The 144,179-nt window shown below is 41.7% G+C and overlaps 1 protein-coding gene across 9 annotated transcripts; it reads right to left on the reverse strand.

Annotated features, from left to right (window-relative positions):
- Window positions 1–57,532: 57,532 nt before the first annotated feature.
- On the reverse strand, window positions 57,533–110,856 carry TGFBR1 (transforming growth factor beta receptor 1; the record flags this gene model as incomplete). 9 transcript variants are annotated; one of them, XM_080709314.1, is made up of 9 exons in its annotated part: window positions 57,533–57,658; window positions 59,800–59,930; window positions 61,165–61,289; window positions 63,076–63,232; window positions 65,757–65,924; window positions 71,860–72,090; window positions 78,548–78,778; window positions 82,713–82,958; window positions 110,772–110,856. In XM_080709314.1, the coding sequence occupies 9 exons, from the start codon at window positions 110,854–110,856 to the stop codon at window positions 57,533–57,535; spliced, it is 1,500 nt and encodes a 499-aa protein (XP_080565440.1). The 9 variants fall into 9 exon arrangements, with proteins under 9 accessions (XP_080565440.1, XP_080565439.1, XP_080565445.1 ...); XM_080709313.1 differs by having other exon boundaries at window positions 78,548–78,790; XM_080709319.1 differs by lacking the exon at window positions 82,713–82,958.
- Between the last annotated feature and the right edge of the window lie 33,323 nt (window positions 110,857–144,179).

Below are 144,179 nucleotides of genomic sequence, written 5' to 3' on the forward strand. Positions count from 1 at the left end.
GGCCTCGTACACTTGTAGTCCCAGTACACAGGAGGCTGAGGAGGAGTGCAGTTTTGAGGCCAACCTCAGAAACTTAGGCCCTATTTCAACATGAAAAATGAAAAGGATGGATGGGGGGTGGCAGCTCAGAGGTACAATGCCACTGCTATCAACCCCCAGGGTCTTTCCCCCAAAAGTGCAATATCACCAGCCAAAGGCTCCACACCTTACACACACATACACAGAGACTTGGGAGCCTAACAACCTATATGACCTTGGGAAAAGTGGTCTCTACTTCAGCTTCTTCATTTATAAAGTGGAATAATTGCCTTATTCTTTCTTCCTAGGGTGATTATGATGTAGTTCAATATATGAAGTGCTTAAAAATAGTAATTGGCATATAATATTAGCTGCTGCTATTTTGCAATTTGGGCGTATTGAAAATGATAGTTCCATGTAGGTTGATACCACACTATCATATTTTGTGTTTCCTTAGGGGGTGAAATTTTAATTTGTATTTTATTACATGCGTCTGTGTCGTGTATATTTTAACAGAATGACACTACCAAAAGAACTCTACAAAATGAGGGTGCCAAGCACAATTGTGTTGAGTTTCATGTTCTTTGGCATTGTGAAAGCTTATCATCAGGTAAAGTGGACCATCCTCATTTTTTTGGCTTGGTGTGTTTCAGGGAACTATATATAGCTTTTCCAGAAAAACTTGGCTCTGCCCACTGGTTAAGGATGGGCAGAATTTATAATACAGCGATTCATATTGTCTACTCACCCCTTCCAAACCCTAAGTCTTGCTTATTTTGCCATTTTTATGCAGATCCTCCTTTAGGTGGACTATGTAGTTTCCTAGGTCTTTAACTTGTCTTCACTGCCTGAGTCCCAGGCCGGTGGCAATAAGCCGTCCTGGATCTGGAAGAGATGCAGAACCCCCTGCCTGCCATGAGCTTCCAGGTTCTGACATTGGCTCCTGGTCAGGCACCAGCTAAGAGTGGAGGCTTGCCCACAAGATGTTCACGGTTTCCAAAACTCATGAAATGGAGAAAAGAGAAGCAAGGGACATTGAAAGTGACTTGGCAGGGTCCTTAGTTCTAGTGCCTTGAGACTCATCCTTTCCCAGTGTGCCAGGTGTGATTAGGGGCACAGCAGATAGCTCATGTCATCCTTGTGGGATTCTTCCCCTTGTAGATGAATGTGGTTTAACAAGTTGCCGGGGTCACAGCCTGGAGGGGTGCACAGCATCTCGAGGCTCTTAATTCCAAAGCCTCCCCCACCTTGTTCAGCAGGCTGTGTGTGCGGTGTGTACAAGGCAGTCCACAGCTTTGCAAAGCCACTTGTTCAAGCCCTCAGGCCCAGAAAGGCTTTGCTATTTACTCTCTTCCCAGCTTAGGAGCATCTGTGAGGTGGATATGATCCTCTCCCATTTCATACACAAAGCTAAAACAAGTGAAAGACTTGCCCAGGGAGACATAAACTGAAAAGCATCTCAGTCAGGATTCAACTGATGTCATCTGATCCATCCAGGACTGAACTCATTCTGCTTCCTTTGATAGGTATAAATGTCGCCTGTCTCTCACACATATGCAACCATTGTGGGCTGGGCCCCTGATGTTGCACATAGAAGAAATCCACCCACTCAGCTAACAGGGAGGAGTAATCTGCCTGACAATGACCCAGTGACTAAGGGCTCTGAACCCCTATGGGTAGCCTTTAGAGTTCACAAAGCTCTTACTTGGTTGTCTCATGCTCTTCACAGCATCCTTCTAGGTAATTATCTCAGGTAGTGTTATGGGCAGGAAATCTGAGGAAGCAGTCCAGCAGTGATTCAAGCCTGGGTCTGTGCAACTACAGGTCTGGAATTCTTAACAGTTGTACTATTAATACCTCTTCCACGAATGCTTCACCACCTTCTATCCTGCCCCTGGCGCCCATATTTCTCCAGTATCCTCTATATCATCTCCTTCCTTAAAATAAGAAAAGCTGGGCGTGGTGGCGCATGCTTGTTATCTCAGCATTTGGGAGGCTGAGACAGGAGGATCCGAGTTCACGGCCAGCTTCAGCTACTTAGTGAGGTCCTTTACAACTCAAGTGAGACCCTGTTTCAGAATAAAGAATAAAAAAAATAGGGCTGGAGGTGTAACTTGGAGGTAGAATGTCCCTGGGTTCCATCCCAGTACTGCAAAAAAAGAAGAAAGAAAGAAAAGTAAAAAAAAAAAAAAAAAAAAAAAAGGCCCCCAAGCATCACCGGCCCTCTCTTCTCGTCAGCCCTCTGCCAGGGTCACTCACTGTCCCATAACCTCCTTACTTTGTTTCAGTTCTCAGAATCAAAGCCAGTCTGATTACTGGGACTCAAGTGGTCATCTAACATAATTTGCTTTTGTACAGATGTGTAACAGACTCAGAAAGAGGAAGGAGCTGCTTGAGGTCACAGAGGGATGGTTGCAACCCTCGTCTTCTTTCTGAACCCTTCCTATCACCTCCACATGTATCAAAAGCCCCTTCTCTCCTGTCACTTTGAACTGCTCTGTGAGGGTACCACCAGTGTCTTCATGCTTACTAGTTTTGGGTTAGGGACCTCTCCCAACGACAGACTGAGTTTCCAACCTGCCCCTGGTTAAACAGCAGCTTTGTGGAAAGAAAAGGAACAGGAGAACCCCTTTAAGCCAAGGGGCTGTTGGAGCCAGCCACTCTGTATCAAGAAGACTGCGAATTGCAGGTGAGGACCAGGCCAGAAATTTTTCACTTCTCTGTTTTCCAATATGCCATAAGTGACTTTTCTAGCTATTACTAATATTTCATAAGTAGGATTTTTTTTCCTGACAATAAACAACATTACAGAAAGATGAATGAACCCAGAGAACATCACATTAGGATATAAGCTAGGTACAGAAAGACAAACACTCTATGATCTCAGTCTGATGTGGAGCTTAAAGAAGCCAAGCTCATAGAAGTAGGGTGTAGACTAGTGATTGCCAAAGGCTGGAGAGGATTGTGAGGAGAAGGTGATCAGGAGGGTCACCAAGTACACAGTTGCAGATGGGAGGAATAAGTTCTGTTGACCATGGTGAGCAGGTTTACACCAAGCTCACCAAGTGTGTGTGTGTGTATGTCTCCATCACTCTGAACTTCATTATGATATAAGATTACAATGCACCATTGAAAGAATATGTTTAAAGAAAGGATAAATAGAATGTGAGGTGATGAAAATGCTAAATATCTCAATTTGATTACTACATAATATATGTATCAAAACCACACTGTACACCATAAATATATACAATTATCATGTGTCAAAATAATATTTTTTAAAAAGTAAGGAAGCCGGTGTGGTGACACATGCTTGTAATCCCAGCATTTGTGAGGCTGAGACAGGAGGATCGTAGTTTGCAGACAACCTCAGCTTCTTAGGCCCTTTGCAACTCAGTGAGACCCTGTTTCCAAATAAAGAATAAAAAATAGGGCTGGGGTGTAGAATGCCTCTGAGTTCCATCCCCAGTACTGCAAAAAAAAAAAAAAAAAAAGAGTAAGGATCTGGTCATGAAAAAAAAGAAAAAAAATCATAGGGCTCTTTGATTTAATGATAGGACTTTTTGTGTGGTGGTGCACACTTGTAATTCCAGTACTTGTAGTATTGAGACAGGAGGATCATAGGTTCAAAGCCAGCCTTGGCAACTTAGCGAAGTTCTTGGCAACCTAGTGAGACCCTGTTTTCAAATAAGATATAAAATCAGGCTGAAGGTGTATCCTGGAGGTAGAATGCTTCTGGGTTCAATCCCCTGTACCAAAAATAAAAAACCCAGAAATTATAAAATATTTCTGTTTAGTCACTTATGTTTTTACAACATATTAAACATTTGTGCTTCCAACCAATGCTCTACTTGAGATGTATACTTTGCTCTTTATAATAATCCCACATTATGATATATTGAGATTAGTTCAACTTAGTTTAACTTTTTGCCAATATAAGTAGCCCATAGGAAAACTGACTTTAAATTCTGAAAGCAAATATTTACAATTTTTTATTTTTTAAAAGCAAATTTGGAAAACAATGCAGAAAAATCTGAAAAATGGATAGACACATGAAATAGTTGCAAAGCTATATGATAGTACACCAAAAATTAAAAATACCCAGAAAATACCAGCAATATTTATTTTCAAGCCAAATTCCCATATTAATCCACCAAATTGTATGCTTCTATGCATCATGGAACCTGGAAACCAAACTTACTTCAGTTCAGCAGAACAATGCGGATCAATATCAGGACATACCACTCTGAAGTTCTTAGCAAGGTGACTATATTAGGTAAGTCTCTTTGGGTTACATATGGCCAGAAACTCAGCTCTAGCTCCAGTGGAAAAAGGAAATTTGTTGGAAGCTACTGGAATACATCATAAAATTCATGGAAAGTTATAGAGTTGAAGTAGAGGAAGTGCAGTGTAGCTAGGCTTAAGATTCAGAGGGAACCAGGAATTTAAATGCCATCACAACACCATTTCTTGAAATAGTACTTCATTGTCTTTCACTGTAGACTAGTTTCTTCCTCATGGTAGGAAACATGGCCACCACCAGCAGCCAAGACCTCTATCTTACTGATTCTGTCACCAAAGAGGAATTGGCCCTCTTTCTGATTTAGAAAAGACATCAGTGAATGACTCTGATAAACCTTTCTTGGTTCGGGGTCCTTCTCTAAAATTAATGAAGCAAGGCCCAGAGGCAAGGTGCTTTTATAGTTCACCAGGCTCATGTCAACAGTCTAACCTTGCACCCAACAACTAGGGCTCAGATCCAGGATCACACAGCAGCAGGAACCATATGGTTGTGAGAGGAGCTGAGGAGGATCAGTACAGGGAAGGAAGAGCAGGCAGGCCCCAGAAGGTGATAAGTAGGTGTTGTCTCCAGTGCTCAGAAATAGAAACCTCTTAAAAACTTGCACCAAGAGCTGGGCATGGTGGCACAGGCTTGTAATCCCAGTGCTTGGGAGGCTGAGATGGGAGGATCACACAGGTTCGAAGCCAGCCTCAGCTACTTAGTGAGGCCCTCAGCAACTTAGACCTTGTTTCCAAATAAAAGTATAATATAGATCTAGGTATAGGCCAGAGGTAGAAAAGCCCCTGGGTTCCACCCCCAATACCACCAAAAAAAAAAAAAAAAAATTGTGCCAAGAGCTCTGGCAGTCAAGCCATCCTTTCTCATATACCTTTGGCTCATCATTTCCACTTATTCACTTATTTCCCATAATAAGTCTTACTAATATTATTTAGGACCTACCTTGTACCAGGAACTACAAATGAAGAAATTAAGTTAACAATTTAATACTCTTTGACGTGTGTATTAGTCAAGCTTTCTGTCACTGTGACAAAATACTCAAGACAACTCAAAAAGAGGTAGACTTTTTGATTCATGGTTTCAGAGATTTCAGTGCATGGTTGTCTGTTCTTGTTGCCTTGTGCCTGTGGCAGAACAGTGCATCATGGTAAGAGCATATGATAAAGCATCATTCATCTCATGGTAGCTGGGAAGCAAAAATAAGACAGAAAGGGATCAGAGTCCCAATGTCCCCTTGAGGGTGACCCCCAAGAACATAACTGCCTTCCACTAGGACCCACCTCTTAAAGGTACTTCCTCCCAAGAGCACCAAACTCTGGCAACCAGTCTTCAACATGTGAGCCACGGGAAGACATGTAGAATCTAAACCACAGCAACTTGCATAATTCTGCATTGCTTGATATTAATATTCCCAGACCTGACTTTTTGTTCACATTTGAATAATCATATTTTACCCATATTTTAATTTTGAATTATTTGAGGGGTTGTTTAATAAGCAGAAAAAACCTTGGACTCAGGATTTATTTGCTTTATTTTGTTTTTTTGTTTATTATTTTATTATTTTGTTTTTGTATCTAATAGCATTTTCCTTTAATGCTTTATTAAAGATTACTAGATTTCTCTTATTTTATCAGTATATAGGTGGATATACATACTTTCTATTTTTCTTTTTTTTTTTTTTTTGCTTTCTCCTCCTCTTTATTCTTTTGGTCTCCATTGATAAATGTCATGATGCCATTATTTTAGTATAAACAATTTAAATTATTTTAATCTTTTTATTTCAATTGTGACAATATACTTGCTATAATTGCTTGGACCTACATCAGTACAAACAACTGTTCATACTGCTTTCTACCAGTTCTTATCTAATATTGGTTTTCTGCCTTAGATCACTGTTCCCTTTTTTATTGGACACATCATTGAGTAATATATTTTCAGAGAGAATATACAATATGTTTTGTGGAATTCCAGTTGCCTTCACATATAAATAATGTAATTGTATATAAAATTATTGAATCTCATATTTTTCTTTTAAAACTTTGTATATGGTATAGTATCATCTTGTAGGGCAGCTTTTCCAATAGAATGTTCTAGGGAAAATAAGCTGCAAAAGATGCTTCCAGAAAAAGGGTTCCATGGTCATATGGAGGTATAGGAAAGTTTTCATTTTACTGAACATGTACCAAACAGCACAATATTTGGCATTGTTCTTGGATTTAGTCTATATATATCAACTAATCTTCACACCAGCTCCATATGGTTGTAGAATTTCTAACCTGTCTTAAACAAAAAGAAAAAAAAAACATAAAGAACTTAAGAAATTAGACTAGAAAACAGTGGAGCCAAATTCAAACCCAAGTAGTTGGCTCCATTACATCACTTATAGTCTTGAGAGTTATCAGGCAAGAACAAGGTAAGGGCAACTCTTACATCTTCCCACATCTGAAAAAAACATGGCAAAACTCCTCAGTGCTCCAAAATTCAAAGAGAACTTTCTACCAACCAGAAATATGCCTTGCTAGACTCTCACAGAATTTTCTACTGCCTTGTGGCAAAAGCACTTTGGGGAGTAATCTGATTATCACCCGTGCGAGAGCGCAAACTCTGCTGTTGGCCAACATCCAGGACACATCACTGAATCCCCATCACCTCATCAATTCACCCTCCTCAATTGACAGGCAAAACAACATCCAAATATTCATTGCACATCTGTGCTGGGCAGATTATACATTAGCAATGCAAATCCTGCTGGTGCACCGGCCATTCCTGCAAATGCGTCTGTTTGGGTGCGATGCCTTGTTGTCTAGGATGGATAATAAGGCAACTCAGTCTAATCTTGAAGAACAATCAACCCATCTTGCGAAGGTGACTGGCTGTGTGTGTTCTTGCCCTGGCAGCTTGGAACAATGGCCCCGTAATGCACTTGACCCAGCTGGCAGCGAAGTCCCATCCTGATTAGTAGCTGTGGCTGGTGTCAATCACCACGGGATGCGCCATTGTCCTCTGGTCCCAACACAGTTTATTTACAGGAAAACAAAGGCTTTGGGGGGGCTATGGCTGCTTCCCAGAGATTGCAAAATAGATTGAGCTGTCAAGCACACAAAGTAGATGAAGATTAATGAGTTGCGCAGACAATAAATATGAAGAGATGACCATGAATATGCTAATGGCATTATCCATATACACCGTAATTGCTACCAAAATTAAAAGGTGGCATGAAGAAGATGGGTCACAGGGTGACAGGGACATAATCTTGGATGCTTGAGACGTTCACCCCAGATAAGACCCTCTACAGGTTTCCTTTCCCCGATTAAACCATCCCCAAGCACCATTGTCCAGCAGCTGTCTGAATGAGCTCCTTTCAAACAGGATGCAAGGGGTAGGGTGAGAAGGGAAGCTGGAAAAGTTAGTTTAGGGAAAGGTGTAATTAGAATAAGAAAGGTGCTTATCAAAGGCAAGAGGAGCTCCCACTTCATCCCCAGGGACCGAATTGATGAGGGGTGTCATTTCAGACCTTGGGCCCCTCATCCCCAGAGCCACCAGGATGATTATAACTCTGAGAACAATATTTAGATCACCTTTCAGGGAGACACGGGTGATTTTTCAAAGTATTCTAAGTACTCTGAGTTTTTGAAAATATAGAAATTTGAAGAACATAATGTTTTGAGGCAAATAAAATTTTGCTAGCATGGATGACTTGGTTTTGGAAAGTCTATATTCTGTAGAGCTGTGGCATGACCGAGCCCCACCCAGGTTTTCAGACCTCATTCTTCTGTGTCAGGACAGGCAACTTGGTCCTTATTCACACTCCTTTTTTTTTTTTAATTCTTCCTTCCCATTGCCATGTCTGGATAGATATTATCATAATAACATACCTAAGATAGGAGAGGCTATGCATATTAGAAAGAAAAGGACTTCTTGTTTCAGTTTTTCTAGGCAAACTGGGACTCTAGATCTACTCCCCAGGTTTAGTTCCAACATACAAATGTTATAGGACACCAATATTCAGGTCATAGCAAGTGGAGCTAACAATTATTGCTACTTCAATGTCCCAGAAATAACAATTTTTCTTATAACAGATCTCATCTTGTACACAAGCCTTCACCTTTCTCTCTGATGGGTGGGTAGGCATCAACCTAGGGCAGGGGCACTTAAGCTTACTTGTTTAAGGTAATGCAGTATTCCTATTTGGAATAATATATCTGGGGAATATCTTCAGTTAAAATTAAAATCCATAAAGCCTTGTTTTCTCCACTCCCCACCACCTTGCTTCCAAGATAGCCACACAGAGATGGGAAGGGTCCTTTGGCCCTTATGTGCCCCTCTAGGTCTCCACTGACCTCTCTGATATGCCATTGCCCTCTGGGGTCCAGAGCATCCTGTGCTAGGGTCTGCTGGGGATGTGAGTGGCTGGTCCTGTCTGGCCTGCAGATATCAGGTAGAACTAAAGTCCCTCCATGGACTGAGGTCCCAAACACTTTCTCTTTGTAGCTCCCCTGTACTGACCTCTAATTTATAGAAGTCTAGGAGAATCTATAGAGGTCTAGCACTTCTCCTAAAGTCTCCTCCTCCCTCATGAGGCACATGAGTCTGTTCTCCATCTAAGAAATATACATCCCTCCTGCCCCTTGTATCCAGACCTCTCACCTCTTTAGAGAGGCTTTACCACTTCCATGCATATTAGACATGGTGCCACACCAAAAGTGGACATCTCTGAAAGGCTTAGAACACCATCCCTAGCCGGGCATGGTGGCGTAGGCTTGTAATCCCTGCACTTGGGAGGTGGAGACAGGAGGATTACACAGGTTCAAAGCCAGCCTCAGCTACTTAGTGATGCTCGGCAACTTAGTGAGACCCTGTTTCCAAATAAAATATAAAATATGTCTGGGAGTGTAGCCCAGAGGTAGAAGGCCTCTGTACCACAAAAAAAAAAAAAGAACACCATCCCTGATATCTTTTGATTCATCCCAAATCCAGTGACTGCTGTCTCCTTCCTACACTTTCTCTCCAGGATTCAGCCCCAAGGTGATGATGTATAAGTCAGCTACTACCTCAATAACACTGCATACCAAACCTCAGAACTCATCAGCTTCCAACAACAAGCATATATCATTTTTACATAGGTCTGTAGAGACTGGGGGAGCTCTGCTTCAGGCTACAGATCAGCTGGAGCTGGCTTCGGCACTGGGCTGGATTTAAATTCATGCTGTGTGACCAATATTCCCCTTGGAACTGCAACTGCCAGAGATATATTCTTCTCATGGAAAATCAAGGCCACGAGAACATAGGAAATGCATCACCTCTTGAGACCTCAGCTCAGATTCCCATTGCACTGGTCTCAGCAAATTCAAAACCAGTGAGGGAAAGAAATATGTTTTACTCATCTGTGTCCTGCAAAGTCACAAGACAGAGGGATAGAGGGATGTTTAGGGTTTCTTAGGAAGGTGAAAGAGGGAGAGACTACCTGCTATAGTTCACACCCCAAAGGCCATATTGTAGGACTTGGTCCAGCTTGGCACTATTGGAGAAGGAACCTTTAAGGGTAGAGCCTAGGGGGAGGTCGTGGGCCATTGGGGCATGGCCCCAAAGGGAACTGTGGGACCCCAGTCTCTTTCTTGTCATCTATTTGCTTCTGGGCCACCATGAAGTGAGTAGCTCCCTACACCACGCGCCCCCACCATGATGAGCTTCCCCACCACCAAAACTGCCAGCCAAAACAAACCTTCCCTTTTTCAAGTTGATTATCTTGGGCATTTTGTTACAATAACAAAACCAACTAGCATCTAACGTCCCCAGAGAAAAGATAACCAGATAACCTCTGAGCTTGTGTGTGTGTGTGTGTGTGGTGCCAGGGATGGTACCCAGGGGCATTCTACCTCCGACCTCCACCCCCAGCCCGATTTTTTATTCTTTATTTGGAAACAGAGTCTCACTGAGTTGCAAAGGGCCTCACTAAGTAGCTGAGGCTGCCCGCGAACTACGATCCTCCTGTCTCGGTGTCCCCAGTGCTGGGATTACAAGCGCGCGCCACCACGCCAGGCCTCTGAGCTCTTTTCAAAGGACAGCTGTCTACCAAATGGCTGAAAAGGAAGGACATTCTGACAGAAGCTGCAGGTTCTAAAAAAGGACTAAGAAGTGACAGGAGCACGGACTGAGTCACAAAAACCCGGTGTGGTGGGAAATGAGCCTGTAGAGGGAGCAGAGTCAAAGCACAGAGGACTTGACAAGCCGGGCTAAGGTCCTGAAGTTGGACTTTGTTCTAGAAGCCATGGCTGTCTGTGAGGGGCTTTGGACCAAGCCTCACCAAATTCAGAGTTGTAAGAGTCTTGAGACCAAAAGGCAGGAAGGCAAACGGGGATCTTCTCGCTCCCAGAGCCATGGCCTGTGAGACCACCTCACTCTCCCCTAGGTGTACAAGCTCGGAACGCCACTGCATCTGCCTTGGCCCCTTGTGTCAAGTGTGGCCACCAGGCCTTCACCTCAGTGGCGGAGGATGAGAAAAGGGCCTCCATCAAGGATCCTAGGAAAGGACCCTGCCCCATTTCACAAGGCCTACTAATAAAACGTGGGTAGCTGTAGACTGGCAATATAAATTCCTAGTCTCTGTCATATTTATTTGAGTTGGTGACTGGGAGTGTGTGAACAGCATATAAATTTACATTCAGAAAATATTCACTTCCAAATACTGCCCCCAGAATCACTTCTTTACATTCAGCTTGCTTTGCCATTACATCGTTTGCAATCAGAGTTTTCGCTGCACAGATTTTTACAGGTTAGCCCTAGACCTGGGATTTATTTGTGCCCGTAAACAAAGCCCTGATATTAATCGCAGACTATTTCTGATTCTCAGTTAATGTTCTTAAACGTCTCGTGTCCCTGGAGACTCTTTGCCCTATCACATGAAGATGATGTTTCAAGATTTATATTTCCCCAAAGAAGCAAGTAGATCATAAAACCTAATGTATTCCGTGGTTTGGAATGATAATTTCGCCAAGAAGTGAGGGAATATGTCACCGAGGATCGTTATAATATCCACGTAAGTTGTTAATATACTACTTCCGTTTAAATATTCATCTAGCTTCTGTTCATGGGATGGCTCCCCACCCCCTTAGGGGCTGGCAGGAGGTCATGTGTTTGGGGCAGGTAATGAGGACAAAGCTGTGGACAGTCCCCTGGTTTGGGATAAGAAGGTTGTGGGTGGAAATAGAAGGCAAGAGAGGCTGTCACAAGCAAAAAGGCCAGACAGAGGCAGCATGTCGAGGTACCTAGGGCCTGGGCAAGTAGGAGGAGGCCTCAGCAGGGCCCGGGGTATACATGCCTGTGGCCACACCGTGTTTGTGCCCAGAGACTTGGCCAGGAAGGACAGCGGCACATACAGAACCCATTTGTCACTGAGCTCTCCTTCACTACAACAAATACTAGAGACAATCGCTTACAGAAGGAAGGGTTTTCCTTAGCTCACAGTTATGGGGGTTCTGCCGACGATCAGTTGGCCCTGTTGTTCTGGGTCTGAGAGCACATCATGGCAGCAAAGCAAACTGTTCTACTTGGTAGAAAGTAAAAAGAAAGAGGCAAGACCTTCAAGGACACACCTCCAAGTACCTCAGGACATCTCACTAGGCCACCTACCCCTTAAAGGCTCCACCACATCCCAGTGGGGCCTTGCCTTCACACTTACATCCTCGACCTTCCTGCCAACCTACAACCTCCTGGATGCTGGGCAAGACCCTCGCAAAAATACTTCTCTAATCCTTGGGAGGATTCCCTTGAATGAGGCTCCATCTGCCTTTTGGCTGAGTAGCCTGCAGAGCTACAGCGGCCATTGGTCCTCGGTGTCCCTCCTTTCTTTACCTATAGATAGAGGTTGCTGCGGTTCCATGCTATGGCCTGATCTAGAATATGTCTCCAATCTCAGTTCTTTCCCTTCTTTCTTTCTTTCTTTCTTTCTTTCTTTCTTTCTTTCTTTCTTTCTTTCTTTCTTTATTTTATTGATACTACTGGGGATTGAACCCAGAAGCATTCTACCTCTGAGCTCTACTCCCAGCCCCATTATTAATTTTTTTATTTTGAAACAGGATCTCACTAAGTTGCAGAGGGCTCACTAAGAAGCTGAGGATGTCTGCAACCCTATAATCCTCCTGTCTCAGCCTCCCAAATGCTGGAATTACAAGTGTGCACCACCATGCCCAGCTGGGTATCTTCTTAACACATTGTTTTGTGGGATCTTTCTTATCATGTGAAACCATAAAATTGCATTCACTTTGTTTAATGGGGTGGGGGGGTCCTAGTTTCTATAAAGCTGAACTGTAGCATTATTTGGTAACATATGTCATCAACACTATATGTTATTGTCTTAATTTGAAATTATACTTTTGCCACATTACACATTAAGAATTTAAACTCCTAAATCAGATATTTCTGGATGTATCAGAAATGGGTATATCTGAGACAGACATTCTGGACTGTATCAGTCTACCTGAAGTACAATTTAATTTTATATATTTCATATATATATATATATATATATATATATATATATATATATATATTTTGGTGGTACTGGGGGTGGAACCCAGAGGCTTTCTACCTCCAGGATATACTCCCAGACCTATTTTATATTTTATTTGGAAACAGGGTCTCACTAAGTTGCTGAGAGCCTCACTAAGGTAGCTGAGGCTGGCTTCGAACCTGTGCGATCCCCCTGTCTCACACTCCTAATCACAGGGATTACAAGCGTGCGCCACCACGCCCAGAAATTTCCTATAATTTTTATTAGTGCATTATAATTATGCTTAATAGTGGATTTAGGATGATATAGTAATAAAGGCATATAACATAACTTGGTTGATTTTATTTCACTGTATCCCCCCATTCCATATCTATTCAGTGTGAATAGGGACTGAATTTTGTCAAAGGCTTTTTCTGCATCTATTGATGATAACTATGCAATATTGTACCTAATTATCTTTATGTGAATAATGACATTTATTGATTTGTATATGTTGAATCATCTTTGCATCCCTGGAATGGAATTGACTTGATTATGAGGCATGATCTTCTTAATGTGTTAAAGAACATGATTTCCTAATACATTCGTAAGTATTTTGGCATATATGTTCATCAAGGATATGGTCTGTAATTTCCTTTCCTTGGGAACCAGGGTGATGCAGGTTTTATAGTTGGAAGTGTTCCCCTTTTCATGGAATAATTCAAGAAACATTGGCATTAGCTCTTTTTTAAAGTTCTGATAGAATTCAACTGTGAATCCAATCTTTTTTTTTCTTTCACACAGGTATGAAGTGTACCTGGAGATGTTTAGAGACACAGTCTTTGAGAACTATTCTTTTGTGTGTGTGTGTGTGTGTGTGTGTGTGTGTGTGTGTGTGTGGTACTGGGGGTGGAACCCAGAGGCTTCCTACCTCCGGGCTATACTCCCAGCCCTATTTTATATTTTATTTGGAAACAGGGTCTCACTAAGTAGCTGAGACTGGCTTCGAACCTGTGCGATCCTCCTGTCTCAGCCTCCCAAGCACGGGGATTCCAAGTGTGCACCACGCCCCGTTTGAAAACTATTTTTATAGAATACCAGTTTTTTTAAAGCTAAGTTTTATCTATCACTCCCCTCTGTGCCAAGCATTGTGCTAAGCCTGGCTGTATTATCAGGGCCTCTCCTTGCCTTTCCCTGGGGAGTGAAGCCAGGGCTTGCTGTGCACTAGATCAGTGACCTAGCACTCAGCTCCCTGCCCAGATCCTGGAAGGAGTCCTCTCGAAAGGCGTTCTAGTCTTCCGCCTTAGGCCGTGGCTTTCTCTGGCACTATAGCTCTTGCTGTGTTCTGGATCACCCTTCCTTTTTATCTCTTTGGGTAGAGGGTTCATCTCAAAGTATTGCTCAGACTGTTCTGTTAGAAGACTGTTTTTTTGTTTTTGTTTTTGTTTTTTTGTATTATGGGGAATTAAACCCAGGGGCACTGTACCTCTGAGCTGCGCTCCCATCCATATTTTATTTGTATTGCAAAACAGGGTCTCACTAAGTTGCTGAACCTGTGATCCTGTCTCAGCCTAAGTACTAGGATTGTAGGAGCCACCACCACACCTAGCCTAGTTTTCTCTTTTAAATAACACAACTCCATTGTTTTCAAACAATATTCTAATTACTTTGATCCTGTTTCTTGCCTCTTTCTCTCAAATCCTGTATCCAATAAAATGCCTATGTGTGTTTCTATTTTACATTAATTTCTTATTTATTCTAACTAACAAAGAGCTATTCATATACTTAGCATCTATGCCCTAATCATTTCTTTCAAAAATATAAATTTTCTTCCATTTTTAGACTTTTCAGGTCCTCCCAGGGTTGCCTGGTGCCCACATGCATTGCTACAAGATTAACTCTTGAAACAAATGTCTGACGTTTTCATTTGATCCATTGTTGTGCAAAATGCTTTTCACTTTCAGCTTCTTTGTAACATTTCTCAAAATCTGATCTGACTTTAAGAAGACAAACTCCTGCTTTTCCCAAATCCTCTTCCTCTACTCTCTGCATTAAAGCAGCATATTTTCCCAAAGAAAAATTCAGTTCCCATTTTTTCTAACATCTGTTCTCAAAACTCATCAGTTGCCAGACATGGTGGCCCATACCTATAATCCCCGTACTTGGGAGGCAGAGACAGGAGGATCACAGGTTTAAGGTCAGCCTGGGCAACTTAGTGGGAAACTTCTTTCAAAATAAAAGGCCCGAGACAAGGAGCAGCTCAATGGTAGAACCCCTTTGGGTCCAATCCTCAGCAAAAACAAACAAAACAAAACAAAACAAAAACACACACACAACAAAAACAAACGTCATCAGTCACATTAATGATCCCACAGAATTTATTTTCTATATTCTATATTAGATTATTAACATATGTATATCTTCATTCCTCCCTAATCATCAGTATATTATCTCTCTACTTTAATGGAAGCTCCTCTAAAGAATTCTTGGAAATAATCACTTCTTATATATCCTTTTGGTGATTAGTAAAAGGTTTATGTATGACAATGTTTCATAAGTCTGCTCAGAGCAGGTGTCTTGTTCAGATGTGGGAATCAGGCCAAGTCTGGCCCAGCACGAGTGGGTGAGCTGGTGTGTTGAAAGAGAAAAGACGTTTCAACCCAGCCGCCGGGCTCCAAGGCCCAGCCTGACACACGGGAGAGCCAGGCTCCCTGGTTTTGTAGGGGCCATGCCTGTCTTTGCTCTGCTGCAGTTTGTGGATGAGGCCACAGAAAGAATTTCTACATGGAGGGAGGTGAACTGAACACTGACCCTCAATGCTTGTTTCTTCACCCGCTGTTCCAGCCTCCACTTCTGCAAGGAGTCCTCAGGGCCAGCCTCCCTGGAGGGGAGCCCCCTGCACTTTCCGGAGCGACCCTGGGGCGTTATCTTGGTGCCTCTATTTCTTATCTATATGATGGAAGCAAAGAATATTGGTTGGCAGAATTTACAAAGAGCAAAGAAAATAGCTGCTGAAAGTTCATTAGTACCATGGTCAGTGGTCTAGTTATCTTTGGGTTCTGAGCCCTGGGTAGGTGTATGGTTTGGACATAAGATGCCTCCCAGAGAAGCTCACATGTTAGGCTATGCTGCCAGGTTCAGATTTGGGGTATGGTTGGAAAAAAATGAATCACTAGGGGGCGTGGTCTTGAGGACTTTATCTGTCCCTGGTGTCTTCTGCTTTCTTCTTCTTCTTCTTCTTCTTCTTCTTCTTCTTCTTCTTCTTCTTCTTCTTCTTCTTCTTCTTCTTCTTCTTCTTCTCCTTCTTCTTCTTCTTCTTCTTCTTCTTCTTCTTCTTCTTCTTCCTCCTCCTCCTCCTCCTTCTTCTTCTCCTCCTCCTCCTCCTTCTTTTTCTCTCTTCTTCTTCTTTCTTCTTCTTCTTCTTCTTCTTCTTCTTCTTCTTCTTCTTCTTCTTCCTCTCTCTCTCTCTCTTCCTCTCTCTCTCTCTCTCTCTCTCTCTCTCTCTCTTTCTCTCTCTCTCTCTCTCTCTCTCTCTCTCTCTCTCTCTCTCTCCCTCTCTTTCTCTCCTTCCTGGCCACCAATGAGGTGAGAACAGCTTTTCATCTGTCATGCCCTGTGACAGAGCCGTTTCTGCTTTGGATCCAGCCAACCATGAACTGACCTCTGAAATCATGAGCCCCCAATAAGCCTTTCTTCCTCTAACTTGTACTTGTTGGGCATTTTGGTCACAGCAATGGAAAAGCAGACTAAGACAGCATATTCCACCAATGACTCCTTCATTCATTGCCACAACTATATAGTCTAGTGGCCCCAGGTTGAATGCTGGTGCTAGACTGCCTGCATCTGAATACTTGCTGCCACACCAGCTCTTCCCCCTGAACATGTTTTCTCATTTCTCTAAGTCTCAGCCAACTCATGTACAAAAGGAAGACGACCATTATCCTGCCTCCCAGGAAGAAGAGAGTTAGCTCATGGAAAGAAGCTGGAGCAGTGACTGGTGTGGAGGAAATGCTCAGAGAAAGGGCTTTCACTGCACTCTTAGAGAAAAGCTGCCGTCAGGAAGCTGTTCTGCTGGAGTGGTGCATTTCAAAGATGGAGTTGAGCTGTGTTTTACATAAAAAATTACCTTTCAAATGTACACGATTCATATGAGCTTCTTCATTCTGAGGTCAACATGTCCTCAATGAGAGAGAAAAACTGTAGTGTCATAAAGATATTTGTTGCTCCAATGTTTTTTGAATGAATAAATGAGCTAGTTAATAATTAATGTGTCCTTGGATTTGTGCACGAGGAAGTGATAACCTATAACTGAAATGTGTGCGATCTCCCACCATGAAGACACCAAGCCTAGCTGGTGAAACTATGGGAGCCACATATTTACCGAGGACCTGTAAGACCGTCATGCCAAACCAGGACCACTGAATGTTTTCATTAATGGCTTGAGGGATGAATCGAGACCCAGCTAATCAGATTTCTGGATGCAACGGAGCTGGAAGGGATCTTAGCCACTTTGGAGGACAAGATTAAAATGCAATCCAAGCTTGACGAATTGCAGCGATGGACCTAAATCAATAAAGAGGGGGGCAATAAAGATAAATGCAAGCTACTTTGAACACAGCTGAGAAAATTATCAGGTACCAACGGGAGGTGAGAGAAATGAGTTTTGAGGGGGCCTGGAGGAGGTACCTGGATGGAAATTGATCGAGTCATAGTATTTGTAAAGTAGAGACTTTGCTCTGTTACCTGGTGAATCTTAAACTTCAGCGCGCAGAGAAGCAAATTGCAGATTTCCGGGCCTGGGGTCTGATAAGGTGCTTCAGTAGTTTTGGAACAGACCTATGTAAGAGGATTCTGGTATATCCACGGGTGGCACTCTGAAAAAGCTCCCAGAATAAGATGGTAGCCTCTGAGCATACCAGGACTTTCCAAATGTTTACTCCGTGGAACACTTGTCCCAAAGGATTCTCTGTAAGAAGTGAACTCTATAGCCAGATAAGCTTGGAAATGTTCTCTTTAAGAAAGAAAAACAAATTCACAAGGCAAGAGAACATATCACATGTCACCGTCAACATGATTTACATATGATGTGAGACTATAATGCACCAATGAAAGCATATAAATAAAGAATATATCAATGACTCCCAATTTCTCTGCAATCAAACAAACCACAGTGAACCTAACGTTTTGACCAGGAAGCCATTTGTGTATGTGTATGTGTGTAACATCCAGCAACAACTGAGAAATATACTTCAAAAAAAATGCCCTTCCTGCTAAGCCCCAGCTCCAGCGATTCTCCAGGACCCCTCAGCCCTGGCCTTTCCGCCGCCAGTGTTGACCTACATTCAAGGGGTAGGAACATCATTTTAAAGCGCTGTTCTGTCTCCTCCACTATCCTCAATCTGAACTTTCCTCTAACACAATGGAAGCAAATTAACTAGAGCCTTGAGCCCTGGGCTTCGAGGACCTATTAACAGTGCCCATGTGCCCCAGAATAGGGAGGGCAGAGGAAGGCTTCTCTTTCCTTTGCCTGTTGTCTTTCTTGAGCTGTGTCAAGAATGGCTGGTTGCTTCTCTATTGTCTATTCTCTCCTAAAGAATCCCCATGTCATTTAATGTGGTGAAGTCCTCTGCTTAGGAAACCACATTTCTCAGCCTTCCTTGCAGATAAAAGGTGCTCAGCCAGATATATACAGAAGCCACTGGGCAGATTTTTGAGGAATTACTTTAGAGGAGCTGGCACATATGAAGGCCTTCTCTTTGCTCTCCTCTTCGTCTTCCTCCTCCTCCTTAAACCTTCTTCCCCTTTCCTGCCTGGAGCACAGATACATGTGGAATGAGCACTGGCAGCCATCTTGGACCACGAGATGAATGTGTGGATGGAAGCCACTCACCAGGAATGGCAGAGCCACCAGAGCAATCCTGTACTGCCAAACAGAAAAAAAAAAAGTACCTGTGTTTTGTTGAAGCCACTACTCTCAGGGTCTCAGTTGCCAGCAGTTGGCCTTTATGTCATTTTCTCAAATATCAGCCACTCTGGTCACCATCCTGACCACATCCCTCGTTGTCTTGCTAATCCTCGTGTGAATGTGCACACACACGCGCTTTCTTGCCCATCCTGAGCCAAGCCATTACTGAGCCTATGTCTCTGGCTGCCTCCCATTTTATTGGAATTTGCCTCAGAATGTAATTAGAAAGACATTCTTGAGCCAGGCATGAATGTGAATGCCTTAAATTCTAGTACTTAGGAGGCTGAGACAGGTGGATTGTGGGTTTGAGAGCAGCCTCAACAACTTAGCAATACCCTTAGCAAATTATCCAGACCTGTTTCAAAATAAAAAAAATAAAAATAAAAAGGGCTGGGGTGTATTTTGGGGGTAGACTGTGCTGGATTCAATCCCCAGTAACACAGAAAGAGAGAGATAGAGATAGAGATAGAGAGATAGATAGATAAAGAGAGATTCCTGTTTTCTCAGCATCACTCTAGAAAACACCCCCTTAGAATCTCTGTCCTTTGTTTCCAAATGTTTTGTAATCTGCATTCATCACAAGATTGTGATTTCTGTCTGAAATCTGAAAGTAGCTCCTGAGAAGAGATGGGTAAAGAAGAAATCCTATCCAAGAACTTCCATAACACCCATAATATGAGCTGAGAAGGAAAGAAAACCCGTGCAATTGAATAAATAACAGGAAGGCAGCAGGGGGAAGGCCAGCGCCATGTGCTGGGGTGGGGCCAGCACCGGCTCAGCGGGCAGCGGGGCCCCACCTGCCCTGGCCGCCTCTCCCTCAGGGCCCCAGCTGCCCTGGCCACCTCTCCCTCAGGGCCCCACCTGCCCTGGCTGCCTCTCTCTCAGGGCCCCACCTGCCCTGGCCGCCTCTCTCTCAGGGCCCCAGCTGGCGGGGAACAGGCCCGCATTTGCCATGTAGGTACTTGCCAAGGACATGGCGGGGGCTCCTGCTTCTGGCTCTGGTGACCTCAGGACTCAGGCTGAACAAGGGCTCCAGGCGCTCCTCCCTGCGGTGACTGGGAAGCCCCTCGGGAGGAGCCTTTCCCTTCACACCTAGGGAGGCTGCTGGTTTCTCTGAGAACCTCCAGGGGACACCCTCCCGCGGGAGGGAAACAGCTTGCTGGGAGCCTGCCAGGTGCTTCCACACTTGCTCAGGAAGCATTTGTCTTCAGATGGCCAGGCCGGAAATGCATGGCCATCCTCTCTTCTGGAAAATTCCAATGCGGGGCCTAGACAGATTCCTCTGCCAAGGGCGTGCTAATAAATAACAAAACCTCAGCCTGGGGTCTTATGAAGATTGTTTGTAACAGACAGACCAGGAACCAGGTAGTAGGTGCAAAGGAAACCATGCCTTTAAATACAGTCACTCCATGATATGAATATCAGGAAAATTGAGAACAGATAGAAGCACATTCTTCATTAGATACCAAAAGAGGTAAGTTCTAGTAAATAAGAACTGAGGCTGGGTGTGGTGGCACACGCCGGGACAGGAGGGTCGCAGGTTCATGGCCAGCCTCAGCTACTTAGTGAGGCCCTCTGCAACTTAGTGAGACCCTGTTTCAAAATAAAGAATAGAGGGGGGTGCAGTAGCTCAGAGGTAGAATGACTCTGGATTTGATACCCAGTACCACAAAGACAAAATAAATTAAAGAAAAAAATAACTGAGTGAGGAAAGAAGAGAAAGAAACTAAAGTAAAAATAATAAAACATATCAAAGCAAAAAGCCACAATGTTCACAGTACAGCCAATCACATCCGTGAGGGAGGTGCAATCCAAGACGCATTTCCAGAAGATACGAGATTAGCAAATAAAAAGACAAGAGCAAGAACAGATGGATATCAATAATGGACATTCAAGCTATGGGTGAAAGGAGCCACAGATGAAGAAACAGGATAGATTAGCAGCAAGACCAAAAGTCTATCGGCAGAAAAATCCCCATACCTGAAAAAAATACTTCTAATCCTGACTTTTTTGCCCTTGAATCCCCTTAAAAAGAAAAAAGAGCTGGGCATGGTGGTGCACACCTGTTATCCCAGTATTTGAGAGGCTGTAACAGGGGGATTGCCGGTTTGAGGCCAGCCTCAGCAAATTTAGCAAGACTGTGTTTCAAGATAAAATAAAAAAGATCTGGAGGTGTAGCTTAGAGATAGAAGGTCCTTTGTTCAATCCCCAATACCAAGAAAGGGAAGGAAGGAAAGAAGGAAGAAAGGAAGGATGGAAGGACAGACGCAGGACAGAGGGCCCAGCAGGCTCCTGGGTCGCAGCCCTCTCTGCACTCACCCCCTGGTGGCTGGATGGGGCTCTCTCTGCCTTTTCTAGACCTCAGCTTTCCCCCTCAGTGGAAGGGGAGCACATTTGTCTTAGATTTCCTAAAAAGCGAACCCTGAGGCAAGGACAGGGTTCTTGAGGGGCACTCAGAAGGTGATTTCAGGAATCACACCAGGGAGCCAGAGAAAGACAAGAGACGGGCATTGGCCTCCAGATACTGAGAGAGCAGCTGCAGGCTCAGGCCATGGAGAGCCTCAGAAACACCATGAGCCTTGCCCCAGAATCCCCTCCAAGGGAGCCAGGGCAGCCGGGGGTCTCTGGACCCCAGCCTCATCCTCCCCTGCTGCCCACTCCCCCGCAGCCCATCCTTACCCGCCTCACCTCTGCCCCTCACCCCATCCTCACTCTGTTCCCGCCTGTACTTCCAGTGCCAGGGAAAACTCCACAAAGGAGCAAGCCTTGCAGCTGCCAGGAGTGGAAGTTCCCCACATGCTGGGACCTGCCTGCTGCAGGTTCGGGGCGTTCCAGGGGCCCAGAGGATGCTGGTCAGGCCATCAGACCCTGCCGCCATCCCCTGCCGGCCTAGCAGATGAGGATGCGGCTGCACGCGGGAGGCACCAGGCAGCTGTCTTGCAGGGTACCAGGTCAGCTGTGCGCACCCAGGTGGGGAAGGACCAAGTCTGAGTCATCGCCGCAGCCCAGGAGCCCGGCCCAGAGCTGCCACATGCTAGATGATCACTGTCACCTCTGTCTGGAGAGCAGAGCTCCATCCTGTGATACAGGTTTCAACTCAGCGCGAGAAAGAACCCTCTGGGGGCTGGTGGGGGGTGGGGAGGGGGACAGACAAGACTTGTCCCTTCCCCAGGTAGGCTCATGGAACCTCAGTTTCCTCTAGCCTGGGTCCCTCCTCCTCTTTGTCCTCTCTCTCTCTCTCTTTCTCTCTCTCTCTCTCCTTCTCCCTCTCCCTCTCCCTCTCCTCTCTCTCTCTCTCCCTTGCTCTCGCTCTCTCGCGTTCTCTCTCTGCAGTACTGGGGATAAAACCACCCAGGGGCATTCTACCTCTGAGTTACACCCCCGTAGTCTTATATTTTATTCTTTATATTAAAACAAGGTCTCACTTCTCACTGAGTTGCAAAGGGCCTCACTAAGTAGCTGAGGCTGGCCGCAATCTTCCCATCTCAGCCTACCAAATGCTGGAATTAAAAGCCTGCATCTTGCTAGGCGTGGCGGTGCATGCATGCTTGTAATCCCTGCACTTGGGAGGAGGAGGCAGGAGGATCGCACAGGTTCGAAGCCAGCCGTGCTGGCTTAAGAGACCCTGTTTCCAAATTAAAAATATAAAATAGGTCTGGGAGTATAGCCCAGAGGTAGAAGGGCTTCCAGGACCCTAGTACCACCACCACCACCACCAAAAAAAAACAAAAAACAAAAAAAAAAAAAACAGCGTGCATCACCATGCCTGGCTTGCAGATCTTCTCTTAACAAAATAAAATACACATTATTTTCATCCCCAGGCATTTCCTTTTTTCCCTTGGCTTCCAGGAGGCTTTAAGCTTATTTTATGGTAATAGTCACTTGCCCTAATTTCCTGGTATAAATGTTTCTCTTGCCGGGCGTGGTGGCACACGCTTGTAATCCCCGCACTTGGGAGGCTGAGACAGGAGGATCACACAGGTTCGAAGCCAGCATCAGCTACTTAGTGAGGCTCTCAGCAACTAAGTGAGACCCTGTTTCCAAATAAAATATAAAATGGATCTGGGAGTATAGCCCGGAGGTAGAAAGCCTCTGGGTTCCACACCCAGTACCACCAAAAAATAAAAATAAAAATAAAAATAAAAATAAAAATAAAAATAAATAAATGTTTCTCTTCTCTTTCAGCTTCACATCCTTCCTCTATTTTGTTTCTGTGACGCGTTCTTCTCAACATCTTTCTGATGTGTTTGCTAAGCAAAATATTCAGATGCTTAGCAGAAGTATTTATGGCCACATCTAGCTACCCATAAGCTCAACCCAACCCTCTGAAATGTTTCACTTGGCCCATGGAATGCTTAATAAAATATGAGCTATTTTTGTTTAATATCAAGATTTTTTTGTGGTACTGGGGGTGGAACCCAGAGGCTTTTTACCTCTGGGATATATTCCCAAACCTATTTTATATTTTATTTGGAAACAGGGTCTCACTAAGTTGCTGAGAGCCTCACTAAGTAGCTGAGGCTGGCTTCAAACCTGTGTGATCCTCCTGTCTCAGCCTCCCAAGCACGGGGATTACAAGGGTGCGCCACTATGCCCAGCTTATCAAGATGTTTTAAAAAAGAAAAAGAAAGCCAGGCATGGTGGCGCACGCTTGTAATGCGCTTGGGAGGCGGAGACAGGAGGATCACGCAGGTTCGTAGCCAGCCACGCTGGCTTAAGAGACCCTGTTTCCAAAATATAAAAAAATAGGTCTGGGAGTGTAGCCCAGAGGTAGAAGGGCTTCCAGGAACCCCAGTACCACCAAAAAAAAAAAAAAAAAAAAAAAAAGAAAGAAAAAGAAAAGTCACCAAATCTGGATTTCTGACATTCCCCATAAAACTGAAGACGCGGTCATTGTGAACATGGCTGGAGCTGAGGCCGCTGCTGTCCCTTAGAGGGTGTGAGTGCCCCCTTCACCAAAGTCTCACCACTCCTACTGCTCCCTGACCCAGCCTCTGCAGGTTCTCACACGGCTCAAACCCATACAGAGGACAATGCTTCCTCCCAACCAACTACACAGGGGCACTAGGCGCCACGGCCTGCATTCTGCATCCTGCATCTCCAGCGCTTCCTGTTCATGGAATGAGTGAATGAATGACCAGATGAATGAACACTAAATAAATATCGGACAAAGTAAGCCAGGCACGATGACGCATGCTTATAATCCCTATATCAGGAGGCTGAGACAGGAGAATCACAGGTTTGCAGCCAGCCTCAGCAATGTAGTGAGCCTCTGCTACTTAGTGAGACCCTGTTTCAGAAAAAAAAAAAAAACAAAAACAAAACAAAACTAGGGCCGGGGGTGTAGCTCAGAGGTAAAATGCCCCTGAGTTTAATCCCCAGCGCCACACCCAAATGAATGAATGAATGAATGAATGAATGAATACTGGACAAATTAAATATCTACAAACACAGACACATTGTGCTGCCTCCATGGGAAAGAAGTTTTCGCTGCACATCACGAGGTCCCCCTAGAGAATGAGCAAGACGCTTTCTCCTGACACTCCAGATGAATGCCCACTCTTTCCCCGTGTTTCCCACCTGAAAGTTCAGTTGCTCCCTCGGCAGGCAGCGGTGCCGTCTCTAACACGGCCTGTCGTTTTTTCAATACACTCACTTGGCTGCTTATCGATGCCGGTGTAGGTGTATCGCACCCCCACAATGTGGTCAAATAAACCAGTCAGCGCTCAATCCTCCAATTGACTGCATGGCTCAGGAAACAAGCCCTCAAATCTGATTACAGGAAAATTCATTACTTTAAGACCTCCCCCAGGGCCCGGAGCTCATAAAAGAAACCTCCAGAGGCCCCAGCTTAGGGGAAAGAGGCTCCGGGCTGCAAATCTACAAATTGGCAATAATTAACCTGAACTAATTATCACCAAGCCCCAGGTCAGCCTTCGCAGATCAAGGCTCCCTTCTGACAACTGGGTTTTCAGAGACAGAATTTTTCCTTCAGGTAGGAAAGGATCATCAGGAACATTCAATAGAATGAACGAGTGAATGAATGAATGAATGAATGACTTGAAACGAACCCAGGAGCATTCTATCTCCGAGCTACATCCCCATCCCTTTTTTTTTTTTTTAAACTCTGTAAGTTGCTGAGGCTGGCCTTGAACCTTTGATCCTCCTGTCTCAGCCTCCCAAGTGCTGGGATTATGGGTATGCACCACCACACCTGGCTACATTCACTAGATTTTAATAAAAAAGAGCACAAGAAAAAAGGGGCCACTGTAGGGCGAGGACTCCACTACCTGGACACAGGGATGAGCCCCTAGAAAACAACAGTGGGCTGACCTTGCCTCTGATGCTATTAGGATGTTAAACCGAATTAAACTACAAATATCAACCCATGAAGACAAGCAGGGATCTAAGAAAGGTATGTCTATTTCATTCGATATATTAAAAGCTGACATGAAAAAATAATTCTCCAAAGGAAGAACAGTAACTTATTTTTAAAAAGGTAATTCACCACATACACAGCAGCCAATAAATACAAGCAGCAATGTTTTTCTCTTTTTGTTAATGTTCAAGTTCATTCCCAATTTAAAAAAGATCAGTAAGAGAACTTTCTATGTTAGGGCACTTCTAAAACTGGTTTTTGTGTCTGTGTGAGTTTTTGAAATTGGATACTTATATACTATTGTTTGGGTTACAAAGTGGTAAATCAATTCAACTTTGGAAGGTAATTTGGCTATAAATAACAAACATTTTTAAATGTGCATATTCTTGATCTTTTATCTTGAGAACTTTGCCCTCAGGACACGATTCTCATGCAAGGGCAACCTTGCCACCCAGGAGACAGACGGGAATCTAGAGAGATGATGGTCGCCATGTCGGGGGAGGGGCGCTATTGGCACCTAGCAGGTGGAGGCCAAGGATGCGGTGCACAGCACAGCTGCTCAGGGGAAGAATTATTGGTCTAGGACAATGGTGTTTTTGTCGAGAAAATCTGCCTTGGGGGGGAAATTCATGTTAGGATGGAGAAATGTATATATTCAGTGCAGCATTGTTTAAAAGTGAAAAAAAATAAGTGCGGCATAGTAGTGCGCACTTGTAATCCCAGTACTCGGGAGGCTAAAACAGGAGAATCGCAGGTTGAGGCCAACCTCAGCAACTTAGTGAGGCCTTCTGCAGCTTAGTGAGACTCTGTTTCAAAATAAACAATAGTATAGGGCTGGGAGTTAGCTCGGAGGTAAAATGCCCTGGGTTCAATCCCCAGCACCACACAATAAAACAAAATAAAAATAAAGTAAAAAAAATTAAAATTAAAAATAAAAATTAAGCCGGGCGTGGTGGTGCATGCGCTTGTAATCCGAGCATTCGGGAGGCTGAGACAGGAGGATTGCGGTTTGCGGTCAGCCTCAGCTACTTAGTGAGGCCCTCCGCAACTCAGTGAGACCTGGTTTCAAAATAAAGAATAAAAAATAGGGCAGGGGGTGTAGCTCAGAGGTCGAATGCCCCTGAGTTTCATCTCCAGGCCCATTGAATGAATGAATGAATGAATGAATGAATGAATATTAGAAATGCTGCTTATCCATAAGGGACTAGTTAAAGAGATCATATGCCATGCACACACCAGAACACTGTAGAGCCATTGAAAGTTCATCTGTGTTTATTGACACGGAAAGATGTTCATCACAGATCGCTATGTAAGAATAACTGGTTGCAGAATCATACACCCATTGTGATCATCTTTTGTCTGCATATACCGTATGTGTATAGAAAAAAATCTGAAAGCTTTTAACTACCATGTTGCATATTTTACAGTGGTTATCTCTAGGTGCCAGAATCATGGGTGGTTCTTAAATTTTATCTTTTTGGTGTTTTCTGTTTTTTCTCCCAATGCTGTGGCTAGTGAGGACCTTGTAACGCACTGCTCCAGACAAGGGCGTAAAGTCAGACAGCCCTGGCCAGCGATGCTAAGACCTGAGGTCAGGTAACAGGAAGCCTGCGTTCCTGCATGGTGCGGTCAGCTGGAGCGGCCCCCTCTCAGCTCCACCCAGTTCCCACCATGATCCGTGGTGGGGAATCAATATTTTCCTTTTCTCTTCTCAGAAATCATCCAAGAGCAACCATATTCAAGGAAGCTGAGAGACACCCACAATTCCAGAACCAAAATCTCTGGAAAGGGCTGCCTGCGGAAATAGAAGAGGAGGTTAGACGGGGCAAGCCTGGGAGACTGTAGAGTAGAGAAACCTGGTCCTCAAAAGCAAGGGGCACCCTGTGGTTGCAAACCTGGGATCCCTTGTTCACAGCAGTGGGCTCACTGTAGGGGCTATGGGCTGGCATGAGGGCGCTTTCTGAGCCTGTCAGTCATTAAAAGCAGAGAAGATAGGGCTATATGACAGCTCAACCAAACGGGCTGGGCTCAGGTTCTCAGGAGGCAATTTGAAGAAATAACAGAGAAAATTTGCATGGCCAAACCAAGCATCACTCCCCCAAATGACAATAACAAAAAGCAGCTGCTGTTGCTAACTTTTTCTTCCTGAGGACTGAACACAGAGGCATTCTACCTCTGAGCTACAATCCTAGACTTTTTTAATTTTTTATCTTGAGATCTTAGGGTCTAAGTTGCTGAGAGCTTTATTAAGTTGCTAAGGCTGACTGTGAACCTGTGGTGACCCTGTCTCAGCCTCCCAGGTTCTGGGATTACAGGTGTGCATCACCATGCCTGGCAAAAATTAGCTTCATGCCCAGCGTGGTAATGTATACTTGTAATCCCAGCACTGGGGAGGCTGAGACCGGAGGATCGCGGTTTGCAGACAGCCTCAGCTACTTAGTGAGGCCCTCCGCAACTTAGTGAGACCCTGTTTCAAAAATAAAGAATGAAAATAGAGTGGGGGTGTAACTCAGTGGTAGAATGCCCCTGCATTCTATCCCCAGTACTGCAAAAAAAAAAAAAAAAAAAAAAAAAAAAGATCTCCATTGTTTTGGGAGCAATGAAAGGTAGTCAAACTCATGTACCATATCTTGTTATCATTTTTAAAAATTCAATGTGCCAGTAGCCAGGCGTGGTGGCGCACGCTTGTAATCCCCACGCTTGGGAGGCAGAGACAGGAGGATCGCGCAGGTTCAAAGCCAGCTGCGTGTGCTAGCTTAGGAGACTCTGTTTCCAAATAAAAATGTAAAAATAGGTCTGGGAGTGTAGCCCGGAGGTAGAAGGGCTTCCAGGAACCCAAGTACCACAAAAAAAAAAAAAAAAAAAAAAAAATTCATTGTGCCGGAACATAGTGGTAAAGCTCTATCTTTGCCGAGCTTGCAGTCTGGCTGGAGAGCCTGACACTCCATCAAATAATTACACAAATTGTAAATATAACATGATAGATGCTACAGTTTGGCTTTTGAATGGCTCCCAAAGGCTCATGTGTTCCAGGCTTGGTGCTCAGCTTGGCACTATTGTGAGATGGTGAAACCTCTAAGAGGTGGGACTTAGTGGGAAGAAGTTAGGTCATTGGGGGCGCGGCCTCGAAGGCGATATGGGGACCCTGGCCTCTTCCTCTCCCTTCGTCTCCTGCTGCTTTGCTCCAACACTCACTCCCCACCAGAATGTGCTGCCTCACCATGAGCCCAAAGCAACAGGCCAGGCAGGCACAGACCAGAACCTCTGACCCCATAGGCCAGAACCAACCTGTCTTCCTTTAGGATGTTTATCACGGGAATTTTGTCGAAACAACAGAAAGCTAACACAGTGGCTAGAATCTTTACTGAGACAGGAGGATTGCAGGTGGGAGGCCAGCCTCAACAACTTAATGAGACCCTCCGCAACTTAGAAAGGCCCTGTTTCAATATTTTTAAAAAAATGAAAAGGGCTGGGGAAACAGCTCGGAGGTATAATGTTCCTGGATTCAACGAAATAAAGAAGGAAGGAAGGAAGGAAGGAAGGAAGGAAGGAAGGAAGGAAGGAAGGAAGGAAGGTTGGCTGCATTTTGGTGTGAGATAAGCCCAGCCTCCTCCTCCTCCTCCACTAACCTCTCAGAGGCTCTGCTCATCTGCAGGATGTGGAAGTATAACAGCACCCACTCACAGGGTTGCTGTGGGTTTGCAAAAAAAATAATAATAATGTTCATGAGATGCTTAGGACAGTGCCCACAGCACAGGCTTATAGCAGGTGCTCAGCAGTGTTTACTACTGAGATTAGTACAACTGACATCATCATTAGCGGCAGCAGCAGTAATAGTGACAGTGTGGTAAAGGAAAAGCAGAGGTTGTTGGGAGGACTTACCAGGGGACAGGTGAAGCAGATCGTGTTTAGATGGTGGGGTGGCGGGGAGTCATGAAGAAAAGCTAGAGGAAACAAAAAGAACATGTCTCCAGAATTTGCTAGAATCTTGGAGATGATTAGATTCCTCCAGTGCGTGGCAGGCAAATTCTAGCTGAGCTTAGCTGGTTCTCAGGGGCCCAGAGACCCCTGCTGACATCTGAGCCATTTCATAAAGCAGAGCTCCCACCCCCATCCTCTGGGCCACCCCTGTCAGCAGGTGCAGTGGCCTGACAGGAGCTAATGAAATGTTTACTGGAAAGATTAGCTTGTCAGTGGAGCCCCGACAGATGGCTATTGATCCTCTGCGTGCCTGTCATCCCTGTCCCATCCGACTCAGAACTCAGGTGGGGGCTCAGGCCCCAGGTACACATTCCCAGGGGCACAAATAAAAGGCCTTTGCAATGCCAGAGTGTGTCTAAGTGCTGTGGTTTGGCCAGAGTGGCTTCTGAGTCACCAGAAGCCTCTGCCTCTGTTCCCTTGTGGGATTATGGTAAGAGCATAGTGAATATCAGACTAGAGTTCAAATCCTGCTTTAATCAGGGTCATGTGTTGCTTAACAACAGGGACACACTCTGAGAAGTGCATCGCCAGGCAAGGTCATCATTGTGCAAATATGGCTATGCTGTCACTAGGTTATTTAATGTTCGGGGACCATTGTCATATAGGAAACATCGTTTTGTGGCACCTGACTATATTTTGTGAATTTTGGACTCTCTGATACTCAAATTTTTCTCATCTGTGCAATGGGCAGAAAATATCTGCCTTGAGGAAGTGTTATAAAACAGATTAGAAAATGGACATCAGTTCTAAGGACCAACATTGTTGATGGGACATTCATTTTAATTTCTTAAATGGAAAAAATGAGGCAGAGATTAGAACCATTATCTCAGAACAGCAATTTTTTCAATGTGTCATGCCTGTTCGTGGTCTCAAGGAGTCCAAAGAGTTTGAGTCAATGTATAGTGTATGTATGATGGTCTAAAGAGCTTGACTCAGATCCTGAGGGCAGCATGGTGTGACTTGATGAAGCAGAGGTTTGGCAAGATCAGCCCACCTGCAGGAAGGTAAGCCTAAACTTTGTCACAGCGAAGGTTGTGGCAGCAGGAGCACAGAGGCTTGTTGGAGACTGAATGCACAGGACTTGAAGTTGGCTGATTAGTTGGCTATGAGTGATGGGGCCAAGAGGAGTCCCACATGCATGGGAGCACTTTCAATGAGATGGGCAGCCCTGGAGAGGAAGCCATACCAGAGGAAGGTAATGGACACGGTGAGTGTGCTCATAAGACTCACGTGCAGTGTGACGGTCAGATGTGAGTCTGAGGCTCAGGAGTCAGAGGTGGGCTTAGCACAGGGACTGGAGAGTTATCATGGTGGTAGCCATTCTGGTCCTTGCCTGTAACCCCAGCCCCCATCGCCATCATCACCATCATCCCTATCATCTAGTTGTTGAAGATAGAAGCCATGGAGTGGATGAGGTTTCCATGGATACTGTGGGATAAGAAGCCCAGCACACAAAACCCTGAGGAGACAGACAGAAAGAGATGTCTTCAGCACCAAGAGTGGCATCAAAAAAGCCATGGAATGAGTTTCAGAAAGTAGGGAGGGGTCAACAGCAGGAAATTCTACAAAAGGGTCGTAAAAAACAACAAAAAACCTAACCCACCACGCTGGATGTCGTAACAAGGAGGAGGTTATTTTGAACAAGGCTGGGTGGGGGCAGTTGAGGGCAAAAGGTGTTGGCACTTTAGAGTGAGCAGGAAAGAGAAATGCAATGTATGCCCTATCCACGTGGAAGAGCTCTGCACTGGAGGGAAGGGGACATGTGGGTGACCATGCAGGATAGCCAGAGATCAGAGCTGGGTGGGTTTTTTTTTGGGGGGGGGTCATTTGTTTTTTTGGAAACAGGGTCTCACTTTGTTGCCCAGACTGGCCTCAAACTCCCCACCTAATAAATATTAGCCTTAGAAGCCTGTTCTCAAGTGTTTCTCTTGCCTCAGCCTCCCTAGCAGCTGGAGCTACAGGCATGCACTACCTTGCCCACTTGCAGAGCTGACTTAAGATAGGACTTACCTGAGAATATTCCAGTGCTGTGGGAAGGATCCAAGAGACAGAGGGGAGAAAGAGAAGGAGCAGACTCGGAGCCCAGGTGGGAGAGTCAGGTCCCTCTGCAACTCTGCAGGCAGGCTGAGGAAGAGGAAAGCTAAGCAGCCTCACCCAGTGAGGTCTTTAAGTCCATGGGGGAAGGGGGTGGTCTGAAGAAGACATTAAGTAGTGAAATGGTAGGGAGGGAAGTAGAGGAGAGAGAGCCCCCTGGGTCCATGAAGGATCAAGTGAAGATGCAGCTGGAACTGGAGACCATGAGCATGCACAGGAAAGGAGGGAAGAATCCAGTGCCAGGGATGGAGTGGCAGGATGTGGAAACTGATGTCAAGTAAGGGTGAGGGGGAAGAGATGTCTACAAGGACCCTCTGTCTTGGTCAACATTCTCACTGCTATAATCCAAAATGACTGATCACACAGCTTACAGGAAGGAAGATTTGCTCACAGATTTTTTAGATCCAGAATTCCATCCATGTCAGACTGGGTCTGTGGAGCTCAGGGCATGGTGGTAGGAAGCAGAAAAATGGAAAGACCAAGGCTTTGCTCTCACATCATGGAGGCTGAAAGCAAGAGAGCTCAAGGAAGGAGATTCAAGGACATAAACACAGTTCCCAAGACCACACCCCTAGGGCATGGAGGCCTCCTCCAGCCACAGCCTAACTGCCTAGATTACCACCCAGTAAATCCATCATAATGGCTTCATTTGCTGATAAGATTACAATGCTCGTGAATTAAGCACATTAACTCTGAACATTAATATATGAGCTCTTCAGTGAGTTTTATATCTAACCATAACACTCTCCAACTACTGGGCTGGGGAGATGCAGGGGCCAATTAACCTACACTATGCACCTGGGGAGGTATAAGAGAAGGCTGATTTAGAACAGTTCCACCTTCAGGAGGGTGTCTCCTTTCCCTCTGTCTCTCTTCGTTTCCTCTTCGGAACGTCCTGCACCTCACCACATCCTCCCTCCCTCTCCCAGCCTCAGGAAAGCTGGCAAAGCTGGCCCCAGCATCACTGAGACAGGCATTTCAATCTCACACACACTTGGCAGAGTAGAGAGACGGCCAGGCCAGGAGATGGTCAGCTGGCCAGGACCCTGGGCACCTGGGCCATTCTCTTGCTTTTTCTCAGCCTCAGAATTCCATTCAGACAATAAGAAGAATGTCTCCAGGAATCCCTAAGGGCCCTGGCCAGGATGGACATTCTTCAGAGGGAAGTTTTATTTGTGAATGTGTTGTTTATCATCTGAGCTGCTGTCAAGGCGGTCAGGGAGGTGGGGTGCTGAGCTGAGCTCAGAAACACATAGTTAACTGCAACCCGTCTAAACAAGATCTGAATGGAAACGTTTCCCTGTTAATTAATGGCTGCTTTTGCAGTTATTAAGTTAGACTGGGTAGGTGTGTGGCCTTTCTTTCTGCTGCCCTTCCAATTAACAGGCACTCTGCTTGGTAAATGTTAATTTAGAGTAATTGGGCGTGCAGATGAGGAGCACCCAGGCAGGGGAGCAATGCCCCCTCCACTGCAGGTTAATTGCTGCTAAGTGTTGTCCTGCAGCCCTGGGCCTGGATGATTAATGGCCTTAGAGTACCCAGGAGGGCCCCGAGGTCAGCCAGGCTGCATAGCTTAACCCCTCGGTGACCAGAATGAGGCAGTGAAAACTCCCACTCAGGGATGGTGGTGTGGTGCACACCTGTAGTCCCAGTACTTAGGAGCTGAGACAGAGGATTGCAGGTTTGAGATCAGTCTCAGCAACTTAGTAATACTGTCCATAAATGAGCAAGACCCTGTTTAAAAATAAAAACAGGGCTGGGAGTAGCTCAGAGGTAGAATGCCCTGGACTCAATCCCCAGTACAAACAACATTAACAAAATAAATAAATAAATAAATAAATCCCAGTGCCATCTACTGGATTCATGAGCAAGAGACCTTGGGTGTGTTCCTTACTCATGGACAAGCTAAGGAAGGGGCCATTTCCCAGCAGTATGTTAGCTAAGTCAAGTGCCAGTCAAGATAACGTAGGCTAAAAAGAATATTTCATCCCACTGGTAGAAGGAATAATTGGACCAGGGATTACCTTGAGATATTATCTATCTATCACTCAGGGAAGTAAATTTGATTTCCAAAGAAAACCTCCAGCATCCCTCACTAAGCCTTTGTCTCCCTAAGTCCCTTTCAGCCAAGTCAGCCTGAGGTGGTCAGTTGGGCGTGCCAGTGTAGCCAGGCCATGGTCCCATTACTCAAACCAGTGCTAAATTCAGAAGGGCTAGGAAGGGGTTTTGTAGATGGCATTAAAGTCAGTTGGCACTAAGGAAAAGAGAGGGTCCTAGATGACCTGGGTGGGTCTGATCTCTCAGTTGAAAGGCTTCAACGGCTGACCTGGGGCTTCCTTGAAGATATTCTGCCTATGGACAGCAGCTTCAGATTCTTCCCAGAAACCCAGCCCGCCTTTCCTGATGGCCCACCCTATGGGCCACCTAGTCAGCCCCCATAATTATGTAAGCCTACCCCTTGCAATACATCTCTTAATATATATCTGCTGCAGGTTCTGGGCATTTGAACCTGTTCACCAGACAAGTTCACAGCCCCAAAGTCATCAGGGATGGTGGACGGTCCTTTGAGTGTCCCTGTGTCCATCTCAGGAATGTAAATTGGGGCTGGTCTTCTCTCTGCTCTCAGAGCCCCTGGTAAGAAAGTTCCTGTCCCCTCCTGGAGCCCAGAGCTTCCCAAGCCCAGTTATCTTTGGGACTGAGGATTCTGCTATCACCAGGAAAATTTCTCCCCTGAAACCTGCCTCTCAGGAAAAAGTAGCTTAGGGATAGCCTAAGATAGGGGATGCAGCTTAGCGGTAGCCAGGCGTGGTGGCGCACGCTTGTAATCCCCACGCTTGGGAGGCAGAGACAGGAGGATCACGCAGGTTCGAAGCCAGCGGTGCGTGCTGGCTTAGGAGACCCTGTTTCCAAATAAAAATGTAAAAATAGGTCTGGGAGTGTAGCCCGGAGGTAGGTAGCTTAGCGGTAGAGCACTTGCCTAGCATATGCAAAGGCCCTGGATTCAATCCCCAGCACCACAAAAGCAAAATCTAATAAACAGGCAATGGATTGGTAGATTTTTATTTCAAAGAAATAAAGTATTGTCGCAAACATGGGATTGTAGCTACATATGTCTTATAGTGAAAAAGAAAATGGATAAATATTTTTATTTCATTAATTCAAAATCCTGGCCAGGTGTGGTGGTGCACATTTGTAATCCCAGCGCGTGGGGGGCTGAGACAGGAGGATCACACAGGTTCAAAGCCAGCCTCAGCTACTTAGTGAGGCTCTCAGCAACTTAGACCCTGTTTCCAAATAAAGTATAAAATAGGTTTGGGAGTATAGCCTGGAGGTAGAAAGCCCCTGGGTTCTACCCCCAGTACTACCAAAAAAATAAAAATAAAAAAACAAAATCCTTCAGATTATAGCTGGACATGGTGGCAAATTCTTGTAATCCCTGTACTTGGGAAGCTGAGATAGGAGGATCATAGGTTCGAGGCCAGCCTCAGCAACTTAATGAGTTCCTCAACAACTTAGTGAGACCTGTTTCAAAATAAAAAATAAAACAGCTCAGAGTCTAGCTCAAAGGAAGAATGCCCCATAACAAAAACAAACAAAAAGCTTCCAGGATAAAATGGGAAAAATAGAAGCAGAATATTAGACACCTTCTCTGTGAGAAAAGAGGGAAGAATAAGAATATATTTTATATTTACAAAAAGAAAAGCTAGTAGAAAAAATAAAATAATAAACATGGCTAGCTCTGGAGCTGGGGGTGGGGTGGAGTAAGGTAGATGAAGGTGGGACTCCTCAGTGAAAGGTATCTTAAATTTTAACTGTATAAGTATATAACATATTTAAAAGTAAATTTTTTTTAAAAAAGACATGTATTCTACAAGAAGTTTCTTAACTCATAAGCACTCCTGTGATAGACTTTAGGAACAGAGAAATTACTTAGGAAAAGCCAGTATTGTGAGAGAATCAGACACTGACAGCCTTTATCCCCAGAATGATAAAGAGAGTGGAAGGTGCACCCTTGCCCTCTTGGAGATCCTCCAGACCGTGAAGCGCCTCGCCTCCGCCCAGCTACCACTGGCCAGGACACACCTAGGAAATGCCCTCTTGAGCTGAGCAAAAATGCCCTCCTAAGCGCAGATAAATTGGAGGGGCTCATTTTTAACAGAATAATGATAGAGGAGATAGAAGAGGACAGTGAGTAGTCTTTATCTGGGATTGGATGAAAAGGATAGTTCACTTTCTATGTCATTTTTTTATCATTTGGACAACATGAATTAAAATACAATTTCTCTGAAAAATAGATTGGAATTCACAAATGGAGCACATGCATCTATCTTTCTACCATATTCTGAACCTACTAGAATAAAATATAGGAAATTATTAAAAGAGTAAAATCCTATTAGTGTCAGGAAACAAGACAGGATAGAGCAGGTCAGAAAGTCTGAGAAATACTGGCAGCTAGAAAGTAGAGTAGAAAGAGCCACAGAAAACCACAGCCCTCACAGCAGGATCATGGACTTTCCTTCTCCAGGGAACACCCAGAGAATCCCCAGACTCAGGGCCAAGAAGCAGAAAGCAAGAGCAGGCCACAGGACCATCGGAGAATAATCAAGAAAGGCCTCATTCACAGCACAGAACCACTTGGACCCTTCTCTCTCCCTCTCTCCCTCTTCCTCGCCACATGTCCTCAATCAGCAACAGCCAGCCAACTGCAGAAATTTTGTCTCTGAGATATCAAGACCTAAAAATTCATTTAAAAAAAAATGTAGGTGACTTATCTAAGAAAGGATCCTTATGTGGATGTTAGAGTGCAACAGAGAATCAAAACAGGGTGTCAAGTCTATCTAGACCTCCAAAACAGAGGAGGTTGGAGGGATAGGGGCTCTGGGTGGGAATTCCTCTGCCCGAGAAAACTGCAAAGTGCCCAACTCTTTATTTAAATCCTTTCTTAAGTTGGCAAGTGTAGGCATCCCCCAGATGCTCCTGCAACTGAGAGGGAAGCCTGCTGATGGCATGGCCCAAGCACTTAGGGGACCTGAAACCAGCCCTCCTCCTTGTCTTCTTGAAGGCAGAGGCCTCTCAGGGGACAGGCGGTACCAATGCAGACTCATCCATCCTTCGTTCAAGAACATCATGGGAAGCCGTGGGTCACCACACAATGGAGGAAGACCAGAACATGAAAGAGCCACAGAGACAAACAAACGGAACCAGCCCTCCTGAGGGAAGAAGATGCAGAAGGGCAGTTTAAGAAGCAAGCTCCAATTTGCTTCTGTCTCAGCAACATTCTTACTGTTATAATCCAAAACAACTGACCACACGACTTAGAGTATGGAAGCCTTATTTGTTTCGTTTCTTGGAGATTCTGGGTTCAGTCCATGTGAGATCAGGGTGTATGGAGTTCAGGGCAGGACAGGAGGAAGCAGAGAGAGAGAAAGGGTGAGGTTCAACGCTCGCATCATGGAGTCCAGGAGCAAGAGAATACCAGCTAGCAAGGGAATTCAAAGACAAAGCACAATCCCTAAGGCCACACCCAGGGCCACACCCTCTCCAGCTACACCCCCCTGCCTAGGTTACCACCCAGGCCAAGGTAAATCCATCACCATGGATTTATCCACCAATGGTATTACAACCCTTGGGACTTAGTTACATCGACTCTGGACTTTAATACATCAGCTCTCCAGGGGACATTCTAAATCTAACTATAATAGCATTTTTGGAGAGATGTGAGAATATGTGATGCTCTAAGACCACAGCTAGCTGCCATAAAAAAGGTGCCATCCGAAAGCAAAAATTAATTTCTAGAAACTTAATGATGATCAAAAAATTTAAGCCAGCAGGGCATGGTGGCACACACTAATAATCCCAGTACTTGGGAGGCTGAGACAGGAGGATTGCAGGTTCATGGCCAGCCTCATCTACTTAGTGAGGCCCTTCACAACTTAGCAAGACCCTATTTCAAAATAGTGGTGTAGCTTAGAGGTAGAATGCTCCTGTGTTTAATATCCAGTACTGGGGAAAAAAATGAAAGCCAAGCAAACAGAAGGAAGAAGAGAGTGTTAAGATTAATAACCTAGACTTCCGGGAAGATGGCGACCGAGAAAAGCGGGGCTTAAGAGCCCTGCTAACAACAAATCTCCATTACCACAAAATCAGCGCCTTTCAAAGCCAGAAAACAACATCACCAGAGAAACAAAAAAAATCACCAGGCTCCAGAGAGAAAGCGGACTGAGAACAGAGCCACAGAGGAGATCCTCACGCCCGAGGACGCGGCAGACGCAGCAGCAGCGCCATACTGCTGGCGGCACCAGCAAATTCACGGGACGGCCACAGCAAGCCGAGGGGAGCCGCTGCGGAACAGCCAGGCGGGATTTCTCCGCGCAGAGGACATCTAAAGCTCCCAGTGGCTGAGCTCAGCACACGCTGCAGGGATTCAGAGTGGAAATCAAAACCAAGAAAAAAAAACGCCAGCCCAACAGCCGAGGGCGTAGCAGCGGTGCCATATTGCCACCGGCGGCAGCAGCACCGAATTCACCGAATTCAGTACAGCTACACCTGCGTACTCAAGAACAGTGAGTCAAATTGCGGGCCACAGAGGAGAAATCCCAGTACTGTACTCACTGGGACTTGACCTAGTGGGAGAGGGGCGGTGGCAGTGATATCACACCATAGGAGAACTTGCAACCTGGCACCCCCCACAGTCTAAAGCAGCCTCTATCGACTCTCTGGGTTGGAGACTCTGTGATACAACCCAGTAAAGGAGTAGTGGGGTCTGAGATACTACTGACTCGAGATCCAGAACACCTTAAGTGAAGTCATAGTGACCCAAGGGAAGAACCCAGAGAAGGCACAAACTTCCGAAATCATGGGAAAGAGGAATAATACTGGAGCAATGAATGCTCACAACCCCACAACATCAGAACCCGATAAAACAGAAATTCAGAGATTTCTAGAAGATCAAATCAGGAAAATAACTGTAGAAATAATAGAGGTGCTTCGAAAAGAACTCAGAGAGAGCCAAAAAGAGATAAAGGATGCAATTAATGAAGTAAAGGCCTCAATTCAAAGCACAAACAACCGATTAGACCACATGGAGAACAGAATCTCGCTCTTAGATGATCATTCCAAAAATGAACGCATAGTTTCTAATCTAGGAAAAAATATCCAACAGCAGGAATCTGATATTGAAGAAATATGGGCCCATTTTAAGAGAGCTAACCTAAGAATAATTGGAATAGAGGAGGGGAAAGAAAGTGAAACTAAAGGGATCAACAATCTCTTCAAGGAAGTAATAGCAGAAAATTTTCCAGACATAGAGCAAGAGGTCGATACACAGGTCCAGGAAACTTATAGAACTCCCTTTAGACAGGATCAGAGAAGAGGATCCCCACGCCACATAATTGTCAAAATGACCAATGTGGAAGCCAAGCAGAGAATCTTAAAGGCAACAAAAGCAAAGGGCCAAGTGACATTCAGAGGCAAACCAATTAGAATCACTCCAGACTTCCCAAACCAAGTTATGAGAGCCAGAAGGGCTTGGAGTAACATATTCCCAATTTTGAAAGAAAACAACTTCCAGCCAAAAATTTCCTAGCCAGCAAAACTTTCTATCAAATTAGATGGAGAAATAAGAAGCTTCCATGACAAACAGAAACTGAAGGAATTTATGTCTTCAAAACCAGCACTAGAGAAAATACTCAAAGAGATTATCTACAAAGAAGAAATAGGTAACACACATCAGAACTAGAGAAACAAGATTTTCCATCCAACAGACAACTAAGATTGGTTATCTGTGGAGATTCATTATTTATGTTAGTCTTTTAACTATCTCTAAAGGGTGTTGTTTGCCTTTATTGTTGTTAATTTTTAGGATTTCTAGTTGGAATATTAATATACCTTCAGATATAGCATTTGGAAATATTTTATCCCATTCTATTAGTAACTGTTAACTCTGTTTACATTGTCTTTGGATATACAATATGTTTTTTTTATTTTTTAGGGAGTTTGTATACTCTTCTGTTGCCTGTGCTATTGAAGTCATAACCAAGAAATCACTGCCAATTTCAATGTTGTGAGGTTTTATGACCCAGATTTTCTCCTAAAAGTTTATAGTCTTAAGATTTATATTTAGGTCTTTTATCTATTTTGAGTTAATATTTGTATATGGGTTTAGGTAAGGGTCCAATTTTATTCTTTTCCATGTAATTATTATTTTTCAACAATATTTAGTTAAAAGATTATTATTTCTACCACCAAATGTTCGTGGAAACCTTGTCAAAAATAACTTGACAATATAGGGAAGAATTTAGGTCTAGGCTTTTATTTAACTCCAATGGTTTATATATCTGCCTTTAGAATAGTACTACACTGTTTCAATTATTGTAGCTTTATATGGTTTGAAATCAGAAAATATATATCTTCTAGCTTTGTTCTTTTTCAAGATCGTTGTGGGTACCTAGAGTCCATATTCCATATTAGGATAGATTTATTTTTCTGAAAAATAAATATATAAATATATGATAGTTTCACCTAAAAAATAGAAAAAATAGATTCCCTGGTAAGAAAGAAAGCAAAAAGAAATATTGAAATGTTATCTTTAAGTCATCAAAAGCTTGGTATCAGACAAATGAAACTGTTATGTGAGACTATCATTTTTAATTTTTGATAATTTGCTATAATACTAGATGTCAATCACTAAACCAAGCATGGGAGGGAGGGATAGGGAGAGAATGGGGTGGGGATCGGGTGGGGGCTGACAGGGCAATGTGTGCATGTATGTCTACAAAAGTATGTATCCCACTATGATGTATGAATACAGTGCACCAATTAAAAAAATAAATTAAAAAAAAGATTAATAACCTAATCAAGAAATGGGCAACTGAATTTAGTAGACACTTTACAAAATAAGAGATACAAATGGCCAATAGATACATGAAAAAATGTTCAACATTATTAGCAATCAGGGAGATGTAAGTCAAAACTACACTAAGATTCCATCTCACTCCAATTTGAATGGAAATCATCAAGAAGTGAAATAACAATCAATGTGAGAATGTGGGGAAAGAGGAACTCTTCTACATTGTTGGTAGGATTGAAAACTAGCTCAGCAGTTATGGAGATGAGTGTGGATGTTCCTTAGGAAACGAGAAATGGATCCACCTTATGGTTTGATGAAGATACCCACTCCTGGGTATCTTTCCAAAGGAGTTGAAATCAGAGAACGACAGTAATATATGCATACCCACGTTCAGAGCACAATTCACAAGAGCCGACCTAGGTGTCCGTCAACAGATGAATGGATTACAAAATGATGGGATATGCACACAATGAAATTCTTCTCAGCAATAAAGAACAGAATGATGTCATTTGCAAGAAAATGGAAGGGCCTGGAGAGCATTATGTTAAGTGAAATGAGGCAGTCACGGAAAGTGAAGGGGCATATGTTTTCTCTAATATGTGCAAGCTAGGGAGTCATTGAGATAGCAGAGGGACTCCAGATAATGGAGGGGAAACTCAATGGAGCCAGGGAGGTGGCCTCAGGGACGGGGAGGAGGAAGCCTGTGAAACTACCACCAACTATGTGCATATATGTGTATATACCAATGTCAGTGTCAGTACTGTGTATTGGGAGGAGGGAAAATGGAGAGATGGGGGCACCAAGTGCTATGTGCATGGATGTCACTGTCAACATGATTTACCTTATCATGTGGGACTATAATGCACCAATAAAAGCACATTATTTTTAAAAAAAGACTAAAAATCAGAGCAGTTATCTGGAAGTCAGTGAAATTTCTGAAAGCATAAGAAAATGACAGAGCAGCCACAAATGAGAAAGGCTAGAGACAGAGAGGGATATAACCCAGGGGCATTCTACCTCTGAGATATACCCTCAGTCCTGTTTTTTTTATCTTTTATTTTTTGAAACAGGATCTCGCTGAGTTGCAACAGGCTTCACTAAGTAGCTGAGGCTGTCCACGAACCCCAATCCTCTATCTCCACCTCCCAAATGCTGGGATTACGAGCATGCGCCACCACACCCAGCAAGTTTTTAGATTTTAAGAGTCCACTAAGCAGAATAAATGGAAACAAGACCTATACCTAGATACATGTAGAAATTTCATAAGCCCAAGAGCAATGAAAGTCTTTAAAAAGCTTCCAGAAAGAAAACACAGGCCATGTACAAAGGATACTTACCATCAGAAATTCTTTAAAGCCATGCCTTTAAAATTACAAAAAAATGTGAATTGGGCCTAAATTTTACTACAGGTCATATTAGCCATTAACCATGCCAGAAAAAGTGAATCATGTGTACACTCAAAAATTATCCAAGCAGAGCCGGGCGTGGTGGCGCACGCTTGTAATCCCCGCGCTTGGGAGGCGGAGACAGGAGGATCGCGCAGGTTCAAAGCCAGCCGTGCTGGCGTAAGAGACCCTGTTTCAAAAATATAAAATAGGTCTGGGAGTGTAGCCCAGAGGAAGGAGGGCTTCCAGAAACCCCAGTACCACCAAAAAAAAAAAAAAAAAAAAAAATATCCAAGCAAGTACTTGAGAAAAAAACCAAAAGGAATGTAAGAATGGGATTTAAAAAACAACAACACATAAGATTAGGGGATAGAAGTGTGACTTGGTGACACTGGGTCCTATCGTCACCTCCACAAAAACACCCAAACCAAAACCATGCTATTAAAACAAATAAAAACCAGTGACCACTACGCAAAAGTGACAAAATTAAAAGTGAAATTAAAAGGCACAGCTCTTAACCTTAATTATCATGTGGCAAGTTTTAAATGATTGAAATTTTCATTCTTTCTGTATAGATCTGATCACATACCGCTGTCGTGTTTAATATTTACGTAACCACAATATGGTAAATGCTATTTTTATTGGGTTTAATTATTCAGAAGTTCAGGCCTGGAAGACTGTTCCAGAACAGAACATAAATGTTATAAAACATGAGCGTGTGATGAAGGAAGAGCTTAAGTGTGGACCAGGAAGAGCGCACAGTATGTGAAGAAGCAAATGTAAATTGCAGAATAATTCAGATTATAATCTCATATATGTCATATTATCAATCTTTATGTTTATAGACATTATAAATATATGTTTATAAATATATAAATATAGTAAATATATGTTACTATATGCAAAGCACATATTATATACATAGAAAAACACCTGGAAAACTTTCATTCACTTTATTTTAAACTACACTTTTGTCGTTTTAAAAATTTTTAGAAGCCTATATAATGTTTGTAAGTTAAAACTTTGAAATAATAGAATATTAAATAGTCACTTAATGTTTCAGCTGTCTAGGGGACTGACTACCTTTGGTAAGGCTTCTCGAACTGAGTAAAGAGGAACTATATCTTACGGAGCCCTCAATCTAAGGCCACACAGACCCCAACTACTCTAATGCATCCAAAACCAAACGCTCCCGGAGACCAAAAGCAAGAAAGATCAACACTGCCACCTATTGAGCATGTTGGAGAACAGGTAAAATCAGAAAGGCTTCTTGTTCTTTTAAATAGCCTAACCTTTTGAGAGCTGCAAAGATTGAAGTCTGACTTCTCTTCCACCTTAAGGACACAGATTATGAGCAACATAAGAAATCACGATCTTCCTGAGAAATCAGGAATGATTGGGCAACACTTCAAGAAACAAAATTTGTTCACCCTCATAAAGAGCCCACCAGAGGAATGTGTCAAATTTCTGACATGGCTGTGCCAGGGCAAAGGCTTGGTAAGTGGTCCCGAGGAAGACACATAGGGAGAAGCGATAGGGTTACATATTTTGGCCTGCTAAAGAGAATTAAATAAATATTTCTTTCCAAAAGTAGCACTTATGCTCTAAGAAAATAGTGAATTTGCCCTGGGTGCTGAAAATGTGTAAACTAGCAAACAACCCTCCATCCTGCACCCAGGCTGATGTTTGAATTTCTTGTAGAACCTGGACTCCAGAGCCTCTGCCTATTTGTGTATGTTCAACAAGTACTTCTTGGTGCCTGCTGCTCTGTTAGGTTCTGTACAAGGGCTCTTTCCAGGGTCAGAGCCCAGCCGACTGGCTTACGGAACAATTAAATAATAGCCAAGGCACCAAAGAGTCCAAGAGGAACTGCGCTATTTGATGCACCATCCTGTGAAACCCAGCAAGCACTGGACTTCTGGTCAGCCTTCTACCCCTCAGACACAGTCGCTCAAAACTCGGGCCCTGCGGGTCTCATGAACCAAACTTTTGTTCCTTTTTGAAGTAGAGGTTGAAAATATGAACAACCCAATAAGATCAAAACAGACTTCATTCACTTACTGGTTTCCAAAAAATAAAGATTAAAACCAATATTCAAATCATAAAATATTAGGGCTGGAAAGACTTCCATTGTCTGGTTCACTAACTCATAAGATGGACTGAGGTCTAGAAAGATGGAAATAAGAATTCTGGTTGTCTTTTTATTTGGAAGGACAGCACAAGAAAAAATAGCCAAATAATATGCATAGGACTTATTATATTATCAATAATAAGTGAATATTAAGATAAAAATACTCTTTCATTGTGTGTGTTTTGTATGTATTTGTGTATGTGTGTGTGTGTGTGTGTGTGTGTGTGTGTGTGTGTTACTGGGCATTGAACTGAGAGGTGCTGTACCACTGAGCTACATCCCCAGCTCTTTTTATTATTATTTTGAGACAGAGTCCTGCTAAACTGCCCAGGCTGACATCAAACTTGGAATATTCCTGCCTCAGCCTCCTGGATAGCTGGGGACGACAGGTGCACACCACCATGCCAGGTGTCTTTCACTTTAAATAACTTACTTCTATCCTACTAAAAGGTGTTGGTTTCTGACTAAGAAGAGCTCCCCTCTCTTTATTAATGACATCAAGTATAAGAAAAATGCAAACTAATAAAAAGGCAGTGGAAGTAGCTGGTGGAATAAATAGAATACACACAATAGCAAGGGGAGCCAGAGATTGTGGAGCCATGGGGAAGGACAGGACACCTGCGAGGGTCCCCATCACACCACCAAAAGCAAACAAAAACCAAAACACCCCCCTCCCAAAACAGATAAGAAAGCCCTCAAACCCAAAAGACCTGTGTCTTGTTACCAGAGGAGGCTGACAGTCGGCTGTGGGGCTAGATAAAGTGGAGCACCGTGATTTCTCAGTCCTTGGGTGCCTCTACCTAAGATGAGAACCACTGCCCCATGTGGACACAAAGTACACAACCAGGCAGAGACAGGTAGTGAAGAGAGAGGGAGGGAGGGAGGGAGGGAGAGGGAGAGAGACAGAGACAGAGACAGAGACAGAGACAGAGAGACAGACAGGCAGGCAGGCAGACTATGGTGACCAGCCTCTAAATGCCCTAAACCATCACCCTTTTTCCTTTCGTCAGGATGGATTCTGGCTTGTAGTGGTGGGAAACCTGGGAATGGCGGTCAGCCATTCTTGGGGCCCAGTGCTTTGGGTAGCAGTTGTCCGTTTGGGGGAAGCCATGCATCTGTGCTGTTCAACTTGAGGGCTTGCACTATGGAACTGGGTCATTTTGCCCTTTCTGGCTGAGTGCTATCAGCAGGTTATATAATGTATGCTTGGAGCAGCCTGTGGGGACATGGGTGACCTTGGGGACACGGTGTGTGCCTATAAATCTGCAGGAGAGGGTGCAGGGCCTGCCTCTTTCTAGAATCCACGTGGAAGGAGACGGGCACCTCTGGCTCAGCCCTCAATTAGGAGCTCTGTGACAGTTACCCTCTTCTCCCCTTCTGCTCATCTGTAGCTCATCGACCTATGACGACACTCTGCCTCTATAAAGTAAATCTCCACCTGCACAGCTGCATCTTGTCAGCTCACTTTATATTCACCTAAGACTTCTTTTCCTAGATGTTCAGTCATTCAACAAGTTCTTCTTGGGACCTACTTTGGGCCAAACTCTGCTTTGAGGCAAAAGATTCAGGAAAATAAATCAGACATGGTTCTTGTTCTTGGGTTGTTCATATCTAATTTGTGGCACCAGTCCTCCTAACCATGCAAAGACTCAATCAGTGCTGTATAAGGACTTAAGAGGGAAGCCTGTGTGCAGCCCAATGTCAATCAGTGCTGTGTAAGGACTTAAGAGGGAAGCCTGTGTGCAGCCCAGTGTGTCCTCAGAAAGAACATGGGGGGCACTCAGAGAAGACTCCCTAGGTGTCATATTATACTTCCAACAAAGCACCCTAAACATGCCAGGCTCCCCAAGAATCCAGCAGATGTGGCATCCGGGTCATCACTGAACCTATTCTGTTCATTCTTAGGTTAGGTGGTTTGAAAGGGAAATGTGTGAAAACCACCAGCTTCTTTCAAGGATGCTGTGGTTGGATCTGAAATTCTCCTCCCACAAAAAAAAAAAAAAAAAGCTTGTGTGCTGATAGGTTGGTCCCCAGTGGTGGGGCTTTTAGGCAGAGATTGCAATATGAAGGCTCTGACCTTATCTGTGGACTGATCTGTGGACTGATCCATTATTTAATGCATTAATTTACTGACAGCTGAATGGATGACCAGGAGGTAGGACCTAGTTGGAGGAAGTGGCCACTAGATAGGCCCTGGAAAGGCTTATCTTGTCCCTGTCCCCTCCTTCCCAGCTGCTATGAACTGAGTAGCTTTCTTCCACAACACCCTTCTGCTGTGATGTGATTTTCTACCTTGGAGCTGGCTGACCATGGACTGAGCCTCTGAAGCCATAAGGCAAAATAATTCCTTCCTCCTCTAAATTGTTCTTATCAGTTCTCGGGCGGGGCGCTGTGGTCAGGTGTAGGTGGGGAAGGCAGCTCGCGGTTTGCAGTCCAGGGCAGGCATTTGAGAAGGTGGTCCCTGGGTGGGGCAAACCTCCCTGTCTTTGCCCTGTCATTGCTCTGATGTGACTACAGGATGGACTGTCATCCCGAAGTGCTGGAGGTGTCAGAGGAGGGCGGCAGGGAGGGAGGTCACGCTGGCCATGCTGCACACAGTGCTCCTACATCGCAGCACAGGCAAGTTCCAGTACAAGAAGGAGGCACCTACTCTTTCCGCACCCTGGGTACTGAGACTGTGGACTCTGACTTCATCCACTTCACCTACTGCAAGTCTCCTCTAAGGAGCTGGACCATGCCCTATGCAAGGTTGTCGGGGAATTCAAGGATGCGCTGGCATGAGTACCTGCCCAAGATGCCCACACAGTTGAAGGTGGAGAATGTGTTTGACACAGGCTTGCAGGCCATGCAGCCCTGCCTCTACAAGATCTCCTTTCAGATCACCAAAGCCCTGGACACCTCAGTCACCACCACCATGTGCAGGCTTATCCTGGAGCCTCAGGAGCTTCATGATGGCTCCGAGACCTTGGCTTCTGGGCATTGTACTGTCTGGCCCTTGGGGCTCTGTTCTGGAGTCTGTTCTGGGTCCTGGGGAGACCTGGCAGGGGCAGCCCCCAGCTTTCTTGTTCTGTGACTTCCAGCCTTTGGTCATCCCTGTCAAGTTCTGCTGACAATTGCTCCAGTTCTTGCTGGGTTCCCCTTCCCTCTCTGCTGTATGGCAGGGTCACCACGAGGATGGTGAATAAATCCTCTTGAATAAAAGTTGGGAGGAGAAAAAAATAATTGTTCTTGTCAAGTATTTTGGTTGAACCAAAAAAAAAAAGGCTAACACAAAGAGGAAGAGAATAAGAGAAAGAAAATGCTTAAAAAAGTCTTTAAAGGGTTTAAAATGGGAATGAAGTGCAATTAGAGGGTGAGCCATTGATTTGAGAATACTACAGAGGCTCAATGATCTGCCAAGGCAGGATAAAGACTGAGGAGGAGGACCTGCCCTTTGACCTGAGCCTTGAAGGGAAGAAGTGCAGCTCCTCCAACAGCCAGAGCCTGCGCAGAGCTGCAAGGAGCAGGCTGTGTGAGGAGCATGAAGGCTGTTCAGTATGACTGGCCCGTGAAGTAAGTGGGTGGGAAGAATCACAGGTGAGTTGTATCTTTAACAGATTTAGTGAAGTGTAATTTGCACACCATAAAATTTGCCCATTGCATGTACACAATGAATGATGCCTAGTAAATTTGTAGAGTTGTGCATCTATCACCAAAATCAAGTTTCAGAACATTCCCATCATCGCAAAGAGTTCCTTCATGCTGCTGAAGTCTTTTTGTCCTGCTTCTTAGCATGATGGTGAAGGAGTCCAGGGACCAGCACTCCCAAACATGGCACCCTGGATTGCTGATCATTATCATCATCAATACTATATTATTATTACTATTGTGGCATTGGAGATTAAACCCAGAGATATTCTACCCCTGAGCTACACCCCCAGCCTTTTTTTTTTTTTTTTTTTTTTTTTTTTGTGGAGAGCCTCATTAAATTGCTTAGGCTGGCTGCAAACATGTGATCCTCCTGTCCTGACCTTCCAAGTAGGGAGATTACAGGCATGTGTCACCAAGCCTGGCTGCTAATTATTTTTAATTAAAGGAATTTAGACACTGTGGATATTGAAAAAAGCTTTTCTCTATCACCTGTCTGTTTAAGTTCTGGACCCATCAAGAAAGAAAATAATGACCTCTGGTCCTTTCCCTGAGTTTTTATTAACTAAGTTCACATTACAGGAAGAAAGACTGAATCTGTCAACACACTTGGTCAGACTTTTGTCGCACAGTTTGGTCTCTCGTTTCAGTCCAATCCAATATCTAAGGAAAATGAGTGAAAAGCCTTGATCTCTGCTATGTGGGACCAGCTGACTCCTCAGACTGCTGCTTCTCGAGCCCATTAGATTCCCTCAAGAGCATCTGCTATTCCTCTCAAAATTGTCTCTGGGTTCTCCAGCCGTCTCTTCCTCTGTGGAATAGCTTCTGAATCAAGGGAGGCCTGTGGGTAATTACAGTATGTGATTGCCTCTAGGCACATAGTCCATTTGTGTCTCTTTCTCTGATTAATTAATATATGTCAATGTAGTCCAGCATACCTTTGGGGCCTGGTGAAGGCATTTCACCTCTACAATGATTTTCAGGTTGATTCAAGTTGTACTGTGGATCACTAATCCAGAAGCCATTACATAAATATCCCTTCCCACCCTTGTTTTTTCTTTTGAAACAGTTCTCACAGATTTTTCTCAGGCTGGTCTTGAACTCAAGATCCTCCTACCTCAGCCTCCTGAGTCGCTGAAATTATAGGTGTGCACCATTCTGCCCAGTTAACACTGCTTAAGTCAGTTCACCAGCTGATGACCATTTAGATTGCTATCATTTCTGTCTGTTCTGAATAATGCTGCTATGAGCATTCACGTACAAGTCTTCTGTGGTAATGTTTTCATTTTTCTTGAATTAGAGTTGTCAGATTATTTAGCAAGATAAACTACAAGATGCCCAGTTAAATTTTAAATATCAGATAAGTGACACATTTTATTAGTACAATTATTTTCCATTTGATACTTGGGGCATACTTAAATGAAACAGATATTAGTTGGTGGCCGAGAACCTGGATCCTCCTGTCTCAACCTCCCAAGAACTGGGATTACAAGAACACATCACCATGCCCGGCTTTGTGTTTATGTTTTACAGGGGCATTGAACCCAGGAGCATTTTACCTCTGAACTACACCCCTAGCCCTATTTTACTTTTTATATTTTTTGAAACAGTATCTTGCTAGGTTACTGAGAGTCTCAGTATGTTGTGGCCAGTTTGAGGCTGGCCACAAACCTGCAATCCTCTTGTTTCAGCCTCTCAAATACTGGGATTACATGCACCACCATGCCTGGCTCATATTTAACTTAAGAAACTGCCAATTTATTTTCTAAAGAGCCTATTCCAGTAATGTGAGGAATTGTTCTTTTTTCTCATCTTCCCCAACACTTGATATTTATTATTATTATTATTATTTTTTTTTTTTTTTTTTTTTTTTTTTTGGTGGTACTGGGGTTCCTGGAAGCCCTTCTACCTCCGGGCTACGCTCCCAGACCTATTTTATATTTTTGAAACAGGGTCTCTTACGCCAGCGCGGCTGGCTTCGAACCTGCGCGATCCTCCTGTCTCCGCCTCCCAAGCGCGGGGATTACAAGCGTGCGCCACCACGCCCGGCGTGATATTTATTATCTTTTAAAAAAATTGTAATTATAGCCATTTTAGTATGTGTGGAGTGGTTTCTGACTGTGGTTTTAAGTTCGTTGATAGTCTTTACAAGAAATTGTTTTAGAGGCATTCACATCTTTGTGGGTAAATGGTCAAATCTCTTGACTAGTTTGGTTTTTTTTGTTTTTGGCGGTACTGGGAATGAAACCCAGGGACATTCTACCTGAGCTACACTATCAGCCCTGTTTCTTATTATTTTGAAACAGGGTCTCACTAAGTTGCAAAGGGCATAAGTAGCTGAGGCTGTCGGTAAACTGTGACCCTGTCTCAGCCTCCCAAATGTTGAGATTACAGGTGTACGCTACCATGACCAGCTTCTTGACTAGTTTTTTTGTTGTTTATATTGATTTGTAAAAGTCCTTTACATTCTCTGAATACAAATATTTTATCAGATATGTAATTTGCAAATACATTTTTGCTAGTCTTTGACTCATCTTCATTCTGATGTTCAATTAATCAATTTGGGGGGTTTTGGGGGTCTTTTTGTTTTGGTGCTACTGGGAGTGGAACCCAGGGGCTTTTCTACCTCCGGGCTATACTCCCAGACCTATTTTATACTTTATTTGGAAATAGGGTATCATTAAGTTGCTGAGAGCCTCACTAAGCAGCTGAGGTTGGCTTTAAACTTGTGCGATCCTCCTGTCTGTCTCCCAAATGCTGGGATTACAAGTGTGCGCCATCACGCCCGGCTTCAATTTGGTTTTTTAATGGATTTACTTTGGGTGTCATATTAGTTTTTCCCTAACTCACAAAGATTTTTCTCCTAAAAGATGTATAGCCTTGGTGTTTATCATTAAGTCTATAATGAGGTAAGGATCTAACTCTGTGGCTCCCTTATTTCTTTCCTTTGTAAATGTAGGTATATCCTATTGTCTTGGCACAATTTTTTTGAAAAAACCATCTTTTCTCCCATTGAATTGTCTTGGCACAAGTGTCAAAAGTCATTAGCATAGATGTAAGGGTTCTAGACTTCTTATTCTGTTCTGTTACTCTGTATGCCTCTTTTTATGCCACCAAATATTGTCTTGATTAATGTAGCTTTATGGTACATTTTAGAATTGGGTATGGTAATTCTTCCAATTTTGGTCTTCTAAAAATAATTTTGCCTATTTTACTTTTAATTTCATATAAGTTTTAGGACCTGCTTGTCAATTTAACAAATTCTGCAGAATGCTGGTAAGGGTGGGGTTGAATACTCTGGGGAAGCGCTGCCATTGTAATACTATAGAATTCTCTAACCTATGACCATGGCAACTCCATTATTTATATCTACCAATATTTTTATTTCTGGTAAAATTATTCTTTTATTTTTATGCTGAGTGGAGTTATTTTCCTTAATTTAGGGAGATTGTCATTGCTAATATAATTTCAATTTATAAAATACCAATATTATAACCTACAACCTTGCTAATGTATTAGTTCTAGTAGCACGCGCATGTGTGTGTGTGTGTATTCCCTAGAATCTTACAGAATCAGATGACTTGTGCCGACTTTTTTCCTTATCTGAATGCCTTTACTCACTACTTGGGGGGAAAAAGAGGGAGGGCTAGATAGAGCCTCCACTGTAATGTGGAAGGAAAATGAGTGATCTTTACTTGCTGGCAATTTAAGGAGAAAAGTATTATCTTTCACCATTAAACACCTTGGCTGTGGTGTTTTCATGGACACTTTGTGTGTTACTGGGGATTGGACCCAGGGGTGTTCTACCTCTGAGCTACACCCCAACCCTATTTTTATTTATTTTAAAACAAGATCTAAGTTGCCGAGGTTGGTAGAGAATTTGCAATCTTCCGGTCTCAGCCTCCCAAGTACTGGGTTAACAAGCATGGGCCACTGTGACTGGCTCATAGATGTTCATGACTGAGTTCCAGTCCCAGTTTGTTTAGTTTTCATCACTGAATGAATGTTGAATCCTGTGAAATGCTTTTTCTGTGTCAACTTAGTTGACTGTGGATTTTATCATTTGTCCCCTTAATATATCCGGTATAATTCACCAATTGATTTTTGAATGTTAAATAAAGCTTTGGTCCTGGTATATAAACCTTTTTATTTTGCTTCTGTTGGTCTTTTAAGGATTTCTGCATCTATAAGGACTTTGCCATTTACATATAGGCATTTAAAAACTCTAAATTTCCCTTTAGTGACTGTTGTGTATTTTTTTGGTGGGGGGGGTGGTACTGGGGTTCCTGGAAACACTTCTACCTCCGGGCTACACTCCCAGACCTATTTTTTATTTTTAAATTTGGAAACAGGGTCTCCTAAGCCAGCATGGCTGGCTTCGAACCTGCGTGATCCTCCAGTTTCTGCCTCCCAAGCACAGGGATTACAAGCGTGTGCCACCATACCCAGCATGTTGTGTATCTTATCAATATTTTGTGCTTTCATTCTCTTCCAGTTAAAATTATTTTCTAATTTTCCTTTGAGGTTTCTTCAATGCATGACCTGTTTTAGAAGTGTGTTAATTTCCAAGTATTTAGAGGCCTGAAAAATTTTTTACTTCTAATTTCAGTGTGATTGGAGAACATAACTTTCTATTTCAATCTTTTTAATTTCATTGGGATTTTATAACAGCATACAATCTCCCCTAGCAAAATACCCATGTGCACTTGAAAATAATCTATGTCCTGCTGTTGGTGGGTGGTGTTCCATAAATGCCAGGGTAAGCCAGCTAAAAGCAGTCTTTTATATGCTTAGTGATTTTGTCCAGTTGTCCTATCGATATTTGAGAGTAGTAGTTCAAATCTCCAAATATTATTTTTCAAATAGTCTATTCTTTCAATTGTCATTTTTTTCATCTATTTTTGGGCTGTTAGGTACAAATACATCGATAATTGTTAGGCTTCTCTGACATACTGATCCCTTTATCATTTGAAATATGCTGTACTTCTAGTAATATTTATCTTAAAAAACCCACTTTGACATTAATATAGCAATTCTATAGCTCTTACGGTTACTGCTCATGGTATATATTCTCCCATATTTTCACTTTCAAATTAAGTGTGTTTCTGTAAACACCATATAGTTATTTTTTGCCTTTTTATTCATCCTGACAATTCTACTTTTTGATTCAGGTATTTAGGCCATTCACATTTTTGCAAATACCTCTAAATGTCTCAAACCTTTTTCGTTTTTCTATCCCTCTTTCTGCCTTTTATGTTAAAATAACTTTTACTGTACAATTTAGATACTGTGTTACCATTATAACACTTTTTGAGTGATGTTTTAATAGTTGCTCTAGGGAATGCAGTAATATGCATCTCAATTATCACAATCTTGCTCAGATTAAAGCTGATGTAAATTCTAATAAAATATAGCTTTGTTCCAATATTGCTCCATATTTTATCTCCTCTTTTGTGCCATTATTATACACTGCATCTATGTTATAAACTCAACAGCATGTGATATTATTGCTTTATTCAATTTAAAGCTATTAAAAAACATGTACTTATCATAGTAAATATATCCTCAAGATTCTCATCCTCTAGTTATTTAATCAGACATTAACCTTGGTATACTGTAAAAAGATTTTGTAGATGAAACTGAGGTTACTAACTAGAAAGATTATCCTGTTTATTCCAATCAGCCCAAATGTAACCACATGAGCCCTTAAATGCAGAACCATGAGAAGCAAAAGGAGAAAAAGAGAGTTGGGGGGGGGAGAAAAGGAAAAGGGTTGGATCAGAAATACAGTAGGAGCAAAGAAGGGATGAGGCAGAGGAGTGACCAGAAATAAAAAACCTATGAAGGGCTCATGAGTTGTGCCTGGCTTTGATGATGGAGCAGGGGGCCAAGAGTCAGGAATTTTGAGTGGCTTCTAGATACTAAGAGTTGACGATCAGCAAGGAAATGAAAACTTCAGTCATGTGATTTCAGGAACTGAATGAATTCTAACAACAATCTGAATGAGCTTGGAAGCTCACTCATCCAGAGCTTCCTGAAAATAATGCAACCACTGTCACCTGGGGGAAAGAAAGTACTTTATTTGCATTGCTTCCATTTTTCTACTGTAGTGTTAGGACTTAACATAAGCATCACTCTCCTACTTCCTATTTACAGTTCATTTGGAATTTTACTACAATTACAATATACAATCTTAAAAAAACTTATGGGGAAATGCAGTTTATGTTTTTCTCTCTTCTTTACAGACTTCTCAAAATCATTCTACTTAAATGAAAATTTATATGGACATTTTCTGTACATATCTGAATGGGTAGAGGTTATACGGATAAAATCAGAAGGATTCTGCACAAATACAATAAAATATAGAAAACAAAAAGTACAGATGATGTTATCTGGGGTACAAATATAAACAATACAGTACCATTTGAGTAATTTAGCAACACAATACCCATACTTAATAGAAATAAAACTGCAAACCTGGAGAATGCTCTGACAAATATTAAACATTATATACACAATGAGGTAAATGTACCTTGGTCTCTTGCGAGGTAATTTAAGTTTAAAGCAATTGACATTTTGAAGCATCTCCTTGACATATAAAGAAATATCAAACAGCCTATTCCATCGGCACAACGTGAAATGGGGGATTATCGCTACCAGTTCATGATATTCAATTCACAAATCTTGTTAAAAAATAAAAGCAAATTCACTGAAGTTCTTTTTTTAAGTTTTAAGAAACAGGTTGAATGTTATTAATATTTTTGAAAGCTCATATTTCAAATTAAATAATGGGATTAGAAATAATGTACTGACAATCCTCATAATGTTCTAGAAGTCTAGCATTCCTAGGGAGAAAAACCCATGGGTATTCCAGCATTCTAAAACAAACACAAGAAGTTGCAATACATGTCTAGAGCTATTCTTTAGGATCTCAAAATATCCAAATATTTTTTTGCCTAGCTGTCAGAGACCCTTATTTTGAATCTCCACCTTCTGGAGTCAGAACACTGCAATGATCAAGAAACAAACAAACAAACACCAGTTGATTTACAATCATTCTTTCAGTGCATGGATAAAAGTTAACTTTTGATATGATATGTCTAATGGGATACTGATTATTATGCATGTTAACTAGCATTTTGTCATCAGCTTTACAAAATAGTCTCTGATAACTCTCAGACATAGGAAAAAAAGGTAACATGCATGGACTGCAAAAATGGCCAAGTAATCACTTAAAGTCTGCAGTCAGAACTGAAATCTGATTCTTAAAGGCCGTGGCACTGTACACTGACTCAAGGCACTTCTTGAGCACCATGGTTACAGCAGGATCCAGGCTCAGCGCTTCAGCCCTTACTGCACTACAGGGCACAACTCCCACTGCCACAGCTGCCAGCCTACTTCTTGTCTACAGCTAAAGTTACAGCAGGGCCTCCCAAGCCTCACCCACGTGATCCCCTGACCTGGAGACCCCTCCCTGCCATACTCAACGACTCAAGGAAATAGAAGTATGTCCTACAAAGTCCATCAACCATTTTATGCTCGCCTCCAAAGCAAACCTCAGTGTCAAGAGGCTGGGCGAGGGGTGATGACCTCTAATTGGGGGTCTGCAGGAAGGCAGTGTAGGACAGACAGAGCTGAAGATACAGAGGACCAGGCATGTCTATGCCCAGTAAGTCATGCCTTCCCCACTCTCGCTCCTTCAGGCTACTGACAAAATGATGTGAGCAGGTCATTTGCCAGAGAAATGTTTTAACCATGCTAAATTTTAGAAGATGAACATCTTAGGACAGGAGGTATAAACAAAGGACTATGTTTCTACATAAACAAAAAGTATTACTCTAGTCAAATTTATCGGCAGTTATGGCCATGATAATCATGACCTAACTCACCTTTTAATTTCATTTTCAATATCCAATTGGGTTTCAAACATGCAAACTCAATTCAGAACTAAATTCTAACTTAAAAAAAAATTCCCTGATTTACCCATCAAAAGTGTATTTTATCCACTTAGGCAAGAATAGTGTAAATGTAATTCAATCTTTGATGTAATAAGGAATATCTTTAGCAAAAGTTGATTATCTTATATGAAAGTGAAAAATCATATATTACAACTTTGAACCAGACAACTTTTGGTACATTATTAAAATTATAAAAATAGTTTTAGTAATAAACTAATAAAATGCATTGGTCCCCTGGATTTCATAAACCAGATCTCATATGCTTAGACATGGCAAAAAAAAACAAAAAAAAACAAAAAAAACAAACAAAAAAAAACCCCAGTACCTCATTATAGAAGAGATTACTAAAAGGTAGTATAACACAACTATAAAACAAATGTCTCACAATTATTCTTTTAGTTTAATAAAATCATTGTAACTAGAGGAAAAAACCCCCTCAAATTTGCAGTCAAAATAGCCTCTAAGCACATTTTCCCCATGATGTCTTAAACACATAAAATCGACACTATATTCCTATGCAATATGTCATTCATTCTAAAATTACTTTGGTTTTAAGATCAAATAGTCTTTCAAATTTATTCTATGAATAACTGATAAGATATTATCAGAATGTAACTCATTCAAGTAAATGGCCATAATCTCTTCCCAACAAAATACTGTAAAGGTTATTTTGACCCTTTTATCAGGGAATTGACAGCACTATAAAGTCAAAGTCTAGCCTCACAGCTATGATAGTTTTTCCCCTCGGAATAAGATCACAGTGATAAGGACTTTAAAAACTGTAAAAGTCTTGCAAAGACTTTACAGCATTAGAAGTTAAAACAAGTTATTATAAACTAGTTTCAACTTCATGTGAGTAGACCATGACAAGATTAAACACTTAATTTGACCCAAAATATCAGCAAACAAAGAACCTATACTCAGAATGTCCTTTAGCTACCACCTCTCCGGGCATCATGGGTGCACTGAATTCATTATGTAACCATGTAAATTAAGCAGTTTCAGTATTTGCTGGTAAGAGATAAACAAAGAATGAATTAAAAGCTGCCTTCCTCCAAATGTAGTGAGACCTCAAAGCTACCCTAACTCTTAACATTACAAAGAACCCACTGAACATTTACACCTATGTAACAAATGTGACTGCCATGCACATTTGTTGTCTTTTTGAATCATTATAACTACCTCTGCTTTTTCTAGAAAGAGGCCTATTATTTAACATTAACCATAATCTAATTTTAAATGTAATTTATTTCTTGAAAAAATAACACTGTCTTTGATCAAATAAAAAAATGGCTTACAGAATACCACACAACTTTCCACAAGCAGCTAGACAAACTTTCCCTTATAGAAAAATTAGTCTATATGCTACACACATTAAATTATTAAAGCACTGTAAGCATCTAGAGTGCCACTTGACTTAAAACACAACTAAACCGCAAAAAGCTCGGTCTGAGATTAGTCTACCATGGATATGGCAACAACTGACTCATTAATGACACTGCATCTCTTTAGTGGTTCAAGCACATTTTGGTAGGAGAAAGGCATTTTCAAAATGGAATACTGAATGACATACCACAAAAAACTTTCCAAAACAACGAAACAGAGGTTTGGGTTACTTAGATAAATAAAATTTTTGAATTCAAACACTACAGGATTTATCACACAACTTTAAGTAATTCTACTCATTTCTGTTAGACACAGAAGTGGCACTTACTGGTATAGTACAATCCCATTTTGAAGGCATGTAAATGTTCTGAATATGTGAAAGAACAATAATAATATACAAAATACAATTGCATAAATTATGTTCCTTACTATATGAGGTCATTTTTAGACTCAAGATAAGAGTTTTATAAATGTTAGTTTTAAGATCCTGAAAAATTATATAACAGTACATTCAAAGTCTGAATCAAGGAAATTCTTTAGTGGTTCAGAATCCTCTGAGAATGTACTAACCAGGAGTAAATCACTTTCTTTAAAAATAAAAAATGTTTCAGATAACTCAACAATCCTGCTCCTTTGCCTTAAAAGATGATCTTCAGCGCAGCAGAGTTACCTAAACTTAAGACCAGAAATCATCTTTAAAAAAACAAGTTTTGTTAATAAAAAATAAAGGCAGACTACACAACATTTTGTAACTGTCCTGGGAAAGAAGCATTCATAGTGCACAGAGAAAACCCAGATGGCTGTTTCTTGGGTCCAAAGAATCCTGGGAAGTTTTTAATTGACCTTATTATAGTGTTGCAAAAGGAAGCAATATTCTTCTGTTCCCTCTCAGTGAGGTAGAACACTTGACCTCCAAATGAAAACCCAGGAGCGGATCTGAAGAAAAAGTAAAGTTCAGGCAAAGCTGCAGAATTACATTTTGATGCCTTCCTGTTGACTGAGCTGTGACAATGTTTTCTTAATTCGCAAAGCGGTCAACCTCGCTGCTCCATTAGCATACCAACATTCTCTCATAATTTTAGCCATCACTCTCAAAGCCTATGAGAAAATACAAGAAAAGTAATTAGTGCATACATTACTTTACAATCATCTGGATAAGAAGCTTTTTCCCCCCTGTGATAATGGGATTGAACTCGGGGTGCTCTACCACTGAGCTACATCCATCCCACATCACTCCTTCCTTCCTTCCTTCCTTCCTTCCTTCCTTCCTTCCTTCCTTCCTCCCTTCCTTCCTTCCTTTCTTTCTGCAGTACTAGAGATTGAACCCAGGAGCATTCTACCAGCTATTCTTTTATTTTGAAACATGGCCTCACAATGTAGCTGAGGCTGGCTGCGAATCTGTGATCCCCTGTGATCCTTCTGTCTCAGCCTCTTAATTACTGAGATTACAAGCATGTGCCACCACATCCAGCTTAGGCCAACTGATTTTTGTCTAAGGTCCCAAAAACATTAGCTAAGAAAAGAAGACTTTTCAAACAAAAGGTCTTAAGAAAACTTATTATATATTTGTAGAAATAGAATTAAACTGTTTCACCTTGCATAAGAATCAACTCAAGATGAATCAAATACCTGGAAATTACACCAGAGACTTTGCAACTGCTAGAAAAGGGCAAAGGACCAAGGCTCCAACATATAGGCACTAGTAGAAACTTCCTTAACAAGACTGCTAAAGCACAAACAATTAAAATGAGAATAAATGGAATTAAAAAGATTCTGTGCAGCAAAGGAGATCCTGACAGAATACATCTTTGCCAGCTATTTCTCTGATAGAGGACCAATACCTAGATATGCAAAGAACTTAAAAAAATGGGAAAGTGAACTAAACAGACACTTCACAAAAGAAATACAAGTGGTAAATAAATATTTGAAAACATGCCCAACATCATTAAGAGACCAGGAAGATGCAAATAAAAACTATACTGAGGTTCCAACTAACTCCAATCAGAATGGCAAGCACCAAAAATACAAGCAATAATAAATGCTGGTGAGAATGCGGAGAAGTAGGAACGTTGTTAGTAGGACTTCAAACTGCTGTGGCTACGTTGGAGATAAGTGTTCTTAAGACTGGGATAAAAAAAAAAGAAAAAGTCCTTCAGAAAAAAAAAAAAAAAGAAGACTGGGAATGGAACCACTATATAATCCTGCTATACCACTCCTGGGTATTTTTCCAAAGGGATTTAAATCAGAATATTATAGTAATGCATGCATTTCTATGTTTATAGCAGCACAATTCACAATAGCCAAATTATAATTAGTCTACATGTCCATCAAAAACAAATGGATCGGCAGGCTAAGACAGGAGGATGGCAAATTGGAGGCCAGCTTCAGCTACTGAGTGAGGACCTCCACAACACAATGATACCCTGTTTCAAAATAAAAAATAAAAAACAGGGCTAGAAATGTAGCTCAGAGGTAGAATATTTCTCAGTTCGATCCCCAGTAAAACACACACACACACACACACACACACACACACACACACACACACGAATGGATTCTGAAAGTATTTGATATACACACAATGAAATCCTATTCAGCCTTAAAGAAAAACAAAATTGTGTCATTTGCAGAAAAATGGATGGAACTAGCGAATATTATACTGAGATCAGCCAGTCATAAAAAATGAAGGGTAATATGTTTTTTCTCATATGTGGAAGCTAGAGAAAAACTGGAATACAAAAGGGACTCCAGACAGAGGAGGAGAAACCCCAGTAGAGTGATGGAGAGGGAGCAGGGGAGGGAGGCAGGTGGGAGGAGGATCTGATGAAGGAAACACTTTAAGTGACATCAATACAATCTCAATATCAGGTACAGGGAGGGGAGGGAGGGAGGTGGGAGCCAGCGGAGCTTACCAAGTGCTGTATGTACGTATGTCTCTATCACTCTTAACATTAGGATGAATGACTACAATACACCAACAAATAAGTAAAAAGCAGATGCCTTAATTCACTTGGTGGATCTAACAATGTTCTGATAGGCTGATGGCCACTGCAAACACTTCATGAGCCCTTTTTATGTGCTTAATATTGAAAATGAAAACCAAATTATTCTATTTTTACCCATTGTTTAACCACTATGAAAAAAAAGTAATTGTTTTCCTTAAAAGAAAAGTAGCAAATTTCCACTTACTACGCAGAAACAATTTAGAAAATGACCTTGCATCAAAAAGAAATACTCACTTCGCAGCTCTGCCATCTATTGGGAATATTTGGCCTCAATTTCTGTTCACAAACTACTTTTCTCATTTCTTCAACTGATGGGTCAGAAGGTACAAGATCATAATAAGGCAGCTGGTAGTCTTCATGAATTCCTATATTGGTTAAAAAAAAAAAATCTACTTTGAAGATTTTATTTAGCTAATGCCAGACCATTAGAAGGTTCTCCCAAGAGGCCTAATACAAAATGCAGATAATGGAATAAGCAGATAATGGAGTAAGGCTCACTGCATTTTTCTTTTTCTTTTCTTTTCTTTTTTTTTTTTTTTGCGGTACTAGAAATGGAACCCAGGGGCATTCTACCTCCCAGCTACATCCCCAGCCCTATTTTTATTCTTTTATTTTGAAACAAGGTCTGAGTTGCAAAGGGCCTCACTAAGTAGCTGAGACTGTCCGCAAACTGCGATCCTGCTGTCTCAGCCTCCCAAATGCTGGGATTACAAGTATGAGCCACCACACCTGGTTTCTGTTTTCTATCTTATCCACATCTACATCAACAACCCACCTCCCTGAGATACCACTGGGTCTGCACCTCTCTGAAACTCAATATTGCTGTGAGACCAACAAATGCTATTTTTAATGATAGATAACTGTAAGCCTGATGACTAGGTTGACATTTTCCTCTAACACCTTATTGTGAAGGAATGAAATTTCATTCTTTGAGTGCACAGCTTCTTACTTAGAACAAGAATATATAATTTCTCAGTGAGATGTGAACCCAAAGTGAGACTTAAGGCAAGTCTGAGATACAAGGCCCTTTCTCTATTTCAATCTGTCAATAACATGTCCATTTGCCACAATACCAACATATAATCATCCTAAGGCTTCAGGTTTCACCTAAGGCTGAATCTCTATACGAGAATATTTTCTGAATAAACTGGTAAGTGCTCAGTCTAAAATTAAACCTAAAAGTTAAAACAAACTTACTACAAAGTAATGTAATACAGTGGTGATAGTGTTATTATTAATTTCCAATAATCAAGCTGGGAAAAATAACTATAATCTCAAAGAAAAGACATTTGACCCAGGTTCATGTTAGAAACAGCTTCCCAGGTGGCTTCTCAAGCTGCTATCCATTCTAAGTAACTAGAGCATGAGAAAACAAGGAGTTGGGTCCTGATGTTTCCCAAAATTAAATCAGAAACAGGAAATGAAGACATTATGAAACTGCGCATCTACAGGCCATACCATTCCCTTTGCAATCAGGTTTTACCTCCTTTGATCATCTATCAGACAGTTAACTACAGAATTTCATTCAGCAACAGAGAAGGCAATTCTTGAACAACTTCTGCCCAAGACAAACTGTTGGGAGAAGGGAGAGCAATTTACCACCAATGGAACATCGTCGAGCGATTTCCCAGAACACTAAGCCCATTGCATAGATGTCAGCACGTTTGAAGGATTCAAAATGTTTCATATTTATGGAATCATCTAGAACTTCAGGGGCCATATACCTAAAAAAGAAGCCAACATTTATTTTATTGAATGGTAGCCACATTATTTTTGCGCTTTTTTTCATAAATTTTCCTTTACTCTTAAGAATAAAATAAAAAAAATTAAAATTTTTCCCCTTTAGCATGGTTCTGTTTATAAAAATGATTCACTTATAAAAACTTTCTCAAGTACATAAATAAAAAGTGAAAAGCCCATCCCCTTCCTGCCATGCATAACATTTGAACATCCCTTCAGACAGACATCTCTCTCTCCCTCCCCCCCTCTCCCCCCCCACATATACATAACTGAAATCATATTAGACTTAAAAATATCAAATATCCACATTGGTTTGCAAATTAATGGTGGTAACTAAATTATAGGAAAAGATAAAATGGCAGCTTTCTGCAATTTACCTCTGATGTTGGTTTCCAATGAAAGACACACATGTAACAGCTGTGACTATTAGATACATTAATATATACCACTTAGTGTACTATGCAGGAACTATATATTTTAATCTGGAAGCTTTCTCACTAAAAGAGGATGAAAAGGGGCAAGTACTTACTCCAGGGAACAAAATAACAGATAATCCCTGGGCCAGTCAAGAGTTCTAAGAGTCCCTACTGAATCTGGAATTCCTTAAGTACAATTTAGATGGACTCAAGATGCTAGCTCTCTCCAAAGTTAAGGCAACAGTTTTGAAGAAAGTTGTGGCAACATGATGTGCTAAACAGAATAATGGCTTTGGGTCAGAAATCTCAGCAATTCAGCTTACCATCCATATGACACTGATCACATTATGTAACCTCCACAAGGTGGTTTCCTCACTTGTGAACTAATGGTAATGTCACCTGCCTAATTAGGTTCTTTTGAGAACTCACTGGATTCAACTAATATTTATCGAGGATCAACTACATATTAGGCATTATGATAGATACTAGAAATAGAAAATTGCTCTTGGACAGTTTATAAGCCAATGAAATACACAGACAAATAAATGGAGAATTACAACATGATGTGATAAGTGCCTCAGTGGTCCAAGTACAGTGTGCTATGAAAGCCCTTGGCAAGGACACCTAAGAGTCTTGAGAACCAGGACAGTCTTCCTGGGAGAAAGGACAAGAGTTAAGGAAGTAGCAAGAAAAAGTATGTTCTAGGACAAAGCACATGCAAAAAAGTTCTAAGAAAGAGAAAGGCAAATTTTCAGCAACTGAAAATATGAAAACAGTTGGACTAACTATAGCACAGCACGAGGAGGGAATAAATGAGGCAATATATATAAAATATATATTAATATGACTGACACACAGAAGCACCTATAAACATTAGGTACTACTGTTCTTATAATTAATATAGCTAATTATATTTTAAGAAAGGAATCTTTCACCTGCAGGCATCTTCTTCTTTTTTTTTTTTTTTTTTTTTTTTTGTGGTACTGGGGATTGAATCCAGGGGTATTCTACCACTTAGCTATATCCCTAGCCCTATTTTTTATTTTTGAAACAGGGTCTCACTAAGTTGCTGAGGCTGGCCATAAACCTGTAATCCTCTTGTCTCAGCCTCCCAAGTACTAAGTACCAAGTACTTGGGATTACAAGTGTGTGCCACCATGCCTGGCTGACAGGCATATTTTTAAGTCAGGTTAACATGGCTTCCATAGCAGGTAAGACCATGAGACCTTTTACCTAAGGGCAATCTAATAAACTACAAGTTTGAGTTTCAAAAAAGAAAACATATATACAAATAAAGAGACAGAAAAGAAGTTGATTTCAGGAGACACTAAGTATCATTTATTCACAAGTATACCTTTTTGTTCCCACTCTGTGGTTTGGAGCAATATCAATTGTATCTGTGGCTGAATCATGTCTTACTGCCAGTCCTAAGTCTGCTATACAGCACGTTCCATTCTTCTTCACCAATATATTCTTTGATTTCAAATCTCTATGCGCAATAGCTGGTTTTCCTATAAAAACCCAAATTTAAAATGAATGATTAAGATATTAATACTAAAAGCCTCTCTTCCCCCTAGTGTGAAAGTATTTTGGCTACATTGTCTGACACACTCAATTACTAAATAATCTCAAGTGAAATCTTATGCCCAAAGTTGCCAAAATTATATTTCTTAAAAGAAAAATGGAGACAGTTAAGATTTCTAAAAAATAATGCTCAAATAATATGTCTAACAATACAGTGTGGGGGATGAAAAAAGTTACCAGTTTGTTTGCCAGTAGCTTATGAACTCTTACAAGAACCCTAGTCACAGATTGCTATTAAAACAAAGCAGGTAGATCACTTTGTCATCACTGACATGTACTCAATATTAAAAATATTTTCTTTAATACTAACTACTAGAAAAAAAGTGCTTTTCATAATTTTCATAATTCCCAAACTATGGAACCAGTTAAGATGTCCATCAACAGATGAATGGATTACAAAATTACATAATATATAAAAAATGGAATTCTACTTAGCCATAAAGAAGAAAATTGCAGGAAAATGGATGGAACTGGTAAATATTATGCTAAATGAGATTGGTCAGTCATAAAAGGTAAAGATCAGATATTCTCTCTCATATGTGGAAGCTAGAAAGAAACTGGAGGAGAAACCTCAGTGGAGGAGGGGTCCTGAGAGAGAGAGATGGGAAGAGGGAGAAAGACTGGAAGAGGGAAATACCTCAATGGTCATGACGTACATACACAAACTTATCAATGCTAATCAATGTGTTGAGCAAGGAAGGAGAGGAGGGAGAGGAAATGGGATAGAAACTTGGCGAGGGCTTAAAAGTGCTGTGTGCATTGTAAGTCTCTATCACTCTGAACTTCATCAAGATGTATGATTACAATGCACCAATAAAAAAAAAGTCCTAGCCGGGCGTGGTGCCACATGCTTGTAATCTCAGCATTTGGTAGGCTGAGACAGAAGGATCCAGGTTTGCAGACATCCTCAGATATTTAGTGAGGTTCTTTGCAACTCAGTGAGACCCTGTTTCCAAATAAAAAATAGGGCTGGGGGTATCGCTTGGACGTAGAATGCTCCTGGGTTCCATCCCCAGTACACAATATAAATAAGTAAATAAATAAAGTATTAAAAAATAGGGCTGGGTGTGTCTCTTAGAGGTAGAATGCCCCTGGGTTCCATCCCCAGTACCACACACACATACCAAAAAAGTCCTATTAAAAAGTAATAATTACAATGTGGAAAACTTGAAACCCTTTTATCCTGATGAGAGGAAGGTATAAGAGTTCAAGAAAAACAGTTTGGCAGTTCCCTATCCATTAAGTAGAATTACCAATGGCTGGCATTCAAGCCCTATCCAAGAGAGCTAAAAACATAATCCATATAAAAACTTGAACACTAATTTTCACTGCAGTATTATTCATAACAGCCCAAATCAGAAACAACCCAAATGTTTATCAACTGATAAACGGATACACAAAATGTGGTATATCCATATACAATATAATTTACCGAGTCATAAAGATATATATATATGCTACAACATGGATAAACCCTGAAAACATCTAAGAAGCCAGTCACAAAAGACCATATATTGTGTAACTCTTATTTATATAAAATTTCCAAAATAAGCAAATCTATAGAAAGAGGAAGCAGATTAGTGATTGTCTAAGACAAACTTTCTACAGGGTAGTAATGAAAATGTCCTAAAATTGGCTGTGGTAATAGCTATACAACTTGGTGAATATTTTAAAAACCAACAAACAATATACTTTAAACTGTATAACTATATACTTTAAACTGTATGTGAATTAGTAACTAAAAAATAGTCATAATCAGTAATAACACAGATGAGGCTAGCTAAAACACGAAGAATGGGGAACCATCACACAGAAAATGAACAATACCAAGGGCAGAGAGGTCTATTATTGCCTGCTATCCTACAGTGCACACATGTTATACCATAAAATCACTATTTGTAGAATTAGAGCCTTTATACAAACCAGCAGGAGTGAGAAAACCAGACTATTAAGAAAAATAAAGTCTAGGGTCACAGAATAAAGAAAAGGTTGTTTTTAAGATTTGAGGGATAGAGCAAAACTTATCTAAAACTTGGTATTTGTCAACTATAAACCTATTTCATGTGATCTCCTAATCTAAAAGTCAAGTACAATTATTAGATGGTCATATAAAACTTACACAATATTTTGATGTTTAAATAGCACTTTCCTATTTCATTTGAGACTACACATAAAAAATACATTTTTTAAGGCCTGAATCTAAAATTAAGATCCTAAAAACCATGAAGACTGAGTACTACTTCTAAGAAATCACAAAAATATCAGTATTGTTATAATGACTAGGAAATCTCTAATAAATTCCTAGATTCCCAACTCTGAGATTTTCAAGAGAAAAACAAGATGTTCTCATCTAAAAATTCATTTTATCTCATTAGTCTGGTTTCTATTTTTGAACAGAATCAGATTCATGGTAGCTTAAAGATTATATGATAGAATTGTTTAAAGAATTACCTTGGGTACCAACTATCTCCATGTGAAGATGGGCAAGACCACTTGCTGTGGACAGAGCAAGTTTGATCATTCCTTCCACAGTAACTGTGTATCTGTTCAAGTAATCAAAAAGGGATCCATGCTCATGATAATCGGACACCAGCCAGAGCTGAGTCCATGTACCATTATCTGCAAAACAGAGTAACATTCTTCAGTTGATTGTAGAATAATTATGATTTACTAATAAATTCCACAATATAAAATCATTTTTTACTCTCAATCCTGAATCACAAAACTGCAACACGATGCCACTTTAAGTTTGTTTATATTTCATTAACATTTTCTTGTATATTCAGTCTGTTATATACTTTTACATATATATCCTTTAGATTACTCAGAAGAAGGCCCCTATTCTTGAGCTGAGGCAAGGATAATTAATCCCATGTAAGAAACATAGATAGTAACTTTTTTATTTTTTAAATTTTTTTATTGGTGTGTTTTGGTCATACATCTTAATGGGATACAAGATGGTGGAGACATACATGGACACATCACTCAATTAAGATAATAACTTTCTTGATAGCAGCAGAGGTGAGACTTTTTGAGGACTTAGGTAAATACCTGGGTTAGATTAGGTACTCCATGTCTATTTCTGGAAGGAAAGAAGGAAAAAAGGAAGGAAATAAGAAGGGAAGAAAATGAGAAGCAACAAGAGCACAGTGTGGTTACAATGGGAATGGCATAGTATAGGACAAAACTGAAGCAAGAACTTCAGTGAGAACTGACAAGCTTTAGTGATAGGCTAACAAATGGAAACACAAAAGAATTTATGTATGTCACAATGATGCTAGATAATATGATTCCAAGGTTGCTATCTTAGAAAAACAAAAATAGTGGTACCTCTGACACACAGGAAAGCTGGAATGGGAATTGAAATGTCAAGAAAAGAAAAGCTAAAAAGGGTAGGACTGGACCCAATTTAATATGGGATAAACCTAAGCAACTGAAAGGGTGGGTTCTGAAAGCTCATTAGTAAGTTGATACATGGATTTGAAATGTTTTTCTCACAGGAATAATGGTAAAGATGCTAACTAGGGTTTCTAGGCTAGACTGGTCCACAAAACCCATTTACCTTAGATATAATTGAAAAACCATACATTTAAGTAAATCATGAAGGGTAAAAAAAGCATTACAACTTTAAGAGATAAAACAGTTCTCTGAAAGATGTACACTTTGAGTCCTTCTGACCTGGACTGGACTCCAGGGCCTGTCTATTACTGATTACATATCCTCAGACATGTTTCTTAAGCAATGGGTCCTTTTTTCTTATTTTATACAAGAATAACACCTGACTTTGTAACACTGTTGGAAAGGTTTTTTAAAAAAGAATCAGTACTAGATTTTTTAAGCAGCTAGTATGTTATTTGGTATACAAGAACTTAAAATGTGCTGTTTCTATTACCTAATAGTTACAAAACAAAAGAAAATACCTAAATACTCCAAACTCACATAAAATAACGTCTCTACTTTGAAAAGATGAGAGAAGAAGATGGGAACTCTTCTAATTCTGGAGGAAATTTCTAATTCTGGAGGAAATATCTCCATACTTTCAAAAGGATTTAAGAGATTAGTAGCACTATTTCTTTACTAACTTATTTTTCCTAATTGGACTGTGTCCAAACTTGGACTTCTTCTCTCTCGTGTGTGTGTATATGTGTGTGTGTACTAGAGATTGAATTCAGGGATATCCTCTACCACTGAACTATATCCCCAGCCCTTTAAAAAATACTTTAAGACAGGGTCTCACCAAGTTGCCAAGACTGGCTTGGCTTGAACTTCAATCCTCCTGTTTCAGGTTTCCCAGTACCGAGATTACAGGTGCGGGCGATAGAACCCAGCTTTCTTTTCCTTAAAAAAGGTACATCAGTAGCCTATTTGCATGTCTATTAACCATGACTGAACTCTTAAAGACTCATAAACATAAGAAATAAAGAGGAAAAAGGCAGATAGAGAAAAGGGAGATTTTCTAAGGTACCTAACAGAAGCAGAATGAAGGTTATATGCATTAAAAAGGCTAAGACAGAATTAACTAAATTAGGAGGATGATGATGAAAAAAAAGAAATCAAGATAGAAGGGGCAGATTTTTTTTTTTTTTTTTTTTTTTTGTGGTACTGGGGTTCCTGGAAACCCTCCAGGCTATACTCCCAGACCTATTTTTTATATTTTTATTTGGAAACAGTGTCTCTTAAGCCAGCAAGGCTGGCTTCGAACCAGTGCGCTCCTCCTGTCCCCACCTCCCAAGCGCGGGCATTACAAGTGTGCGCCACCATGCCCGCCCGGTGTAGAAGGGGCAGATTCTGAGCAGAGAGACCTTAACCCTCCAAAGAAGGGGTGAAGAAAGAGCCAGTAGGAGCTGCTATTTCCCATGGTGACCACCAGGTGACAGCAACTGCTTGAAGAAATGGGACGAGAAAGTTGTGCTCCTGTGTTCACAACTTAAAACATGCCTAATACAGGCCTTGGGTGAGGTTTCAACTTCAGAATGCAGATTTGAGAGTTACCATCATGGTAGAGTTTGAAATCATGAATGTTCTTCATGGAAGAAATTACTACTTGTAGAATTGGATCCTTCTTATAAATCAGTAAGGAGACAGTAAGGAGTCTTTGATATAAAAATAAACAACGCCGGGAATGATGGTGCACACTTGTAATCCCAGCTGATAATGGAGGACCATGGTTCACGATCAGGCTCAGCTACTTAGTGAGGCCCTCTGCAACTTAGTGAGACCCTGTTTCAACAACAACAAAAAAAATAGGGCAGGGAGTATAGCTCAGAGGTCAAATGCCCCCCTGGGTTCCATCCCCAGACCCGTAAAAAATTAAAATTAAAATTAAAAAAAGCCAGGCATGGTGGAATATACCTGTAATCCCATTACTTGGGAGGCTGAGACAGGAGGATCACAGGTTAGAGGACAGCCTTAGCAACATAACAAGACTCTCAGCAACCTAGTGAGATCCTGTTTCAAAATAAAAAGGGCTAGGGGCATTGCTTAGAGGTAGAATGCTCCTGGGTTCAATCCCCAGTACTGCAAAAGAACAAAAGAAAGAATAAACAAAGTCTAGAATCACAGAATATATAAAGAAAAGGTTGTTTTAAGAGTTGAGAGAAGCCGGGAGTGGTGGTGTACGCTTGTAATCCCAGCATTTGGGAGGCTAAGACAAGAGGATTGTAGTTCCTACTTGGTCTCTAACCAAATTATTTGAAGCCAATCCCAGATAACATCCTTTTATCCATAAGCATTTTAATTCATATCTTTAAATGATGAAGAATGTTTTTATGAAACTACCATACTACCACTGCCATTTTTAGAATGTCATCAAATATCCTGTCTGATCCAAATCTGTAATTGTCACCTTTTTTAAAACAAAAAACTCCCAACTTTATTTGAATTTATTTGATTTGATTGATATTTCCTCATATACCCCTTAAAGTCTTAACACTCCCCTCCATCATTTCTCCTCCTTTTCCCTCTTTCTTCCTCCTCTTCCCCCTTTTCCTCCTCCTCTCCTCCTTCTCCGTCACCCCTCCTCCTTGCAGTTCACTTTGAAAAAACTGAATTGCTTTTTCTGTGGGCTTATCATCGTACCATCACATTCTGTAATGAAGAATGCTTACTGATTTCCTTACTGTCTCTTAGCTTATTCCTCTGTGTTTGTCTGTTTTATTGTTTTGTTTGTTTGTTTGTTTGTTTGGTGGTACTGGGGTTCCTGGAAACACTTTTACCTCCGCGCTATTTATTTGGAAACAGGGTCTCTTAAATCAGTAAGGCTGGCTTCTAACCAGCACGATCCTCCTGTCTCCACCTCCCAAGCACGGAGATTACAAGCCTGCGCCACCACGCCTAGCCGTATGTCTGTTTTTTGAACTGGAGATTGAATCCAGGGGTATTCTACCTCTGAGCTATACCGCTAGCCCTATTTTTTATTCTTTATTTTAAAACAGGGTCTCACTACATTGCAGAGGAACTCACTAAGTTGCTGAAGCTGACCATGAACCTGCGATCCTCCTGTCTCAGCCTCCCAAATTCTGAGATTACAAGCACTACCACACCTGGCAATATATTTTTAAAAATTAGATTAAAAGACTGAATCTAGTTAAGGTTTTATTCGTTTCTCCAAAACACATACTAGGTATATTATATACTTGCTATTGTATCAGATCAAGAGGCATGTAGTGCTTGGTTATAATAGGAATGATGGTGGACAGAGTGATCAAGTAAACAAAAGCAGTAATCACAGTCTGACCAAATCCTTGTCACCTTTTTTAAAACAAAAAATTTGGATTTAGGATTTAGTTCTTATTTTCTTCTGCCTTTGATACCATTTAATTCCTCCTTCAATTTGTGTTTTGTTTTGTTTTTGTGGCACTGGAATTAGAACCCAGAGGCATTCTACCTCTGAGCTACACCCCCAGCCCTATTTTTTATTCTTTATTTTGAAACAGGGTCTCGCTAAGTTGCGGTGGGCCTCACTAAGTAGCTGAGGCTGCCCGCAAACCACAATCCTTTGGACTCAGCCTCCCAAATGCTGAGATTACAAGTGTGCGCCACCACGCCCAGCTGCACTATTAATGTTTTGAAGTAATAAATACTGCTGAAGAAAGTAGGATGAGCAGTTGGGCATATGGTGTACACTTGTAATCCCAGTATTTTGGAGGCTGAGACACTAGAACCACAGTTATAGGCCAGTCTCAGCATCAGGAAGTAAGCAAAACCCTGACTCAAAATAAGAAAAAAAGCCTGTCACTGGATTCAACCTGTAGTGCTATTTTAAAAAAAAAGAGAGATGATAGAGAAGGAAAAAGAAGGGTCTAAGACTAGCCAAGCTATAAAAGGCAATGACAGAAATAAAACAAACAGGAAAGCTGGGAAATGCATTTGATGGAGGGTAAGGATAGTGAGAGTTGAGTTATAACACAATCTGATGGAATTTGTAAAAGTAGGGACTGTGGGCAGATAGGTATTAACTGAAACAAAAAAAGTGGGTAAAGCAGAGTGTGAGATCACTGCTAGTGGCCACCGCTCGCAGGCAACGCTGATGCAGCTTCCTTGGCTCCTCAGCATCTGCCCTGACCTGGGCCTTGCGCCTGCACTACGCCCAAGACAGTGTTTGCGTGAATGAAGTGTCTGCGTGGTCACCAACAACAAGGGAGTTTGGGAGAAGCCACTCTATTTAACTGAGTTTGCTTAAAAGATTAACCCACTTAGCCCCTAGCAACTCAGAACCCAGAATACATTGAGAAGTGAAATGTCCGACGGGTTGGCAGGAGATTAAAAAGAAACAAGTCTCTGAGCCTCTCCTGCCTCAAAATTTTGAGCAATCAGTTACGATTTTTTCTATATTCGGACTATAATTGTCTAATTGCCCAGAAATTTAAAAAACGTACATGGCTTCTTTTATAGCTCATTTACATTTTATAAAACTATTATGGGTTAGAAACATGCTGTCAATAGTTAAGAAAATCTTTAACAAGTTCTTCTTTCTATTTACTTATTTATTTAAACAGTCTCACTGAGTTGCAAAGGGCCTCACTAAGTAGCTGAGGCTGGCCACGAACCCAGATCCTCCTGTCTCAGCCTCCTAAGTACTGGGATTACAAGTGTGTGCCTGACTCAAGAATTCTTTCTCTCTCTCTCTCTCTCTCTCTCTCTCTCTCTCTCTCTCTCTCTCCCTCTCTCTCCTTCTCTCTCCTCCTCCTCCTCTTCTTCTCCTTCTCCTTTTTTTTTTTTTTTTTTTTTTTTTTTTTGGTGGTACTGGGGTTCCCAGAAACCCTTCTACCCCTGGGCTATATTCCCAGACCTATTTTATATTTTTATTTGGAAACAGGGTCTCTTAAGCCAGCAAGGATGGCTTTGAACCTGAGCAATCCTCTTGTCTCCGCCTCCCAAGTGCAGGGATTACAAGCGTGCGCCACCACGCCCGGTGTAACAATTCTTCTTTCTAAAAGATTGGTTTCGTCTATATGACAAACTTTATTTCTCACCAAATTTGAAAAGGCCGAGTAGCTATACCCATAAACAGGTATAGACTTTGTTATATTCAAAATAAGCAAATGTTACTGACCTTTATTGTCTGCTGCTATAAATCCCAGGATATTTTCATGGCGTAACATTACTGTCTGATAAATCTCTGCCTCACGGAACCATGAACGTTCTTCTCTAGAAGAAAATATCTTAACAGCAACTTCTTCTCCTCGCCACTTTCCGCGCCAAACTTCTCCAAATCGACCTTTGCCAATGCTCTCTTGTAACACAATAGTTCTTGCAATTGTTCTCTGAACAAGCAATGGTAAACCTAAAGACAAAAATAAACGGTATTCAACACAATCAATAATATGATTCAAACCCCAGGACACACACTAATAAGTAATCCAGACAGGTATTACTCCCTAAGCTCTACCCTTAAGGAACTTATGATTTCACTGGGGAGATAGAGTACATCTGTAAAAAATGACCAATTAAAAAGAGAAAGGAACATAATAAATACAATAATAGAAGCCAGAAACTCCTGCCCAAAGGGTCAGCATAGGCCTTGAAAATTAAGCTGAATCTTGACTGTCATTTACAGAAGGGATAGGACACAGAGGTCAGGTGGTGAGAGCAGGAGTAAAGCAAAGGCTTTTTGTAAAGAAAATGGACAATGCATGTCTCAGTAACCAGCCTGCTCACTCAGAGAACACATGCGGCACAGCTGTGGAAGAGACGGGACGCAGCAGATGAAGAGTGCTGAAGCCCAGCCAGGCTCACAATGACCAGTGAGGGCTGTGGGTAAAAATAAGAACCCACTGCCGGGCGTGGTGGTGCATCCTTATAATCCCCGCGCTTGGGAGGCGGAGACAGGAGGATCACGCTGGCTGTTTCGAAAAAAGTATAAAATAGGTCTGGGAGTGTAGCCCGGAGGTAGAAGGACTTCCAGGAACCCCAGTACCACAAAAAAAAAAAAAAAAAAAAAAAAATTAAAGATGTCTGAGGAAAGGACCATAATGGGGGAAAAATTCTTTAATATTATTTTTTAAAGATTAATCTGGGAATGATTTTATTGATAGGAGGAAAAACAAATGTAAACACAAGAAACACAGAAATCAATTCTAATAAATGACTCAAAATTATAATGAAAACCATTTCAAGGCAAACACTTTATTTGCTCAGAGCTGTGTACTAAGGAAACATGGGGTAGCTGAATAAATGATATCAAGTAACTTACCTTGATAATAGGGCAACTGTGCTTTCACTGATAATAGGGCAACTGTGCTTTTTGTCTTACGCCAAAAAACTTATTTTAAGTATCACCATGCTTACTTCATTTACAATAATTTGCTAACTACCTATAAGGTATTCTGTAGGCCGGGTGTAGTGGCGCACGCTTATAATCCCAGCATCCGGAAGATTGAGACCAGAGGATCACTTTTCGTAGGTAGCCTTAACTACTTAGCAAGGCCCTTCACAACTCAGAGAGACCATTTCAAAAATAAAAAGCCAAAACAAAGAACTGGGAGTGTGGCTCAGAGGTAGAGTGATGCTGGGTTTCATCCCCAGTACCACACACACACACACACACACAAAAGATATTCTGTATCTGGGACAATCACTTATAATACATCCCTTATTCACCAAGCAACTATCACTTTGACTTATACCGACACTAAAAAGTAAAATACCAGCATACACCATATTCTATGCTAGTATTTTATTTACACAATCTATGTACACATAAATTTGTATTATTTATAAACTATACTCAGAGCAATAGTAACTGTAACTATAATTTTGATAACTATACTTACTATATCAGATGAATTCAATGAAAATAAATGAAATTATCTACTCTTTGGTTTCCTAATGTGAAATGTTTATAAGTCCAAATACTAAATCTTTAAAGCAATCAGAAGCTCTCCTCTTGTCCTGCAAGTTTCTCACATGGGTCCTTTCATTCCCTTGCTTACTCAGTACCTTGTGCCACACAGTCTGCAATATAATTACAGTTATTTCTATGCACAAGAAGACTGTGCATAAAAACAGATATGTGAGCCAGGCGTGGTGGCTCACGCTTGTAATCCCTGCGCTTGGGAGGCTGAGACAGGAGGATCACACAGGTTCAAAGCCAGCCTCAGCTACTTAGTGAGGCTCTCAGCAACTTAGTGAGACCCTATTTCCAAATAAAGTATGAAATAGGTCTGGGAGGATAGCCCAGGGTAGAAAAGCCCCTGGGTCCACCCCCACAGTACCACAAAAAAAAAAAAGACCCCAAAAAAACCTGTGACAAATTCTTAAAATCAAGGAGTTCTTTTGTTCTACAGGAAATCGATTCCTAATTAATGTATGTTGTTTAATGTAGATACTATTTTAAATTTTATTATAGTCATGTATAGGGCTACACCATTTATTTATTTATTTATTTATTCATTCATTTATTTATTTATTTTGGTGGTACTGGAGTTCCTGGAAGCCCTTCTACCTCTGGGCTACACACCCAGACCTATTTTATTCGGAAACAGGGTCTCTTAAGCCAGCGTGGCTGGCTTTGAACTTGTGCGATCCTCCTGTCTCCACCTCCCAAGCACGGGGTGTACAAGCGTGCGCCACCACGCCGGGAAACACACCATGTACTTAAAAGAATACTGAAAGCCAGGCACAGTGGTAACATGTCTATAACTCAGTACTTGGGAGGCGGAGACTGGAGGACTGCAGTTTCGAGGCCAGCCTCAGCAACTTAGTGAGACCCAGTTTAAAAGTAAAAAAATTAAAAAATGCTCGGGATGTGGCTCAGAGGCAGAATGTCCCTGGGTTGACTTCCTAGTACTCCCTCTCCCTAAAAAATAAGTAAGATTATACTGAAGAGTTAATTTAAGGAGACTAATCTTGAAGATAGAAAGGCAAGTGAAAGAAGGAAGGGAGGGAGGGAGGGAGGGAGGGAGGAAAGAAAGGCAGGCACACACAAATAGAAGCCTGAAAAATGCCTGACAGGTTTAGGACTTATATAAAAAGTAACAGACAAAAAAAAAAAAAAAAAAAAAAAGCTTTTATCTTCCCCTTCACCACTGGATTCTAGATACAGAATTAAAATTAAAAACCAAGTTGAGGGCTAGAGATGGAGCTCAGTGGTAGCACTTGGCTAGCATGTGCAAGGCCCTGGGTTAAGTCCCCAGTATTACTAGTACAGAGAGAGACAGGCAGGCAGGCAGGCAGGCAGGCAGGCAGACAGGCAGGCAGGCAGGCAGGCAGGCAGGCAGGCAGGCAGGCAGGCAGGCAGGCAGGCAGGCAGGCAGGCAGGCAGACAGACAGACACAGACAGAGAAATCGAGATATTTCATATTATCTATACTGGGTTACCATAACCCACATAATAGTAACAATTTTCTTTAAAAGACAAAAATAAACAAGAGGCCTAATTTAAACCTCTATATTCCCCACTTTATTCTTCAGTATCTTTAAATCAGCTTGAAAGAAAATATCAAATGAGAAGGGCCCCAAAACTCCACATGCAGTGGACAATGAAAGTAAGACCTGACAGCATGCACATATTAGTAGCAGGAGATTGTGAGCATATACAAGACCTCCTCAGCGCTGGCTAGGAGAGTAGCTTTTCAAAACGGGCACAGGCTTTGCAATCTAATTGCATCTCAAATACAGGCACATGTACAATCTGTGATTAAATTAATGTAACAGGGATTAGGTCATCTTAGAGGTTAGAGCTACAACAGCCCGGCTCCTCACTGTCTCCCTGTAGTTCCCAAGTGAAAATTACAGTCTTTGAGAGGTAGAGATAAGGCCTTTCCTCAAATATGGTCACGATGCTGAGTAATGAGCATGTGAGTTCAAAACAGGAAATGCTTAGTTGTGCCTTTTCCTCAGCGAATGAGCAAAGGGTATTAGATGTTTTACTTAATGCACGAGTCCTACACACAGGTACATTAAAACTTTATAATGAATAGAGAAGGGAAACAGATGACCTTTTCTGCTATCTTTCAATACAAAATGGCTTCTGCAGGGATAAGTGCAGAGAGAATTCAGCACAAACTGACTGGGAAAGGGGGCCCAAAACTAAATGTTTTTTGTACAATGGAGTTGATGCAATATGTCAGTTTTCTTCTCAATGTTTTCAATAAGAATTACACCTGTCATTTGGACATAACTCTCAATTTAGCAAGTGCTTTCACACAAACATCTTGTCTCACTGGAACTTCACAACAGTCCAATGACGTGCAAAGGGCAGGGTTCATCACCTACATTTTAAAGATGAAATAACTCAAGCATGTGGTATCAGCTAACTGCCCAAAACCACAAAGCTAGCAAACAAGTAGACAACGTTTTGAAGGGAAGGCTTAAATGGAGAGAGAAAAGCTTTTAGATAGTAAGGGTTGTGGTCCCTGATGGACCTAGAATATATATAAAGAGGGGGGAAAATTCCATTCTTTATTTTATGTCTACCTTTTGAAAGGTAAATAAATATACTCTTATTTGGGAATTGACTGCCATCCACACAACATACCTTTTAATTGTTTTGGTGGGCTTATGAGCATGGGCTGCTTTAAGTCCCTTAGGTGTAAATTTGGCAATCAAGGAACAGGTCCAAGAGGTCAATTCCAAATGACACACAGCCATCCTGATTTTCTATGGCTTTGTTCCTTGTTTATCATAGTTTTGGACCACAGTAACTTATAAGAAAAATTTTCTCTGGGAACCACTTGAATCTTGAACTCAGAACCAATGGGAAACCCTAGAAAGACCTAAAACCCTCTGTCCACCACTCTTGCCTAAAGACTGCCATATCTTCAGTACCAAAGCTGCTCCTTCTCAGTCGAACCTCCCCTGGCCTCCCTTCCACACCAATCTCAGGAGTCTAGGCTGTCTCTAGGCTGCCTTAACAGACTGAGGCTCCAGTGTAAGCCTCTGTTCTAGCAGTCAGGGAAAGAACTCATTCACTGAATATATGTGGCCAAGGTCTGTCTATTTATTTATTTATTACACTGGGAATTGAGCCCACAGGCATTTTACCTCTGAGTTACACCATCAGTCCTATTTTATTTTTTTTGAAACAGGGTCTTGCTGGGTTGCTGACCTGAGTCTTACTAAATTGCTGAGGTCGGCCTCAAATCTGCAATCATCTTGTCCCAGCCTCCCAACTACTGGGATAACAGGTATGTATACCCACCCAGCTGTATATGGCCAAATTCTACAGAAGACTTAAGATCATGGGATCAGTTTGCTCATGTCACTTAAATGAATGAACAGATATGCATAAATACCGACATATTAACTTTCTTAAAAGAGACATTTTTCATTATACGAGCTTTATCATTAATGTGTTTTTGTACTTCAAAACTATATTCTTCCTGAGTAACGGTTTTTTTTTTGTGTTTTTTTTTTGTTTTTGGTACTGAGAATTGAACCCACTGAGCTATACTCTCAGCCCTGTTTTCTTTCTCACCTCTCTTTCCTTCTTTCTTCCTTTCTTCCTTCCTTTCTTTCTTTCTTTTTTTGGAAACATGATCTTGCTAAGTTGCTGAGAGCTGGCTTCAAATCCACAATCCTCCCAAGTACTGGGATTACAGGTATGTGCCACCATACTTGGCTCCTCAGTCACAACTTGTGTTCCTTTATTATAACTTGACTGTAAAGTTAGTGAAGTTTTTATTGTGTATCCTGTGTATTATATAAAACTAACTTACAGTTTTCAAAAGGCAGTATATCACATTTAAATTTTTTTTTTTTTCGGTACTGGGATTGAACCCAAGGGCATTCTACCTTTAAACTATACCCCCAGCCTTATTTTTTATTCTTTATTTTGAAATAGGGTCTCACTGAGTTGCAAAGGGTGTAAGTAGTAGCTGAGGCTGTCTCAGCCTCCCAAATGGTGGGATTGCAAGGATGTGCCAACACACCCGGCTTGTTCCATACTTCTGATGAGAAAACAGAAGCCCAGAGAGGAAATATGGTTTAACTAAGATAACAGAGGTAATCAATGACAATGTGGAATCTAGATCTATTGATTTCCCTCTTAGTCTTCTTCCAAATCACATGTAAGGAAAAGTAAGACAATCCCCCATCAGTTTAAAAGTGAAGTACTGCTATGACAAAATCCACCTCCAGATGATTCTGACAATTAGTCTATTTCTGATCCTACAAAAATTAACAAATACAACTGAGAAAAGCAAACATTACAGAGGTCATGGATTCACAAATTAAATAAGAAGAATCTACTTATTAAATAACATGGTTAGACTTTTTCTGAAGAACTAAGAATTCATGGGTTTAATGAAAAACTAGACCTGCTTCAAAGACAAAGACAATTTCATATATTGTTAAAAAAGCAAATAACCTTCTAAACACATTTCAGTCCTGCCTACTTTCAAATACTTTAGGGGAAAAAAGCTGCTAACCAGTCCTGAATAGAATATGTAGCTGCAGATCATTTAAACATCTTTGAACTTCAGCTTCACCTATGTGGTACAGTTGTCCTTAGCCTTTCTACCTCAACTGTCATAAAAAGTAAATGAGATTATCTAGGTGAGGATGCTTTGAAATTTATACAACTCTGAAGCTGAATTACTGACTTCTTTTGATGGTAAAATCAAGGTCCAATTTTTTATACTAAACTAGCCAGGCAGATATACCACAAACATTTTGCCTTTATTCCTCAAACCTGAAATACTATTCACACTATCATAAGTTTTAATAGACTAAGCCAAATAATAAATACCACAAGTTATTTTTAAAAAGACTTAATAAAAAGGAGAAACAAGTTACATTACCTGATCCAGATCCTGATGTTGTCATGTCATAAATTAAATCTTTTAATGTAGTACCCTCCGAAATGAAAGGGCGATCTAAAGAAGGATCCTCTTCATTTGGCACTCGATGGTGAATGACAGTGCGGTTATGGCAGATATAGACCATCAACATGAGTGAGATGCAGACGAAACAAACTGGTCCAGCAATGACAGCTGCCAGCTCAACAGGACCCAGGCCAGGTGACTGCTTTACTGAAAAAGGGCCTCAAGTGAAATAAACATCAACAATAACAAAACACTAGAGGTGGCACCCACATTTCCCCACTCTTCCATACTTTTCCTGCAACTGGCCACTACCATCACTTAGCCATAGATCTTCATCTCAGCAGCTCAGCAGTGCCAAACCCAGATCGAGTACACCTTTCACTTTTTCTCTCATTGGCTCTGCCTTTATGAGCACTAGCTCTATCAATACCCTTTCACTCCTCCTGTGTTTTCCAACCATCAGCTAATTCACTGCCACCAACATCCTAGGGCCTTCCGTTCATTATTTCAGGTCACTAGTAAAGGAACCAGTAATCTGAAAAAATTCCCACTTATGTCTCTCTCTTTTTTGTTTTTTGTTTTTTGTTTTTTTTTTTTGGTGGTCCTGGGGTTCCTGGAAACCCTTCTACCTCCAGGTTACACTCCCAGACCTATTTTATATTTTTACTTGGAAACAGGGTCTCTTAAGCCAGCAAGGCTGACTTCGAACCACCGTGATCCTCCTGTCTCTGCCTCCCAAGTGCAAGGATTACAAGCATGCGCCACCACGCCCAGCTAATGTCTTTTAAAATCATATTTTTCCCTAAGTACTTTGGACTTCTCTTCTTATTCTAAGGCCCAGTACCTGCTTATAGCTAGAAAATAAAAATGCAAAATTACAATGAGCAAAAAACAAAACAAGCCTCTCACCTTACCATCTCAAAACAACTCAATTTCAGTATGTGTATCTATACCATTTTTTAAGGCAAAATACATCCTTTGATTTTTAAAGAGTACACACATACACACACACACACACCCTTTCTAACCACTTGAACTTTTAATTCCAGATCAAGTTTCTCTTAATAACATTTTACACTGTTTCAGAACCACATTAATTACACTTATTTTGACATTCATCCTGGTTTAAGTAATTCATTTTTTTATATCACATTTTTCCCATTCTTGAGATCTTTATTTGAATTTATCATACAGAATCCTATTTCTAGTCATTTCTTTCAGGAATAATATAAAGACACTTATACACTGAATACTTAATAAACTAAAGAGTGATGTTGCCTTTATATATAAAATATCACTGCATATTTCAAGAATTTAGCTTTCCAATCAATATATAATGTCCCAATGCCCTCTGATACTTAAAAAAGGCACAAAATCTGAACATTTTTCCTTTTATAGGGAACCAGTGTTTACATGCACTAAGTGCTTATCTGATTTTTTTTATTCCGTGTGTGTGTGTGTGTGTTGTACTTGAAATTTAATGCAGGGACATTCTACCACTGAACTATAGCCCCAGACCTGTTTTACTTGAAACAGTCTTTTAAAGTTACCATGAATGCTGACTTTAAATCTGAGATCCTCCTCTCTCAGCCTCCTAAGTACTAGGATTACAGGCATGCAATACAATGTCCATATGGTTTTCTTCATTTTTGAAAATGGTCATTTTTAAAATAATGTTTTGGGGTAGATTTTTTGTTTTTTGTTTTCTGCAGTACTAGGGATGGAACCCAGGGGCATTCTACCTCTGAGCTACATCCCCAGCCCTATTTTTATTTGTTTTTGGTTTTTTTTGTTGTTGTTTTTTGGGGTTTTTTTTGCAGGTCTGGGGATGGAACCCAGGGGCATTTTACCTCTGAGCTACACCCTCTGCCCTATTTTTTTACTCTTTATTTTGAAACCAGGTCTCACTGAGTTGCAGATGGCCTCACTAAGTAGCTGAGGCTGTCTGTGAACCACGATCCTCAGGTCTCAGCCTCCCGAATGCTGGGATTTCAAGCGTGCGCCACCACGCCTGGCTTTGTTATTTTGAAACAGGGTCTCACTGAGTTGCAGAGGGCCTAAGTAGAGGCTGTCTTCGAACCATGATCCATCTGTCTTAGCCTCCCAAATACTGAGATTACAAAAGTGTCCACCACATCTACCTGATAGGTATTTTTTAAGTAATTTTGCCTAATATCCTTCTCTCTTCAGTCTGTGCTCATGTCATTTTCTGGAATTCTAATAAGCATATTGGATCATCTAGATTGGTCTTCTAGCTCTCTTAATTTGTTCACCAACTGTCATTTTCTCTGAATTGTAACACAATTTTTCAAGCTGGACTATAAAATTATAGCATCCAGTCTGCTGTTCATTCTCAATATTGCATTTTTAAAAACATTAATCAACTGAGCTTTTCTCTGAAAGCAATCTTTAACAACTGTGAAATGTTATTTTGTACTGAACAACTGAAAACAAATCTTAGACTGTCTAAAAGTTCTTCACTAACTAGTGATAAGCTTATTTCATAAGATGATATCTACTCTAACTTAGCCAGTTCGGTTTACTTCTTTTGAACCACAAAATCTTTTCATTTGGTAATTCCTCACTGTTTGCTTATACTGGAAATGTGAAGTTTATGTTTGTTTAGAATTAGAAATGAGGCACTTCCTCACAAGATTTTAGAAATCCTTCAGTTATTTTAAGTTTAAACAATAGAAGTGGGAAATTTGGGAATTATTTTCTTTGCTATATTAAAACTACATTTGCCTACACAGATGTCACAAAGAAATTACAGGCTAACAGTTTTTACCACAGGGAGCTTTATTAGCTTGCTGAAAACATGTGGAAGGCTGCCTCCCTCCTGTACTGGCAGGCCTGGGCTCTTTGAGTTAGGGACTGCTTCCTATTTTAGTGATCAGGAGCCCTGGACCAACTCTGAGTGGAAAGTGAGGTCTGCTGCGAGCATCGAAAAAACCAGTGTTCCCTAAAAGAGAACTGAGTCTGTGTTTGCCCCTGTAGCCTAACCTCATCCCCAGACCCTCGGTTTAAGGTACTGATGGGACTTTGCATGGGGTTCTTTCACTAATGTTTTTCTTCTATGGCTAAGCCAATTCTTCATCAGTCTGGAGTCATCTGTACATAAACCACAGAAGTTCCTCACAAGTGCTAGCATGTGGGCGGCATTTTCCACTAATTCTACTAGTATTAGTATAGATTTTTTCCATTTTTACATTCCTTTATTACAGTAATAATTCTGGATTTGAAGGAAGTAGTAAAACAGTTAAATATATATGCTTACACTTCCATCTTAAATTAGCCCTTAAAAATTTTTAAAAAAAATTAGCCCTTAAAGTTAAAAAGTTAATCCAACCCTAAGAGCTGATGATCAAATATCTGGCTCTACCAGGACATTTTAAAACATAAACTATGGCTATGCCAAAAATCTAGAAACCTTGTAATTTTTTTTTTTTTTTTTTTGGGCGGTACTGGAGGTGGAACCTAGGGACATTCTACCTCTGAGTTACACCTCCAACCCTACTTTTTATTCTTTATTTTGAAACAGGGTCTCACTGAGTTGCAAAGGGCCTCACTAAGTAGCTGAGGCTGTCTGTGAACCGCGATCCTCCTGTCTCAACCTCCCGAATGCTGGGATTACAAGCATGCACCACCATGCCCGGCTTGCCTTGTAATTTATTTAAACATGAAGATTATATATAAAAAAGGTGAAATTAAAAAATAAAATCATCTAAATTGTTTAGTGCTCCTCTCAAATCCTGCCCATTAAAAGGCTATTGAATGCTTTAAAAGGAAAGAACCTTATACAAGAAAAAAAGAAATTCACTCTGAGGACAAAGTAGAAAAACCCAAAGGACATACTACTGCTTTGAGAGTTGTCAGAATTAGTTTATGAGGTTACTCTTTTAGGCACAACAGATATTACTGAAAGTGTATCCTGGAACCACCTTCTCTAACAATATGTACCCAGGGGTCTAGATCTTTATTCTTCTGGGAATTCATCTCTGGACAAGTTACTTTCTGCCTCACCTAACTGTGTTGAACTAAACAATTTCTATAATCCCTTCTAGTTCTGAAATCATTGTCAAAGCCTAAGAGCTTCTCTTTTGGTACCCAGGGGAGAAAAAAAAAAAGGTTTTCAACTTACCAGTAGTTGGGAGTTCTATTTTATTGCAGTGGTCCTGATTGCAGCAATATGTTGTAGTAACAGACCCAGTTTTTGAAGAGGGAGCACATACAAATGGCCTGTCTCGAGGAATTAAGTCGATTTCAGCTATACACATGCTATTGTGTATAACTTTATCTGTGGTCTCTGTGACAGAGACAAAGCAGAGTCCATCTGTCACGCATGTAAAATTATCTTTTGTACAGAGGTGGCAGAAACATTGTAATGCTAGAAAAAGAGAACAAGATTTTACTGGGGGGGGGAATCTCAAGATCCACAGTTTAAAATTATGCAATATTTACTCTATTACTATATTCTTGATCCTATTATCACACAATTTATACCCACTATTCAAAAAATAAAAACCCCTACTGCTCTTAGAGCCACATACATGTAAAAGCTCACAGAAATACATTGAAAATTTGGGCTCAGTCTTTTTCCTAAATTTTTTTCTTCCAAGTAAGTATAGGGTGGGAAATGTTATGTAACATTTCACTGAGATTTGCTCACCCATTTGAAAACAAGTATACTTAGATGTTTAATGGTTATATTTGTTTTTAGCTCAAAACTATGCATTCACATACATCCTCCCTGAGGAAAAACACTACTATGGACTCACTGGAGGTTGGAAATAACATTTCAGTGACTTCATGGTAATAGAGAATCATATTGAACCAGATGCTCTCCATTCACCTTTGTGCAAACCCTAAGAACGACACTTCGTCTTCTAGCTGGGGTATTGTCTTTCACAGTAAAGTCAAGCAGATTACACTAGTCACAATTCATATATTTTCCAACCACATAAATAACCTGGTTACAGAAATAACTGGAAAAACACTGGCTCCATGCCCACTTACATCTACTTGATCTTGAGAGCTTGGCTCCAGAAATGACCCCTTTAGGAAGTCTTACCATAACTATTGCCAACACCTTCCCATTTAACACAGATACCTATACACACTCTTAAACATTCTTTAAAAAGGTTAAGTGTTCTTCAAAGTATATACTGCTTAGAATTACTATTTTCTCTCCCATATGAAACTGTATGTTCCTTGCGGCTAGAAACCTGTATGAATCATTTCTATAAATCTGCCATCTAGCACAATGCCTGATACATAGCAGCATTAAAAAAGAATGCTTGTTGAATGAACAATATAATGCCATATGTCACTGTTGAAAAAATGGAGGCCATCTATGCCACTGGAAAAGGACTCCTGAATTTGCACCTCCTTTCTCTTGGACTGTGCCCTTAAGAGGTGCCTTTCCTCTGCTGTTTTTTATTGTTGTTTGTTTGTTTGTTTTGTGGTACTGGGAATTGAACCTAGGGGCATTAGAAAGATGCTGAGCTAAACCCCCAGTCCTAATTTACTTTTTATTTGAAAACAGGGTCTCATTAGGTTGCTGACATTGGCCTTAGACTTGCAACCCTCCTGTTTCAGCCCATCACATCCTGCACTTCCTTGCTAATTTTAACCTGTATCTTTTCACTGTGATAAACTCTAACCAGGACAATAACAGCTTTTCTGAGTTCCATGAGTCCTTCTACCAAACCATCATGACTGAGGGGTGATCTTAGGGACTCACAACTGATTTGTTAAATTAAACTCAGAAAGTCAGGCTCTTCTCAAGCAGCTGTTTCTTGGTTATGGGTGTAATTTGCACATTTTTTTTACTGTATTTATAGAACAGTAAAGTTTTGCCTTAACCATTATAAAAAAATGTTCTTTCTTCCTAGACAGCTTAGCTATTTGACTTAACTCTTCCCAAGTATGAAAGAAACTCAAGAAAAGTACAAAAAAATCACAATCTACTTAAAGACTGTTAAAAGAGATAGTTGTTATATATGCTAATATTTGCTGGTAAGTATAAATTCCCAGCATATAATTTTTTAAGGAAGGATCTTGAGCTAGAAATTCATGGTCTTGCTTCAGGAGTATATAAATACCATAAAATTATAAGGCCAAACATACATATTTGCATTTTCAAGATCTACAGCTTTCAACACCACACACAAAAGGGTCTGTATGCCACAAAAGATTAAAACCACCACCACAGTATGGTGTTATCATCCTCTCCTGAACCCTCCTGACTCATGAGTAGTCAGCTGTTCAGCCTATGTTACTCTACCAAAAAGCTTAGTATGCAAAATCAACAACTCACAGTCTCAGCCTTCAAAGAGTTCCAATGACTACTGAAGGTAACCGCTATATCTAATGAATACTGCCATGAATAATCTCCCAGTATTCTAAGACTACCATGGCTGCCCTAACATCCATGAGATAAGGGTTCACAATTAAAATTTACTAAGATCCAAAACTTCTTACCATTACAATAGTTTTACCTTACATGATGTGTACGCACTCTCTCGCACGCAGTCCTTCCGTCTGTCCCCCTCTCCCTGCCCCCCTCTCTGCCAAGTTTAAACCCACTCTTCTTATAAATTAACCTATTTATAGTTTGCTGTCAAACTCTCTCTCATTTTAAGAAGGGCTGTGTTTTATTACTCACGTCTCTCAATCTGGATCCCTAGATAAATACTTGCTAAAACAGTGTTTCCCATACAATAGGTCACAAACATAGAAGGAAGAAGATGAGTTCAAGAGTTATGTGCACATTTCTAAAAAACACTTTCACTTTAAAGAAAGCAGAAAACAATGATAAACATTCTGGGTCACTGGTAACCACCATCTAAACAAGCACTATAACTAAGCATTCACTACTGATTCTGTGGCTGTGTGAAGATCTCATTCAGGTCCTATGTCCTTGTGGCACACTGCATAAAGCAAGTGTCACAGTAATTGTAACAGAGTAAAAAACATAGGAAACTTGAATCAAAGGAGCAGACAGCAATATGGCAATATCTGCATGGCGTATCCAAAAGTCTTAACAGAGAGTACCACATATGCACTGTAATATTTACAAATCTTACATGAATCCTATTTGTAGCATAATTTGCAGAGATTCATTAGTAGTGAATGAGATTGTTAGTATGTGATAACTTTTTTCCATTCTCACTCTAACAATAATTGGTTTAGAAAACTATTTAATGAAGGTTTCAATTACACAATAATGTTAACCCTATCTTCCAGTGAACAAAACAAAACAGCTGATATTTCATTAAAACTAATATTTTAGGAATGCTTGCTGACAACTGTTTTGGTTAGGCACAAGGTCTCATTATCCTTATCTTAGCAACAAAGCCCTGAAGTCATTAGTACTATCTTTCACAGCATTGCTGATGAGAACAGGCACTTGCAGCTTTTATTAGCACTTAAGTTAAAATTCTCAAACAAATGAAATCAGGTCTAAGACTATTCTTCTTCTACTATAAAACCTAAGCATCATCTATCATAATACATAATTGTATTAATGTGAATTTTGTGGGTTATTTTATCTTTTTCTGGTACTGGGTACTAAACTCAGGGGCATTCTATCTCTGAGTTACACTCCCAGGCCTATTGTGAAACAGGGTCTCACTAAGTTGCATTATGTTGTATAATTGTATTGGTCTCAGCATGGCCTGTGATGGTGAATGTGTTTGCTGTCAAAGATGCTTAAACTTTATGGTTGTTGAAGTAGATTACTGTTCCTTGGTTTGTAAACATATTCACCTCTTCAATACCAGAGATACTGTTTACCCCTAACTTCTTTAAGGAGAACTGAAATTTTTACCATCTATTGTAGCTGTTGTACGAATTACCTTCTTTCTTCAAACAATTCTTTACCCACCAATGCACATTTGTGATAGTTTTTTTCATCTGAGGCTCCTGTCCTCCCACCCCAAGGTGGAGGAAGAGACAGTGTCATCTTGCCCCCAGGGCAGCTGCCCCTGGCTCAACCTTGCCCCAGAGAGTCAGCCTGAGGGGAAGGTGCCTCACATCGCCTTCCTGTCCTGAGCCCTGTACCTTCCTGTATCACTTCTTCCTTCCTGTCCTGAGCCCTGTACCTTCCTGTATCACTTCTTCCTTCCTGTCCTGAGCCTTGTTACCTTCCTGTATCACTTATTCCAGGAACTTCCCGCCTCAACTCCCAGCTCCTGTCCTCCAGGTTTATCTTTTGAGAGAAGTTTTAAATTCTATTTTGCCACTAAAAACAGTATCTGAAACGGTGATTGCTGTTATGTGGTAAAATAGTTTAGGAAAAAATTAAAACAGATATTTAAAGATTATCATGAAGCCAAGAGTGGTAGCACACACCTGTAAGCCCAGTACTTAGGAGGCTGAGACAGGACAATCACAGGTTTGAAAAAGCCTGAGCAACTTAGTGAGGCTGTCAGCAACTTAGACCCAGGTTCAAAACGTAATATAGGGCTAGGGTGTAGCTCAGAGGTAGAATGCCCCTGGGTTCAATCCCTAGGATACCCCCCGCCAAAAAAAAGGTTACTATGAACACGAGCTTTAATTCCTCCTTCCTTCCTTCCTTCCTTCCTTCCTTCCTTCCTTCCTTCCTTTCTTTCTTTCTTTTTTTCTTGGAATCTTTTCTACCTCCACACTCTTTACATTTTTATTTGGAAACAGGGTCTCCTAAGCCAGCGTGTGCGGCTGGCTTCGAACCTGCGCAATCCTCCGGTCTCTGCCTCCCAAGCACGGGGATTACAAGCATGCACCACCACACCCAGCTAATTCCCATTTCTTAAAAATTAAACTTTATTTTATTAACTGGTAGATCTTGTCTCTGGCTATGCCTCCTGCCTCTTTTTAAAATGGGTTTTTGTTTTGTTTTTTTGTTGGTTTGTTTTGCAATACTGGAATGAAACCTAGGGGCATTCTATCTCCAAGCTACACCCCCAGCCCTATTTTTTATTCTTTATTTTGAAACAGGGTCTCACTGAGTTGCAAAAGGCCTTACTAAGTAGCTGAGGCTGGCTGCAAACCCAGATCCTCCTGTCTCAGCCTCTCAAATGCTGGGATTACAAGTGTGTGCCACCACACCTGGTTTGATTTTTTTCTTTTTTCATTCTTGTGGGGGGGGGGGTACTGAGCGTGGAACCCAGGGGCTTTTCTACCTCTGGGCTATACTCCCAGACCTCACTAAGTTGCTGAGAGCCTCACTACGTAGCTGAGGCTGGCTTTGAACCTAGAAGATCCTCCCAAGTGCTGGAATTACAAGCATGCGCCACCATGCCCAGTTTCATTTTAATTTTTAAATGCACGCACAGAGCAAAACTTCTATCTAGCCAGGCATGGTGGCACACACTTGTAATCCCCGCGCTTGGGAAGCGGAGGCAGGAGGATTGAGCAGGTTCGAAGCCTGCCTCACTAGCTCAAGAGACCCTGTTTCCAAATAAAAATATAAAATAGGTCTGGGAGTGTAGCCCAGAGAAGGTTTCCATCCCCAGTACCACAAAACAAAAAAACCTTCTATCTAAAAAAGGCAAAAAATGGCATCTCCTTCCCAACACTCCCCACTGTGCAACACCAAGCTATCAACTTTGCTCTTTCATTGTATCAATGAGCATCTCAAAAAGCTAAATATGAGGCTGGAGTGGTGGTGCACACTTGTAATCCCAGTATGAGGAAGCTTAGACAGAAGATCACAGGTTCAAGGCCAAACTAAGCTACTTAGTGAGGCCCTGTTCAAAATACATATATATGTAATGTATGTATGTATGTCTGGAAATGTAGTTTGGAAGTAGAATGCCCCTGGGTTCGATCCCAATACCACACATGCACATACACACGCACGTGCGCGCACGCACACACACACACACACACACACACACACACACACACAAAAGCCAGGTACTATGTGGGCTCTGAGGTATAGGGGTAAATAACAAAGGTATTTGCACTTAAGTAGTTCATGAAGGTGGATGAGTAAGGCATTAAACTGGTAATTAAAACTCAATCCCAAGAAAAATAATCAAAGTGCTTCATCTCTGCTGAGGTAGAAGAGATATCAAGAAATGCTTCAAGGGGCATAGAAGTGAGAACTTAGAGAATACGTACACTTTGCTGGACAGATGCACATGAGAAAGCTATCCTAAGTGGGTTTTCTTCATCAGTGCCAGGATTTCATCCTTAGTGATTAGAATTCCAAGTATCATCATCGAATTTAAATAACTCTCCAAGATGCTAACCATAATGGGTTTCAAAAGCAAAATGTTTATTTGGTTGTTTTGGAACTAGAGACTGAACAGAGGTGCATTCTAACTCTGAGTTGCATCCCCAGCTATTTTACTTTTTATTCTGAAACAGTTTTGCTCAATTGCTGAGGCTGGCCTCAAAACTGCAATCCTCCTGTCAGCCTCTCAAGTTCTAAGATTATAGGTGTATTCCAGCACACCCAACTTCATCAGCAAAATGAACATAATGCCTCCTCAACCTTGTTCATACCCTACTGAGATCAAAAAGTGAGATATGTTTACACACTTTGAAACTAAGATAGATTCTATAAACATGCAGAAATATATTACATATGATTAATAGAATTGTTCTAAACATGATTATTATTTCAAATTAACAATGAAATCTCTCTCTCCAAAAGTGGTGCTTAAAATTTCACTATAGATTCCTAGATTGACAGAACCACACAAAACCTTGAAGATCATCTAGTTCTAATTCAGTTCTATCATTTTATTAATGAACACGCCAAAACATTATCAAAATAATTTATAACAATATTCTACCCAGGTTACAGGTGGATGTGAATGCCCTCTAGATTATCATCATGAACACAAATATATATATATTTCTATCTCCTGGTATACTCATATGCTAGGTAACCCTAAACTTTAAAGACTCACAGGAAGATCAATAGGACAGAGCTTCTGCTTGATAGCAAAGATAAAAAACTCTGAATTCACTGCCTGGTACCTTTCTACTACATTGCCCAACTTTGCTTCTAAGCTTTAATCTCTACTAGTAGGCATAGCTTTCTTTATATGAGATGCACATTTCCCCACACTTTTTGAAATCTGGAAACACTTCACAGTCAAGGTCAACAGAAAACACCAGCTTCCCCAGCAAAAAGGTAAGACAGGATGAGTTGCTACAACCTATGCATGTGTAAACTTGGCCAAATATTGCAAGGTATTATTCATTTAACCATCACTTTCATTATTTGCATACGTAGTTCTTTAACTAAAATTTAAGTTTGATCCTAATTAAATGTCTGCACAAACATTTCGCTATGACTCAGCACTGAAGGCAAAAGTTACTATGATTATAGAAGAGTTGACCTATGCCAGCAAACATAGGTACTAGCAATGAAATTTCCAAATACTGCAGAATAAATCAGAATTTCCAAAGTTTGTGGATGTTGGTATAATATAAAAGACTACAAGAAACCAAACAAGTAGCACATCAAAGGAAGTGACAATAATGAAAAGAGACAGAAGGACCCTTGGGGTTATTTTTACTATATTATAGTACCATGATGATCAAACTCAAGTTGAGATCATGGCTCTAGTTCCCAAAGAATCATCTAAAGGTGTCTGGAGGTCACACATAAAAGGACTATCACATCTACCTATCTCCAGGGCTACCAAGGATTGATTCATAAGCCGATCTGTCTGTCTGTCTTGAGAAATGAAGAGGTAGATAGTTTGGGTATATTATGTGGAATAGACAACTCTATCTCCCTTGTTGAAGAAATAAAAATTAGCATTAAAAACTTTGTCTTCCCAGGTCTAGAGTGAAAGCATCTATACAATTTACCCTTCTTTTTAGGCAAATACTTTCTCTTTCCAACCCTTGCTAATTGTCCTCTCTATAATCCCATCACCAATTTTCCCTGACCACTCTTACACAATTATACTTTACTTTGCAGAGAGTGCATTTCCAAATATTACAAATATGCATCCACAGACAGGTAAGAAGACCTAAACAAGCCCTTTTTTTCAGTTTGCTTAATAGCAGATCACACTCCTGTGGGCAAAGGTGAAAGCAAAAGTTAGAACTTAGAACAAATTCTTTCAGGCACTAATGTCAGCCTCTTCCATCATCCAACCCATTTCTCACTCCAGTTTTTCTGAAGCATCTACCTGCCCTCATTACCCCATTCAAATGCCATGCCCTTCTCTCAGAGACTTCCTCATCCACCTCTGGGGTAATGTCTACTCTATCGGTTATTTACTTATTTATCTATTTTAATATGCTGCTTACCTCTGTAGATAAGGTTAACACCCTGACCACTACCCCCTCCGGCCTATTGCCTTGGTTTGTTCCTTCAGCATTCAAAGGTTCTTCTCAAGTCAATCCCTCCAAGTAACCCTGCAGAAGTAATGTCAAACTGAGCTTGTCAAAACACAGATAACTATATAATGCAAATTTTTATCTAGTCTAAATGATATTTCACCTCCAAATTTGGGGCTTCAGAATAAAAATATGATTTTCCCAGATAAATCCCATTTAGTTCTGCCTCTTTTAAGAAATTATGAAGCACCAATTATAATTTAACCCATATTTCATCTTAGAAGAATGGGGACACTTCTAAATTCCCAACCACTTGTTTTCCATAATTCCTTCATTTTCCTGTTTCCTAGGCTTCATGGGATTAGCTAATATAATGTTAAATGATGCCAAAGAAAAGTACATAAAAAATAAGCTGCCTAGCCGGGCGTGGTGGCGCATGCTTGTAATCCCCGCGCTTGGGAGGCTGAAACAGGAGGATCGCACGGATTTGAAGCCAGCCTCAGCTACTTAGTGAGGCTTTCAGCAACTTAGTGAGATCCTGTTTCCAAATAAAATATAAAAAAGGTCTGGGAGTATAGCCTGGAGGTAGAAAGCCTCTGGGTTCCACCCCCATACCACACACACACACACAAAAATCATCATCATCATCATCATCATCATCATCATCATCATCATCATCTGCCTAAGCTGGGCATGGTGTAAACCCAGTACTTGGAAGGCTGAGACAGGAGGATCACAGGTTCAAAGCCAGCCTCAGCAACTTAGCAAGGCTCTCAGCAACTTAATGGGACCCTGTTTCAAAATTAAAAAATCAAATAGGACTGAGGACGTAGCTCAGGAGTTAGAACGTCCCTGGGTTCAATTTCAAGTGAGGGAAAAAAAAAAAAAAGCTATGGCATGATGAGATAAGACAAAAGCTTTTTATATAAGTTCAAAATAAAATAAATGAGCAGATTTGGGGAGTGTGACAACAGACTTTAAAAGAACCAACACAGTCAGGTGTAGTGGTACAACACATATAATCCAGTACTTGGGAGGCTGAGAAAGGATTATAAGCTCACCATCAGCCTCAGCAACTTAGTGCGATCCTTAGCAACTTAGCTAGACCTCGTTTCAAAATAAAATAAAATAGGACAGGAGTGTGGCCCGGAAGTAGAATGCCCCTGGCTTAAAATTCCAGTAACACACACGCACGCACGCAGAATCAACAGTATTAATATTAACTCTATCCACAGTGGTGGGGGAAATAGGGTAAAAATCCCACAAATGTCCAGTATGATAAATTCTTAGTATCATTTGAATATAAATCTGCTACATAGAGAATCAAAGAATTAAAGTAGGGACTAAAAGTTATCCTATGAGACAAACACTTCATTTTTATAGATGCAGCAACCAAATCCATTCATCTTATAATACTAAACTGTAACCTAGGATGCAGCAAATTTTGTTTCACAAAAAAAAAACCATTTCCTAACAAGTATAGCTTGTCCCTACAATGAAATATGCTGCCTCAAAAGGTCATGACTTACTTTTCATTATATATTTAATCAGTGACAATTCTTACATTAGTAAGATTCTGTTGTTTTACAAGTTACACATCCAAGTTTTCAATTACCAATTCAAATTAGGTTCACATCTTCCAGGTACAATATTTATAGCAGTGCCCCCACTTTTCAGTGGTTTTATTTATCTATTAAACTTTATTAAACTGTGAGCTTCTTCAGAGGAAGGACTGGGTTAGCACTTTCTACATCTCAGTATCCATAGGTTTTGTTCTTTATCTGCTACGCAAGACAAATCCAGTGTATATTAGTGTATATTTCTTTAATAAACATCCAAGAAACATTTAATTTGCATATGGGTGGTTGCTACCACCAGGTTCCTCAATAAAGCAGTTCAGCAATTAGGTATTGTGATGCTTCCAGCATGGTTCCTGTTCAAGATTGCTTTGATTATTCTGGGTCTTTTGTTCTTTCAAATGAATTTTAAGACCCCCCCTTTTTTTTTCTAGCTCTATAAAGAATGACATTGGTATTTTTATAGGAATTGCACTGAATCTATTGGTAGTATGGCCATTATGATAATATTTATTCTGCCTGTCCAAGAATGTGGGAGATTTTGCTATCTTTAAAGTTTTCTTTTATTTCTTTCAATGATCTGTAATTTTTTACTGCAGAGGTGTTTTAGCTCCTTGGTTAGTTTTTTGTGTTTCTGTTTTGTTTTGAGGCTTTTTGTAAATGAATTGTTTTCCAGATTCCAACCCTTCACCTTGTGGATTTGTGATTGGTGTATATAAAGGCTATTGCTTTTGTCAGGTGATTTTGTATCCAGACACTTTGCTGAATTTATGTATCAGCTCTAAAGTCTTCTGGTTGAGGTTGTTGGGGTGTGTGTGTGTGTGTGCGCGCGTGTGTGTGTGTGTGTTCTACATATAGGATTATGTTATCTGCAAACAGATAATTTCATTTCTTTCCCTACTTGTATCCCTTCAATTTCCCTCTCTTGTCCAAATGCTCTGGCTAAAATTTCAAGATCTATACTGAATAGGAGTGGTGATAATGGGTATTCTTGTCTTGTTTCTAATTTTAGAGAAAATATTTTTGGTTTTTATCTGCTTTGTAAAATGCTGGTTTCAGGTTTTTCATAAATTGCCTTTATGATGTTGAGGTAAACTTCTATTCCTAATTTCTTCAGTGTTTTTAACATAAATAGGTATTAGATTTTGTCAAATGCTTTTTCTGTATCTATTAAGATGACCTGTATATCCGTGGAATGAAACCAACTTGGTTGTGATCCACAATCTTCTTTATGTGGTTTTGAATGCAAAATGCTAGAGTTTTACTATGAATTTTTGCATCTATGTTCATCAAGGATATTGGTCTGTAATTTTCTTTCCTTGAGGCATTATTATTTGGTTTTGGTGTCAAAGTGATACTGGCTTCATAAAATGAGTTTGGGAATATTCCAACTTTTTCTGTTTCATGAAATAATTTGAAGAGCATTAAGTTTAGTTATTCTTGAAAAGTCATGCAGAATTTCAGGTGAAAATCTGGTCCTGGACTTCTCCTGAAAGGCTTACTCCTGCTTCAATTTCTTTGCTTCCTTTAGGTTTCCTATATCCTCCCAGTTCAATTTGGGTAGATTGTACATGCTTAGGAATTTGTCAATTTCTTCTATGTTTTCTTATTGGAATATAGTTTTTCAATAATTCTGGATCAGTTTGTTGATTTTCATATTGTTTGTGGTGATTTTCTTTCTTATCTCTTATTTTATTAATTTGGTCATTTTCTGTTCATTTGGTTAGGCTAGCTATAGGGTTTACCGATCTTGTTTATCTTCGCAAAACAAGAACTTTTTGTTTGATCAGTTGCAATTTTCATTCTTTATTTCATTAACTTCAAATATGACTTTACTTATTTCCTGCCTTCTACCAAACTAAACTTGGAGGTTAGTTTGTAAGTGTCTTTCTAAAGCCTTGAGATACATCATTAGTTTACTGTGATCTTTCCTTTTTCTTTTCTTTTTTTTTAATGTGTGTATTCAGTGTTTCTTCTTGCCTTTGTAGTGTCCCAGAAATTCTAGTAAATTGTGTCTCCAATATTATTTAATTTCTCCTCTTATTTCTTCTATTATTCAATCCTTGTTCAAAAGTATACTGTTCCATTCCCATGTACTTAGGTAATTCCTCTCTATCTTCTAATTGTAAATGTCTAATTTCAGCCCATTATAATGAGATACATTTCATTTGCTAATACTTGCTTTGTGGCCAATAGTATGTTCTGTTTTAAAAAAGTTTCCATGAGAGCCAGATGTGGTGGCGCACGCTTGTAATCCCAGCACTTGGGAGGCTGAGACAGGAGGAGAGTGGTTCACGGACAGCCTCAGCTATTTAGTGAGGCCCTTTGCAATTCAGTGAGACCCAGTTTCAAAATAAAGAATGAAAATAGGGCAGGGGGTGTAGGCCGGAGATCAAATTCCCCAGGGTTCCATCCCCAGACCCGCCAAAAAAAAAAAGTTTCCATGAGCAGTTGAGGAGAATGTGAATTCAGTTGTTATTGGGTGAAATGGTCTGTAAATGTCTCTTAAATTGTTTTATTCTTTAGGTTGTAAACATCTATACAGATCTTTTGGCTGACTTATCTAAAACTGAGAGAGGTATGTTGAAGTCTCCCAGTATTACTGTATTGGGGTCCATCTCCATCTAAATGTCAAGTAGTGTTTATGTAAGTGGGTACCCCAATGTTTGAGCCATATATGGTTACTCTCATTGCATTTTATTGTTAGATTGTTTATCAGAATTTGGTTTATCAGTAAGATGTGACACTCTTAGTATCTTCTGGTACATTTTAGCTTGAAATTGTCTTTATTGGCTGAGTAGGTACTCCTGCTTATTTTCAGTCTCCATTTACATGGAATATTTTTTTCCATCCTTTCACCTTTAGCCTTTAGTGAATATCTTTGCCTATGAGGTGAGTTTCTTATAATCAACATACAGTGGCAATATGATTCTTCATCCACTTTACCAATCTATGTCTTTTAATTGGGGTCCTCAAACCTCAATCCTCCAGTTTCAGCCTCCCGAATGCTGGGATTACAAGCGTGCGCCACCATGCCCAGCTTTCCTATCACTTTTGTTTTGTTTTGTTTTGGTGGTACTGGGGTTCCTGGAAGCCCTTCTACCTCCGGGCTACACTCCCAGACCTATTTTTACATTTTTGTTTAAATTTGGAAACAGGGTCTCCTAAGCAAGCGAGAGCAGCTGGCTTCGAACCTGCGCGATCCTCCTGTCTCTGCCTCCCAAGCGCAGGGATTACAAGCGTGCGCCACCACGCCTGGCTGTTATGTTTTTTTTTTTTAATTTCTTCTTTGTGTATTATTACTTTAAGTGTTTTCTGTACCGCTAGCTTAGTAGCCATGAATTCTTTTAGTTTCCACTTATCTGTGAAGATTTTTATTTATCTGTTGATTTGAGAAGATAACTTTGCTGGATATAGCAACTTAGTATAATATTGAAATAAAAAAGACACAAAAAACAATAAAATAGAAGATACTGAGGCAAACCCTCACAATTATAGTCAGGTGATTTTTTGGCAAAGGTGCTAAAAACATATGCTGGAGAAAAGATAGCCTTTTCAACAAATGGTGTTGGAAAAACTGGATATCCATACATAAGAGAATAAAATTAGACCGTTATCTCTAATCCTGTGTAAATGAAATCAAGTTGGATTAAAGGCCTAGAAATTAGAACAGAAACTTTTTTGCAATTACTAGAACAAAACATAGGACCAACTCTCCAACATATAGATACTAGTAGAGACTTTCTCAATAAAGACCGTTAAATCTTGGAAAATAAAATTAAGTCATTAAGTGGGGTGGCAAATTAAAAAGCTTCTTTGCAGCAAAGAAAAATAATCAAGGGCTTGAAGAGAAAGCCTACAGGATAGAAGAAAACTATTTTCCAGATACTCCTCTGGTAGAGGAATATGCATTTAGAAATAAATATCTCAAAAAACTTAACACCCAAACAAAAATATAGCCAAATTAAAAAATGAGCCACTGGCGCATGCTTGTAATCCCAGTCCTTGGAAGGCTGAGACAGTAAGATCCAAGTTAGCAGCAAGCCTCAGCTACTTAGGCCCTCTGCAACTTAGTGAGACCCTGTTTCAAAATAAAGAATAAAAAGATCAGGCTGGGGGGTGTAGCTCAGAGGTAGTACACCCCTGGCTTCAATCCCTGGTACCACAAAAACAAAATAAAAAAAATAGGCCACTGAACTGAATAGACACTTCTCAAAGAATCACAAATAGCCAACAAATATTTTTTAAAAGTTCAAAACATCATTAGCAATCAGGAAAATGCAAATCAAAACTACACTGAAATTTTAGTTCCAGTTAGAATGGCAATCATCAAGAATATAAACAACAGATGACATATTTGATTGTTTCTATTTTTCCAATGTAACACTATCAGATAAAGTAATAGAATGGTATCACTATAAAATGAAAGATTTTTTTTTTTTTTTTTTTTGCATACTGGAGACGGAACCCAGGGGCATTCTACCTCTGAGTTATACCCCCAGCTCCATTTTTTTTTTTATTCTTTATTTTGAAACGGGGTCTCACTGAGTTGCAAAGGGCCACACTAAGTAGCTGAGGCTGTCCTTGAGATCCTTCTGTCTCAGCCTCCCAAATGCTGGGATTACAAACGTGTGCCACCACGCCCAGTTGAAAGATCATTCTTCAAAAAGAAAAAAAGGCAATGCTCCTTATGTACTAATGTAGATCTATTCTTAATATGTATTAAGTAAAAATCACAAAGGGTAGAACAGTATATTTGATATAGTAACATCTGTGGTTTTAAAAAAAAAGGAAGGAGGGGAGGGGAGAAAGCAGGCAGGCTCTCAGGCACTTACTGGCCTAATGTTATATATTACATAGTATCTTCCTAGAAGAATACAAAAGAAATAGGTAATATCACTTCCAAGAAAAGGAACCAGATACCTAGAGAATAGAAGTAGGAAAAGACCACTACATAACAATTCATACTTTTGAAAACTGTGTGTTGAACTTTGAAAAATGTGAGTACATTATATGTATTTGAAGTTATAAAAATAATAATAAAGCTGAGTATTATCATATATGCTACTACTTAGGAAGCTGGGATAGGAGGATTTCAAGTTTGAGGTTAACCTAGACAACTTAGTAAGATCCAGTCTCAAACTAAAAGAGGACCAGGGGTAGAGCTCAGTGGCAGAGTACCCCTGGGTTCAATTCCCAGTACCAAAATAAATAAATACTTAAAATAACTATGTTCCATCCTTTTTTCCTGTACTCTCTTCATATTCATCCTATGGAGCATAGCTACTCCATGCTGATTTCAAAACTAAGTTATTTCTGGAAAATAATTTACCAGTATATTAAAAAAAAAGTCTTTTTAAAACTTTTTATCTTTTAATCCATTAATTCTGGTTCTTGGAATTTAGTCTAAAAAAATAATAGCAGGTGAGAGTGAAATTTTAAGCACGCAGATATCTAGTATAACATTTTATGACTGAAAACCTCTATGGGCTGGGCACAGTGACACTTCTGTAATTCCAGTACTTGGGAGGTGGAGACAGGAAGAACACATGTTTGAAAATAGTGCATGCTAACTTAGTGATTCCCTATTTCAAAATAAAAAAATTTTAAAAAGAGGGATGTAGTTCAGAGGCAGAATGCCCAAGTTCAATCCCCAGTACTACAAAAAAAAAAAAAAGAAAAAAGAAAAAAAAGAAAGCTCTATGAATGAACAACAGAATAAATTATGATACAATTATAAGTGAAAGCCCATATCACCATTATAACTGATATTTAAAAGCATGCTTAAGAACAGGGAAAAGGTTCTATCATCAACTGAATAGAGTACAGAAAGTAAAGCTGCCTAAGACAGGATGATTATAGGTCTATCAGGGAATTTTCTTGTTTTTGTCCAATTCAATGGGTTTGAGGGGGCATGTTAACATAGAAAGTAGATGTGGCACTAAGCTTTATCCCAGGCCCTGAAATGAGAAACGTAATTTTTTTTTTGAGAAACATAAATCTGATGGTGAATGCTGAAACAATAACTGAATCTCCCCCACACACACCTAAACATGCTTTTACATAGCTTGACTAGTTGGTATTATAAAAACAATGATTAAGCTCATGAAATTCGAGGACAAAAAGATTTAGTTTGAATTCTATCTCTAGCAGTCAGCCATGCAGTAATCCTAAAGAAGTCACTGAATTTATCTGAGCCCAAATTTTCTCAATTTATTTCCTAAACTCATAATAGTACCAGTAACTAGAGGTTTGAGAATTAAATGAAGATATGAGTAAGGTTCTACATTAGCATGGTGCCCAGGACCTAACAACATACAAAATTTTGCTTATACATTTATTCAACATTCCTTTAGAGTTCCCACTACATGCCAGTCTCTATTCTAGATCTTTAGACAGCTCTAAGAAGTAATGACAATACGCCGGGCGTGGTGGCACACGCTTGGGAGGCGGAGACAGAAGGATCGCGCAGGTTCCAAGCCAGCCGCACTGGCTTAAGAGACCCTGTTTCCAAATAAAAAAACATAAAAAATAGGTCTGGGAGTGTAGCCCAGAGGTAAAAGGGCTTCTAGGAACCCCAGTACCAAAAATAATAATAATGACGATACAATATAAACCATCGACACATAAGGAGTGAACACTCACAGGAGATTTCTCCATTCAGATAACTCATACAGAGTATTTCAGTAATAAGACTAGCCAGGACTAGCCCAAGAACTTCACTGTAGTAGCATGAGTTACCTAGACTCCTAGCATCAAAAGTACAAGAGTGGACATCACAATTAAAAGTCACAGGAGATCATCTGGACCTTGGAATGGGCCAGAATATCCTTTAGGAGGCCCTCTAATGCCTGCTTCACCATATTCTTGGTATCCTACCTGACAGCTTTCTCTTCATACCTGGTGACAGGTCATATCCATGACAAATACGCTGGGTGGTGGGCACACAGAAGGCCATGCTAGTAAGCTTCCCATTCAGCTCAAAGATGACCTTGCCCACAGCCTTGGCAGGGCCAGCACAGGGGTGGTTTTGACAGCCCATGAACGTCACACTGTGATTCCCTAGATGGCCATCCATGGTCTTCTGGGTGGCAGTAATAGCATGGACTGTGGTGAGGCCCTCCATAATGCCAAAGTTGTTGTGGATGACCTTCACCAAGAGCTAAGCAATTAGAGGTGCAGGAGGTATTGCTAATGGTCTTGAGAGAGTTGTACTCCTCACAGTTCACACCCATCAGATATGGGGGCTTCGGCAGAAGGGGAACAGATGATGGCCTATAGGCTACACCCTTCAGGTGAGCCCCAGCCTTCCCCATGGTAATGAAGATACCAATGGATTCCACAGCATTTTCAGCACTACCACTGCCTCATTTGATGTTGAGGGGTCTCACTCCTGAAAGATGTAGATAGATTTTCCATTGATGATAAGTTTCCAGTTCACATTCAGTCTTGACCATGCCATTGAACTTGCCATGGTAAAGTCGTACTAGAACATGTAAACCATGTAGTTGAAGTCAATGATGGAGTCACTGATGGCAACAATATCTACTTAGCTGTAGTTGAAAGCAGCCCATTGACCAGGCACCCAAATATGGCCAATGGCCAATATGGCCAAATATGACCCTCACCGTCTTGTGTCAGGGATGAGACTGGCACTACATGAGAAGATATGCCGTTTGTCAAATAGTGAGGAACAGAAACCCCACTTTCTACTCTTCATTATCTTGGCATTTAGCTTTATAAAACACTCCTGCTCTTTGCAGAAGAAAAAAATGACTGAATCTAGCCACAAAAGATGAGAGATGCAACTTAGAAATCTTGAAGACTCAGTGAACTACATTAGTTACAAAAATGTTAATATCTTGCCTTCTCTCATCTGAAATGTTCATCCCCATCAAACAATATGCCAAAGTACGCAGTTCAATTCTAGGTTGCCTCCTAGAAGAACATAGTTAAATATACCATGCAAGAACAGAAAAGCTAGTCAAAATGGAAAGGCCCTTCTAATGTTTCTATAATACTTAATTTTTTATAAGATTTTATAATATTTCTAACCACTGAATAGTGGACTTCCCTTGGGACATAAGGATACAACATCTAGTGTTAAATTGAACTCCTTTGCTGGGCGTGGTAGTGCACCCTTGTAATCCCCTCACTTGGGAGGAAAAGACAGGAAGATCACGCAGGTTCGAAACCAGCCTCGCTGGCTTAAGAGACCCTGTTTCCAAATTTAAAAATATATAAAATAGGTCTGGGAGTGTAGCCCGGAGGTAGAAGAGTTTCCAGGAACCCCAGTACCACCAAAAAAAAAAAAAAAAATTGAACTCCTTTCAGGGGAACACTTGTCCTTTGAGACTAAACTATATATATGAAAACTGAAGCTTGGGATATACTGTAACCAAGCTAATAACAGTTTTCAGATATCAAAATCTGGATATCAATAGACTTGACATTAGGCATATGATGGGTTTCCAGTTACTGGTAACATCATGGATTACTGAAAAAGACTCCAGGAGAGAGATAGTTTAAAGATAAAGGTCTCTCAGAGCCAAAGGCATTATTTTTCCTGAAGAATTGAAGACAAGGTCTAAATATCTTGCAGAATTATGATATCTATTTACAAGTCAAAAATTACTAGGCTCTTGCTATGGTTAATGACAGTTCACAAGTGATGTATCAACTTGTTCTATGAAATGTTTTTCCTACTTCCAGAGACCCTAAGTTAAATTAGAAAGATGTTCCGGATAGCTTTGGGCAATTATTTGCTCAGAGCACACTATTTGTAGTGCACAGCTAATTCTGGACTTATTGGTCCTTGCAAAGCATCCCTTAAGATTTCTGCCTGACAACTAAACCCCTTAAAATTCTCCTCTTTTCCATTTTTCCATCATAAAGCAAGGGCAAACTGGATCTGACAAAATTTACATAATAGGTGGGATCTAGCTAGGAGAATACTTATGTGGTCTTTTTTTTTTTAAACAAACAAAAGTATAAAGTAAGCCGGGCGTAGTGGCGCACACTTGTAATCCCAGCATTTGGGAGGCTGAGACGGGAGGATCGCAGTTTGTGGACCTCAGCTACTTAGTGAGACCGTCTGCAACTTAGTGAGACCCTGTTTCAAAATAAAGAATAAAAAATAGGGCAGGGGTGTAAATCGGAGGCTGAATGCCCCTGGGTTCCATCCACAGACCCGCAAAAAAATAAAATCAAAGTATAAAGTAGAAGAAATAATTTAGATCACAGTATATGAAAGCAGAAACACTCAACCTTATATATGGATAAAAATGAGAGAAAAACAAAAAAATTAAACACTATGGAAACAATCTACAGCATTAAGTTACATTTTTCAGTAATTTTACAATACTTTGATGGGACCTGCAATCAGAAATTATCTTTCCTCATTGAGAAACACAAGACGACTGGCCCCTGGTTTGTAATTATTTTACCAAATGTGAAATGAGATAAACTAAATTGACTTTAACTTCTTTATTTTGGTAAAATAATTATATATAATTATTGTTGAACAGACCATCTTGATGTTTTTATTTACATCTGTTACACATTGAATAACAAAAATAAAATGTCAGTTTTTCAATTGGAGAATATTCAAATCAACAGCCATGTGCTAAACAAAGAGACTCAATTAGAGCACATTATAGTCCAATTTGGGAATGAATATATCAAGCAATAAAACAAAATAAAGAAACACATCTCATATGTCTCATATGTGGTGCATGTATATTTATATACAAATGAAAAGCCACAATTACTGTTTTCCCATTCCTATTGTTTCTCAAGTTTAGATATATCCTCCATGTTCAGTGCAATCAAATATGTTAATATATTAGTCCTAGTTTCTGGTAGAAAAAAGCCAATTTTTTTCTTCATTAATTCAGTGCATATTTAAGGATCTTATATTGTAGAAATGTTAACAGGATGCCTGCACAAGGTGTCCTAGAACTATAAATATTCACTATTATGTAAACAGTGAGGTTCACACCTAGGAATCTAGATGGAATGGTTATCCTAGAGCAAGTGAACAAAATTAAGAAGGTTCACTCCTGATTTGAGAAAATAAGAAAACATTGGAACAGACCTAAAGTAACTAATAACTGCAGAACAAGAAAAATAAATCCCTATACATAATGAATACAAATTATTCACTTTTATTTCCCAAGAGTCTCTATACAAAGTCTTCTAAAACAGATTCTGAAGAGCAGGAGGCTTGTTTTTCTCAATAAAATCAGAATGTTTCTAACCAAAGAATGCCCCTCATGCTAATGCATGTGGGTATTTTTTACATGAGTATTAGGGTGATATGAGACAGGTAAGGTAGAGTCACACTTTCTGAGTGTGTTCTCTCCTATAGTCATTATTCCCAACATCCATCACCCAGAAATAAGGCAGTTCTTAAGACAAGAATCCAAGCAAAAACTTTTACTGTCTGGACCTGGCCTACTTGGGCCTGATTGAAGAAGCGTATATGTCAGGCTCTGTCCATCTTTGGTGGCAGTACTCCAATGATATCTGTCAAATGAAAAAAAAAAAAAAAAAAAAAAAAACAGGCCAAAAGATAAAGATAGGAAAATGCCTTGTAAAGAGGCTAAATAGTTTCATGTTGCTCTCTATTTGTTATCCCTTCAAGTTTTTTTGTTTTGTTTTGTTTTGGTTTTGGTTTTTTTTGCAATACTTGGACTGGAACTCACAGCATTTTACCTCCAAGCTAAACCCCCAGCCCTATTTTTTATTCTTTATTTTGAAACAGGTCTCACTGAGTTGCAAAGGGCCTCACTAAGTAGTAGCTGAGGCTGTCCATGAACCACTATCCTCCTGTCTCAGCCTTCCAAGTACTGGGATTACAAGAGTGTGCCACCACACCCGGCTATCCTTCAGTTTTAAGCAAAGCCCGATTTAAATATCCTAGTTTTACATCAGCTGTTCCACTGCCATTAAGGAAAGACTAGTGTGTCCATACTTGGGTCAGAGCCTTAACCTGGAGAAGATGGTGGCAGTAGTACTAAACTGAACCCTCAATGTGTAAATAGGAAGCCTGAGAACAAGAAACTAGACTGCAGGTCCAGCCACACTCCTTACCATCTGGAGAGTCTCTGTGCATTGCAATCTGTTTTAACAAAAATGGCAGTTTCCTCATGAATTCTCAATAATAAGCAATGAGATTGATGTAAACTATCAAATTTCCTTACTTGCACTTGCCCCTAGAAAACTCAGAGTTAAGTTTTGTGGTCAACTTCCAAAGCTTTCCTTAGCTAAAGTTATAAGTACATGTTCTCTTTCTTTTCTCCTTTTACTAACTGTTCTTATCTTTTGGGTTCATTAGTTGTAGTCTTACTAAATTGGTTTTTATTTCAAACTTAATAAATCCTTTTCTGGAAAGCAGTCAGAATATGAGACAATAAGTGAACTTTCCTCATATAATAAGGAAGTTACAAGATCATGCTCATTTTGAAATAGTGAATCCTAGGAAATGTTAGCCTATGTGTTGACTAAAAACAGTAAGTAAGCAAGTTTGGACTACACCTGAAAGTACAGAATTTTAGAGTAGAAACAGCACTTAGAGATAAACAAGTTCAACCTCCTACCTTCTACAGATTTTCAGACAGAAGGCTATCTAGTCTCTTCCTGAATAGTTCTAGTGACAAGGAACATACTATCTTACAATGTTCCATTTTATGGTAATTATTGTTGATAAAATCCTTCCCAATATTGAACCGAAATTTGCCTCTCACTACCAATCAATTCTAGCTCTTCCAAAAGACAGTCCTTTATTAATAATTCCCATTTAGTGAATACCAAATGATGTTGGGCTTATTCTAGGTACTTTACACTGTTGTATATTATTTTCACAATGACCATGCAAGTTAGGAGTTATCTTATCCTCTTTGAAAAGTGAGTCCCGGAAATATATACTGATTAGAATCTAATTCAAGAAAAGTATGTCAAGGCTTGTATACCTATTCTTATAAACAAAGACTTCATTAAATCTGGGGGAATGAAGTCACTCAGTTGAGTCTGCCTTCAAAACTGGAAGGAAATCAAACTTCAGTTAGATCAATTCAAACAGAAAATTAAAGATAATCTGCAGATATACTGGCACCAATATTTGGTTCATGAAGCAAAACAGTAGCAGGATAATTATTTAATAAGATAGCCAACAGGAAACTCCAAGCAGAAGCGAAAATAGCATCTGTAATGGTCTAGCACTAAGACCTGCAGACAAAGGGACTTATTTTGAGTCTTTTGGAAACTAACCAGCATATAAGTAAAAAGGTTTTGTATAACTACTATTCAAGCTGCTTATGAAAATTAAATGCGATGAGGCAGGGAGGATGGCTACCACATTCTTTTATTCCTTCAAAGTAATGCCAATGCAGCCCCATATACAGTCCACAAGACTTTTTTGTGTGGTACTGGGGGTGGAACCCAGGGGCTTTTCTACCTCCGGGCTATACTCCCAGACCTATTTTATACTTTATTTGGAAACAGGGTCTCACTAAATATGAGAGCCTCAATAAGTAGCTGAGGCTGGCTTTGAACCTAAGCGATCCTCCTGTCTCAGCCTCCCAAGTGCTGGGATTACAAGCGTGCACCACCATGCCCGGCTTCCACAAGACATTTTAAATTAGAAATCATTCTTTAAAATGAGTATTGCCGGGTGTGGTGGCGCACGCTTGTAATCCCTTCGCTTAGGAGGCGGAGACAAGAGGATCACGCAGGTTCAAAGCCAGCCGCGCTGGCTTAAGAGACCCTGTTTCTAAATAAAAATATAAAAATAGGTCTGGGAGTGTAGCCTGGAGGTAGAAGGGTTTCCAGGAACCCCAGTACCACCCCCCCAAAAAAAAAGAGTATTGCTTTTAGACTGCCAAAATGAGCAACCAGGTTTATAAAAGGCCCGATTTAGTCTATAAAACTAGACCAGAAAACAATCCGATTTCCTCCACTGGTGTTTGAGAAAGGGATATCTAAGAGAGAAACTGACAAGTCACCCAATTACAAGTTCATACTAAGGAAAGTTATCAGAAACTTATTTGCATTACCTGGGCAGATATCAAACTAAAAATAACTTTTATTTAGAGTAGCAGCAAATTTTAACATTTGTGGAGACTTCTTGGATTTATCATTGAGAACGGTCCATTAAGAAAGGCATTAAAGCCAGGTGTGGTGGCGCATGCTTGTAATCCCCCATGCTTGGGAGGCAGAGACAGGAGGATCATACAGGTTCAAAGCCCCTCGCTGGCTTAAGAGACCCTGTTTCCAAATAAAAATATAAAATAGGTCTGGGGATGCAGCCTGGAGGTAGAAGGGTTCCATCCCCAGTACCACCAAAAAATAAAAAAATAAAAAAAAGGCATGAAATCTAATCCTAAATACTGGGGTATAGCTTGGTCAAAACAGACCATAAGTTTGAGAAGACTCCAAGTTTCCTAGAGCCAGTTCTATGAGACAAAACATTAAAATCCCTGAGAAACATGCCAGCATCTGCCCTCAATTCCAAAAGCAGGAAGCAAAGATGTGACCCAATCACATGATATGAAACCACAGTCCATCTGTTCAGAAAACTCTGCATTATGTAAGCCATGACCAAAAAGAGCAGCAAAGGGCATGTGGTTTGCCAACATCTGCAGGGGGCTCTGTGGTTTAAAAAGACCTGTTCTCACATCACAAGAGCTATCCATGGGATAACAGCATTTTTAGAAGTGACTGCAATTACACATGAACATACCTGATGCAACACAATGGAACTACAAGAATAGTGTTGAGTCTAGGAAACTTTCAACCAGACCTAGAACCTTTTAGCAAAGGTCCCTCTCATTTAAGCAGCCTTCCCCACAGAAACAAAGTTTATTTCCCTCATGATTATTTTGATCAGATTTTGATGTCAGTTCCCCATAGAGTGTGTGTGTGTCTGTGTGTGTGTGTGTGTAACTGGAGACTGAATCCAAGGGCATTCTACCTCTGGGCTACACTTTCAGGCCTATTTATTTTAAAACAGGGATTTGCCAGGAGTGGTGGAGCACGCTTATAATCCCAGTACTTGGTAGGCTTAGATAGGAGGATCATAGGTTCATGGCCAGCCTCAACTACGTAGTGAAGCCCTCTACAACTTAGTGAGACCCTGTTTCAAAATAAAGAATAAAAAAAAACAGGGTTCAAGGTGTAGCTTGGAGGTAGAATGCCCCTGGGTTCAGCCCCCAGTTCTGAAATATAAAAAAACCAGGGTTTTGCTAAATTATCACACACTGGCTTCAATCCTGCATTCCTGTCTCAAACTCCCAAGGACTGGGATTACAGATATATACCACCAGGACAGGGCCCCATTTAATTTTATCAGCAAAGTAGATTACCTAAAATTCTACACCTAACCAAGATCTTTTGAACACACCCTAAATCAATTACACATTTACCCAAGATGGGCTTCCAAACTACTATAGAGGCCAATTTTTCTCAATTGGTCCTTTTTATTCTAGATCCTTTTTATCAGCAATTAAAAAGATGCCTTTCTCATGAAGACTTGTAACTTATAATCATTTTCCCTCCCTCCCACACCTGCAGAACTCACTTTTAGTAAATTCTGTGAAATTCAAGACCAACTAACTTTGCTTTGGGAAGTCACCTCACTAATCCCAATCCTCCCTCATCCTCAAGTCATTCACATTTTAAAGCAACATATAGGACACAATATTTAGAATCAGAAAAATCAAAATTCCCACCTCAGTTCTGCCTTTGTGCAACCATGAGAAATTCACCTACTATGAGTTGTACTTTTCCATTTGTAAACTGAAGTGATGATATACCTATGACTTTCACAATTAGAATGCTTAGTACTGGTGGGCATCCCATCATATTATTCTCCACTCAGTCTACCACATTACCTTTCTGTTTTGTTTCCAGCCATATATTATGGAATTTATAGGATTGGGCATCCCATCATATTAATCTCCACTCAGTCCACCACATTACCTTTCTGTTTTGTTTCTAGCCATATATTATGGAATTTATAGGATTGGAGGGGGGAAAGGGGGGAAATATATCCAAACCCCACAATATAAGAAACCTAACACTAAAGAGTAACTTGCTAGTCTGTCAATAAAGCCTTTGTTTCCTGCCCTGGAGTAGGCAACAGGCCAGTTGGAGACACAACTTAAAGAACTCTAATACTTACCAAATCTTCCTCTCTGCCTATCTAAATTCTAGCCACCCTTCAAAGACAGTTTAAGCCCCAAATATTCAAGAAGCTTTCCTCAGTAACGTCAGCCTACAGTAATTATTGCCCTCTTTGAATACTAATGTCTCTTTACAGGAATGATACTAAAAATATTTAACAACTGGCACTACAGGGTACTAACCAATCAGAAAAGATGGTTAACGAATTAAAACACAAGAGGCCCAATGAGAATTGCTGGCTGAACATCACTCCTAACAGTGCAAACTAGCAACCTCAAACTTAAATATGCAGTTTCTCATTTGATTTTCACAATCTACTGAATTAGGCAAATATAGCTAATACCCACTGTCTACATGGCTAGAAGTGAATTGGGGACTAATAGCCAAATCAACTGCCTCTTTCACTACACCATACACCTTTTCCTGATTATATATACAGAATTATCAATTAATACTATATTACCTGTACTTACATAAAACAGTAAGACTACTCATCAAATGAAATTCATCTAATTAGGCATGTATGTAGAACAGAATATAAAACATAGTGTTAGATTCTGAGGTCATGAAGAAAAGGCATGACTCTTGCCCTCTGGGTACCTAAAATATAATACAGCTAAATAACAATGCAAGATGGTAGAAATGGACAGTCATACTGTACAAGCAGGTAAAGAGTTCAAAGAGGCCTAAACTAGCACAGAAAGACTGAAAACTATTCTCCAGCAAAAGACATAAAATTACATATGTAGTGAAAAGGCTGAACAGTAAGGAGTCGGTAGGAAACCAGAAGTCACTGGAACTGAGGGTTTGCAGTAGTGAGAAGTGAGATCTTTGGTTGGATACTCTGAGATGGTTCTAATCATGAGTAACAAGTGTTGCTTTAGGTGCTGACTACAAATGGAAAGCCTTGTAAACTTTTACAGGGATGGTCCAGGAAGATTTGCTTGGGAATAGCCCATGGAAAAGCTTAGAGGAAAGAAACACTAGAAAGCAACTAGGTTTGAGGGATAACAGGCAGGACTAAGCTAATGGCTGCAGAACAAAAAAGGAGGAAGAGCTGTATTTTAGGCATGTTCTTAAAAAATGTTATAAAATGACAGAAAGGGAACAAGCATTCTCCCATAGGATACAAATGTAGACATAGTGGTACTTAACTATGTACCAAAGAAGTGGAACCAATTTCCCTAGAGCAATCTACACTGAAGAGAGCAGAAGCTGGGTAGAGAAATATAAAACTGACACTCAGACAATATGGGAAAACCAAATTATAAAGAGGAAAAAAGAGCATGTGAGCTTCTTCAGAACGTATGAAATGAGTTGGGTGTCAGTGGTGCATGCCTGTAAACCTAGTGCTTGAAAGGCTGAGACAGAAGGTAGTAAGACTGAAGGTTTGAGGACAGCCTCAGCAATGTAGTGAGATTCTCAGCAACCTATTGACTGTTTCAAAACACAAAGGCCTGGGGGGATAGCTTGGAGGTAGACTGTCCCTGAGTTCAACCCCCAGTACCAAAAGAAGAATGATGTATAAAATGATAGACTGAAGCATCAAAATAACCAATGAGGGCAGGCAAATGAGGTGAGGGAGTCTGGGCTTCAGGTAATGTAATCATCTACACTAGCTTTGTACTGTACCTATGCAGACTGTAATCCCCTACAGGGCATAAAGATCCAGGTAAGTCTAATAGTGTTATTTAAGTGCAGGAACACTTGTACTACCCAAAGTGGAAGAGAGTTAACTATTATTCAAGAAGTGGTATGTAACTGTTACTCATGTTTGATGCATAATTATATTGCTTCTCCCACCTGTCCACACAGTTACCTTGCCTCACTCCTTAGGACAACTTGGAAAAATTCACTGTTTCCCCTAATACAAACTTGTGGGCAGAGACTCAGGAATGTGCTATTCATGAGAAAGAAGCCAATCTGACATTCAAATCGTGGGGCAAAATAAGTATCAATTGCTTATCAAATGACGGGGGGGGGGTGTTCTGTTCGCTTGGTGTATCAGAATTACAGATTTGGAAACAATGAGCAACAAGTGTAAATCTTAACGCTCAGTATCTACTTAACCTCTCTTGTGCTTCAGTTTTCACATCTGTAAGATGGGACAGACCCTGAGGTTTAGTTATGGGAATCAGACGATGTACTTTAGGGTATTTTGTGCATTTATATTAAACTTTTAATAAACAGTAGCTATTAATAGTTGCCATCACCAGTCTCGAGGGTTTTTTCTTAAACATGTGTCCAATTTCAGAAACAAAAATGTATTTTGCTGTATTTTAATTGCTAGTGCTGAAGTTCTGTATTTTAGTGTATATTTCAAAGTTTTTCATTCCTGTGTGCACCGGAGATGACAACCATTTGTCACAACTTGATTTAATATTTTGGAAACCCGCAGAAACATTCTCCCTTGCAAAACCAGACGTCTCATTCCGAGACTACTGTCACTCAAGAAAAGGAATATCACACGCGACGTTCCTTCGAGGAAATAAAAGCATTTGATCAATTCACAGAGTTATTCCCATTCAAACCTTCCAATGCACCCCGCAGAGTGAGCAAACGTTCAAGTTTCTACTACGAAAACAATCCGTAGCCTTCTGGTTACTGGACTCGCTTCAACACTTCCAGACGCACGGAAGGAGAAACATTCCGCGCATCTCCGCGCCTCCTTCGCACACAAAGCTTCGCGGCGCCGCTTCCAAATCCCTCGAGTGTCGTGGAGAAGCACCCCCTCCTGTCCAAGCCGGCGCTGCAGCCCCAGGGTCCCGCCCCAGGCGCCCCCTCCGAGGCCCGGGCCCTGGGGCTCGGCGCCCACGCCCCGCCCGCCTGCGCCCCGACCGCAGCCCCGGCCCGGCGGCGTGGGCGGGGAAGCCGGAGCCGGCGGGGAGGACGCCGACGCCGCTCCCGCCCGCCGGCCTCGCACCTCCGGCCCGCGCCCACTCGCGCCCGGCGCCCGCCCAGGGGCCTCGGCACGCCGCCGCCGCGCCCGCCCGCTCCCCGCCCGCCGCAGAGTGGCCGCCGCGCCCCGGCCCCGGCCGCCACCTGCGCCCCCGGCCCCGCGCCATGTTTGAGAAAGAGCAGGAGCGAGCCAGAGGCCGGGCCCGCCCGCGCGCCCCGCGCCCGCCGCCGCCGCCGCCGCCGCTCACCCTTCGCCCCTGGGAGCAGCGCGGCCGCCGCCGCCAGCACGAGGAGAAGCAGCCGGCCACGCCGAGCAGCGGCCGCCGCCTCCATGGTCCCGCCGCCACTGCCTGGGGCCCGGCCCGGCCCGGCCGCCGCTTCGCCTCAGCAAGCCTCGCCTCGCCCCACCTCCCCCGCCGCCGCGGCGGCCTCGCTCCGGCCCTTTGTAACTGCTCCGGGGACGCGCGCCCATTGGCTGCCGGAATCCCGCCGGCCCCGCCTCCCGCCGGCTGCGAGCGCCGGAGCGGGACCCTGCCCGGAGCCCCGCCCGCGGGCCCGCCAGGCAGCCAATGGTGAGCCGCGGGCCCAGGCTCTGGCCACGCCCTCGCACCCCGGGGCGGAGCCGCCAGACCCCCGCCCCGCGCGAGCGCCGCCCCGGCTCCGCGCTCCAGGGGCGGTGGGGGCAGGGTCTAGCCGGCCTCTTCGCCAGGGAGCCTCCGGGCTGGGCGATGAGTTGCTTTGGGGAAAGGCTGTGGCTGCTCAGCACTCTTTTCTTCTACCTTCGACCCCGCCCTGACCTCCCGTTCTCAGTCCTACATCCGCAAATCCCAGCGCACACCACCTGCATCCGCAGAGTGGCCAGGTCCTTGCATCCTCCCCAACTTCCCCTCCCCAGACCCACGCCTCAACTTTCAGCATCCTAGACTATTTCGTCCTGCGCTCGGCGTTCACGCAAACCTAGTCCCACTCCCCAAACTACAGGCCCCAAAGTCCTCAGGTCCCAGCTTCAGACACCAGCTCCTGATCTCAGACACACCCCCACATAGCCTCCCTCCCCTCTGCAGAACGCAGAACGGGACCCCAGTTCTGCTCTCCAGCCCTCTCCTCCTACCTGCTCCAGGTATCCCTCACCCCACCCCACAAGGGAGGAAGATTCCCCTACTTAGCACCCAGCTCCCCCGGGGCAGAGGGGGAACCGGCTTCATTACTTTGAGCTGTCCCCCACGCGCCTGGGTAATAATTCTAAGGTGTCACTAAAAACCCAAATAAACTCAACTACGTTTTCATTCTGAATTCCTAATTTACTGTGAGACGCTCCACCCACCTTCCCTCTGGGACGCCAAAATGAGCTCCAGATTTGTAATTCTTCCTGTCAGACTAGTCCTTTCTTCAGACACAAACACAGCCAAGGAGGCTGTTGCATAGCACAGAGAACATTTTTTTTTTTCCCCGCAGAACCTTTTAAGGAGAAAATTTTTTATTTTCTGTGTGATTTGAACTCGGAATTAAATAAAGCTTGGTCACAGGAATCAGCCAGCTTCTAGTATCGATTGGTTTTTTGAGCTACTCACTGAGCATTTTCTCCAACTTGGAAGGGCCGGAGCTAGAGTTGGAGACCTGCAGGATTCACCCCCACCCTCACCTGGTTAGGATGCTTACTTGAGCAAGTCAGTTAACCCTTTCAGCCTGCCGCTGGGGCTACAGGACCACAAGCTATTGTCTGACTCAGGTCCACGGGAGTCTGGAGAGACTGCCGCCCAGTCCCAATCTGTGGCGACTGGGTGAACCTTGTCACACCTGAGGTCTCTGCCTTTTTGCTGCTCTATTCGCAGTGTTTTGCAGGATATAAGAGCTCAAGAGACTTTTATTTTACCAATGAATGAATGAATGAATGAATGAATGGTTCATCTGTTCATCTCAAAAAGTGATTGTCTCTCTCTGTTCATGTCTACAATAATAACTACCTATCCCGTTTATAAATAAGAGGGTTTGAGTCACATGTCTTGGGCCTCTTCAATGATGTAATGTATTCCAAACAGTGTCTGGAACACAGTAAATATTTAGTTAATGCCATCTCCTTTGCCCATCCCCTTGCCTGCTCTGTATGACTCTACTCTGCATTTAAATTCATTTTAATTCATGCCTTTGCCTTACAGAGCCTATGTTAATCAGCGTGAGAATCTCTTTCAGGGCACACCTCCTGGTCCTTAACATTTTCCATGGAACTGAGTGTGTTCAGTAGGAAACTGAGGAACAGGAAGGAGAAGCAAGCTATTTTTAAATTGTATCTTCCTGATATTAGAAGGAAATTTCCATGAGCCACAAATCCATGAATAAACTATGTTAGAATGGAACAATAAATTGTAAGTTTAAAATCATAGCTCTCAAACTTTAAAGTGTCTCCAAATTGCTCACAGAGCTTTTTCTAATGCAGATAAAGGCTGTTTCAGCTCCTCTGAAGACAATGTAGGAATGTGCACACGCCCCACTGTTCCCCACCACCACCCACTCCAGTGATTCTGCTACACCAGGCCCACATTAAAAATGTATGTATATGATTTTCTTAAAATTCAGTAAATAAAAATGAACAAGCTTTTTTGCCTTTTGAGAAATATTGGACCTTGGAAAGAAGCATCTGACTTTGGGGGCTTGCAGACCCTGGTTGGAATTCTGACTCTGCTACTTAACTCACTAGATGTGAGTCTGTGAACATTACTTAGTCTCTCAGAGACTGCATCCCCCAGTGTAAACTGAGATAACATTGCCTACTTATGTTTTTTGCTGTGAGGTCTAAAAGAGCTATCGCACATAAGGAATCTATCATAAATGTTAATTCCCTTCTCAGTCTCCATGGGTTCTCAAAAAGGCATATAGTGGTTCACTCCAATGTCTTGATTTAAAGGGGAAGAAACAAAATCACCCCTGGGCAAGTCCGCTACAGAGCTGGGATTAGGAGAATCAACGCCTGAGCCTTGTCCTTTGCACAATGCTGCCTCTGGGTCTATGATGAGTAATTTGTTGCTTTCCCTTCTGGATTATTCCCTTAAGTAAAATACTTTCTCCAAAATAGAGAGCAGGAGCTGCTAATTGTCTAATCTGTATCCATTCCTGCATTTGCTTTATAACAGAATCCTGATTTCTTTTGGGGAAGCAATTCAGCTAGGGAAACACAAACAAAGAAAAGACCAATTTTTCAGGTTCCTTGCTTTGAATTATGGCCAGGTGACACAGTTCTGGCAGTGAAATGTGAGAAGTCGTGTGTGTGTGTGTGTGTGTGTGTGTGTGTGTGTGTGTGTGTGTGACTGGAGATTGAACCCTGGGGCATTCTACCTCCAAGGTATACCCTCAGCCTTAGTTTTTATTATTTATTTTGAAATAGGGTCTCAATAAGTTTCAGAGGTCTCACTATGTAACTGAGGCCAGCCACGAACCTGGGATCCTCCTGTCTCAGCCTCTCAAGCAAGTACTGGGATTACAAGTATGTGCCACCATGGCCAGCTCCCCAGCACTTTTTCTTTTTAATTTTATTTGGAGAAAGGTCTCCCTAAATTTCCCAGGCTGGGCTGGAACTGTGATCCTCTGACCTCAGTCTCATGAGTAGTTGGGATGACAGGCCAGAAGTCTCAGAGAGAGAGAGAGAGAGAGAGAGAGAGAGAGAGAGAGAGAGAGAGAGAGAAAGAGAAAGAAGGAGGAGGAGGAGACATCACATTCACATTCTTTCTTTCTGTCCAGAACAGTGTTGCAATGCCTAGAACTGTAGCAGCCTCTTATAAACATAAGGGTGACCTCCAAAACTAGGGAGAGTAGAGAGAAAAAAACGAGTCTAGGTCCTTGACAGATTCCTTGAGCACCAGCTCTAAAATGCTTGCTTATTTCTTGTTACATGAACGAGATAAACCTCTTTTCTTTTTTTAACCTTGGAACACTTCACTTCTAGTCATAGGCCTGTTCTATCTATAATTGTGTCTTTATTTCTCTCTAAACCTATAAGATTTTATTTATACTATTATATTAGCTATTGTTAACCCACAGTGCTAACTGAACATAAGTCCACCTCAAAACTTTACTGCTTGAATGATGACCATGTATTATTTTTTCACAGACTGCGGGTAGGCTGAGCAGTTTTTCTGGTCTACACCAATTTAAGCTGACCTCAGCTGGGCTCTCCCATTAGTCTGCTGTGAGGTGACCAGGCCAACTAGGGGCTGAACAGGACTACGATGGTCTACATCAGCCCCTCCAGGTAGTTTTTCGTGCTCCAGCAGGTTAGCCTGGGCTTGTGAGCATAACAGCACAGAGGTCCAAGATAATGAAAGTGGGCAAGACCACAGAGCTTTAGATTTAGAGCGAGCACATCATTAAGTTCATTTCTGTCACACCTCACTAGTTTGGGCATGAATGAAGTTGAGCCTAAATTTAATGAAAGGGGTGTGTATACATATATAGTTTGAATTTTATCCATGATTCCTGGCTTCTTTTTCTCTCCAAGGTAGTCCATTGAAACTAAAATTTCTCTTCCTGAAGGTTATTCATAGAAACTAAATCTTCCATCACCTTTCTGTCTCAGAGCTGGCCAAAAAGAAACTCTGTGCCCTACCTTGTCTAATAGCAGATGGTAAGACCCCCATTTGAGAAAGGGTCCTGCCCCCTAACCTCCAGGAAAGAATGCTGCAGAATCTAAAAAGAGAGCCTTGCTGGGTTTCCCCACCTGTCTGCTGGCATTCGATCATAGCCTTTTGTCCAATCATTTTGACACAGATTTTTCATACTTCAATCATTCCTATGTAATGACATCTCCATGAAAATTCAAAGAGACAAGTTTCAGGGAGCTTCCAAGTACCTGAACATGTGACGTGTGGTTTCTGGAGGCTGGCGTTTCTAGAGAGAGCAGGAGCTCCACACCCCTTCACCATGCCTTGCCTCGTGCCCCCCTCTTCATCTGCACCCTTTGTAGCATCCTTTACACAGGTAAGTGCTTACCTACATTCTGTGAGCTGCTCTAACAAATGTACAGAACTAGAGGAGGGAGTTGGGGGAACCCCAACTTATAGCCAGTGGGTCAGAAACACAGATAAAATGCCCCAGGACTTTGGGCTGGCATTGGTAGGAATTGGGTGGGTGACAGTAGTGAGGACTGACCCCTCAGCCTGTGGGATCTGATCCTATCTCCCAGTGGTTATCAAAATTGAATTAAACTAGAGGGCACCCAGCTTATGGCCATCACAGAACTGAAGAGTCGCTTGGTGCATGGAGGAAACCCCAAGCATCTGATGTCAGAAGTGATGTACGTCTTGAGGGTAGAGTAGAAACTGTGGTGAAGTTTGCTTTTCTCTACTCAATGGGGAAATAGACCCCATTTTTTTTTTAAGTAAAAGGAGCTGCAAAACCATATTGCAAAGGGAGGATGGCTATCAAGAAAGAAATATGTGTCCACATTCACAAATGCTTTTTACCACTTATTTTCTGATTTTGGCTTCCTCTAGAGTTTCTGGTTTCCAACTTATATTTTCAATTTGATCTTTTTAAAAACAGCATAACAATGCCAGACATGGTGGTGCACGCGTGTAATCTCAACATTTGGGAGGCTAAGAAAGGAGGATCGTGCAGGTTGGAAGCCAGCCTCAGCCCCTTTGCAACTCAGTGAGGCCCTGTTTCAAAATAAAGTAAAAAAAAAAAAATAGGGCTGGGGATGTAGCTCACAGGTAGAATGCCCCTGGGCTCCATCTCCAGCACCGTAAGAAAAAAAAAAATTGTAGCAGTCATAATTATTTTATAGTTCTGTTTGTATGTGATCATTTTAGAATGTGGATTCTTGTGGGTCTATTTCTGTCTGTTTCTCATTCATAGTGCCTCTGTGCAAGCAGTTACTTTTTATCTTTTTATTGAATTGAAAAGTGTCAATTTTCCTTGAGTTTTTGTTTTGTTTTGTTTTTGCGGGTCTGGGGATGGAACCCAGGGGCATTCAAACTCCAAGCTATGCCCCCTACCCTATTTTTTACTCTTTATTTGAAACAAGGTCTCACTGAGCTGCAAAGGGCCTTAGTAAGTAGCTGAGGCTGTCCTCGAACTGCCATCCTCCTGTCTCAGCCTCCCAAATGCTGGGATTACAAGCGTGTGCCACCACGCCCGGCTTCCTTGAGATTTTATGTGTGGAAATTCTTTGAGGTCTGATATAAAGATATATAAAGATATAAATCTGTTTATCAAGGTTTTGCATTTACTTCTGCTACCTGGACTACTCCCATTCTCTGATTACTCTGATGAAATTATCAGCTTATGTTTTTCATTTGTTTAGTGTTTGAACCACAATGGTAATGTGAATTTAGTTTTTAAACTGCATAATACTGGCTCCAAATCCTCAGTGATGGCTTTACTTTTCCTTTTTGCTTCAACACAAAGGTTCTTGCAATCTCTTAGGGGCAGGTGGGATTAGCGGTTATTTCTGCTCCATCCTTTCCCTGGAGGTATAGAGCTTTGGGGTTTTATAAGCAAACTATCCAGGGGCCTTGGGTGGCTCATGATCTTTGCCTCCTAGACCCTTCGAGACCAGACAACAGAAGCTCAAGTTTATCTGATTCAGTAAATACCCTCAAAGAAACAGCCAGCTGCAGCGCTCCAAATGCTCTGCTGAATTCTTTCTTTCACTTAGTATTTTGGCCTGAGAATCTCTTACTTTCTTGCCAATTCATAAGTTCAATTAGGAAGACATAGTCCCCTGCATTTTCACTGTTTGGTTTGCTTGCGGGGTTGGTTTGTTGTTGTTTCATGGTAGGGTCAATCTACTAATTACTAGGAACAAAACTCCTACTACTACCTACCCTCCTGCATCACACAGACAAATTAAAAATCACTCTCAGGTTCCTGGTTACAGCAGAACACAGTTGCAACTATTATTGAATCCAAGAGAATTGAAACAAAAGCTACTTTGCCAATAGAGCACCAGAGAAATTCAGCTCCTGGCATTGTCTCTCTGCTTCTCTAACATTAGAAATATGCTCACAGGCTGTCTACCCCCAGCCTTGTTTTTCAAGCTGGTTTCCCCAAATGCTTGGGTTAGTTTAGGAAAATGTTTTGTTTTGTTTTGTATTGTTTTGTTTTCATGCACACTTTTGTCATGAATATCTAACTCTAAGCACACAGTAGTTAAAGAATATGACCTATGGACAATGTTTTTTGCTTTAGAAAATTATTAATTTCTTTCTTCATTTGTGATTGACTTTTTAAATATCCCATAGATACTGGGGAACAAAAGTGGATTCTGTTTTTTTGTGCATGTGAATTTATATGTTTATTTAATTTGTGTGAGTGTGTTTGTGCATACATATTTAATCCTTAAGTGCTTGCTTCCTTCCTTCCTTCCTTCCTTCCTTCCTTCCTTTTTTTTTTTTTTTTGTGGACTGGTTAATCTGCTAAAGACAGAAGAATATTAGGTCCTTATTTCCCACTGTTTCCCTTGTTCCCTGGAGACATGTCTTCTGGTGGTTGCTACCTCCACCCAAGCCCCAACACATACACTTCAGAGAACTGCAGTGGGGCTTGGGATGTGAACCTCCTGACCCCTCTGAGTTAGGACGAGGGGCTAGCCATTTAAGCATCTTCTTTCTGGCCCTGAGAGGTGGTCCCACAGCTGCAGCCTGTGACTCTCAGCAGTCAGTTCTTAGCACCAGTCCCAACCATGGAGTACCGAGCATTCAGCCTCCCAGCCTCCTACCCTGGGCACAGCCTCTAGTGGGCTGATGAGTAGGCTTTGGTTTTCAGTGCATTCCTGGGCTGGCCTTGGTCCCCTGGACAAATTATTCCTCCCAGTCTAGCCCAGCCAGCCTCCTTCTTATTATTCTCTTTGCTAAGACAGGACTTTCAGGCCCAAACTCTGCCCAGGGGAATAGGTGTTTACTGTGTTCAGCCCCACCTCCCTAATGTTGTCACTTCCCAGCTTCTCAGGCACCTGCTGCTGCTGCTGCTGCTGCTGCTGCTGCTGCTGCTGCTGCTGCTGCTCTGTCAAAACATCCTGCTTCCTCATTGGTTTCCAGCGCTGGCTGCCTGCACATCACCCATCACTCTTGCCTTGTTTGCTGTCTGTCCGACTAGGTGCTTTGCCTCACTCAAATTCTATATCCTCCCTTTTTATCCTCCATCCTCATCCAATGCATTGTTGCAGGCAGAGCCTGGCCTTTCTCCTGGATAATCAGGAAGAGCTCCCTGTGGTCAAAACAAATGGAGGGTTTTCAATGGGTTGCCACTACCCCTTCCTCTGGCTCAAATTCCCCTTTAATCACATGTTCTGAAAAAGCACAAAGAAAAAAGTCACAGAGTGCATGCTCATGCAGCCTCTTTGTCAGGCACCAGCACCAGTCTAATTTTAAACACACACACACTCACACACAAAGCTTTGTGCACACCCAGAACTACACAGTCAAACAACGGTGTCCACATTTGATGACAGAATTCAACAGAGATGCTAGAACTCTGCTTGAGTAGTTAAAAATAAACAAGGGTCACTACCAAGAGTAAGCATGCACACACGTACACACACTCACACACATACTCTCACATGGCCTTTCAGCAGAGTTTCCTTCTGTTTTCCAGTATTTGTAGAACATTTACAGAAATGATCATGAATGAAGAAACCTCAAGGAATCCCTCTGCAGCAGGACAGTGGAGGATAAAGCCTTTGAGTGAAAATAAAGCAGAATATTAAAAAACACTGAAAAGAATTCCTGAAGTAACTCAAACGTTTGGAGAAATTAGCTTGAAGAGAAAGAAGGCGCCTGAAAGCACTTGTTCAGAAGCAGAACTTCTTTGGCCTGTATCGCCAAACTGCTTTTGTTTGACTCCTCTGAACCCAGAGCAGTTAACTCTGCTACAACCAAATCCTGACAGTGACCTTCCATCACTGTGTGATGGCGGAGGGGAAAGTAGTGAATTGTGGGCATCATGGAGGGTCCAGGTGTGCCCAGCAGTTCCATACAAGGAAAGTTAAAAGTAAGGAGATTTTTTCAGGCATGGTGGTGCATGCCTGTAATTCCAGTACTTGGGAGGCTGAGAAAGGAAGATCGCAGGTTTGAAGACAGCCTCAGCAACCGAATGAGGCCCTCCACAACTTAGTGTGACCCGATTTCAAAATAAAATAATAAAATAGAGCTGAGGGCATAACTCCGAGATAGAATGAACCTGGATTCAATCCCCAGTACCACAAAAATAAAATAAAATCATAAAATAGGGCTGAAGGTGTAGCTCAGCGGTCAAATGCCCCTGGGTTCCATCCTCAGCATGGCACACACAAAAATATTGAGGAAGTTTTCCACTTCCCCTATCTAAAGTTGACAAGTCCCAGTCCTCTAGAAGTTCTTTCTATTTAACAGAGGAAGGGCAAAAGATCCCATCTTCATCTCATTATAGGCCTGGCCATGAGAGCCTCCAAGAACAGGTAGGATGCCAGCAGCCTCCTGATGGTCTTCTGTAGAAGAAATGGGAGCTCTTAGGGGCAGATACATTGCCTCACCTGGAAAAGCCAGCAAGAAGGAGGACAAGCTTCTACAGGCCCCAAATTCTCTGGTCTTTCATTTGTGTTCCCAGTTCCATCTGAACATCACACTTTTTAAGCCAAATCAAAAGAATCCAGCAGTCATGGTGGTACAACCAGCCTGGAAGTTCCCTGTGGACCCGGACCTGCATCTCCATGAATCGTGACCTTCCTCTAAATGCCAGGTAGAGTACTAAGGACCAAGACACATCCCCACCACTGTGACAGAGTTTACATTTGATGTCATTAAAGGCTAGCAAGCTATTTAAGTGGATCCTGACTTCTAGTCTACCTTCTACTGTGTGATCCTTCTCTGGACCAGTTTCTCTATTTTTAGAAAGTAAGAAGGAGGTGTGAGGAGAATGGAGAGAGAGAGAGAGTTAAAGCTGCTTTCTAAAATCTGGGCATTGCTTTCTGAAGCACCAGAGGAGTCAGGATTCTTTGGGTTACAAAAGAAAGGAACCTAGCTCAAAAGAGCTTAAGCTGAAAAAAAAAAATTGACTGTCATAACAGAAAAAAACAAGGGCAGATGATGCCACTAACTCTCACGCCTCATCTCTATCTCTCATCTCAGCCTTTCCTTGGTGCCCGCTTTGTTCTCTCCTTCAGACATCTCTTTGCTTGTCTTATGGGTTGGGAGGGGATGGCCAAGGTGGCTTCAGGCTCATCCTTGCTGGGCAACTCGGGAAAGAGGCCTTCTCCTGCCAGACATTCTTAAATAAAGCCCCAAGGACAGATGCTGACTAGCCCACCTGGTACCAGGTGCTCATCCTGTGGTTTAGGATTTCTCCACAGAAAACATAATAGGCTTTCGTTTGCCCCTGAGCTACACCCCCAGCCCTATTTTATTTTCTTATTTTGGAACAGAATCTTGCTAAGTTTCTGAGGGCCTCTATAAATTGCCGAGGCTGGTCCCGAATCTGCCATCATCCTGTCTCAGCCTCCCAAGTACTGAGATGACAAGTTTGCACCGCTATTTCTGGCTGCTAGTACTGTGTGTGTGTGTGTGTGTGTGTGTGTGTGTGTGTGTGTGTGTGAGAGAGAGAGAGAGAGAGAGAGAGAGACAGAGAGAGACAGAGAGAGACAGAGAGAGAGACAGAGAGAGAGACAGACAGACAGAGACAGACAGAGACAGACAGAAACAAAGAGATAGAGAATTACTAGGGATTGAACCCAGCGGCATTCTATCTTCAAGTTACATGCCTAGCCTGATTTTATTTCTTATTTGGAAACAAAGTCTGCTTAGGTTGATGAGAATCTCACTACTTGCGGAGATCCTAACATGTGATCCTCCTGTCTCAGCCTCCCAAGTACTGGGATTATAGGCGTGTGCCACCATGCCTGGCTTTTGCTAGTAGTCTTTTGAGTAGGACAATTCTTTATTATAGGACACTGGCCTGGGTGTTGGGATGTTTGGGGCCCCTTATCACTAAATGCCAGAAGTGCTTCCCAGTCATTTGTAATGACAACAGCTACAAAAACAAAAATACTTTCCCCCATTATTAATGCTGAGGGTGCAGGGCGCAGCGCTGCCTTGTGTCAGAACCGTCAGAACCATGGCTTCTATCAGATACTGAAGCCCAGGTCTTCGGGGCACAATGACTGCCTCCCGGGGGGTCAGGGCATTGAGGGCACTGTGTTTGGCAACCCCACTAGGCCCATATGGCACTGGGGGTTGAGGAGGAGTCAACAAAGTTATTCTCAAAGGCACTATCACCAGGTTCCTATTACCAGAAGGGTTGTTTTACAGACAAAGACCACAGCTGTTGTTTGCCACAGTCTCTGAGGAGAAAAGTGAGTGCTCCCAGGCGGAAAGGATTACCACCCTCCTCCCACACTGTCCTCCAGGTTCCAGCAATTCCGCCTCTTTTTTTTTTTTTTTTTTTTTTTTTGTACTGGAAATTGAACTCAGGGGCATTCTACCTCTGAACTATACCTCCCTAGCTCTACTTTATTTTTATTTTGAAAGTGTCTTGCCAGGTTGATGAGCATCTCACTACTTGCTGAGGCCGTGCTGGAAACTTTGATTCTCTTACCCCAGCCTCCCTAGTACTGGCACCTCTGCAGCTTTGGAGGCCCTCCCTCCTGACCTCCTGTGTTGGTACCTCCACGTGCTCCCAGGAGGACAATCTCCTAGAGGGTCAAGGGCCCTTTTGTCTGTAGTGCTGAGAACTGAGACTCAGGTCAGAGACTTGCTAGGACAAGTCAGAGCCAGGGCAAATGAAGCCATCAGAACGGGGATATGGGGTGTTTCTAGGAAAGTGCCGAGAGGCTCAGGGCCCCAGCCATCTTTGAATTCTGAGGAGAAAAGGAAAACAGGATTGTCCCGCGTGTGTGCAGGCACATGTGTGTGTGTACACATGTGTGGGGTATATGTGCGTGCATGTGTGTGTGTGTGAGAGAGAGAGAGAGAGAGAGAGAGAGAGAGAGAGAGAGAGACTGGGTATTTAACCTAGGAACATTCTACCTTTGAGCTATACTCCCAACCTTATTTTTATTTATTAGTATTTTTTTTATTTTTAGGCAGGGTCTAAGTCATGGAGAGCCTCACTAACTTGCTGAGGCTAGTCTCAAACTTGTGATTCTCCTGTCTCAGCCTCCCAAGTACTGGAATTATAATTATATAATTATTATGTCATTATTATATTATTATATGTTTATTTTATATTTATTATGTTATTATATTATATATTATATTTATTATGTTATATTATTATCATGTTATTATATTATTATACGTTTATTTATATATATTATTAGTTTATTATATGTAATTATTATAGCATGTAATATGCATAATACATAATATATAATTTTATATATATATTATAATTACTATAATCCATGCCCAGCTAGGATTGTTCTTAAAGAGCATCAATATCTTCCTGGCACCATAGCGGAACTACATTGCACCGCGTAGCTACATGGGAACCCTCTCATGTGAGCCAAAGCAAAGGCCAGGATGCAGTTTTAGGAGAAATTTTAGAGGCCTGAGCATCGGGTGAGCCCTGCTCTGCGGCAAGCCATGCAGCGTCCCCAACACTGCTCCCAGTCATCATTCCCAGCCCCACAAAGTACAGTTGGTGACGCCTCCCTCGTGCCCCAGAATGTCACCCCCACCCCTTCTGCATTTGCAGTAAGATAGTCGAGACAGTTAGGGACTTTCCAAAGGAATTTAACTGCAAAGCTAAGGGAAATGGCAGAGGTTCACCAACCTTATAGAATGTACATCTCAGCTTCTAGAAAGTTCTGCTCTGTGCCCTATTCTGGAGTTGCATTCACAAGAGGATTTCATGCTTTTTTCTGAGTTTCTTTCTCCAAATAAAATAAGATGAAAGCCAGGCGTGGTGGCGCATACTTGTAATCCCAGCATTTGGGAGGCTGAGACAGGAGGATCACGGTTCACAGACAGGCTTAGGTACTACTTAGTGAGGCCCTTTGCAACTCAGTGAGGCCCTGAGGACTGGGGTATAGCTTGGAGGTAGAATGCCCCTAGGTTCCATCCCCAGTACAGCAAAAAAAGATTAAAAAAAATTTTTTTTAAAGGCAGTGTGCAGTCAGGTTCTTTGGATGCGCTGCTGCCCCTCTTCTCTTCTGACCCTCAAGAGCAGGTTGGGTGAGGAAGGGTCTCTTCCTTCCTGCCTCAATCACCTCCTCTCAGCCCCTCCCCTCCCCCAGGAGCGCCCAGGTTAGCAAGGGGGAGGGCCATATCCAGTTAACTACCCATCCTAGGATTGTAACCCCAGCCTAGCCCACAGCCTCCTCGCTCCCCCAGCATGAGGCCTCATCTAAAGAAACAAGAGTCAGGCTGGATTTTGCCAGAAGGATCACTTTTAAATCTTCTCTCCAGCTGGGTAGGCGGGCATGGTGGCACGTGCTTGTAATCCCAGTACTTAGGAAGCTGAGACAGGAGAATCACAGGTTTGAGGCCAGCCTCAGCTACTTGAGTGAGGCCTTCTGCAACTTAGTGAGACCCTGCTTCAAAAATAAAGAATAGCCAGGCGTGGTGGTGCACGCTTGTAATCCCCACGCTTGGGAGGCGGAGACAGGAGGATCTCACAGGTTCGAAGTCAGCCGTGCTGGCTTAAGAGACCCTGTTTCCAAATTTTAAAAAAGTATAAAATAAGTCTGGGAGTGTAGCCCGGAGGCAGAAGGGCTTCCAGGAACCCCAGTGCCACCAAAAATAATAATAATAAAAAATAAAGAATAGAGCCAGGGGTGGTGGTGCACGCTTGTAATCCCAGCACTTGGGAGGCTGAGACAGAAGGATCATGATTCAAGGACAGCATCAGCTACTTAATGAGGCCCTTTGTAATTCAGTGAGACCCTGTTTCAAAATAAAGAGTTAAAAAATAGGACTGGGGGTGTATCTTGGAGGTAGAATGTCCCTGGGTTCCATCTCCAGGACAGTAAAAATAAAAATATAAAAAAATAGAAAATAGGGCTGGGGGTGTAGCTCTGAGGTAAAATGTCCCTGGGTTCAATCTCCAGTACCACATACATACATACATACATACATACATACATACATACATAATAAATAAATCTCTCCAAATATGTTCTATGCTACCTGACCCCCTTTCCTGGGTGTCTTCTTCCCTTGAGAGAGGCCCTTTACTCACTCCAAGTAAAGTTCCTCCTGCAGTCCTCCCTCAACTTTGCCCCCTACCCCTCTCTCCATCATGAGAGCCCTGGGAGTCTGGCAGGTGAATGGAGCCCTGGTTTAGCAGCTGCCAGAGGAAAGCAGAGAGAAAGGCTGTCCCTCCTTGTTCTACCATGATGCAGCAGGGCAAATACAGCACTCCAGGTCTTCTCTCTGACTATTCTTACCTCCATTCATCCCCAAGCACTAGTACATCCCAGAGTGTGATCCAGGCCATCCCTCCTTGGCTTACTTCTCTCCCTGGACAGCCAAATTCTCCCCTCTTCCCCAGCATGGACATGCTGGTGACTGCCAAATCTGTTTCCCTAGGAATTCAGTCTCCTGAGTGCCCAAGTTTATCCAATATATACACTACTCCTTAGGGGATAGCGAGAGCTCTAGAGGGGCATGTGGTCCTCAACAAGCTCTAAGTCAGAAAACCCATGACTTTTAGAAATAGATTAGGTAGCTGGGGCTGGTGGCACTCATCTGTAATCCCAGTACTTGGGAGGCTGAGACCAGAGGATCACAGTTTCGCCACCAGCCTCAGCAACCTTGTGAGACTCTTTGCAATTTAATGAGACCCTGTTTCAAAATGAAAAATAAAATAGGGCTGGTTGTGTAGCTCAGAGGTAGAATGTCTCTGGGTTCAATACCCAGGACCCTCCACATATACACACACACACACAAGAAGTGGGTTAGTAGCTAGGCATGGTGATGCAGTCCTATAATCCCAGTACTTGGGAGACTGAGACTAGAGAATGAAGGTTCAAGACCAGCCTTAGCAACTTAGCAACTTAGTGAGACTTTCAGCAACTTAGTTAGACCTTGTTTCCAGATAAAAAACAGAATAGGGCTGGGGGTGCAGCTCAGAGGTTCAGCACCCCGAGTTCAATCCCCAGTACTCCCCCAAAAATGTAGGTTATTGATGATGTCACTTAGCAATTGCCTACATTTTTATTTATTTTGCTTTCAGTCTCACTTTTTAACCTCCCTAGGAATTTCTGGTGGAGTGTGGGAGAGTGAACAGTGACTAGCCTTTTGGGGTCTCAGAGAAGTTTGGGCTTCTCCAAAGCATGTATTTGTATGATTTCCAGGGATATGAAAGGATTTGATGGTATTTCCTAAAAGATGGATTCCTAGTTTGGTTGTGTCATGTGACCTCTGACTGTAACCAGTAAATGACATGTCCTGGTTGATCTAAGCCTAGAATTACTGCCCATCCTTGAACCAATCAGGATGGCAACAGAGTTGGGATTATGGTCATTGGTTTAGCCCATCCGTGGCCAGTCTGAAAGCCCATCCAAACCATAAACTCTCCTAATACAGAGGAAAGATGAAATTAGTGGGCAAATAAACAGCCAATGTCCCTGCAGGGTTCCTCTTGGACAGTGACTTGCAAACAAGTTTTGAACATTTTCCATGGTAAAACACTTTCTATTGCGATTAAGACACACACACACACACCCCAAAATTAAAACAAAAAATTTATAAAACATTATTTATTCCTTGCTTATTCCTTGCTTCTGGGAACATTCTAGTCTTTCTATAATCTTGATAATCTTGACTGTTTAATAAAGTAATGCCCAATTCTGTTATTTTTTTTATTCTAAGCTAAACCATTAAATTGACTTTATAGCCTACTAATGGGGGTTTGAAAATGACGTTCTTTTGTCTGTTTGTTGTTTTGTTTGTTTGTAGTGGTGGGGATTAAACTCAGGGCCTTTTGTGTGCTAGGCAGATACTTTACTACTGAGCTATACCCTGAACTCCTCCCCTTACTCTCAAAATGTCATTTTAAAGATTTATGAAAATGGTTTGCATTGTTGAAATGGTTGGAATATGTGGCATAAATACTCTAGAAATTGGACCACAGGTTGAAAGCCAGCTTCAGCAATTTAGCAAAACTCTGTTTCAAAATTTTAAAAATAAATAAAAGAGGACTAGGTGGTTATCTCAGAGGTAGAATGCCCCTGAGTTCAATCCCCAGTACCATACACACACACACACACACACACACACACACACACACACAGAGGGAGAAAGAGAGAGAGAGAAGGAGAGTCAGTCTACACATGTGCCTATTGGTGTGTTTGATTAAAAAATATAATGGGCTATGGACTCTGTGCTTGATGAGCTCACAGACTTAAGTGCAAGACAGAGATCATCACAAATAATACATTACACAATGAGATCATAAGAAGCACCAGAAACACCAAGAGGTAATTCATTCTGGCTAATTACATGACCTTGGTTAAGTAATTGTATTTGTTAAAGTCTCATTTTTCAAAGACATTACATATGTATATATGTTATATATGTATATTATGTGTAATATACATACACACATATATAATAGGTTTATTATGAGAATCAACTGATATACATAATGCATGAGGAAATGTCTGACAAACTGTGAAACACTGTAAAAAATGTGAGATAATATTATCACTTTGGGTATCTTTGCAACTGTCTATTTCTTCTGTGAAACTGCTATCCCACACAGTTTTGTGCTCAAGTGGCAGTCTGAAACAAGCAGGTTGTAAGCGACTGTAAATTATTCTCAATCTAACATATTTTGTGTCTAGCACGATGCGGGATACAAATAAAGACACTGGCTATTGCTGAATGGCTCATAATTGTCAGAACAGAGACTTGCTGCTTAAGAGCCCATGGGATGGCCAGGCTAGGGGGATGAGGACTTCGAACTAGTGGGTCGTAATGGGAGAGGACGGGTACTGGGAGGAGAGTACCATGCTTTATATTCTCCAAGGGCCTTCAGTCCACTTAGCACACCCTCACTACCGATACCACCTGGGGCCTGGCAGGTGCTGCTCTTCTTTAGTGCCGGGGCCTAACCACGGGCATAAATGCCTTCCTTGGGTCTTCTCAGCCCAAGTGGAAGAAGCACAGGAACTCTCTGCCTCTGATACCACCAGGATAGGCATTGTATCAAAGATACTGTCCTTATCCTTCTGCTGCAGGAGACAACTAATGGTAGCCCCTGGCCAGCATGGCTCTGCAACCTCCTATTCAGCCTCTGATTTCCTGGTTCCTGGCCATCTCTGTGAGGCCTCCTGTCTTAAGTTTTCAACGGCTTGTTTTTAGGAATCAGATAAGAATTTGTTATTTAGATTTAGTAGTCCAGGTTCAAGGACCCTACATACAGACTTACCCCTAAAGGTGGGTTCTGAAGAGCCTTCCTGGGATTAGAATATGTCCCAGAGACCGGGGAAGATGAACACCTAGGATGGAGTCAGGTAGTTTACCAGCCAGAGTCCCAGCTGAATAGGTGACACTGTCTAATCAGATAAGTTGAGGCAGGCTTAATAAAGGGATTGTTTTCAAAGGGGATGACAAGGTGTGGAGAAGCCACATGGGAGAACACAGAACCCCAAAGGGCTCATCAAAGAACTGGCATCTGCAGGTGCTGCACCATTCTCTGCCTGAGCAGGCATGGGGCAGGAGGAACACCTGGGACCTGGAGGGAGAGTCCTGTGAAGGACAGAACTGTCAGACAGCAGCCATGCTTTCCAGCAGAGGGATGTGGCCATTCCTTGGAGGTCTTGCAGGGAGGGAGTTCAGCAATGTATACCTGAGCTTGCTCTCTTCCCTTCCATCTCCAGCAAGTTGGCTGAACCCAACTAGTGGTCCAAAGGCAAAGGAACCTTTGTTATGTTCCACATGGGTCAGGTTGCAGGGACAGAGCTGGGGGCTGTGAGAGAGAAAATGGTGAAGGGACATGACGAAGGGCGAAGGGGGGGCAAAGGTTCCAGACTTGAGCAGCATAGCAGAGCAGGCAAGATGGGGAAACCCAGAGGGTACCAAAGATGATAAGAATCACAAGTCCCCAATATGATGTATGAGTATAATGCCCCAATTAAAAATTTAAAAAAATCACAAGTCAAGCAGTTTCCTTGGTAAGACCATAATGACTCAAAAGCCAAGAAAGCCCCCTCAAGGCAAGGGTGCCGTGACCAAAGGCATGACCCTGATGGCTGAATTCGAGTGCCCGGTGTTTAGAACAGAACCAAGTCACGTTTTTACATTTCTATGTCTATGTAGTGATATTTTTTTGGCCTGCAGGAATTGGATTCACATAGCAATTTCTCTTGCAGCACCGAGAGATGGAATTTCCTATCAACTGCTTTCGAGGACACTTAAAAGTAAATTTGCAGCAGACGCTTTATTACTTACTTTATTAAGCATCATTGAGTGACTTGATGACAAGATCCTTGTGCAGCAATTTGAAGGAACTTAGCCTTGGTCTTCACTCTGTTGCTAGCTCGTTGGGTCCTTTGAGCTGCTCCCTGCCCCTCCTGGGCTTCAATATCCTTCTCTGGAGTGTGGGACTGGTCGTGATCTTAAGGTGAATTCTGGTGTGCTAGGACTCTAATAAAGACTATCATCAGAACAAGTCATGCCATTTTAGCATAGTCGGCTTGGCAGCCCCTATGTGAGTCCATTTTGCACACTACAATATTGCATCTTTGAAATCTGTCTTTCTTTCAGATTGCTCCATTCCTCTGATGCAGCAAAGAAGCAAGGGAAAATCATTGCTTTCCAGTGGACTCAAGCCCATGAAAACAAACCCAAGTATACCGCTACTAAAAAGAACCCGTCTGCCATAGTTCCTATTTATTTGGCTTTGGAGAATTGGACGGCTCAGGACCAACGACGGCGCAGGACTGAGGACAGCGTGACAGCCCACAATGAGTCATCACCTGCAAAGACTCCCTTCTCCCAGAGCTTCCAGGGCCACTGGCCATGGCAGGGCCTGCCCCACCGCTTCCCCCATCTCTTCGAAAAGGAAGATGTTTTTGCTCACGTTCTCATTAAACTTCCACTCCACTGACTTCTGTCTTTGCGTAAGTTAGAAAAGAAAAGAAATCCTGGCCTCTGAATATGTGCTCTTTATGGATGCTGGGATCCCTGACTCACTGGAAGGGGGATCCATCCTGTCGATGGGCTGCCCACTGTCTCTCTCCCTTCTTAACAGGATGACCTACCATCCTGATGTCTTCCTGTAGAGATCTGTTCCTCCCTCTCCTATATCATCTTCTTCTGGCCTGTAGACATGGTGGAATACAAGTTTCCAGCTCAGACTCAGTTTCTCCTTCTAAGTGTTCATGACACAAATCACTTCTGTGACCTCAAAAGGCTCGGGCATCTCTCCCCACCGGGGCAAGCAATTAATTGTCCAGCAGACACTGATTGGGTATCTTCTTGTTCAACTGTATTCTGACATTGTCTGTCGGAGATAATGTCAGAACCCACAGGCTGAGGGTTCATTTCCCAAGATCCCCCACACACACACTTCAGATGCCAGTCATGAGCCCTAGGGCATTTTACCTGTGCTTCTCACCACCTGCTGGAAATGCCTTTCTTAGGTTGATTAATTTGCTAGACTGGCCCACAGAACTCAGGGACACTCTCAGGGTTGCTTGTTTATTATAAAATATATTACAAGCCGGGAGTGGTGGTGCAAGCTTGTAATCCCAGCATTTGGGAGGTTGAGACAGGAGGATCGAAGTTCATGGACAGCCTCAGCTACTTAATGAAGCCCTTTGCAACTCAGTGAGACCCTGTTTCATAATAAAGAATAAAAAATAGGGCTGGGGTGTAGCTTGGAAGTAGAAGGTCCCTGAGTCCCATACCTAGTACCGCCAAAAAAAAAAAAAAAAAATATATATATATATATATAGTCTGGGAGCACCGTCCTCCAGGAGCTATTCGGAAGCTCTCTGAACTCTTTGTTTTTTCCTGGAGATTTCTTTGCACAGGCAGGACTAAAGTATGGACAGCTATGCCCAAAAGGGCATGACCTAATACTAATGGACTGATTGGGGACACACAACTAGGTCCTTAGGTTGAGATTCTTTTGATCTCTGTGCAGCCTTCCTTCCTGAAGGGCATGGGCCTGGTCTCCTTCTCAAATGGGGGTCTTGTGGTCTACTACCAGGCAAAGAAGGGCAAAGAATTTCTTGATGACCAGCTCCAGGCCAGAAACTAAGAAGATTAGAGTATATGACCTGCCTTGGGGAAGAGAAATTTTAGTTTCTCTGGCTAGGGAAGGGAGTTATGAGCCAAGAACTGTGGACAAAACCCAAAGATAGTATCATACCTAGCCACAAGATTGAATGAGGACACTGATCAAAGCTGGTCAATCTGCTGGGATGGATACCCAGTCAAACAGGGAAGAGAGAGAAGCCCTCTTACTGCTTTGGCAAAGCTGAGCAAATAATCTAAACCATGAGCTTCTGAGAGCCACACCTCCAGCTCCTGTCCTCGCAGGCATGCAGTCAGGCCCAAGGAGAGAGGACCAATAAACGAAAGCAGAGAAATTGAGGCAGTGGTGAAGGGAAAGGGCTGGGAGAGATGAGAAGGATCTGACAATAGTATTTGTTATCTGGACACAGAGATCCTGAGACCAGGCCTACTTTTTTTTTTTTTTTTTTTTTTTTTACAAAAGCCAATAACTCTCCTTTTTTAATAAAGCTAATTTTATTGGGATTTCTGTCCCATAACTAAAGATGCTTGAACTGGTCAAGGAGGCAGTAGGAGTTCTTCTTTCTGGGTGGAGAAGCAGCCGCTCAGCGATAGCGGGCAACCAGCCAAAACTTCACCAGCTACTTCAAGAGGTTTGAGGCTACAAGATGTTAGGAGGTTAGAGTGTGTTGTCTATTTCTTCTGCCCTTTACTGAGGGATGACCAGGAAGGGTGCTCTCACACACGCTGGGTTGTTTGAAAGCAGAAGGGAGCAGGAGGTGGATGAAGATGGGCTCCTTTTACTTGCAGCAAGATTCCAAGAGTGCAGAGGGTTCAACAGCCTTTTTCCTTAAAGAATTGTACAAGTACCATTCTGTGCTGGGGAAAAGGTGTGCCAAGTACAGAGGGAGTGCCTTGTCTGGAAGCAGTATTGACTGGCACACAGCCCGGGGCTGGTGGGGATCATCCTGGTCACTGAGAGGGTTAAAGTAGCTGAGGTCAGAGAGTGGCCACGGAAGGGGCACTGCTCCAGGCCTGTGGGGAAGAGCAGAAGTCACTCCAGGATGGTGCCAGTTCCTGTCTGCTCGGGGAATTCTTTTACATCCTCCAGGGCTGGGACCGATGGAACAGGAAGAACACCCTGACCCCATCCCATAACAAAGTGCATCTTGCTGTCTCCACCCAGAAGAACGGGAGAGAGGTTCTTAGTGGATGAATGGAATTGTTTTCCTTCTCCCCCCTTTTTTATATGCCAATGTGTCTATCTTAGAATTTTTTTTTCTGTCTTGCAATGTTGGGGATCCTGGGGCCTTGCACATGCTAGGCAAGTTCTCTGCCACTGAGCTAAACCCCTGGCCCTTCCCTTTTTAAAATATATATATATATTTTTTTTGGTACTGGGGATTGAAGCCAGGGTCATTCTAACTCTGAGCTATACCCCTGGGCCCTTTTTATTTATTTATTTTGAAAAGTCTCACTAAGTTGTTGAGGCTGAACTTATGCTCCCTCTGTCTCAGCTTCCTAAGTACTGGGATTACAAGCATACAGCAGCACATCCAGCTCTTCCTTAAAAAAAAAATAAATGGCCGGGTGTGGTGGCGCATGCTTGTAATCCCAGGGCTTGGGAGGCTGAGACAGGAGGATCACACAGGTTCTAAACCAGCCTCAGCTACTTAGTGAGGCTCTCAGCAACTTACTGAGACTGTTTCAAAATAAAATATAAAATAGGTCGGGGGTGTAGCCTGGAGATAGAGGCCCCCGAGTTCCATCCCCAGGACCACACACACACACAAACACACACACACACACACACACACACACACACACACACACACACGGAAATTTGGCAAACATACATATGGGGTCTAAAGTGCTATTTCCTGGTAGGTGGCAATATCATGTGTATGTCTCACAGGCTTCTCAACTACAACTGGATCAAACTATTGTCTTTTCATTTATTCAACATACATTTATTGAATGCCTGATAAGTGGCAAATACTCTTCCAGACTGGGGGAATAGAACAATGAGGAAAACAAAGAATCCTAAATACACTTTGCCTATGTGGAGTCATTCCCCTGGCAGGAAATAACATCACCACCCAGACAGCTGGCCAGGCCCAAACCTCAGGAACCAGGCTCTCCTAACTGAGACCTTTTGAAAGGTTCCTCTTCCTGAATCCACCTCAACTCTGGCCACTTCTTTTCTGCTAAAACCCAGAGCAAATCAGCTCTCTGCTAAACCACTGAGGCTGTTTCTATTTGCCCCCAGTCCCGGCAACACACAGAAGCCACAGCAGTCTTTTAAAAACAAAGACGGGGTTATAGACTATAGAACGTAACAGAACTGCAGAGAGCTAACATCCAAATAGGTACATCTATCTTAATAATAGAATTAATGTGAGCCACAGGAGGCCAATATGTGTTTATGAGACTCTCTTTGGGTATACAAAGAGTCAATGTTGAATTTGTTTTTCTATGATAGTGGAAAAATGTCATAATCATATATCCAGTTATCTAATCTACTGCCTCAAAATGAGACAAAATAAAATCAGTTCAATTAGCGAGCTCCCTCCCGCAGACTCTCAGAGCAGACATATGAAATCCAAGTCCCTGATCTCAGCCTTCAAGAACTTAGGCTCCGTGGCTGCCTCCCTGGCCTCCTCGCTTGCTCAGCTCACATTTACTCCTGCTGCAGCTCCTACCAGCTCCTTCTGCCCCAGCTACTTTGCCCTCCAAGACCAAGGGAAGAGGAGGGGAATCTCAGGCCTGGATCATCCTCCTTTCCATCGCCATCCCCAGAAGTCAGGAGTACAGCTCAAGAGAGCTCTGCATGAGGGCAGGGCAAGGGAGAACAGATGGAAATAGAGCGCGAGAGTGAGGCGCACTCTCAATGAACAGAGTGGACTTTCAATAACCAGGCCGTACTGCAATCTTCCTGTGTCTTTCCTTTGCCTCATGCCCCTCTGTTCTGAACCCTGATATGGGGTGCTGGGGAGACTGATCCCTGCAGGCGGTGCTTCCCAAGCTCTGGGTCAGCTCACTTTTGGCTGCAAGGTCAAAGACAGGCACTGGCCAGGACTAGAAACAAGAGAAAGGAAAGAATCAAAACACCCATCACCCTGTTTATCTCCAATAGACTTGGGCTGTGGGCTCTTTGTCCTTTATGACTCCAGGCCTAGCATAGTTCAACTTTTTGTGTGTGTGTGGTACTGGGGATTGAACCCAGGGTCATTCTACCTCCGAGCTACACCTTCCCATCCCCAGCTCCACTTTTTATTCTTTATTTTGGAACATGACCTTAATAAGTTGCAAAGGGACTTACCAAGTAGCTGAGGCTGGCTGTGAACCTGCAATCCTTCTGTCTCTGGGATTACAAGCATGGCCCACCCACCGATCAGCTTTTGATCTTTGACCCTAGCTTCTGGGCTTCTGTAACACTGTCTCTGTTTGCCCCTCTTTTGATAATACTTGGATAGACTTAACTTTCCTCTGATCATTTCTTGGCTTTTTTTTTTAATGTTATCACCTAGGTAACTGATTGTCTGCATCAAATTCTGTTTCATTAAAGTGCTTTTTGCCTTTCAGATGGACCTCAACTAATATACTTCCCGAGAGGTCTATGAGGGTCTATGCTAGAAGGAACTATGCTATAAAGAGAGAGCAGAGGTTACAAGAAATTGAATGGTTTAGGTATCTAAATGAAGGCATCTTAATTAAAAATAACTGAACTCAAATATCATCTGTCCAGAAGGGTCTCTACGCCCCTGCCCCAGTCTTGTTTTTAGCAGTTTTCAGTCTTAACTAAATTCACCTCATCTATTTGTTTGCATTTTTTTAGCTACTTCTCCCACTCCCTGCACCAGAATATAACATCCTCACGGGCAATTGCTTTGCCTTTTTCTGTACTCCCATGTGCTCACTAAATCATTAATAAATGACTGAACGGCATCAGGACCCAACTGATGGGAATTTATGTCACCCACAGACCCTGGACTTATGTCTGCATGAGATAACTAGAGGTCACTTTGGTTGTCAACCCTTAAGGAGGTGGCAAGTGCAGTCTTATTGAGTGTGAGTTGCATTTCTGGATTGTATGTGTGGAAATGTGTATGTATATGGATTGTATATGTGGAAATGTTGTCTGTTTAACACTCAAGAGGTGGAAGGCAATGGTATCTTATTTTCACAAGCCCATTCCTTTTTCTTGTTTCTGTAGCATCCTCTTTTCTTTCTTATCCCACCCATGAAACTCTTGAAGAATGCAGAGTGTATGAAGGTGGGGATTTTTCACAGAATGAGCAGATGTTTTTTACTTTTTAAAATTTCATTTAGGGTTAATAAAATATTTAGATTTTTTCTTATTTTTCATCAGTTTTGATCATTACATTTTCATAACATATTATCTGTTTTGTCTACATTTTATAATCCAAATTTGTAAATTATATATGTAGATTCTCTTATATTTTCAAACAGCTTTTGTATCAGTGGTTTGTATCGTTTTCATTTTAATTTTGTATATGTGTATTTTTTTTCTTTCCTTTACCAGAAGACTGCTTGCCCATTTTCTAGGTAAAATAAGGGTGCCTTGAACACAGGTACTGAAACACTACAATAATTGATCTGATAGCCTGGGTGGTACTAAATGACTAATGGGTGGGTAGTGTATACAGCTGAACAAAGGGATGATTTGCGCCCAGGAGGGATGAAGTGGGAGAATGGAAGGTTTTACCACATCTGAAGAATGGTGCCCAAGTTAAAATCATGGAATTGTTTATTTTGTAACATTTCTTTTACTATTATTGCACTGCTGTTGACCTTGAGTACATGAAGCCATGGGAAGGAAAACTGCAGAAAGGAGGATCCTGGGACCTCACTTTGAAACTGAAGGGAAGAACCGGGGAAGCTGGCTGTCAGTGGGATTGCAGAGGTAGCCTCCATGTCTGCCTCATGCCCCTCTGATTTTAGCTATAGCTGTGATAAGATAATTCTGACTCTCCTCCTGCTGCTGGTGTTCCACTTCCAGACTCACACCATGGTCTTTCTCTTAAGACCAAGCACAGACATGCAGAGGACTTAGTACCCTGCAGGCAGCCTTCACACGCTCCAGCCTCCAGTCCATCTGCTGGATGCTGAGAGACGGGCTTCTGAGTGCTTCTCTAAGTCCTGATGGAACCGGGCTCCCACTGCTGATAGTGGGACCTCAATAATTTGTCCGTAGATGGACTTGTCTTCCTCTTTCATTCTTCTAATTTTCTTGCTCCTGTGCTTCCCAGGATGACTTGTACCAAGTCCTTTTCTCAGTCTGTGCTTTTGGAACTCCAAAACACTTGTCACCACAGTCTGGGAAGGGCTTGAGGTCGACACAGAGTAGATTTGATGGCTCTAAGTCAGCCACTCTCATCCTTGTGAGGATACCCTCCCAAAAAAAAAGCAGGGCACAGATGAACAGAAAATGCTGCACTACTTAAAAGCTGTCAGAAAGAAACTGGTAGTTTTGCGGTGGGATCCTTGCATAAGCATAATACTATGAGAAGAAGCAGCTTCTCCAACTAAGAGGAAGTGCTAGGTGTCAATTGGTAGAGAGATCAGAGACAGCTGGGGTGGTTTGGGGTGACAGGCCCTCCACAATGGGGGACCACGCAGAGCCCGTCTCTTTCAGACCACTGCGACATCAGCAGGGTCCTCAGCTGCACCAGCTTGCTACTAAGGACCAGGACAGCATCGGTACCCTGGAGGTGACCTGGCCTCAGGGGACACCTGAGTCCCCACCTCCACCTAGTAAGTTCCTGAGTAAATACCCCCAGAGTACTTGAAGGGGGGATTTTTGAGTGACTTTATGCTAAATTCACATTTAGAAAATCAAACTTTTAATTAAGCTAAAAGAAATGAATCTGTTTTATCATTACAATTTGGCAAAGTCCAGAACATATTTTACAACAGCATTATCAACAATTATTCACTTCAGCATTTCCAAAATTCAGTCATTTATTACCATCTTCATAACACACCATTTGTGCTATCAGTTATCTAGTGTCTTTCTTTCAATCAACACAGTTTTTTAGGTACCCACTTCAAATTATTATTATTATTATTATTATTATTATTATTATTTTGGTAATACTGGAGATGGGACAAGGGACCTGCTACCTCCAGGACACACCCTCCAGCTCTTTTTATTTATTTGTTTTTATTTGGAAACAGGGTCTTGCTAAATTGCTGAGAGCTTCAGTAAGTTCCTGAGGCTGGCTTCAAACCTGTGATCCTCCTGCCTCAGCCTCCCAAGCACTGGGATTCCAGGTATGTGCCACCATGCTTGGTTCCCACTTCTATTTTTTATTAAGTAAAAATAAATGTGAAATAATGGTATCTGCTTATATTTTTCTAACACACTGTAATAAGTATGTATCTATTAAGATAAAAATCATTTGGATTCACATGTGGTACAAAACAAAGATTTGTTCATATTTACAAATTACACTGGCTTTGTTTCTCATTAGATTTCTGGTATGTTATGATGGCTTCCACATTGGGAGATCTTAATACTCTGTTAATTTCCATACAGCTCTAACTCTTCCCTGAAGTTGGTTTCTTAGAATGTGCTATGTGCTAGGATTCTGAGCCTCGACAATCCCAAAAGTGTCTCTTTTGTGCTCATACACAGAAGACTGGTTGACTGTTGAATTCTAATATAATTCTTAATCCACAGGATTATGTACTCATTGTCCATCATCATCTTATTTTTTAATATTGCAAATGACAACTTCAATGCCAGTCTAAATTGCTTCTTTGTGGAAGTTTGTAGGATTTTTACATTATCATTGAAATTCTACCAGTTATATCCCTGGGAGGATTGCTGCCACAGTTCTTCCAGGACACAGTAAACCCCTTCAATTCATCGCTCCTTTGGCTTAAGGAATTTTCTTTCATTATTTGATTAATTGATACTTCTCCTCATTCTTCTTTCTTATTCTATGACTTCTATTATACAAATATTAGAACATTATATCTATCTCCATCTCCTTTATCTTTCATCTCATGATATTATCATTTTGTCTGTATCTTAACATAGGCAAGTATGAGAAGATCACGTTTATTCTTCAGATTTGATCTAAGTAAGAATTCACTAAGGGAGATTTCAATAGCATAAATGCTGCATTGCAGTTCTGTTTTATTTTGGTGAGCATACTGTCATTATTATATTTTATTTTATTATTTTATTTTATTTTATTTTATTTTATTTTATTTTATTTTATTTTTTGGTGGTACTGGGGTGGAACCCAGAGGCTTTCTACCTCCGGGCTATACTCCCAGACCTTTTTTATATTTTATTTGGAAACAGGGTCTCACTAAGTTGCTGAGAGCCTCACTAAGTAGCTGAGGCTGGTTTCGAACCCGTGCGATCCTCCTGTCTCAGCCTCCCAAGCGCGGGGATTACAAGCGTGCACCACCACGCCCGGCTCATTATTATACTTTAAATAACTGTTTCTTGTCTTCCTTATATTCCATGTCATGCTTTTTTTAAAAACCTTCTGCAATTTCACTGAAAACACAAGTTTGAATTTTAAAAGTTCTCGACTGTTTGCTGAAAGAATTCTTTTTAAATAGAAGCCATTGGCTCTGACTGATCTGCTAGTTTCCATCCTGGGGCTGCTGGACCTCCTTGGATGTTATTTATTGATGTTCATAAATGTGAAAGTCTACATAGACAGCTCATGGTAGCTCTTCTGGGTATTGTTAGCAATTTCACAGGTGTCTAGGAGAGTCCCCAGATCTTCCCCAACTTATCTTTGTCTCCAACTCCTCCCAACTGTCACAGTCCCTCAGTCAAAACCCAGTCACACGTGTGCCCAGCCTTTGCTGGGGTTGGAGATAGCTAGTCACCCCAGGTTCCTACTCCCCCAAAAGCCTTCAGGTTTCTGCTGGTTGATGTTTTCCTTTTTTCAGCAGTGACTTTGCAGGTTGTCTTCTTCCTCTTCTTGTTTTTATCATCTCAGTAAGATTTTGGGAAGTTGTTTCAAGCTCAAATTGTTATCTTGAAATCAAATCTGGGTGGCTTCCTGCTAGATTAAACTCAGAGTAGCAGGCTCTTCCGTGACCCACCCACAGACCTCCAGCAGGTGGTTGATAAATCTTTATTAAGTTACGTTTGAGGCTCGCCGCAGCAACTTAACGAGATTTTGTCTCAAAATAAAAAATAAAAAGGGATGGGGATGTAGCTCAGTTGTAGAATGCCCCTGGACTCAATCTCCAGTACTACCACATGGAGAAGGAGAAGAAGAAGAAGAAGGGGAAAGAGAAGGAGAAGGAGAAGGAAGAGGAGGAAAAGGAGGAGAAAAGAAGGAGAAGGAAGAGGAGAAGGAGGGGGAGGAAGAGGAAGAGGAGGAGGAGGAAGAGGAGGAGGGAGAGGAGGAGGAGGAGGAGGAGGAGGAGGAGGAGGAGGAGGAGGAGGAGAGTATCACGTATAGAAAAGTAGGAGCACCCCAGGATATTTTTTAAACATTTTGACATTTTAAAAATCAAAGTGCTTGCCAGGGTGGTGGTGCATGCTTGTAATCCCCATGCTTGGGAGGCGGAGACAGGAGGATTGCGCAGGTTCAAAGCCAGCCTCGCTGGCTTAGGAGACCCTGTTTCCAAATAAAAAATATAAAATAGGTCTGGGAGTGTAGCCCAGAGGTAGAAGGTATTCCAGGAACCCCAGTACCCCACCTCCAAAAATCAAAGTGCTCAACCAGGTGTGGTGGCGTACGCTTGTAATCTCAGCATTCGGGAGGCTGAGACAGGAGGATTGCTGTTCATGGACAGCCTCAGCTACTTAGTGAGGCCCTTTGCAACTCAGTGAGACCCTGTTTCCAAATAAAGAATAAAAAATAGGGCAGGGGGTATATCTCGGAGGTCTAATGCCCCTGAGTTTCATCCCCTGACCAGCAAAAAAAAATCAAAGTGCTCATCATAGAAATATCTCAACTTTTCTGGGCTATCTAGGCACTTCTTATTTTATGGTTCATTCTTGTTATTATTACTAAAGAGTCCCTTGGTCAATATCTGTTGAGTGAAATAGCAATAGAGAGGATTTTGAATATTCTTTGCACACAGAAATGAAAATTGTCTGAGGTGATATGTGTGTCATTTACCTGGATCTGATCCTTACATATTGTATTCAGGTATTGAATTATCCCTCTGTATCCCATAAATATATACAGTCACTATGTGTCAATTAAAAATAAAAAAACAGCTGGGCATGGTGGTGCAGGCTTGTAATCCCTGCACTTAGGAGGCGAGACAGGAGGATCACGCAGGTTCAAAGTCAGCCTCGATGGCTTAAGAGACCCTGTTTCCAAATAAAATATGAAATAGGTCTGGGAGTGTAACCCGGAGGTAGAAGAATTCCATCCTCAGTACCACCAAAATAATAAATAAATAAATGACAAATTAAAAATATCTATCAAATGAATGAGTGCAAATGACCCCTGGGCGCCCCCTGGCTGAATGGTGTCTGAGAGAAGGAAAACAAGCAAGTCTATAAGGAGAGGAGGGTGGGAAATTTCCTCCCACCAACATGTCAGACAACAGGGCCCTCTGGCTCCTTCTTGGAACTAGAGCCCTGAGCAGGCTTATAATAAGTCTATTTAACAGTCATCATGGCATGTGTGCCTGTCAATCAGAAGGAGTCTAGCCCTACATTTGGGGCTGAGTCCTGGGCCTCTGCTGAGCCAGATAAAATCTTAATCACTGGATTATAGGGAGAATAAGCGGGGGGCAGGGCATGAGGGTATGTGAGGCTTGAGACTGTGGATATTCACCAAGAGCAGGTACTAGTGGGGATACTTTGAGTCACAGACCTAGCCTTGGAAATGGGCAGAAAAAAACCAGGCAGATTGAAAGACAGCATCTGACAAGGCTGGAGGAAGAAGCCCTAAGCTCCTCCTGGAGATGCCTGGACAGGCCGAGCACAGTGAACACGGATGAGATGCGTACTCAAGGCCAGCGCCTTATTCTCAATACTCCTAGTAAGTTAGCTCAATGAAGAGATTTCCAAGATTATCTCTATTTTATAGATGAAGACACTGAGCTGCCGGGACAGGTTGAATATAGATGATTATTTTCAGGTATTTGAAGATTTTTGGTAACTTACCAACGAGTACATGGCTAGCAAGTGGCAAAGCCAACTTCAGCCCCAAACAAAGTCCTTTCTGCACTCAACTACCAGGTTAAGTTGCAATAAAGGTAAAAGGCAAAGGGGGGAAAACAGCCAGTGGCTCCCAAAGAGCTTCATGGAGAACCACTGGTGAGCTCAGGAGCTGCCTAGAAAGGTCCTTCCCCAGCTGCCATGGTAGGTGAGGCTGGATTTACAAGCTGTCCCTACTGGAGGATTCTGAGGAGTTGGGGGGGGCGGGGGAATATACACAAGATCTGAAATGGCCTGTGGCATTATAAAGGCTTGGTGAGTTTAAAAAGTAGGGGCATCATTTCTCTCTCTCTTTTTTTTTTCTTTTGCAGTACTTGGAATGAAACCCAGGGGCATTCTGCCTCCTAGCTACACCCACAGCCCTACTTTTTATTCTTTATTTTGGAACAGGTTATCACTATGTTGTAGAGGGCTTCCCTAAGTAGCTGAGGCTGGTCATGAACCTGCAATCCCTGTCTCATGGTTCTGGGTATGAAAAAATTTGTTCAACCAACCAATATTTCTGAAATCCTGACTGAATAAACATAAGGCCCACTTGATTTTTCCTAAATACAGTTTGATTCTAGATCTTACCTTCTTAAAATCTTTCCAAGGTGCCCCACCAGCTGTAGGATGAAGTCAACATACTTTATGGTAGAATTCAAGGCATGGGCTCACCTCTGCCTATCGGTCCACCATGCCATCCCCCACCCACAGCCCTTCCCTGATGCTGGGGGTGGTATTTTTTTGTCATCTGAACTTTCTGTGCCCTATGTTTCTGGGCATTTCAAACTCCTGTGCATTTTGGACAGAGGAATAATTTCTGCACAGGTCATCTCTGGTGGGGCTACCAATCATAGTCACAAGAGGGGTTGATCAGGGTCCTTTTCAGAAATTGATATAATCCTAGAGAGGAGGGGAAGTCTTCTCTTTCCTCTGGGGATACTCTCTAGGGTGGTGGGATAGTACACATCTGCACCTGTCCGAGACCACCTCTGCCACATCAAGGAATTTTATCCTCTGTTAGAACGAGGTACATACAGAGAAAAGCAGAAGCAAGCAAAGCATACAGACAGGCACATGCACGCGCGTGCGCGCGCACACACACACACACACACACACACACACACACACACAGACCAAACCCACATTGCCACACACCATAAGTCTCCTTCCTGGTCTCATGAGCTAATACATTCCTCTTTTGTTGTTGTTTGCTTGTTAATTTGAGTGTGTTTCCTTTATTGACTAATACAGTGTCTTGACTAATACTCAGCTGTACTGGGTTGTGGACAGTTCCCAGAATTCTCCTGTACACATTCCTTAGGGGTTCAAATGACACAGTGCAAAACACATACGGCCCTGAGGATACAGGAAATTCAAGGGTGGTTCCTGTAGTGCATTTGTTGTTGTTGTTGTTGTTGTTGTTGTTCTCTTGGTTCAGAATCCAGTCATACCCGGTCACATTCAGGTTGGCAGGGGTGATTCCCATGGACCCTCTCCTTCAGATCATGCCCACCCCACCCCTGCCCACAAATAACTTCTAGCTCCCCCCCACCCCCCGTACCTTGCCCAAGTCTGCATTCTCAAGGGCCCTGGTCTAACACAGGTGGCAGTCATTTCTGATCTGGTTTTATCATCTAAGAGGAGACTTTGAAAGCCTGAAGCTGCAGGCTTCAGACCTTAAAGGTGGGTCTGCATACAACTCAGAGCAAATATCCCAAAGATGTCTAGCACTAAAAAGATTAACTGCTCTGCCAGGAGTGGTGGCGCATGCTTGTAATCCCCGTGCTTGGGAGGCGGAAACAGGAGGATCATGTAGGTTTGAAGCCAGCTGTGCTGGCTTAAGAGACCCTGTTTCCAAATAAAAGAGTATAAAATAGTTCTGGGAGTGTCACCTGGAGGTAGAAGGGTTTCCAGGAACCCCAGTACCACCAAAAAAATAAAAAATAAAAAAAGATTAGCTGCTCATGCCATCATGCCAAATCTCCCTTCTATATCATACCTGTGAATGCTAGTTGACTTCACGATCTTAAGGTGCACCCCAAACTTCCAGGCAACGGGGTAGAATGACAGCTTGAAGACCCTTCAGCCATTGTACCTTAGTCATGTGACAAGGCAGGTGTTCAGAGGGGAAAGCATGAGAAAAGGTAGGAAAGATCGAGGGACTGAGGAAGGTCATGGATGCATTGGGCACTGGACCGGCCAATGGACAGGGCCAGATCTAGTGAGTAAAGCGTTTCCTAGACGGGGCAGGATATGAACAGCAAATGTGGCAGAGCCGCCTATGTGGCTTGCCTAAATGACTATGAAGACACTAGGCTGATGGTCTTTGACACATGACAGGAAAATTCACGTAGAGACCAATGTTCAGGGAAGGGTCTTGAATACCAGGCCTAGGATTTTGAAGGTCATTCTAGGTCTGAATGGGGCTAGGGCTGACTCAGAGCCTCCTGGGGGGCGGGGTGCTGGTTATGCCTCTCCAGTGCATGAAGAGGACTGGGAGGTAAGGCTATGAGCCTCAGTGCCCTTTCCTGGGGCACCTCTCCAATTCCTATCCCACCCTGCCCTTTGGGGGCCATGTGGGCCCTGACTATAATAGGTAGCCTCTGTACTTCATGACCTCAGGAGCTTCCTGTCCCCTTCCCCATGCTGTTTCTGCCCAAGATCACCCACCAAATGACCCTCTGCACTAAATGACCCCTTGTCATTAAGTGGGTGGGATAAGCCCTCAACCATTCATCCCCGGGCCTTTTCAACTACAGCCATCTTCACTCTGACTCATTAGAAAGAGTCTGACTGCTCTTCCACTTCTGAAGTCCCTTAGTGGAGATTCTGGCTGTCTTTTTTTCCCCCCCTCCATTTCCTTTTAGTCTCAAGGACTATGAAGGAGAATTCCCACTGCTGAGTGTCTGAGCCAGCCTGGCTAAATGGGAGAAAGTATGTCAGCATGTCTCTTGCCTGGTGACTAGGTTTCTCCTAAGAGTCAAACCAGAGCCAAGTCACACACCTGGAGCGGAGAGGGAGAGAGCAGGCGGTCTCGCAGGGTGCTTCCTTGGAAAGATGGTGGGCACTGGGATGAGATAGAGCGAGTCTAAAACCACCCCTGCCACACACCAGCTCTGCACCCTGCACCAAGGAAGCTCCTAACCTTCGGCTTTCTTTTTTCCCACGTGTAATGTGGAGATTAAAATGTCTCCTCTAATAAGCCTGACGTTTAATAACTAGAGCTGATAATGTACTTATCTCATCCCAACCTCCTTGAGAGACAGAGACCAATGGACCCAGAGTCATGCACCGAGACAAAGACAGGCAGAATCTGGGGCTCCCCCAACCCC

The sequence above is a fragment of the Muscardinus avellanarius genome (genome assembly GCF_963383645.1).
Source record: "Muscardinus avellanarius genome assembly, chromosome: 13".
Taxonomy (NCBI): domain Eukaryota; kingdom Metazoa; phylum Chordata; class Mammalia; order Rodentia; family Gliridae; genus Muscardinus; species Muscardinus avellanarius.